Source organism: Xenopus laevis, chromosome 1S (genome assembly GCF_017654675.1).
Source record: "Xenopus laevis strain J_2021 chromosome 1S, Xenopus_laevis_v10.1, whole genome shotgun sequence".
NCBI classification, from domain to species: Eukaryota; Metazoa; Chordata; class Amphibia; order Anura; family Pipidae; genus Xenopus; species Xenopus laevis.
Window position 1 is genome coordinate 60,462,127 of NC_054372.1, and position 144,179 is coordinate 60,606,305.

Consider the following 144,179-nt stretch of genomic DNA (forward strand, 5'->3'; position numbering starts at 1 on the left):
AATTGGTCTATAGCCTCTAACACATCCTGAGTTAAGAAATTACTGTCTGGACCCACAAGTTGTAATTCATTATCCTTACCACGTACATGAAAAAATCTTTTTAACGCTAAACATCTAACTAGCATATTTACATCCATAATGGATTCCGTTAAAGAGAAATGGTTAGAGGGGCAAAAAGTCAAACCCTTATTTAACACAGTCCTTTCATCATTAGAAAGTTCATAGTCAGATAGATTAATTACCAAGTCCTCTTGTTTATCTTGTTTATCCCGATCTCCTTCTATCTGTATTTCTTGTTGGTCTTTGATCTTGTTCCTTTCATGTTCATTGTTGGTTTTCCTTCCTCCTCTCTGTCCTCTCTTTCTTCTCTTGATTTTTTCTTTTTCGAAGTTGTCTGAATTTTCTTCTGTGGTTCCTCTTCTGGGGTGTCTTCTAAATCGCTGCCGGATGTCGCTAAAAAAGAAACGCTGACAGAAGTATTATCTGAATCATCATTTGAATTTGCATAATCTTTCTGATTGCCCCTAAAGGGAGATTTGTAAGGGCCACGGGTTTTAATTGCTGGTTTCAATCTCTCCCAACTGCCCTTTTGCGGATTCAATTTCATTCCCCAAGAGAACACTCTATTTTGTTCATAATCTGCTTTATCTCTGAGAAATTTTTTTTGTTTAATGTCCATAATTTTTTTCTCCAGATTTTCAACATCACTATTAATTCTTGTAATGTATTTTTCATAATCCAATGAATCTTTGTGAGATTCCAAATTTTTCCATAGTTCTGTAATTTCCAGATGTATTCTATCCTGTTCTTTATCATATTTATTGATCAGTATGTCCATCAATTTAAAGGAACAATCCGCCAGAGTGTTATACCAGGTTTCCATTAATATGTTATCTTGTATTTCAAAGGCTGGGAATTTTTTTATGCGTAATCCCCTCGGGATCCGTTTAACATCAATGTAATTCTGCAAAGTAATTTGTTCCCAGCCTAATTTCAGCTCTTTAATTTTTAATTTTTGTAATTTTTTAAAAAGCATATGCATATCCGTGGAAGATTTCCCCTTCTCATGTAATAACCGGGGTTCTCCATTAGGATCTGAAGCACATTGTTCGGCAAAAATGGACCGTGCTTTTTCCCATCTAGCTGTCTTGGCCTGTTGTAAATTTTCCTGCTCAAGTTGTATTGTTGGTACAGCCCCCACCGCTCCACTCCCGTGTGTGTTATTTGCCATAGTGACTAGAGTCTTTCAAATGTTCATTGCCGTATAGCGTTTTCAATTATAAAACATTGGGTCGGCATATGCAGATACTCCAGTATATACAGGGGTCTCCCTCTAAGTGAATCGCACCCTTGAAGTCAATCGATTAAATGATTAAATGATTAAATGATTAAATTAAATGGATACATTAATATAAACGAAAAATGTAACTCTATTCAATATAGTAACAAAATTAGTCCTCATAGGAAACATAATTATCTTTATAGTTATGTGCATATGTTTTTATAGCCATGCCAATGTGCATTTAGTGCTTTTAAATATTTAAATACACAGTTTATTATAATATCATTGATCCGAACAAGGAGATTGAGAAACACAGATATTTTTTAGTTTTAACAATTAATTTATATCACTTGTTTTTGGTCACTACTTATTATTTTTATTTTCATTAAATATTAATATAATATTAATTTAATTGTTTGCCTTGAGATATTATACAAATATACAAAAGTAATATGCACTGTTTATAATAATGAATTTTTATACACCTGAATGTTAATTACATTGATAATTCAAATGCACCTGTACTTCTAACACGGATGTAAATCACTTTAGCTATTTAAGTCTCGAGTCATGTGATCTATACTGACTCTGAGGAAGTGCCGGGGGATCCGGCAAGAAACGCGTAAGTCAGACAGCCTTGTGTATCCACCGCTGTAATCCACAACCGCATGTGTGTGTTCAATTAAAGCCAACCTTTTGCATTGACGCTGTTGTCTGTGTGCCGTGTCCTGGATCAGCGCCGATAGTGACGAGAATACTGTCTAATCTGCTCCTGTTCTATGCCTGCTCCATCCTGTCCTATCCAGTCTGCTCCTGTCCTAACTCATTGTCCTCTTTATCCTGTCCAGTCCAGTTCTGACACTACGCCCTTGACACCCTGTTCCTGCCTTTCCCTTGACATGTCCCTTATTCACATACAGCTCCTACTTCATGGACTCACCCTTCCCTCATCTGCCTCTACATCGCCCCCTACCTCACCTTTGACACAGAGCTAGAAAAGGAGCCCCCTAAAATATAAACTGTATCTGACTGTCAATCAAAATCTGACTCCCAACTCCTGCATGAAGAGATAATGAAAAGAAACAGATACCGGGAGCGGGATAGTGAAGGTAAACATTGTTATTTCTGAAACACTACAGAATTGTTAATTGGGTTTGTTATTTCTTTGCAGCTGCCTGCAAGAGATATAACTTTCATTGGTAACAATTAAAAATGCACACTATCCTCATTGGAGGATTCCCTTTCATTTATTAGGTCACAGACCCCAAAGAGCAGGAGCAAAGGTTTGTTGTGTGGTGTTGCTTTAAACATACAAGATACTGTATATGTTGCTGGACTATAGTAGCTTGCATGTGTTAACCCTTGATAATATGCTGGGCATGCTGGGACTTGCAAAATGTTAATAAAGTATGGTTTAGCAATAGTATTTAGATGCCCTTTAATTTCCACAGATTTACTCTTTATTTTTCCCCTCGAGTTCTTATATTTAATGATTTATATTATTGACATTGAAGCCTTAACCTTTTATTATGACTGAAGTTAATCATTTGGGAAATTCTAAAATCCAACTACCTTGATTTACTATTGGCTATTTCAAGAATAAGCAGCTCCCGAGAGCCATTCTTGTCAGACTTCTCTACAATCACCTACTTTTTATATCTATTTTTGCAGCATTTATTTTGGTCGACGTCTCTCCCCTTATGAAGTGGATTCAGCAGTGTTAGGCATGTATACAAATAAATACTGAGAAAGCCTTCAGTTTCCCCATAATTTCCACAGTAGACTGGCTCCATTAAATTATTTCTGGTATGCAATACATTAAATGACTTGTAATACAAAAATTCAATTAGTCCCTCTCAGAGCTAGAGGAAGCCTGTAACATATCTATACCACCTCCAGTACAGTATTAACCCTAAAACACATGGTTCCTATTTCTGGAATTAGAGACAAGTTTAGAATATAGCAGTTCTCTATTAACAATATAGCACTCACAGTTTAATTGTGCCAATTTTCCAAAGTGTTTCCATGTACAAATAACGTATGTACTCAACAATGATGACTGCGTGCTGAATTCCCCTAGTTGCATGATCAGAGAGAATTAGTTATGTGCTACTTATTTTTATAATACTTTGAATGTTTAATATTTTCCCCTTTTGATCATAAATGGGCAGATATATTTTTATGACTTTCTTGTAGTTTTTCAGATTAAACACTAAAGCCAAAAAGTGGAAAGTATGAATAAGAATTACCAGATTCTACCGATTAACATTACTTATAACAATGCATTATTCAAATATATTTAACATTTACATCATAAATTAACATAGCTTCATATGAAACATTTTTCAAATGTTTAAGGAAATTAGAACTTTGCGTTTTCGAATTGGAGCTCTCCCTGCATAATATTTCAGTTTCCAGGACTAGATTTATTGCACAATCTACACAGTTCTGTAAGTCAAAATTGCACAGCCTTATACTGCACCCATATTATTAGTTTGGTGATTATGTACTTCCCAAATATTCCCACTTTGTCATGGGACTGGCTCTACTAGTGAAAGTGGCCTAGGAAAGAGAAAAGTGTTTACTCAGAGAGGATCTGGAATATTAGCACATAGAAGACATCTGACTTCCCACAGGGCTAACAATATCTTCCAAAATGGTGGAGCAATATTCTCCAAATGGTGGTGTACTCACAGATATGTTCTCAGGGGTTGTTTAACTGGCGTTCAAAGGCAGCTCTGAGCATTTATATTTTCCACAGCTGTATGGTCCCTTCCTCAGTTTTATGCGCCAAGACCAGGCTAATCCTAGGTCATGCCTTCTTCCCAAATGTTCTCTGAGGATCCCAGCATGTTCCACCCCCCCAAGCTAATCGGACTCACTCTGAGGTTGACCAAGCTGGATGACGTCACCAGTGGTTGAAGTCATAGCACAAAAGTCAGATGACCTGCAAAGACATAGGTGTATGGATCATTATGAACCCTACATTATCAAAAATCAAGGACTTAAAAAAACAATAACAAGACTATGTTCTCCATGTTCTTTCAGTGCAGCATAATGTTACCTCTGTAGACACTCGAGAGTCAGACCATAGTTAGAATTGTAACATATCAGCTGTGACTGCTGGAGCTCTCTCTATTTGCATGTGGACTTTATCCTTGGTCAGACAAATGGAGTAGCAGCAGGCAGTTCTGACCATGGAATCTATCCATAACATAATTGAGATGCTCATATTAATGCTACATGAAGGAGTGTTTCTTAAATTCAAGTATCAAAGTTGTGGACTGTGAAAATGTATTAGTCCTTCAAGTTAAGCAAAACACTTTGTACATATCTTCCAATTTGGCACAAGAGAGGTTACATTTTACTCATTTTTTTTTAAGGCTTTCTTTGTACTGCCAACACAATCTCCCTTGGCAGTGGACTTTACTGCTATCACAGAGATTAATTTTTTTGATTGCGTAAGGGTAAAATAAATGTCAAATATCCTTTAGTTGCATCAGATATATGACGGATTGCCAAATATGAGATACCTCCGCCACCCAGTGGCCTGCCAATGCTGTACTGTTGTGGGAAGACCTTTCAGTCTCAGTCAATTAAAGATTCTGATTTGATGCCCATAGAGCATTGGGTTTTTTTTATAAAGATTTAGAGTTTTTATAGTATGATGTAATCTTTTTGTAATAAAAAATAATATAACAATGTTCTTAAAATCCACAAGAAAACATCTTTAATATCCCTAAATGTTGCTCACCTGGCATACGCCTAATATGACCACAAAAAAAGCATAAAACACTTAATAACTTTATTCTCTGCCATTTGGATGAACAAAATGAATGGGAAATATGCCATATAAAATTAAATTGCTATATTGTATGAGCTCCATGAATGGATTACAATAATCTATATTTTACAAAAAAAAAAAAAAGCAAAGCATTGTAATAGTGTTCACCTTTATAATAGAAAATGTTAAAATGTGTTTAACCTTTTTAAGTTTTAAAAAGTTTTATTGGGTTTTACAAAAGCAAGCAAGATATAACATTGGTCCATTGAAGGACTATAACACAATCTTATACAGCTTAGGGAGTTAGGTGTCCTAGAAGAATTTGATGATGGAGAATACACCTAAGCTGATATTAGAGCTAAGTAAAAAAAAAAAAAAAAAAAAAAAAAAAAAACCAACAAAAGTAAAACAAAACATATTAACGTAATAATGCTCAGCTAATTTTGAAAGTAGAATAAGAAAGATATTAAGGAGTGTTTAACCTTTTTAAAAAAAAAAGTTATTTAACCCCGAGTGTACCTAAATCAAAACATTTTCATATCTGTTATTGTGTGTTTTCAGCTAAACTATTTGCCCTATCGTTCTGACTATATCCCTGATCACATTCTACAACTCTGCCCAATGTTGCCTGGGTGGTAAAAAAAAAACAAAAAACATTAGTGGGAATTGACATGTTTGCAAAAAAAGTGGGGACTTCTACAATTCAATGCACTACCATTTTCATTTATTTTACTTATCTCAAAGAGTAGGATTGGGTTTACAGAAAAGGGGATATTTTTGGGATTCTTCAGGTCCCTGACATGGTTTTAGGTAAACATGTCTTCAATTATATTTAACCAGGGGATGCTTGAGTCTAAACAGATAGCAGTTTATCAGTATTTCATGGGAGTGTTTGTCCCCCATCATGCGAACCGTCCCTATCCTGCCAGCAACGTATGGAGGTAATCAAGGATTTGCTTGGTGTGTATGGCTCCCTTTTGGGCACCAGGCCTTCAGAAGGATATTGTAGGGACATGTAACTAAACTGGTAAAATAAAAGGAACAATTAAACCATTAGGAAAGGCTGCGAGGTTTGGGGTTGTTTTCTCTGGAGAAGAAGTGCTTACAAGACTACCCCTTTAGGACTTAAGAACTGCATTTTTATTTGAAGCTGGATGGTGTTGTTATATTCTATTAATGCCATTAAGTGACTTGGATGACATCTTGGACAAGCATTTCAAAGCTATAAGCATCTCAATATCTACAGTTAGTTTAGTATAGGTATGTATGTATGTACATAAGGCCACTTAGTAATAACATAATAATAGTCTATTTTTGTCCAGGAGGCATAAACATGTCCATCTAGAAATATACAGGATAGTTACTTTCTCATTACAGATTTACTTCAAGGTGGTAAGAGTTTTCTTGGATTTCATTTACAAAGTGGATACACAGACCTGAAAGTATTACTAGTTTCTTAATAATGTACATACTCAATACCCCAAGAAACAGAACGAGCTATTGCCTTTAATATTTCTGAAAATGTCAATGCATACAAAATAATTGACTTCCATAACCCTGACCGTCTGAATAGAACGCAAGAAAAATCATGCAAGTGAAAGTAATTAATGATAATACAAACAACCTGATTACTCAGGAAGTTCGTGCACCATCTGCTAATGCACTCAATTGAATGTACAATGAGTAGATAGCACAATCAGCTTGGCATGTATGTTACCAGCTTTAACACATTCTGTTCTAGCATTAATCTCAATATGGATCTTGTGCATTAATGTTCCTACCGCTACCTTATGTATTCTATTAGTTACTCTTATGGTATGAAGACCTGAGTTCCTATGGAAGAATGGTGATAGCACTTGGGCCTTGCATTGTTGGGTTCTCCCATTCAGTTCTATTTGGGCTGTGTCTGCAAGAAGTTTCTCCCCATGTTTGTGTGGGTTTTCTCACATACAGGCTCCTGCTAAAATTGACCCTAGTGTGTCTGAATGTGATAGGGACTGTAGGCTAGAGACTTCACTGATGCAAATGCTATATAATCTAAAGCACTGTGAAAATATCAGCACTATAAACATGCCAGGAAATTGTATATCTATAAATAAGTTGGAAATTAGATTAGACGGCAATTAATTGAAACATGCTTTAAATGCCTCTTTATGATGGGGTTGGGTTGTATGCAGATGCAGTCAACTGTTGGCCTATAATAACAGGTGTACCCCTATTTCTTCTTGGATTCAACACTATACCTCAGGAACAACAAGTAAAAGAACGTGTGCTTCAGCATATATACTTTTGAAAAGTGACATCAACTAGACAGTTCCTAAACTTCCAGAAGTATAAGGATAAGGAAAGCATTCCTAACATGGGGTGCCAAACGTTAGGCACCCCAAGTGATTGTATTTACTTACCTGATACCTCAGGCTGGTGCTCCTATCAGCAGAAAATTGCACTTGCCTGGGGTTCTTCCAGCGTGCACCATGAAGGTAAGGTGAGAACTTCAAAATTTCCTGTGGTAGACGCATGTGCAGTAGTGTGAAATTGCCAGCTTGTTTGTTCAGCAGGAAGAGGATTGCTCTGGTGTTCAGTGGAAGAACCCCTGGCCAGTGCAGTTTTCTGCAGGTAGACACAGCGGTCCTGGCTATCAGGTTAGAAAATACAATTACTTGCCTAATTTTTGGAACTTTGGAACTCCCAAGTAAAATAAAAGACTTTAGCTGCCTGAATAAAGGGTAACTAAACAAGTCTCCTACATATCATTAAATGTTTTATGTTAAATATATGCAAATAATATGCTCATAGTTTATTACTTCTATATCACTTTTTTGGGCATGGATCTCTACTCCAGAAGGGTGGGGCAATGGGGTATTATTAGCCAAGAATGGGTTTGTATGTAGGGCTGCCTCTGAGAGTTGAAATTAAAAAAGGGTACACCTGCCATGTTATTACAGCCAGGCCTCTCCAGTTACACCCTGATCCAAACAAAAACTGCCCCCTTCATAACCAGCTTCCCTAAAATGGACATACATGTGTACTGTATATCATGTAATTTCATTGCAGTATATCTATTGCTAAGGTTCCTATGCATCCATGTTTTCCCAGCATTGTCCATTCTATAAACAGTGTACTGATAGTTTATTCCAAACGTGGGTGTAGAGCACTGTCTCCCCATTTTGAAATAAAAAAATTGAAAATCCCTACCAATACCTAGGGGGTTATTTATCAAGGTGCAGATTTATCTCAATATCGGCTGCTACAAACTCCGATCTAACCCGTTTATTTATTCTTACATTTTCCCGAAAATTACCTTTGTGGGAAAAGCTCTGATTTTCAAGATTTTTTCGTGAGTTTTCCCCGAAATCTCAAAATTTTTCGGATTTTTCACCAGACAGCTCCGAAAACATCGTGAAATTGACCGAAAACCCCGACACAACCAAAAATCAATGGGACTGTTCCCATTGACTTTTATGCAACCTCGACAGGTTTGAGATGCCTTGTTTTTATGTTGGGGCTTTTTAGCCCTCTGGGTTTAAAAAATTCCGAAAAATTCGTGATTTTTTTAAAAGCCTATTATAACACAAAAAATCACGAAATTTTTCAGATTTAGGGGAATTTCATGTATTCGGACCTTAGTAAATAACCCCCTTCCTGTATATGGATACACCAATATGATATAGTAATAAGAAACAGCAACTATTTATTTAAATAGCTTACTATAACTCCCAGATTCAAAAATAATCCAGGTTTATTTAATGATAAAAGAGTAAAACATTTGCTCAAGCATTTTCGAAAATTACCACTAACAACACGTCTCTAAAAATATGAAAGACCTTTAAGACAATATTATGTTTGTTGCTATATTGTAATACAAAACCAACAATGCTACTCTCCCATTGAGGAAGAATGCACACACCGCAAACAAGGAAACATTATCTGATGGAGGGTGCTTTTATGCTGCACGCTGTATCGTTCATTTTCCACTTGTTGAGGCTTTAAAGGGAATTGTGGATAAACAAAAGGACTGTGGGATTTCCACTATTGACATATGCCAGTTCAATTGTTTGGGCTTGTTTCATCTGTATCTGTTAGAGATTCGGTTAGAAGTTATGTATTAAGTAAACTGAGGAAAAATAATGTATTTTTTGTCAAGCATCTGAAACAAATGAAAGACATCATATGTTTGGTTTGGCATGAGTGTTACCGTTGTTGAACTTGTTAACTCAAATGCTGTACAGTTTTCTTGATTGTTAGCTCTGTTACAGGTTTCAATTACTGGTTCTTATTCATTCTCTCTTTTTTAATCACAGTTAGTGATGAGCAAACTTTAGAAGTTTTTGCCTTGCATAACAGTTTGCAAAATTTCATTTAACCATGAGATTTGTGCCAAAATGCTTTGGGGGTCAATGGGAAGGCAACATTAAATTGCTGTAAAGGCGTTTTTAGCTCTGCTATAACATACACGTTGCCCTACCTTATTAGTAAAGCTCCTTTCCACTATCCTACAAAATCATACCGTCTAGATTTTGTTTCTTCCAGTTCAGGCCAGAAGTACTCAAAATCAGGTTGACCAAAACTCAATTTCAAAGTGATAGTTCACCTTTCAGTTTACCTTTTAGAAGGCTATAGAATGGCCTATTCTTAGCAAGTTTTTATTTATTTATTTATATCGTTTTAATTTTGTCTCAATTTTCAAATGGGGGTCACTGACCCCAGCAGCTGAAAAACTATTGCTTTGTTTTTTTTTTATTGTCATTACTTTTTATGACATCTTGCTGTTTAGGCCCTCCTCTATTCATATTCCTGTCTCTCTTTCAAAATGCCTGGTTGCTAGGTTAAATTGGACCCTATCCACTAGATAGCTGCTGAAATTGCAGACTGGAGAGCTGCTGAATAAAAATCGAAATAACTCAAGACCCACAAATAATAAAAAATGAAGACCAATTGCAAATTGTCTCAAAATAACATTCTCTCATAACACTTAAGGTTCATCTAAAGGTAAACAACCCCCTTCACTGAAAAACTGCTAGGTGAAAAAAGTGCTCAGAACTGTTGGTTCTTGAAGTAGCTGAACAAGACTAGCATGTTCACCTGTAAAGTTTTCATCCATCCATATCATGTTATATGGTATCTAGTAATAGTATCAACAACTGAACTTATTGAGCGATTTGAAAAATGTTTCCCCATTCAGCTGAGCAGCTTTGTCATTTCAAGTGAGTGGTAGGAATTCCCCAGCATTTTAAAACTCTAAGGACAATACAATCACCAGCATCCAATCACAATCTCTTCTCTTTTCTCCATCTGAAGATTTAACGAGTAATTCAGAAAAGTTATAGCGCTCATTCGAGCTGCTTATTCAGTTCAACTAAGTGGTATACAATTGGATTATATTAGGAACACTATATACTGTAACTGTTCAGTAAGCAAATGACCCAACATAGGAGGGTTAATTCCTCGTGCAAAGACTACATGTCTGCACCATCGACACCAAAAAGAGAAAAGACACATCCCTGTGAGGACACTAAGGCAGATATTTTAAACTATGAGAGCTGGGTTGAAATAGGTGGAAAAGACAACATTACAGAAAGCTCTAATTCATTGATCCTCCAGGCTCCCCATACCTAAATCAAGTATGAAAACTGTCTATACTCCAACACAAATCCTGCATGTAGAGACTGCTTAGGTGAGAAATGTAAGAGAAAAGTAATTATTTCAAAAACAGTACCAATTTATTCATAGAATATATAGAAAAAAAAGTGTTTTTATTTCCAGAAATAAGATGAGGCTTGTATTAAAGTTTTATTTTCATCAGATTGCAGACCTGCTAGATACCACTTACCCCTGCTGCTGGACTTACCATTACTAGATACTGTATATAATGACCTAAATGAATTAAAACTTTCATAGAAAGACTATTTTATTGTATATAGAAAAGGCCAAAGAGGCTACAGCAGAATCAGTGGCCTGTAGCCAGAGACAAGCCAATTTATGACCATGGTCTTTATCAAAAGTACATTTTGTCATTCTGGGTTATGTAGAAACAATCCAGTAGCCCATACAACCAATCCAGTTTTTTGAGGCTTGGAATAAATGCAAACATTTAATTTGTTTGCTCTGGGTAACTGCCTGTGGAACACTTGGGGCCTGATGTAAGAATGCGTTAGCCTTTTTTCTTCCTAAACTCTTGCCTGGTTTCTTCCTTTGAATAACTATGCTTCCTGTAGAGAGGGGTTTTTTCCCTGACCAAAAACATAAAAAGATTGGCAGGTTTTATGTGCTGAGCTTTTTATTTTTTGGAAAAACCTACTAGTTAAAAAAGACCCCACTCAGCAGGATGCCAAGGTATTATAAGGAAGAAACCACACAAGATTTTTGGACCTAAATGCTTGAGCAAAGGTCTCTTAATATCAAAATATAAATTCCACTGTGTTTTCCTGAATCCTACATATGAGAAATAGTGGCTCAGTTCCATTCCATCCTAGGTACTACTTTCCAAAGGGATATTTTCCCTGTGTCTGTTTAGGTTGACCCGCTACTTTTTAGTCCCTGATGAAACTGCCCATAGTGTGTAAATGTGATAGAGACCTGAGATTATAGGCTCCACTGATGTCTTTATTACTTCTAAAAAGAGCTGCATACATGTGTCAGTACAATTCAAAGATAAAGAGCCACACTCACACCAATCACTGTTTGAAGTCACAGGTGCACGCTGTCTCCTCTCTGCAAAAGGTTCTCACACATGGATTGAAGTAACTGCAGCAGCACTCTGTTCTGTGATAAATGATATTTATTCGTGCATCGGCAACGTTTCGAGCTATACCAGCTCTTTATCAAGCCAGGCTTGATAAAGAGCTGGTATAGCTCGAAACGTTGCCGATGCACGAATAAATAGCATACATGTGTCAGTGCTACATACTGTATATAAGGAATAATAGTAATAAAAAGAATGGTAAGGTAATAATCTGCAATGCTGCCACCATGTGGCATGTTCCAATTCCATCTGTAGTGCATTTTTTTGCATAATATAATGCAGAATGTTATGATTTCGCTACAAGGATTGGCCCTATTATGTGATCATTGCTACTGAAGGATTATGTTTTCTATATGTAGGGACCAATAGGCCTAATAGCCCCTATGGCTTTAAACAGCTTCCTAGTTATTAGGCTAGGGTTGCCACCTGTCCGGTTTTTGAAAAGGGCTGACCAGATAAAAATGAGTGCCAGTTTTCCAGAATAGGAAAACCGGACAAGTCTCTTCTTGATTGACAGACCGTCAAAGTCCAGTTCCTGATGTCACGGTCTGGCCCCCAATGTCACCCATTCCAACCCGTGACATCACCCGTCCACACGATGTCACCTCCCACCCCCTTGCCAGGTGCTCAACAAACAGAAAGATGGCAACTCTATACTAGACAGAAGCCCATATTTCTAGTTTTGCATGTTTACATATTTGTATTATTGGTGCATAGGTTGATGACCACTTATTGCCACAATGTCATACAGATTTTGTAAAGGCCTATTTTTGGCTTTATCTGTTGAACATGGTGGATGTGTTCCTGGAAGCCTGAGAAAAACCTCTAGCGAAAGCTGGGGAACAAGGACCTAGGGAAAAAAGGAAATTTAGTTTAAAAGATAGCTACTGTTATAGCACATTCTAGGAACGTGATATAATAACTAGAAAAAGCAGAAAAAGCAGCCTGTTCTCCAACCAGGAAGAGTAGCTGTAGGTGGCTCTCCCCTAGATTCTGGTAGGGTAAGTAAATAGACCTTCTCCTTCACACTTCCACTTAGTGAAGGCCCATCCTGTGGAAAGAGGCTCCAATGTAACCTGTGTTCTATCTGTTTAGCCAGACAAAGCCTGTTTTAGCCAAAATAGGGTTACATAAAGTGATGGGCGAATTTTCGCGGGAAAATTCGCGAAACGGCGCCGCCGTTTTTTCAGAAAAATATTTTTGACGCAGACGAATTTTTGCCGCAAATTATCGCTGGCGGCGAATCACGCAAATTCGCGCGTGGCGAATAAATTCGCCCATCACTAGTTACATATGCATAAAATATACTTAGCCTTCAATATATACTAGAATACTTGTCCAGTTCTTATATTAGCCAAAAGATTTGGCTTTACAGCACTTAAAGGTAAGGTCCTACCTGATTTCTTACCTTGTAGGATGCTTTGTCATGGTGTGTGTGTAGTTGTACCACATTACAATATACTATGGGGCATATTTATCAAGGGTCGAATTTAAAAAAACTTCAAAATTCCAATTCAAAAAGATCAAACGAAATGAAGTCAAGGTTTTTTGGGTCGATTAGGTCCGTTTTTCGATGTAATAGGTCTGTATTCAGCTGAATTCAAATCGAAGGAATATCACATTCGATCAAAGTTTTTCCCAAAAATAATTTGATTTTTTAAAGTTCACCAATTGACTCCAAATAGGTTCTAGGCGGTCCCCCCCCCCAGGCTAAAACTACAAATTGGCAGGTTTTAGATGGTGAACGGTCGAGGTCGAAATTTTAAAGACAGTACAAGATACATTTCGATAATTGAATTTTTTTCAAATTCGAATCGAATTTGGATTATTCCCTAGTCGAAGTACACAAAAAAATAGCTCGAAATTAGAATCTTTTTCATTCGAAAATTCACCTCAACCTTTAATAAATCTACCCTTACATGTTATATTGTATGTGCATTCGACTATTGAGTTTAGAAACAAAATACTGCATGAGCATTGTTAATGAAGTTTATCTTATGATGATGCAAGAAAAATAGAATTAGGTAGAAATATAAAAACCGTATGTGATATGTATGGCTGTGCTTCATCATTAGTTAGTTCTGTAGGGTTGAATATAATATACATACTTTCATATCTACCATACTATATCAGAAGTAAATAACATACCACTCACCTCGTGGAATCAGTTTTACTTGTGGCATATTTCCAGTTGTGTAGATCCCAAAGAATGTTAGAAAGAAAGTTTTTAGGAATAACAACATATGGGGGGTGGATTACATAAACGTCCCAACAGAATACATAAACTTTACCCAGAATACCAGTATCACGACACACACCTCATATGAGTTACAAACGTAAATTAAATTAGCCTTCAGGTTACACATGTGACTTTCCTAAAACAGCAATATTCTGTTATTGTACTAAAATTCCAAAACAAGAAAGATCACCTGTAAGGTGTCCCAATTATTGCTGGAATAGGTGTGAACTGATAGATTACAACTGTTATATTTCTGTTAGTTATAGGTGGCCTAAGGGCTTGAACTTTGAAGTAACCATTTGAACCTTAGTAAATCTGCCTCTTAGCGTAGATTTAGAAATGAAAATTCGAATTTCAAGTTTAAATTTTTTTTTGTGTAATTCGACTAGGGATTAGTATAAAATTCGATTCAAGTTTTTAAAAAAAAAAAGTACAGACCCTTTAAGAATTTGCATATGACTATTTGCCACCTTAAACCTGCAGAATTGCAGTTTTAGCCTATGGGGGACGTCCTGGAATCAATTGGTAGATGTTTGGATACATCCTGAAAATCGGGGGGGGGGGTTGTGGAAAAACTCAAATCGAATTTAATTGGAATTCGATTTGCGTTTGCGGATCCATCCCATTCACCCAAATTTGAAAAATTAAATTTTTTTAAAAAAAATTTAGATTGGTCGTTTTTTTCTGAATTTCGAGTTCATGGGAGTTTATGGGAGTTTTTACAAACTCCCATGAACTCGAAATTCGACCCTTGATAAATCTGCCCCTTAAAGTTTATATTGATTGTACATATTGAAAGCTACTAGGGTTGGCAGCCAATAGACACTGGCTAAACAGATAGAACACAGCTGTGTTTTTCATTTAATGATTAAGTGCCCCTATTAGACACATACAGGGGAATGCAATAAAAGTCGCAAAGAGCAAAACAATTCGCACCAATAAGACTAAAAATCTACATCTCGCAATGTAATATTGTTCCTTAAACTGTTATTGCATTGCGAATTTTAATTGCGCATTGCGAATTTTGATTGCGCACTCATAAGAAGTGCTTGAAGGTGTCGTAATCTTTTGGAGCAAACATAACGACTTTTTCAGTAAGAAGTGTTATTACATTGACTGTGCATTGGCGCAAACTATAAAATTCGCAAACGGTCTTTCACTGTCGGAAGTGGTCGCTAAACAGTTTCCGGGCTCGCAAAAGCTATATTAAATTCGCACAAAGCTAAATTTGTTCGCGCAAAGGCCTAACTTTTTGCATTGCGAATAGTTTTTCCATTAGCGATTTTTATTACATTCCCCCGATAATTCCCTATTTTGCTAGATTTAGGCTGCTGTTTCTCAAAATATACATTTTTAAGGGTACTTGTTATCTCTAGGGTGACTTCTAATATTTTGACACTGACATTTATAGCGAACTGTCTGAGGTGAACGGCAAGTGGCACACGCGACAAATCTTCTCTTCTTCAAATGACTAATTTCCCGAAATGCCTTCCCGCCGGCAAGAATACGAATCACTGGCAGGATGGCATACTGATCACTTCGGATTTCCGAAGTCGACCCAAAGTTTCCTAGTGTGGCGACTTCAGGTAACTTCGGAAATGTATGCCATCCTGCCGGCAGTTCGTATTCTTGCTGGCAGGAAGGCATTTGGCTGGGCGACTAATCTCTCCCGAATCTTCACGTGTGCCACCACCGTTACTGGTTTAACTTTTTTTTTTTTTTTACTAAATCCCCACCTCTTGTTTAATTATTATACAGTTACAAGAAATCTGCAGTGGGCATGCTCTACTGTTTATGGGGACATGATGTGGGATTCTTGGTATATGACATGACTAATAACTACTGTCCGTACAGAGCTATATCCAGGAAGTATCTCAGTACAGGCATTCCTTTGTAGTAATTCAGCAGGAAAATGTAAGTCTGGAATGGCCTATAATAATAATAATAGAAACAACTAACTGGTGTTAGAGAAAACTGACCTGCCTTACTGTTTAGTGCAGCGAGCAAAGTGCCATTTTGAGTGCAATTGCCATGCTTTTTCCCTTATATATTAGTTGTAGGGACATCACTCTTGCTAATACAAGTGATACTGTAACTGGGAAGGTCTAAGATAGCTGTTTCACCTATTTTCGAACTATGGTTACGTAATTTCACGCATATATTGTAAGGCATAAAATGCCAGCTGACTAAATGACATACTCATGTATGACAGGGTGATTCAACCTGCAGCCCTAAAGTTTTTGCTCAGTTACAGCATGCCTTGTAATATTTCAGTTCCCAAGAATGGGACTATTCAGGTCAACACACCAAGTTATGGCTTGACATGGCCCTAATCCATCCAAAATCCATCTACTGTCTAGCAAACCCACCACTTGTGATGAGCAATTCTGTCCGGTGCCTAAAAATTTGTAAAACTGAGAAAAATTTGTGAAACGCATATAAGTCAATGGGTGTCAAAACTTCTTACACGCGACAAATTTTCAATGGCCATTTTTCTTGTGGAGACTTTTTTGTCTCAGCAACTTTTTTGTCCAACTGCATTAAAGTCAATAGGCCTTTTTTTCTTTTTTGTCCTAAGTGTCAATTTTGTTTTAGCGACTTTTTTGTTGCAGCAACATTTTTTGTGGAGGACTTTTGCTGCAGTTTTGTGAAAAATTCGTAGATGGCAAAATGCTGAATTTGGCCTGAATCCATGCCTGGCGAAAAAAATTCTCTCATCACTACTTGTATTTTCTTATGCAAATAGGAATTCAGAATCCACAGCCTTAACACAAGAATCCCATATTTCAAAACAGACTCCTTGGCATTCCATGATTTGCATAACACACTGCTCCTATGTCCATGTGTTTACAGTTTCTCCTTAGAGATTTTAAAATCAAATATAATTTGCATAATGGGGTAAAGTTTCTCACACAATAGAATCTAGTAGCAGTGTTGTTTTCAGCTTTAGGGGCAGATTTATCAAAGGTCAAGGTGAATTTTCGAATTCAAAAAAATTAAGATTTCAAGCTATTTTTGTGTATTTCGAGTAGGGAATAGTCCAAATTTAATTCGAATTTGAAAAAAATGAAAATTCTAATATCGAAATTTATCATGTACTGTCTCTTTAAAAATTCGACTTCGACCATTCGCCATCTAAAACCTGCTGAATTGCTGTTTTAGCCTATGGGGGACCTCCTAGAACCTATTTGGAGTCAATTGGTGGAAAAATCAAAGTTTTTTGGGGGAAAAACGTCAAATCGTACGATTACTTCAATTTGAACTATTTGAATTTGGTTGAATACGGACCTATTCGAATGAAAACTGACCTGTTCAGCCAAAAAAAAACACTTAATTTCGGTTGGTCTTTCTGAATTCGAATTTCGAAGCTTTTCAAACTCGAAATTCGACCCTTGATAAATATGCCCGAGTGTTTGGACCATCAGAACAAATTTTCACATGTTCATATTTTGTATTTTGTATTTTGTTATTTCTGAGACTATAATGTGCTAATAATGTATATATTATAATTACCCTCTTGAAAACTATATTAATAACTGTTTTACAGTTAGGGGCAGATTTATCAAGGGTCGATTTGAAAAATATAATTTTTAAATTTGAAGTTCGAGCTAATTTTAGTGTACTTCGACTAGGGAATAGTCCCAATTCTATTTGAATTTTAAAAAAATTCAAATATCGAAATTTATCATGAACTGTCTCTTTACAAAATTCAACTTTGATTATTCACCATCTAAAACCTGCCGAATTGCTGTTTTAGCCTATGGGGACCTCCTAGAACCCATTTGGAGTAATTTGGTGGATTTTGAAAAATCAACTTTTTTTTTTTTTTTTTAAATACTTTGAAACGAAATTTGATCTATTACGTTCCGAATTCGACTCAAACGATCGAATACAGCCTATTCACTCGAAGTTAAAATATTCGATTTTTTTAATACATTTCGGTTGGTCTTTTTTTATTCGAATTGATGGGAGTTTAAAAAAATCTCCCCATCACCTCGAAATTCGACCCTTGATAAATCTGTCCCTTAGTGTTTTTTTGCTCTCTTATGCCTCCAGTTTGTACTACTGGACAGAGGGTATTATCAGATACAGCATCAGGTCAGTGAGTATTATCAGTGTGTGTTTGCGCATATGCACAATTTTTGACTTAACAAAAAAACAATTACTGCGCTTGGGTTTCCAGTTTCCTTTCTATTTTACCCTCAGCGTATACCTTTAGGAAAACATAATGTTATATTCAGATTTGACTTTGATCAGCAAAAGTCCTTTATACATTGGCACAGCATAGCTATACCATTTTCTTTTGAGTTACAGATCAGCGATACCTATTGTGCTATAATTCCATTTGGTAATCTGATCCTCTCCTCACACTGTATTTTAGAACAATGAGGGTGTGGCTGAAGAAAGAAACTAAACAGGGCATTTCTGTATGTTATTCATATGAATTGTAAGCAATCCTGTATAAAAATCTTTCTGCTAAATGAAAGTATACACAATTACTAACTTGGAAAATCTTACAGTTATTATATTAGACCATTCAAGGTAAACAAAACCTTATATTTGGCTTAATACAGAAGTAAAGAAGTTAATAGGAAAGAAGAGAAAGGCATTTAAAAACTACAAATCTGTTAGGACAGAAGCTGAATTTAATGAATATACACACTGTAATAAATGTTGTAAATCAGCAATCCGGAAGGCAAAGAAAGGAAATGAAGAGTTAATTGCGATGGAGGTGAAAACTAACCCTAAAACGTTTTTTTAAATATATTAATAGTAAAAATATGAAGGTTGAGAGTGTTGCTCCATTAAATAATGGTGCCAGATAAGGCAAATGTGTTAAATCAGTTATTTTCTTCAGTGTATACAATAGAGGAGTCTGAGTTCCCAGGCTCACTTTATAGCTACACTAATGGCTCAGCTCAATCTAGTCAGTGGCTGACTCCAGATATGATTCATAAAGCTTTAATAAAAATTAATGTAAACAAGACTCCAGGGCCTGATGGCATACATCCCCGGATTCTAAGAGAGCTTAGTTCAGTTTTAGACCAGCCCCTATTTCAGATTTTCTCAGATTCACTTTCATCTGGTATGGTGCCTATGGATTGGAGAAAAGCTTATGTTATTCCAATATTCCAATATTTAATATTTATTTATATTTGAATTAAAACAGACAATGAACTATGACAAGTTACCATGTGATGTACGACGCACCTATAATGTCTTTGTTTACACAAAATTATCAGCTAAGGCCAGTATTAATTATGGTGAGTTGCACATTTGTTTGCCAACTAACGTCACGTTTGGGTATTTCAAAACACAGAACAACGCAAAGGTCCCAGCTCACGCTTCTACCTACAACAGCTGGGAGGAGCCCTTCGCTACTTGGATGCAGCCAGGTCTTACAGTGAGAGAACCAAGCTGAGTGTTCTGGGCAGGCAAGGGGACCGGAACGTGTGACAGTGGGAACGGGGGAGGAGTAAGGGTTCAGCATCGCACTGGGGGCCTGGGGCCCAATAACGCTGCTGCCTCAGGCAGAAATTACACAATCCTAACAAGTTGCACATGTGAAATTGCTTGCATTTTAACACATAAGATGCAGGAAATAATACAGCCCTAGCTCTGAAAATGTTAGCCACAACTTGCATTTGCTCTGCCACCACATGCATGTGCATTCGTACATTAGGGCAAATCCAGCAAATTGTGACAAAAAAACCATTGTGGGTAAATAACATTGCAAAATTCATCCAAAATTGCAGTTTCCACACTGCAGCTGTGTTCGTAAATAAATGCGCCCTCTCCCAATACAATCATGCCAAGGCAAGGCACTTGGGAGGTGTTGAAATTAAGGGGAAACCATAACTTAAGCTTTTTTAAAAGTAAACAATTTCAAGCAACTTCACAATAAAAAAAAAAAAAAAATATATATATATATATATATATATATATATAAATAATTTAAAAATATGCAGACTTTTCATGATTTGTAATGGTTTCTGACAGTTCCCTAAGCCTAGCCCCCTGCTCTGCTGCTGATCTCTCTTGACTACTTTGCTGAGCTGGCTGACTACTGTTACTTTGTATCAGCAGCCATCTGTCCTCAGCCTGCATCCTACAACCCCACAATTCCCTGCATACATGTTTTCAGTAAGGAATGGAACATCCCAGTGCAATGCATTGTGGGTTATGTAGTTCCTGCATGCTGTCTGTAAATTGTGGAGAAGGTGTTACAATTTGTAACATCATTGTTTAGTCCCTCCTTCCCTGCCAGGATTTCAAATGATACAGAAAGGGAATAATTGTTAAACAGCTGGATTTCATTTATTCATAATTTTGAAGAAACAGGTAACTGTGATGGGTATATTAGGGGTTTCTGTGTTTGTGGGTTTCTTTAACAAATTTTGTTGTGGAAACCGGAGTTCCCCTTTAATGTTATACACTGAAACTGAATGAATTTTGATTTAAAAAAAATTTTTTTTAATAATTTGCAGAAGTCTCACCTGGCACAAATTATTTTATACTGTGTGCAATAATTACATAAGAAGGCAAGATCAAAACAAAAGCTTGTACTCAGGGGTGCTTCGCCAATGAGGCGAGTTGAGGCTGTCGCCTCAGGCGGCAGCGCCCCACTAGGTACCAGGGGCAGCAAAAATGCTGCTCCTGGTATTTTAAGAGCGAATTTCCAGGGGAGGGGGGGTAGCAGCAACTGCTGCTGCCTCAGGTGGTGGAGGGGCCAGGATCGCCCCTGGTTGTACTCATTTATGCAAGTTTTTTTTATAATGCACAGAGCCTGTTGGTGCTTTTTTTGTACTGTTCAGTGCAGTTCATTAAATAGACACTACCACCTTGTCTAGTTTAGTTATATTTTCTCTATACAATTTAGTGACTTTTATATAAACATCCATTGTAACCAACCCATTTATACTGTAAATTCTGCATTCTGCCACTAAAAGCAGAGAAAACAAAATCCTTTCAGTATGTCATTATTGCAAATGCTCCGGACACTAGTGGGTTTTCCTGACTCGCACCCAACCCTAATCCGCCCTGCTGCCGTCCGCGCCTCCAGGGTCCTTTTATAGACCCGCGCCGACCTGCCCCGCCAATGACGTCACAAAAGGGGCAGACGAGCAGACGTGAGACTATAAAACCGGAAGCCGGAAGCCAGATGCCGGCATTTGAAGGTGGCGGGGGCGGGGAGAGCAGGAGAAGAGCTCAACCCGCACCCGCCCACGAGGGGCAGTCGCCCACTGCAGTAGTGATGTGCGGGCCGACCCGAGGACATGAAATGCGCGGGTAGTAATGAGCAAAAAAAAAATTCCAGACATGGACACTTGATGAATGTCTGCATTTTGCAATTGATGATTATTATTTTGCAAAACCTTTGCATAATTATGCTAGAATCAACTTGTACTATGATCTTCCATAACCCTGTATTCCCTCACTTGCTCAAAAGCCATCCAACCCCTTCTTAAAGCTATCTAATGTATCAGCCTGTACAACTGATTCATTTGAGTATTCCAGATCTTCCCAGCTCTCACTGTAAAAAAAACCCTTCCGAATATTTAGACGGAACCTCTTTCCTTCTAATCGGAATGGGTGACCTTGGTCAGCTGGAAAATAAAGCATTAGAGAGATTATATGATCCCCTTATATATTTATACTTCGTTATATGTCCCCTTAAGTGCTTCTTCTCCAGTGTGAAATCGCCAATTTCGCCAGTCTTTCCTCATAGTTAGATTTTCCATACCTTTTACCAGCTTAGTTGCCCTTCTCTAATACAATAATGTCCTGTTTCAGTGATGGAGACCAAAACTGTACGACTTATTCTAGATGGGGCCTTACAAGTGCTCTATACAGTGGAAAAATGACCCCCTCCTCAAGTGACTATTACAGCTCAAGACCTTATTTACCCTTGATGCTGCTGACTGGCATTGCTTGCTACAGCCAAGTTTATCATCTACAAGGACTCCAAGGTCCTTTTCCATAATGGATTTGCCTAGTGCAGTCACATTATACAAGGGTATAAGTGGCTTGGATATTTTTACATCCCAGGTGCATGACTTTACATTTATCAACATTGAATCTCTTTAGCCACTTATCTGCCCAGATTACCAGTTTGTCAAGATCGTGTTGCAAAGATGCCATATCCTGGATGGAATTAATTGGGCTGGATAGTTTGTGTCATCTGCAAACAGTGATACATTACTTACAATATCCTCCCCTAAGTCATTAATGAACAAGATAAATAAAAGTGGACCCAATACCGAGCCCTGAGGGACCCCACCAAGAACCTTACTCCAAGTAGAGAAGGTACCATTAACAACCACCCTCTGTACCTGATCCTGTAGCCAGTTTCCTATCCATGTGCAAATGACTTCATTAAGCCCAACAGACCTTAGTTTAGAAAGCATTTGTTTGTGGGGCACGATATCAAACGCTTTGGCAAAATCCAAGTAGATAACATCTATTGCCTCCCCACTGTCCAGCATCTTACTTACCTCTTCATAAAAAGCTAATTTGTCTGACATGACCTATCCTTCATAAAGCCATGCTGATTGCTGCTCATTATGCCATTCACTAGGACAAAATTTTGAATGTGATCCCTTAACAAGCCTTCAAATAATTTACCCACCACAGATGTCAAATTTACTGGCCTATAATTGCCAGAGTGAGATCGTAATCCCTTTTTAAATATTGGAATAACATCAGCTTTTCTCCATTCCATAGGCACCATACCAGATGAAAGCGAATCTGAGAAAATCAAAAATAGGGGCTGGTCTAAAACTGAACTAACATTGAACCCGGGGGTGTATGCCATCAGGCCCTGTTTACATTAATTTTTATTAAAGCTTTATGAATCATATCCTGAGTCAACCACTGACTAGATTGAGCCATTAGTGCAGCTATGAAGTAGGCCTGGGAACTCAGACTGCTTTATTGTATAATGAAGAAAACAACTGATTTAGCACATTTGCCTTTTCTATATCTGTTACAACCATACTGGTACCATGGCATACTGGTACCATGGCAACACTCTCAACCTGCATCTTTTTACTATTAATACATTTAGAAAAAACTTTTTAGGGTTAGTTTTCACCTCCACCGCAATTACCTCTTCATTTCCTTTCTTTGCCTTCCGAATTGCTGATTTACAACATTTATTACAGTGTTTATATTCATTAAAGGAAAACTATACCCCCAAAATGAATACTTAAGCAACAGATAGTTTATATCAAATTGAATGACATATTAAAGAATCTTACCAAACTGGAATATATATTTACATAAATATTGCCCTTTTACATCTCTTGCCTTGAGCCACCATTTCGTGACTCTATCTGTGCTGCCTCAGAGATCACCTGACCAGAAATACTACAACACTAACTGTAACAGGAAGAAGTGAGGAAGCAAAAGGCAGAACTCTGTCTGTTAATTGGCTCATGTGACCTTACATGTGGTTTGTATGTGTGCACAGTGAATCTTACGATCTCAGGGGGCGGCCCTTATTTTTTAAAATGGCCATTTTCTATTTATGATTACCCAATGGCACATACTACTAAAAAAGTATATTATTATGATAATGGTTCATTTACATGAAGCAGGGTTTTACACATGAGCTGTTTAACTCAGTATCTTTTAATAGAGACCTACATTGTTTGGGGGGTATAGTTTTCCTTTAAATGCAGCTTCTGTCCCAACAGATTTCTAGTTTTTAAATGCCTCTCTCTTCTTTCCTATTAACTTTTTTACTTCTGTATTAAGCCATATAGGATGATTCTTAGAGCTTCTACATTTACTCCTTAAAGGAACAGTAACACCAAAAACTTAAAGTGTTTTAAAGTAATGAAAATATCATGTACTGTTGCCCTGCACTGGTAAAACTGATGTGTTTGCTTCAGAAACACTACTATAGTTTATATAAACAAGCTGCTGAGTAGCAATGGTGGAAATTGAAAAACGGCGATATGGCACAGGATATATAATGGATAACAGATAGCATTATGTTCTACAGAGCTTATCTGCTATCTACTGTGTTTTTTTTAGGCTTTTCTCCTTTGAATGGCTGCCCCCATCGCTACACAGCAGCTTGTTTATATAAACAATAGTGTTTCTGAAGCAAACAGCAGTTTTGCTAGAGCAGGGCAACACTGCATTATATTTTAATCTTTAAAACCATTTAATATCATTTTAAATGACAACCATTTCTTTGTTTTTAGCTGAAAACTTAATGCCCCAATCAATACTCTGTAGGGCAGGCCACAAGGCACTAAAACAAAAACCAAGAATCCGTAACATCAACACGGGAGAGAGTCCTGGAACAAGGTCAGACTGGAACATAGAATGGGTGTCCAGCAGGGGGGGGAAGCTTGTTCAAGGTTTAAATAAGGGCCCTCTGCTGGGAGCTAATTAGGCAATAGGCTGCTCCTGACAGTTAAGGGCTAGTCCACACGGGGAGATATCGACGCGTTTGCGGTCGCGGCGACAAAGCGCCGCGACCGGCGCAGGCGACAGTTTTGTATGGGCGCCTATGTAAAAACGCCTGTGCTAACCACACGAGGCGATGCGCTTTTCAACAGTCGCCTGAAAAAGCCTGGCGAGGCATTTTCAGGCGACTGTTGAAAAGCGCATCGCCTCGTGTGGTTAGCACAGGCGTTTTTACATAGGCGCCCATACAAAACTGTCGCCTGCGCCGGTCGCGGCGACTGGCGCGGCGCTTTGTCGCCGCGACCGCAAACGCGTCGCTATCTCCCCGTGTGGACTAGCCCTTATGCAGAGCAGCTAAAATAATAAGCAGCACCAGGGCTAACCATAAGCACCACAATGCAAGGTAAGCCTATACCTTTAATCTGCCAGAGTAGTGAAGAGGCAAGGCAACAATACACAAGGTCCCTGGTTCAAACCCAGCAGAGGCATGATTCCTTACATTACCCCCCTCCTCAAGAGCAGCCTCAGGATGCTCTAAACAATGTTTTCCCAAAAACAGAACAAAGAACAAAAAAAGTATTTTCTTCAAGGCACTGTAGATGCAGAAATAAAAGTTCAGCCAGGACAAAATCTTCAGGGAATAATCTTCAAAAGGTCAGGCAGAAGCCAACTGGGAGGTTGATTCCAACTTCCCCAATAAAGCCAGCATGGAAAGAGTAGCATACTCAGATTTTGACTCCAAATGTGTCATGGCATCCAACATTTTATCCAGTCTCTGGAACACTCCCTCAGAAATGTTCGGCCAGTTCATAATGTCATCAGTGGCCCAAATACAACATAGGAATGACCAGAAGGGCCACTGGATTAATATTTAAGGTAACTAGGAAGGAGTAGACTGGCAAGAATGCTTGCAGACAAAGAGATTATTAGCCAACAAAGTAGAAGAAAAACTTACTGGCACAGGAGTTCAACGTAAAACAAAAACATCAGTAACATCAACATGGGAGAGAGTCCTGGAACAAGGTCAGACTGGAACATAAAACAGGTGTCCAGCAGGTTTGGAGACCTATGAACTGGCAGGGGTAAAGCTCGCTCAAGGTTTAAATAAGGGCCCTCTGCTGGAAGCTAATTAGGAAATAACTGCACCTGCCAGTTAATGCAGAGCAGCTGAAATAATTAGCAGCGCCAGGGCTAACCATAGGAACCTGATAACAGCCCTAGGCAACCTGGCCGGGCACGACGCCGGCTTAGTGTGCGCTGGCGCGCATGCGTGAAAATACGCACCGGCCCGCATGCGCGCGAGCGCATTTAAAACAGAAATTACCGACGCCAGTCAGGGAGACACAGGACCGGACACGGGGTAGGCGACAGAGCAGGTACGTGCCTGACGCCCCCTCAGCTTTGCGCCCTAGGCACGTGCCTACTCTGCCTACCCCTAGTTCCGGCCCTGGATAACAGGGTAAGTCTACACCTTTAATCTGCCTGAATAGTGAAGAGGCAAGGCAACAGGCTGCATTACACAAGGTCCCAGGTTCAAACCCAGCAGCGGTGTAATTCCTTACAGCCCCCGTCTGCTGTCATAGGTAATATTTTAGATACAAAACCTTTCCTGCAGACACTTACAGTTAGGGTTTAGCCGAGAGAAAAGGCTGCAACATGACAATGCTCTACTATTCAGTCCCTGTGGTAAGAAGGGATTACACTTGACCTCTGTTCTACATGTGTTTTAGACTAGAGCTTAACCCTGTAGTGTAGTAGGGTCCATGCGTCACTTCTTCTCATTGCTCAGTAAATCCTGCTTCAACGGAACAGGTTTTTATATCACTGTTTTTATAAAGTCGTTCTCAATCATAGCACAAATGTTGCTTTAATCCATATTTGCCACATATACGAGTAAAAGAAAATCCATGTTTGTAGGGATAGTTGAATCATGTATTTATGGTTCTCGGTACAAAAAGTACAGCATTTTTGTATACAGGACAGACAACTGGCACCTTTTCCAAATTATTTCTTCTCTTTGTTATGGCTCAATTCCGTAGTTATAAAGCAGATTTGTATCACCCTAATCCAGCAACTATCCATTCATTCCCTTGTTGATAGACTCAGCACAGGATTTCAAACATTCTACATACCTGGATCCTGCGGAATAACAGTGGGGGCTGGCAAAATCCATCATTCTGAATGAAAGTTCAGCAGCTTAAACATTTTTGGGAAGAATCCATCTTTGAAGGCAGAAAGAAGATACCAGTGAAGCCTTGCAGGAGTGGGCAGCCAAGACAGTAGCTTTGGGTTGCCCTGAACTAGTAATAATATAAATCAAAAAAGCAGTTTTAGATAAAACAATAAGAAGATGAATTTATTCCTACCACACCCCTGGCTCCATTCCTTTTCCATCACACTGGCCCCCAAGCAACTACTTGTGCTAGACTTACTGTACTATGCATAAATGTAACACTTTATAAACTCATACGAAGCAACAGGACAGCGTACATGTTGTTGCTTTCTTTTTTTACTTGAATTGCAATATATCCTTCAACAAAGACACAAAATCATTACAAGCCTTTCCTTTTCTTTTGAATTGTCAAAGCACACTTGTACAACAAACAACTCAAATGTCCATGAATCAACAAACCTCACTTTTGTGGGGGTGGGTATTTCTACACATAAGTAGTGGATACACTGTAACAGAAGGTGTATGGGCAAAACAACATGCTATGTTGGGTGAAAACTTTTTGAAAAACACTACAGGGGTCTTCTCACCCTGTAGCCATTAGGGATACTTAAAATGCACTATAAACTACTTTTCAAAATACAGGTAAGGGACATGTTAACCAGAATGCTTGGGACCTGGGTTTTCTGGATAACAGATCTTTCTGTAATTCCAGTCTTCATAGCTTAGGTAGAAAATCATGTGAACGTTAAATAAAATCAAAAGGCTGGTTTTGTTTCCAATATAGATTAATATATGTTAGTTTGGATCAAGTACAAGGTACTGTTTTATTATTACAGAGACAATGGAAATCAATTTTAAAAAAAGTGGATTATTTGGATAACATGGGGGAGATGACCTTTCCGTAATTCAGAGCTTTTTGGTTTTCTTGAGCATGGAAAAAAGTTCCACCCAACCTCCCTCTTTTTGCATATTTTGTGAAATGTCAGGAGTTTCTCTTCTTTATGTTCTCATATTATCTATTAATCACTGAATGTGGATGTTTTCCTGCATGCAGTGTTATATTGTGGTTTCAGTACTGTTATACAGTATAAACGTCAGAGTCTGCATGTAGGGTTGCAACCTTTTCTGCTGCCAGAAAAAGGGCAGGGGTGAAGCAGATGACATCGGAGGCAGGGCAGGGAAGGAAGGTTCCATCCAGACAGCCCTTCCAAAATCCAGGGCTCTCCAGGTGAAATCCAGACAGGTGGCAACCCTATCTGCATGTTATTATTCATGTTAAATGAACATTAAATGCTTGATGCAGGGAATGTTTCTGATCTCCTCTGGGGTCAGGCTGGGTTTTTTGCCTTCCTCAGGATCAAAACAGTGGATATATGATAATGTATTTCAAGTTTTATTTGTCATAGTGGTAGAACCTTGCCCGAGTACTGCACAGGTAAATTTAGAAGAGGGAGGTTCTCTCCTGTGACTGCACAGTGGATTGATTGATACCGATGCTACTACTGCTTGTGCTAGGTGACAGCCTGCTTGGATTTCCTATCATCGACACACTGCAGATGATGAGGTGAATCCTTGAACGATCTGACTTCCCCATCTCCTGACCTGCCACTAACCATTCAGATCAAATAAAGTAGTAAAAGAACAGATCAGCCGATGTTCTGCCCCTGACAGCAATTGTACGAAAGTTATGTCCCACAAAGCTGGTGACAGTCTCCCTCTGAAAATCGTATGAATCCTCGATTCATACAATCAAATCTTTTCGTCTATGGCAGCTTAAGAGATCTATTTACATGTTAAACAGAGCTGTTCCCAGCTAATCTTTATTCTAAAATAAAGACTAGCGACAATAATGCCTTTGTTTTGTTTACCTAAATAAGAAAAGTTAGTTTCATGAAGATTTTCAAATGATTTTCCCAATCCTTTAACAGTATTTTTGTCAGAATATGTAATTGGGTGACATAAAGTCAATGCTAAACTACAACTCCCAGAATCATCCGCCAGCTATAATGGTGTGTGTTTCAAATTCTTGGGGCTTTGTGTCAGGCTGCTGAACAGAAAAGAACAAGCAAGAGCTATCACACACAAATAAGAAACTGTGCAAGTTGTTTTTTTTTCAACAAAAAGTGTCAGTACCCAAAGTTGTGGTAGACAGAAATTGTCCAGCAATGAGAGGGTAACTTTGATTAGATACTGTTTCCAGATTTTTATCAGATTGGAGAGGTGGAACGTGTACCATTCCACTGGATGTCAATATTGTGTCAAAGTTAAGCAGCTTTCCAGTTGTGATATTATCCTGAACTACAATGACCCACTTTAATGTTCTATGTAGAATAAATGAATTTAACTTCAGCCTCCAGTCCATCCCGACTCCATTCTGTTACTTCTCCTCCACACATGTTGACCTTTTTTTCAGTGGGGGGTGGAGGCTCATGACATATAATAGTAAATCAACTTTACTCTGCTCTGTCACTCAAAGATTTCTCAGTCACTGAAGCAGACCAGAGAGCCAGGTATTCTGAAGGGTAGGGAGGCTGCTTAAAAAAATCAAGATAAACTTTGTAACCATCCATACATACTTGAAGTTTTAAAATCTTTGTCTAGACTTTTTAGTACAGGTATAGGACCTGTTATCCAGAATACTTTTCATAATTTGGATCTTCATACCTTAAATCTACTAGAAAATCATGTAAACATGAAATGAACCCAATAGTCTGGTTTTGCTTCCAATAAAGATTAATTATATCTTAGTTGGGATCAAGTACAAGCTACTGTTTTATTATTACAGAGAAATCATTTTTAAACATTTGGGGGTTTATTTATCAAGGTCTGAATTTATCTCAATATCAGCTGCTACAAACTCCGATCTAAGCTGCTCGGGTTTTTAACGCTTATTTATTATTACATTTTCCTGAAAATTACCTTTGCAGGAAAAGCTCAGATTTTCACGATTTTTTCGTGAATTTTCTCCGAAAACTCTGAGTTTTTTTACCCGAAAGCTCAGAAAACATAGTGAAATTGCTGGAAACCCCCGACACAACCAAAAATCAATGGGACTGTTCCCATTGACTTTTATGCAACCTCGACAGGTTTGAGATGCCATTTTTTTTATTCTGGCATTTTAGCCCTCGGGGTTTAATAAATTCCGAAAATTTCGTGATTTTTTTTTTTAAAAGCCTATATAACACAAAAAAAACACAAATTTTTCGGATGTTGGGGATTTTCGGATATTCGGAGTTTAGTAAATAACCCTCTTGGCTTATTTGATTATAATGGAGTCTATGGGAGGTGGCCTTTCCATCATTCGGAACTTTCTGGATAATGGGTTTCTGGATAACGGATACCATACCTGTACTAGCACTATGTTGCACATCATGCTGCTGTAATACAGATAGAACGAGTCCTTGTCACCCTGTGGGCATTGTATAACTGAAATATACAGCTGTCTTGAAAAAAAAACTTCTAAAAAAATCAGATTGTTGTTGAGCAGCTGTGCTGAGCTGCCTGAGATTTAGGGATGCTATATTCCTCCTATTCCTGATGTTCCCTGCCTGAACACACACAAACTGCATCAGACAAGGATGGAGAAGGACTGGCAGCACAGGCAGCTACAATAGCAGGCAACAGGTATACAGCCCTAGTAACTGCAGCCTTTTGCCTCAGGGGAATTATTTACCATGCACATTTAACAAGGAATCCTTCACTAGTGTGTGACTGTCTGACAAGACTTTTAGGAGGGTATCTGAACCATCCCTATTGTCAGCAAGTGCTGGGGAGTTTCATGCTTTGTCACTACTGAATGTGGGAGGAGGAAATAACCGATTGTGGAAACCTATAAAAAGAAAGGAGCTGAGATCATAAAAGAGTGAAGAGAAAAGGAGGAAGCCAGGAAGAGGCAGCAGAAACACATGGAGTGTGCAAGCTCTCAGTTGCTTGGAATGCAAAGCAGGGGCATGCTGTGGGCATTTTCCCCACTTTCCAGGGCAGCTCTCCCTCACTGAATGGAAGCACTAAGCTGGCTCCCTCTGCAAAGGCACCTTGGCTGCTGGGCACACCTTGCTTATATTGACTTTTTAGGACAGAGGACTAAACTGCCTGGACTGGTGTTATTTCACTGAGCAATTAGATGTATCACACAAAGTTACATCTGCAACTTGGGATATGTTTAAACTGTACACCTTGAAGGAGTTAAGAAGGTTGATTTTGCTTATGGACTTCTGACCCAGCTTGCTTCATTCATCTCTTCTCTCCTTGGTTATTCATTAAAGGCACAAAGCAATAACTTTAGTGCTGCAGCTTTTAGGCACTGGGGCATCTGTTGACGACTGTGAGAGCTGCCAATTAGATCTGCTATTCGTTTTTCCCGAGTGCTGAGATGAACATGGTTTTGCTGGGAATGAATGGGGAGTGCTGTTGCCTGCTACCTTTACTGGCTGCGGTGCTGATGGTGGAAAGTTCCCAGTTAGATGTAACCAGCTCAAAGATTAATGCCATCAAGTCGGTCCTGCTGGTGCAGACTCCCACAGCAGCCACCAACAAATCTGCAAGTATCCATCACGGAGTCTCACACAAGAAAGGGAAAAACAATGGGCAGGTAAGGAAGCAATTTAGACATATATATCTTTATATGTATGCATATTTTTATAGTGTTACTTGTGCATGCAGCACTCTACAGCAGAACAACACATTAATAGAACAGGCAATAAAATATGAATACATGCAAAATAAAGTTACATTCAAGATTAAGTATTAAGTAAGTAAGTTAAAGAGCCAAGAGGAAGGAGGTCCCTGCCCCATAGAGCTTACAATCAAAGTGGGTGGGTAACTTACAGACACATATAAACATATGGTGGACATGCTCCTGGACATGCATTTACAGTTCTTTAGAATTATTTATGTATATTCTAAGCAACTCCATATGACCCCTCTGACTAGCTCACTAGCAGACCAGTTCTACTGCTTATGTGGGTATCACATTGTTTGTAATGCATTGCTTTACTTAATTATAGTAACAGTTACAGTACAGAAGAAGGAATAAAACAGACGTTTATAAGGGGGGGGTATATTCCCTTGAAAGTGCTAGAAATGCAGAACATGAGAAAGGAGATGTCTTAACTTAGAACTTTTACATTCACTATTTTATTCTGCTTGAATGAATTTAGGTTAAATCTGTCAGTAGCAGATGCTGGTTGCTATATGTACTTTTGCCATAATCATTGTATAGACATAGTGGGTCTGATTTAGTCACACATGTGTTGAACTTTACCAGTGCAGTGACCCATAGAATTCAATCTGGTCTATGCTTATAGTTTCTAACGTCTATTTGACTATTAGCAAAACGAAATCTTTGCTATGGGTAACTGCACTAGGGACTCATCATGTCTGGGAAATCCATATTGCTTCTCACATTTGAACTTCCAGAGAAGAAACATCTAAGATTTGCCGACCCCTCAAACATATCTACAAATGTCAGGGGTTGCAGGGAGTTTTAGTTCATCAGTCAGCAGGGAGAGCTACAGTATATATTGCCCTCTTGAATTTTTACAGCCTATTACTGGAAACTCAGGAGTATGTGTAAAAATGTATATATTCTGAGTTGTTGTAATGACTTTAAGGGCAGAGACACACGCTGCTATTTCAGGAGATTAGTTACCCAGCATTAAATCGATTCTTCTTTGGGCGACTAATCTACCCCAACTGCCATCCTGCCGGCTAGAATGTAAATTGACAGCGGGATGGCACTCGGAACGCTTTGTTTTCTGAAGTCGCCCTCGTGAGACAACTTCGTGCAGGTTCGTAAAATGAATCGCCATCCTGCTACCGATTTACATTCTAGCCAGCGGAAAGGCAGTTTGGGAAGTTTAGTCGCCCAAAGAAGAATCAATTTGTCGATGGGCGACTAATCTCCCGAAATAGCAGCGTGTGTCTCTGCCCTATGAATGAACATTAACAAGCCTCCACTTCATCATGGATTATAATCTACAGCAGAATAGTGATACTAAAGGGTAACACCAAGAACACATGTGCAGTCATTTTACCTAAGAGTGCAGTATTTTGCCTACAGTAGCTCAGTTAGAGAGAAAAAAAAATCCCACGTGTCTAAAGCTGGGGAGCATGTTGAATTTGAGCCTTGTGTTTTAAATTGACTGTGAGAAATATTCATCAACGCCCCTGAATATTGTTACTGTTGGCAGCATGCTGTTCATGCAGGTAAGCTTTTCTTATGATATCAGGTTTAAAGGTCATTGTTTTGGAAGCCTTTACAAAGCTGCTCTTTGTGGGGGAAGAAATATTGCACCAGGCTGGAATGAAGATAATTAATAACTCCCTACATCTGTCTAAGAGAAGTTCATATATACATATTTTTTCTCAAATTCTTTAAGGGTCAATGTCTGTAAAGTGGTAGTATGGGACAGCAATAATGATGTTACCAGCGCACTCTTTCTGTAATTTGCACCTGCAGAACAACATGGGCTGTTTCACAATTTACATTTGTGGTTTCTGAAAGATATTTGAGACACATCTGTGGTCTTTAGAACTTATTTCTTGGGTTACAACTTCTACAGGGTTTTTTTTTAGAAAATGTTGATTAGAATTCTGTTCACTCCACAGAGCGTAGAATACAATGTAAACTGACTGACTAACAAGAGATAGCAAGGAAAGGTACATGTCATTGGAAAGCCCTAGAGCTCCATTCCCAGCTTAATGTACATAACAAGATTGTTCAACCTCATATTTTAGCTTCACTTTATTTTTAGGTTAAACTTTTCAACTATGATACAATAACAAGGCAAACATTATATGCCAAAGTGGACACAACATAAGGTTTAAGCTTACTGTATTCTCTTAAATTTTATTTAAAGTAAATCAGTATGTATATTTATAGATTATTCTACACAGAGAACATTATTTAATTTGTATTAATATGAACAGAAGCTACCATACTGATCCCTCGGATACTATACATTTCCCACTGTTTTACAATGCTGAGTAAAATAGAGCGTATAAGTACTTGTAAGACACATGATTCTTAGAGGCTTATTTATTAAAGGTTGGATATTAGTTGTTTTAGAGTTTTTTGAAACTACAACTAAACTCAGAAACTCTAAAACCCACAATTGTCATTGAATTATTAAGGGACAGATTTATCAAGGGTCGATTTATCGAAGGGTCGAAGTGGAAAATACTTCGAAATTCGTCCATCGAATAGAATCCTCCAACATTCGAAGTCGGATGATTTTATTTATCGTACGATCGTATTCCGATCGTACTCCGATCGTACTGCGAATCATACGTTTCAAACTATTTTATCGTACGGTCATACGATTTTCCTTCGAATATAAAAAACTTAGAAAATCGTGCTGGAAGGTCCCCATAGGCTAACATAGCACTTCGCCAGGTTTAAGTTGGCAAAGTATTGCAGTCAAAGTTTTTTTAAAGAGACAGTACTTCGATTATCGAATGGTCGAATAGTCAAACGATTTTTACTTTGAATCGAAGTCGAAGTAAATTCGAAGTCGTAGTATCCTATCGGATGGTCAAAGTATTCAAAAAATTACTTTGAATTTCGAATTTTTTAACTTCGAAAACTCCCTCAAATTCACTTCGGCCCTTGATATATCTGCCCCTAAAAGTTCAGATTATAAAAAGTACGAACAAAAAAAAACGCTGAACGACAAAAATCTGAAAAAAAAAAATCTGAATTCCGAGAAAACCTCTAAAAGTTTGAGTTTTTTGGACAATTAGTAGCAAAAAAATATAAAAACCTCTAACATTCTGATTTTGTTTACAAATTTCCCAATAGGATCAGGGCTTCTCCCATTAACTTTGACAGCTCCTCGACAACTTTTATTGGGCGAAGTTTGGCATGACTTTTTGGCTTTCATGGTTTTTCCCTTGATAAATCTTGAATTTTGAGAAAACCACAAATTTTTCGTGATTTGTGGAAAATTTTGAAATTTGATTGATAGTGAATTACCCCCTTAAAGTTGTAAGAGAAAACTGTAGATTTTTTCAAAACCTAAATCGGGAATAAAAAGAGAAGCCATTCAGTTACAAACTGAATTTTATATTTTTTTCCATCAACCAGACGGTATTCAATTTAAATTCAATCAATATTCCTGGGGAATATTGATCAGTCCTCTTACTCCAGCATAATTCTAGCTTTACCTTGATATATTTAGCCCATATGCACTAATAATAATGGCATCTCCCGCTTTCATGAATATGTACCTGAGCAGCAGTCATCTATAGGGAAGGCATGAAGCTGACTCAGGATTTATAACATAAAGGCTTCACAAATCATTCAGAATTTAAAGAGCATAAACCAGACACAAGAAAAAAAATGACATTCTCAGGGTGAACTATAAAGTGTACTACACAACCTCTGCATTTAGCTGATTAAGTCGGTACATATTGTATTTATATACCACACATTAAAGCTGGAAGCCTCTTTAAAAGGTCCCATCTGGCAAACAGGTACAGAACAGCCCAGCAGGGCAAGTAACAGATTGTTGGTTAACCCATTCAGCAAAGTAAGACCTGGGTGTTTGTGTGTTATTAAAGCTGTTCTGCACATCAAAGAAGTAATTGAAATTGTTTTTGGTTTCATGCAAATTGTAGGAGAAATTTGTTCTTTAAAAATGCATGCTATGGGCTACATGATTAGTGTTAACTTCCTTATGTGTGTTCATAGACATTTCTGCCAAACATTCAGTATATTGTCCATCAGCAAGACTCGCAGAAAGGGAATTTATATCATCAGCTCTCCCAAATCCTAGACAGAATTTTTCCAGCACCCCATCTTATCACACTGAACATCTGGCTCCTATTAACTGTGTCAAGGAAGTTTTTCAGATCTGAGCTCCTTTTCACCGCTGATGGGAAGATACATTTGTAATATAATTAGGGGGGGGAGCAACATCATTTAAGTTCAAGTTAAAGATTGGCCTTAGTTACCTGATACGGTGATTTTCTTTTCTCTAAATAAATCAACAATAATTGGCTTCTCTTGCCCTATAATGAGAAAATAGAGAAGACATAGATCTCTGGTCAGTGACAGTCCTAATTTGCAAAAACACATTACTTAGACATATGGATACACACTGTATTATTTGCCCTGTTCGTCATTAAATGCTAATTTGTTGCTTTATTGCTCTTGCCACTAGCTTCTGATCAGGAACACCTTTCCCCGTGGCTAGTTACTTCTGTGCAATTATTCTGCTTCTACTTCTGAATTTGGCAAGAAACAACTCCTACTGACATTCAAGAATTTGTATTTTGCTCTAGGGATGCACTGAATGCAGGATTTGGTTCAGAATTAGGATGAATTCCAGCAAACTAAGGTTCAGATATGCTTTGGTATTTGGCCAAATCTTTTGTGGAAGATTTGGTCAAATCCAAAAATGATGGATTCAAATCTAAACAACCACACAATGTCTAGATGTAATCTAAAGGTAATTTGTCTTTTCCTTATGGTTTAGTTACACAGCCCTTATTTATATATGCCTCTAGCTTTTTAAAAAAATAGTAAAATCTTCACAGTATTCACAAAAATGTAATCCCTTTTGGTGTCTTCCAAATAGTTATGCCTTTGTTTATTTGGTAGTTAAAACTGATACTAACAAAGTATCAGTTTAGAGCAATATCATTGTTTTGTGTAGTATTTCTTTCTTTAGCAAATTATCTGTTAGATTATTACTTTTGAGGGTATTGCTTGTAAAACCATGTCCTGGCCTGTTTTTTGTCGCTAATTCAGCAACCACAGAACACTCATTAGTATTTCTAGAGACTTATTTGAGTCTTTAGAAGAGGTCATCTGGAAAAAGGGTCACTTGGAAAAAAACGAATATACAGATATATGGAAGACTTACTACAGAATAACTTTGTACCCTGCTTTGGACGTAGATAAATTGCTACAGGCATTACATTCCAAAACGGATGACAAAAACCTGCATGAATCTAAATATGGAGCCCAAAACCTGCATTCCCCTGATAAATGTGGGAGGGATGGGGCCGCATATAGGCACCCTCACTTCTTACTGTGTGATTCTGACTGCAACCACAAGCACTGCACTTTTACACCTCTTAGTGATTTTGCACATACAACAGGGGTCTGAGTTAATGAACCCTCAGGTCTATTAAGTATTGCATACTTTACTTAAAATATATCCAGAGTATATGAAAACTAATAGTAGCACCCACATCCACCACAGGAATTGCTTTAAACATTTTGTTTTCATTGGCCACTGGGTCAAAGACCGACATGTACTGAAGAATCCCTGTGAAATCCATTAAGGTGTCAATGAAAGAATCTAGTTCCAAAGTAATTTAGTTTATTTGGAAGTAAGTGCTAAGAGAGCTAAGAGGGCTGCTGAAAGAGCTATTACAGCAATTTCATTTTCCAAGGATTTTGGTAGTTTTTCTCTGCATTAGGTTTTCACTGTCAGCTCCACCTTGTGGTAGAAACCAACATGTATTGGTAAATTAGGACGTTGTGACCTTGTTTATAAAATATCTAAAGGGTGTATTTATAAAGTCATTGTAAATAGTAGTGCAGGAAACAGTTTCTGTGTGCTATGTGAGAAGGAAGAAACGGCTACTTCTTTAGAGCACTGTTGTTGCTGAGCGCAGAAAATGTGTAAAAACCAGTGTATTTGGCAAAATTGCATAACCTGTGTATCTTACGTAACTTTGCTAAGATAGTTTCTATGCAAACTTTATTTTTTTTATTGAACTACATGTAGTCCAGTGTATGCAAAATGGTTATTTATATATCATGTATCTTTGGCATACACACCTGAGCTATTACATATACATTTGTTTTGTAAGTATTCAATTCCTTTTATGCAGAAGTATTCCTTGGCATAAAATCAAATGGGACATTAACCCCATAATAACATTTCGTCTAATTAAAGCAATTGTAATTCTAAGCAACTTTGCAGTATACCATCCGCTTATTAAATACTTTTAGTGGCTTTAAAGTTGTTTTTAAGTTTAATTGCAACTGCAAGCAGTATTTTTCTGTCTCTTTCTGCACTGCTGATTCTGTTACATGAAACAATGTAGTGGAAGTCAGACTTCTTTAAAGTTCTAGTAATCAACGGGCTACTGCTAAATTGTTTGAAAAGTCAAAGCCAACAGGGCAGAGAACATAAAGGGACAGAGCAATATTGCTTTAAATAGCAGATATATTTACAAATAACTTTAAAGACATTAAAAGAAAATCTAATTAATGTATATTGGAAAGTTGCCTACAATTAGGATTCTGTATGTTTGGGTTTACATGTCCTTTGCGGTTTGCAAGTTCTTAAATATACCTCCAAACTCGAGAGAGAGAGAGAGAGAGAGAGAGAGAGAGAGAAATAACCAAACAGAATCAAAATTGAGTTGCTTTACCAGGGCACAAAAGAGATAGATGCTCATCTAGCTGATCTCTTTACATTCTTACCCGTGTAACGAATTATGGAAAAACATGAAAGAAGTACTTGTTATTCTTGCTTGTTATTCTAAGAATTGCATAACAGTGAAATAGCTTAATATTTCATGAATGTTAGCAGGCCCCGATTTGTGGAGAGGCCACCAAGGCCCGGGCCTAGGGCGAAAGGATTTGAGGGGACGGCATGCTGCCCAACCACACCCACATTGGTTCAGAAACACTGGGGATGCGCAGGAGATACATCGTTTTTTTTTAATTTCCTGTGCCCCATTCCCAGTTACATTATTGAGTTATTTAGCTTGACTGCCATCACTAATTATAATTAGTGAATTGTTCTGTGAATTAAAGTACTGCACTTTGTCTTTTGACCACCATTAATTATGAGAAAGGTCAAATCTTTTTTTCACTTATCATTGTGGGGCCCATTTACTAAGGGTCGAAGTAAATTTTCGAATGAAAAAACTTCGAATTTCGAAGTAATTTTTGGGTACTTCGACCATCGAATAGGCCAAATTCGACTTCGAATCGAAGTGAAAATACTTCACAAATTCGACCATTCGAAAAATCGAAGTACTGTCTTCACCACTTTAAACCTGACAAATTGCTATGTTAGCCTATGGGGACCTCCTAGAACATATAGCCAACATTTGGCTAAGTTTTTAGAAGTTGAAGTTAAATCTTATGATTGTACGATTAAATCGTTAGAATCGTTCGATTCGAAGTACGATCGTAAGATTTTAAAAATTCTTCGACTTCGAATGTGGGACTGCCCTATTCGATGGTCGAATTTCAACGTTTTTTTCACTTCGAAATTCGACCCTTCATAAATCTGCCCCACTGTATGTTATAGAAGGATTGTTGAGTGCTAGGCAGAGGTCTGCTTTTCTTTATCCCTGGTATATTTTTTGAAGTTTTACGTGACAGGATCCAAGGAGTGTTTTCCTATGAGTTTTCACATTTTTCCACTTATAAAAAAAGAAATAACAAGGTTTTTTTTCTTTTGCTGCAGCTGCCGAAGAAAATTTTGGGAGGGGACCTAAAAATATATTAATTGTTCTCTTTCTTCAAATGTCATTGCAGTTGAAGCAGAGTCCCAGGAGACGCTTGTTTCCGCCAAACATTTTAGACTGTTGTTTTCCTTGATATAAATATAACAGTGAGAACCAAATAGAGCAGTGACATTTAAAACTATGATAATCAGGTATATTTTTCTTCAGGGCTAACAAGAAAAAAGGAACCTTTGGGAAAAAAGGAAATCTCAAAGGTGTTCAGGTGTAAAACGTGATTTTGTCAGTGATGAAAAGGCAAAGGGATAGATTTCTCTGAGGCAGACATTATTCACACCTTGAATGCAGTCTTATCCTGGGGACTTTAGACACTGAAACACATTTACAAATGCTTCAATAGGAGACCTTGACTGGCATCCAGCAGGCAACATGAAGCATACTGACCAAGTGCAGCTCAATGGAATATGATATAATGCATAAAAAAAGGAATGCAGTACTTAAAGAGACACTTCCTCAAGTGCAATAAAAAATGACATCCTAGTGAAAAAAAAAATATGTAACTCATCCACATCAGGAAGCTATCTTTCCACAGCTTCAAACATAAAAACAGTCATTTGACCTTATTTTACTCTGAGGTTTGCTCTGACCTCTCAGTCCCCTAGCTAGACTGCATCGCTGATCATCACAAGCGGCACACAGCAATAAAATACTGTACATTGGAGTATTGCAGAATTTTATTTTGATATGGATTTTTGCTTCTCTTTAACCATTAAACCATTTCCAACTACTGTTCCAAACCAAGGAGAAGACAATGTACTCACCAGCACTATTGATTCTTGCATAGCTCTTTTATCTGTAGGTAGCATCAGTTATTCAGTAAATGGTTTTAGTTTCTTACTCACAATCAGATCTGTGCTCTCATTTTCTAACTTTTAATAGACTAATTGAAAATAATCACCGATTTGTGATTATTAAAAAAGTGCTCCTAATAAGCTGGACCAAGGAAGAGTGGAGGCTGGTTTCTTAACAAGGCCAGGTCACCCTGTGCCAGTTGCTTAACAAGTTTTACTTGCTTCCATATCCATGCACCCACACATACAGTATTGTATCATTGTTAGAAGCATGCCTTCTACTGTGCTCCAATTATCATTGAATAGTCTTGAACGGCAGAGATAACTGCCTTTGAACTCATTAGATGCAGATTTAAGTGCTCTGCTCGGCTCTTTATAGTATTTTTCTAATGCAGATAATGCCGGCCATTAATAAGATGGGGTTTTTACAACTGTGTGAGCCTGCTGTTGTTGACACACAGATTTTAGGGGAAACTGTGAACACCTGTTTGACGTGTGCAGCTGAACTTATCTACGATTTATTATCCCCTCAATTGCTCATAAGATCATAAAAACAAAATTGTGTAACAATCACACATCTGTTAGGAAGCAAAGGAGGGGATATAGCAAGAGAGATTTTAGGCATACACCATTGTCTGAATTGATTCATAGCTGGAAAGAGTGGTTTAGGGAAGTATTTAAGGGATGTAGATAAAGACAATTGGTAATTCCCATTGTGTGTAAGATTAAGTTAGAGACTCCATTGTAAATCAAATGTTACTTTTGCCAACAGACTCAACTAAGCAAAGAAATTCTGATGCAGCCCACATTGTTGGGTCATATTGTAGATAGCGTAATATACTTGCCCCTGTTTCCGTTTGACGTAAGTCGTTTATAGGAATTCTAGGACATATCTGATGTGGTTGTGACGTGAGTTGCAAACCTGTCCAGCCAGCAGTATATCATTTTCATGCAAAAAGTAGAAAATGTGATTTACATTAACCATAAAAATAAGCCACATCACAATGCAATGTGATCATGTTTTTCTGATGGGGGAGTAGCAGTCAGTATTCCAGTGGGCTTTGTAAGTCTGAGTAGGAGAGGTCAGAAGGTATGTGAGTCTATTCAATTGGACAACCTCAGGTTTCTACTTAAAAAGCAAGCTCCGGTCAAGAAAGGATTCTGTAACATGATGAACCTAGCAAGGGAGATATTATGTAGCTAGTGCATACTTAGGATTTACCAACAGGGTTAAATACTGACGCTCAAGGCTCTGTTTTTTACTTTGTTGTTTTTTGTTTTTTTTTAGAAAGGCTAAAGTTTTGGTCCAGAGAAATTGTAATTGAACAGCACCACTCAACCTTTGTAAGATAAAAATGCCTTTATTGCAGACTTCTGGGCATCACAGCAACGTTTCAGGCCTCAAATGGCCTTTTATCAAGACCTGAAACGTTGCTGTGATGCCCAGAAGTCTGCAATAAAGGCATTTTTATCTTACAAAGTTTGAGTGGTGCTGTTCAATTACAATTTCTTCAATATTGACTGGTGATAAGTGGCCACTGGGGAATCTACACCACAACGTAAGGAAAAAAAGTTATAAGAAGTCGTGCTGACTGCTCTATCTACATAAAGTTTTGGTCCAGCCACGGGTTTATCTTTGTCCAAAGTTAAATATCGGAAACCAATGTATATTTTAAATAAAATTAGTGTTAACATAGAAAGAAAAATATAAAAAAAAATGTGTTACTCCTGAAGGAAATTCTGAAGAACAGCAGGTAGATTGGGGCATTCAGAAGAATTCAGAGGGAACAAATAAAATGAAACAGCAACAATAAATATGGAGGAAAAAACATCCCTTGGAAAAACTATAAATATTAAATAACAAAATAGTGCACCAAAACAACAAGCACGTTTCACTTAATTACATATATTTTTGTCACTACCCCTATCCACTCCACATCAGCATTAGAGACAAAAATCTTCTACTTTAAAGGGATACTGTCATGGGAAAAAAAAAAATTTCAAAATGAATCAGTTAATAGTGCTGCTCCAGCAGAATTCTGCACTGAAATCCATTTCTCAAAAGAGCAAACAGATTTTTTTATATTCAATTTTGAAATCTGACATGGGGCTAGACATATTGTCAATTTCCCAGCTGCCCCAAGTCATGTGACTTGTGCTCTGATAAACGTCAATCACTCTTTACTGCTTTACTGCAAGTTGGAGTGATATCACCCCCCCTCCCTTTTCTCCCCCAGCAGCAAAACAAAAGAACAATGGGAAGGTAAACAGATAGCAGCTCCCTGACACAAGATAACAGCTGGCTGGTAGATCTAAGAACAACACTCAATAGTAAAAACCCATGTCTCACTGAGACACCTTCAGTTACATTGAGAAGGAAAAACAGCAGCCTGCCAGAAAGCATTTCTCTCCTAACGTGCAGGCACAAGTCACATGACATGGGGCAGCTGGGAAATTGACAAAATGTCTAGCCCCATGTCAGATTTCAAAATGAATATAAAAAAATCTGTTTGCTCTTTTGAGAAATGGATTTCAGTGCAAAATTATGCTGGAGCAGCACTATTAACTGATTCATTTTGAAAAAATTTTTTTTCCCATGACAGTATCCCTTTAAGGATTGAATAAACTTAGCCCTGAATGGCTGCATCCAGACATTTTCTTTGCAATAAATTAAGCTCCTGGAGTTATATGAATATAATTGTATCCCAATATATACATTTTTCTGCCTCATTATTAGTTCTTTATAACCAAGAAAGGCTACCAAGAAAGGCTACCATTGAATTCTTAAAATGTATTTGTCATATCCGGAATCTGGGATGAAAAAATATGGCTTGTAAATCCTTTCACTGTTAGAGGGTCACAGCAAGCCTTGCACTTGTGCTAGCATAAATGATATAGTACAAGTATGGGACCTATTATGCAGAATGCTCAGGACCTGGGGCTTTCCAGATAATGGTCCTTCCATAATTTGGATCTTCACACCTAAAGACTACTAGAAAAGCATGTAAACATTAAATAAACTCAAAAGGCTGGTTTTGCTTCCAAAAAGGATTAATTATATCTTAGTTTGGATCAAGTACAAGGTACTGTTTTATTATTATAGAGAAAAAGGAAATCATTTTTGAAAAATTGGATTATTTGATTAAAATGGTGTCTATGGGAGACGGCCTTTCCATAATTTGTAACTTTTTGGATAATGGGTTTCTGGATAATGGATCCCATACCTGTATCAGTTGTGGAGCATGCTGAGTATTTTATGTGCTTAAATATTATTTCTTGGGAGCAGATGGGGCTCAGTTGTGTCTTAACTGATTTATATTTATAGTATTGATTTTATCAAATTAGTAATGTTATGGTTAAGGGGTTATACATTTAACTACAGGACCTAGGATTTTATTTTGCACTTTCTATAAGTGTAAATTATTTTTACACAGTATTATTTACATTTTTTGGTTTGATGCCAATCACAACACAGCCTTTCCTTCTCCCTAATGCCTCTCCATGTCTATAAGGCACTTAGCTGTTATCCAGGTCCAGATTACTCAAATGCTTTTCCTTATATGCGTAATAACTTTTCTTTTTGTATGTCAATTCAAGAATAATAGGGTTTTCCTTCACCTTGGGCCAAGCAAGGAACCCTTTTAGTTTTCTCCTGCAGCCTTACTAGAGCCAATCATCTGTCTTACAAAGATTTTCATTTTACTCCCTCTTTTCACTTATTCGACATTTATAAGGTAAGAACTAATATTGGTTAAGTGAAGTTGCAAAAACCATGTGAAAGGCATGCTTGTGTACTATGATGGCAGAGAGCTATGTATTCTTGTCACTGTTGGATGGACAAATACAAGAATAGCTGCCTGGCAGACTCTGAAGCAGGAAAAGTATACATTGTGTTGATTTTTGTCCTTCTGAAAATAACCTATTATAATAATAACACCTTAATATAGTACCTAAGCAAATTTAGCAGTGGAGCATGAGGGTAATTTTTGTAAAGATACTTAAAATAGCATTATGGAACAAATGCAGACAACATTCCTTGACATGATATGCTGTTTTAAATATTGTACACTGTTTGCTAAAATACCAAAAAACATTCTGTAAGCCTCCTTCCATAGTTTATTAAATTATATTTGTAGCAAATCTATACTTTTTCTACACACATATTTTAATAAACATTTATATATATATATATATTGAAATTTATCTTGTAAAACGTAACCATAATACCAGTCATGCTAAACTAACTTCAAGTCTACCATATCTTTGTATGTACTTTTTCCATTCTTTTCACGTTTTCTATTGTATTCCATCATACGAAAACAATAACTCAGAAGATAAACTTCTAAGCCCCTTAAGTTCCATGAACCTTAGAGTCTACAAACCTGACTCTAAATCACAATAGCTAGAACAATAGATTTTTCAGCACTATTCATACCATACCAACCTTATGTTTATGTGACAACACATAGGACAGTAGTTCCAAGGGCAGCTGTATATCAGTATTTAAAAGGGAACTCACCCGTGATGCTCTGTAGCTCAGGAAAATAAGAAAGTAACTTTCTCCAACATGAAGAACGAAAATTACGTTTATATTTATGAAACAGCAACTTGTTGTACTTTTAAAGATTTCTCACTGGAGAAATGGAGAAAGTGTGAAATTTCAAACTTAATAAACTTTCACCAAAAAGTGAAATTTTTCACAACATCAGTTAAGATGACAAATTTTGGGGTATCAACTTCATCATTAACTTGTGATTGGCATTTACATCTTTTAGCAAGGTGTAAACATGCCACTGTGAAATGCAAAAATATACCAAATCATTAAGAAAACCAATATGTTTTTTGCTTCATGGTGTTCATTTTCCAAAATTCTTAACCTGTTACAGTTGAATTGGGAAAATATTCTGATGGAATTACACAAAGTATTTACACCAGAACACTTTCAGCACATTATTATTATAAGTGATAACACAATATAGCTGCAAAAATACACCTGCAATGTACACTTTACACTATTTACACTAGTAAATATGCCCCAATAACTTTTAGAAGGATGGGATATCTGTATGATGGCCATGGTTAAAAAAAATATATATATATATGTATATATATATATATATATAAAAACAGTCCCACCGTTTACGTAGATAAATACCTGGGTGCCTGCCGATGTATAATAGATTCAAGAGTAAAAAGCAGCAGCACTCACAGGGTTTGCAGGAAGTTCAAAAATAGAAAAGCCTTTATTTAAGATAAACGTTTCGATCCCCCACAGGGATCCTCGTCAGGAGTATACAGGAGTTTGTATACTCCTGACGAGGATCCCTGTGGGGGATCGAAACGTTGAGCTAAAGTAAAGACTTTTCTATTTTTGAACTTCCTGCAAACCCTGTGAGTGCTGCTGCTCATCAATATATATATATATATATATATATATATATATATATATATATATATATATATATATAGATGCAATCAGAAGCACTCACGGTTGTAGTGATCAAAGTATCTCTTTTATTGGAGTGTTACAAGCTACCCCACATCAACGCGTTTCGGTTCTCTCAGAACCGTCGTCAGGATGCACCCAGTGGTCATCACATGATGTATAAATACAAACATCCACCAATCAGTATGAAGTATCAATTAAATATTCATGTCAGTGAACACACACATCATTAAAATGTTAATCACAATTCCAGTGCCCATTGAGAACATATAAATAAGTGATAAAATGTTACGGCGTGTTCCTAAAATTGTCATAATAACGTGAAGCCTGGTGTACCCACCAAACATTGTGCATGCAAGTATGTATGCTAAAAACTTTTTATATAACTAAGGAATTTTTTTATTTAAAATAAGCTGGGTTGTCATGGATGCCATGGAGGAATAGCCACTATCCGAGATCAAAATTTATCGAAAGGTGAACACTTGGGAAAACAATAGTGTTGGTAAAAGCTTTGTTACCAACAATGCTGCATACGAAACCCAGCCGACCTACAGATATCAATTCACCTTAAGGTGTAGATCGTCTCAAAAGACAAATTATCAGTCAGGTCATTTTGTATCTATATTTCTGCTGCATGCAAGATGCCAAAAATCAATATACATAACGGACATTTTCTTTAGTCCAAACTTATAATGGTTATTTATAATAATTATTTAGCCTGACATATTGCTTGGATAGGCTCATTCCTAAGGTCATCCCCCCAACCCAGTTTCTAATTCAACATTACAAAAATATCAAAACAGTTATCAAAACAATTTTCAAAGAATTGTGACAAAGTGTCACCATTAGCATTACATCAAACTCTGGTAGAGCCCTCTGCTATCTCTGACCCTTATGCAGTCAGAGGACAAGAAAAAGTGCAAACTAGGATTAAAAAAACTTAACAAAAGTAACAGAAAATGTACTGACAGAATCATATAGAACTAATACGATCTATATAAAGGATGGACAAACATATCATCTAAATAAAGCATATCATCTAAATAAAGCAAGCCAATGAATACATCTCATTGAGGCCCCTCGGGGCTACTGTATCTAGTGTCCGGATCCACTTGGCCTCTTTTTGCAGTAATATTCTCCCCCTGTCACCGCCCCGTTCAAGTGGAGGGATATGGTCTATTAATACACATTTAATGGAGGGGAGTGAGTGTCTAAAACTTGCACAATGTCTGGCAAGTGGAGTGTCCGCTCTCCCTGAGTTCAGAGCAGTACGTATAGTGGATCTGTGATTGTTCATGCGGATCCGAAAGGTTGTGGTACATTTCCCAACATAATATAAACCGCACGGGCAAATGATACAATACACCACAAATTCCGACAAGCAATTAAGCCTGTGCCTGATCTCATACCTCCTACCACTGTGCGGATGGGAGAAATGGGAACCCGTTAGCAAAAACCCGCATGTAATGCACCCACTGCATCTGAAACAACCCAGCTTGTTGAATTTCAGCCAGGACTGTGATGAGCTGGTATCACGATCATTCTGCAAATCTGTAACCATCAATATGTCACGCAAGGCCCGACCCTTGCTATAAGCACATCGCGGTGGTTTCACCTTAGTAAATGGTAAATTATTATCCATTTGTAATATGGGCCAATTTTTTCTAATGGCAGCACCCACATCTTTACTTATGGGCGAGAAATTGGAAACAAAGGTTAGGATCTCATCCTTGTCTAACACTCCTGAAGTCAATTCAGATGTACCTCTATTGTCATTTTGTAGCGCTTTCTCAAGTTCTCTGTCCAGAAACTCTCTTTGGTATCCACGCTGTAGAAACCTGTTGCGCATCTCATACGCCTGTTGCTTTGCCAATGCACTATCCGAGTTGTTTCGAAAGACTCTTAGGAACTGTGTGTATGGTATTGATCTCAAAATAGAGGGTGGATGGAAACTATGCGCATGCAACACGGTGTTCCTATCGGTGTCTTTACGATACAATGTGGTGCCCACCCCGTTAAGTATGCGAAAAATTCGTATGTCCAAAAAATCAACTGTGTCACGGTCAAAAGTTAGTGTAAACTTGACCGGAGTGGGTAAGGCATTCAGTTCGGCAACAAACCTTTGAAGTCCAACATGGCCCCCACGCCAGATCAGAAGTACATCATCGATGTACCTCTTGTATAGAAATAATTGATCGGCATATCTAGATAGAATATGCTCCTTTTCAAAACAATCCATGAATAGATTGGCGTAAGAGGGGGCCACGTTGGATGGGATATCTGTATGATGGCCAGTGGGGTTAAAAATATATATATATATATGTATATATATATATATATATATAAAAACAGTCCCACCGTTTACGTAGATAAATACCTGGGTGCCTGCCGATGTATAATAGATTCAAGAGTAAAAAGCAGCAGCACTCACAGGGTTTGCAGGAAGTTCAAAAATAGAAAAGCCTTTATTTAAGATAAACGTTTCGATCCCCCACAGGGATCCTCGTCAGGAGTATACAGGAGTTTGTATACTCCTGACGAGGATCCCTGTGGGGGATCGAAACGTTGAGCTTAAGTAAAGACTTTTCTATTTTTGAACTTCCTGCAAACCCTGTGAGTGCTGCTGCTCATCAATATATATATATATATATATATTATATATATATATATATATATATATATATATATATATATATATATATATATATATATATACATATATATATATATATATATATATATATATATATATATATTGTATATAGATATAAATATCGCATGCATGGTTGTGGAATGCTGTCACATTTCTGTGATTTTGATGTGTGGGAGGATAGTGCAACCTCTTAGAAAAATGTATGTAATGTCGCCATGGAAATCCAAAAACAAACAACTTAAAGTACAAATATACACACTGTGATCAACATAATTAAACATCCATAACATTCTTTATGCATTTACACATACTGTTTAGGCTAGACATCCAAAATTATTATTAGGTGATGGCTGCAGTGGCTCTGTATTAGGTGTAACTAAATGATTCTAATTTATCTTAAATCTAAAATCTAAACAATTTTTCTTCATCTAATGATGATCTGTTTCCCAGTATGGTTGGTGCTTTGTGTGGGTTATTAAGGGAATAGAATTGCTAGAGAAAGTATACTTTTTTCACCCTTTGATTACTATGCTTCTAAACATCAACTTGGAATGAACAGAAAGTTAGTGAGTTTTTTTGTAGTGAGCTATAATCTCACATTATTTGGGCCCCTGGTTACACTAATCAGTCCCAAATTGCTAATCCAAAAGAAAAAATGAAAGTAAATAAGTCAAACACATCTTAACCTATAACTTATTCCAGAGGATGCAACGAGCTACTAGGGCATATTTGGGAAGCTATTTACTAAAATCCAAATATTTCTCATTATTTTATTAAAACCACTTTGACTAAACTCTTATCCACAATTTTACCTTATTTATCAATAAATGAACTAGAAAAAATCTGGTGTGGGAAAAGACCCTATAAAATCGTGATTAAATCCAAACAATTTTCGGATTTGACGACTTTTTTCCAATTATTTCCTGAAAACCATGAATTATTTGGATCATCACCCAAAACCCAGCACAGATTATGCGGAATGCAGAAATGGTGGGAATAAAACCAGGAAAGACAGCATCACACGACACCAAGCACCAATGGAATATCACAATTATTGCTTTTAATAATATAGTAATCATGATAGGTACAACGTTGACGCTTAACCCTCCCCCTCAACCAACTTTTTACTTTTCATTAACTCTCAACGATACTAGAGTTGGTTATTGTCACATTAATAACTTACCCTTGTAACAAAATAGATTGTCTAGCAAACATTTGAAAGTAGCAATCATTACCAACTCCTCAAGAGGACTGACATTGAGCCAGAACATAATGCCTGGTTCTTATGTCTTTTTTCCCCCAATCCCTATCTGAAGATGACTGCCTACAGGTCCTTGGCCTTCGAAGCTACTCGCTTTCCTTTCCAAATATCCCTTTTGACTTCAAGAGAAATCACCAGAAATAAAACTGGATAAAATCTTTCTTCCCCTCCCTTCATTTGTCAACATTTGTAAGGACAGTAGTGTTTCCAAAATATATTTTTTTCTTCCTTGAGCATTGAGACTGTAAACTGACAGGTTTTAAAGTGATACTGACAATTTGGATATTTTAACAGAAGCCTGTGTGTATGACTTGAAAAGCCTATTAGGCACCATGTTCTAAAATGAGCTTTGCCAGACCCCACAGTGCTTTCCCCATCTCTCTCTTAGGAGTGATATTGGAAACTTGGATAGCAGATTTTTCTATAATTTTTTCAGTGGTTTAATAAAGTAAGAAAATAGTTTACATTCTATTTTTTTCACAAAAGAAAAATTAGAATAATTAGATTTCCTGATTTACTGCACTTTTTGATGTCCTTAAAGTGTACAGCATATTCCTATGACGCTGTGCAGAAACTCTCTGGCATTTAACACACATCATAATAAACCTTATTCTCATTCCACAAATCTCGTTTCAACCTTTTTAACCCAAGCAAACTCTTTACCACAACAAAACTGTCAAGTAAAATAGTAGCTATTCCCATCAAGTTAATATGAATCTATTTTTTGGATATGTTTTCTGTCAAGATTCAGCCAATCTCTCTCACTTTCAGATCCAGTGATGTCATTGGAGTTATACATAATTAATATCCATGACATGGTCCGAAGAGCTAAACAAACAGAAAGGAATGTCTAAAAATAACAGCATGCTTTCTACAAATGCAGAACATGTGTTAATACATATGTGGTGTTTTCATTGGTTAATATTAATTGACCTTTTTGGCACATCTTTTCTGATGCCAACCTGGGTCCTATACAGTACAGGCTAGATTTCAACTACTTCAATAGCCTTTATGAAAGCTTCAAACCAGGTTGCTGAATTTTCTTTTATTATTTTACTTTTCCTGGACATGTCATATGCTTTTGATATCAAATTTTCCATGTAATCAAGCAGCTTCCTGACTTTCTGACTCCTACCTCTCTATTCAGCTGTGTGAAATGGCTCTTCTTCATCAGTTACTCATAGGGAGTTATTTATCAAGGTCCGAATTTATCTCAATATTGGCTGCTACAAACTTCGATCTAACCCGCTCGGGTTTTTAACGCTTATTTATTATTACGTTTTCCCAAAAATTTGCTTTGAGGAAAAGCTCAGATTTTCAAGATTTTTTGCGAATTTTCCCCGAAATCTCCAAATTTTTCGGAGTTTTCACCTGAAAGCTCAGAAAACATTGTGAAATTGCCGGAAACCCCCGACACAACCAAAAATCAATGGGACTGTTCACATTGACTTTAATGCAACCTCGAGAGGTTTGAGATGCCGTGTTTTTATATTTGGGCTTTTTAGCCCTCAAGGTTTAATAAATTCCAAAAGATTCGTGAATTTTTTAAAAGTCCGATTTTATAAAAAGAAATCACAAATTTTTCGGATTTCGGGTATTCGGAGCTTAGTAAATAACCCCCATAGTGTTTGGTGCCTCAAGGCTCTTCTTAGGCGCCTCTGCAATCCTTCTGCAACATTCTCTTCATATGGCTTCGAGTACTCTCTCTACTGTACATATACATGTTACACAAAGGTTTTACTGTGCTGCTTTGATAACAAATGTCTACTCATACCCTCTGCAGAGTTCTTGTTCAGATTTATCTCTTCCCTTTTAAAATAAATCAAAATGAAACTAATCATATTCAGATGAGAACTTGTTTGCAGTCTGCTTCTCATGTGTTATGGTATCTTGTGGCAATAATTTCAAATCTGTCACTTCTTTCTCCATGTATCACCCAAATACATGCTTTTATCTCTAGAGCAATTAATGCAACACATATGCACATCCATTATTTTCATCTGCTAGAAGTACAGGAGTCATCTACTAACATCTACTAGATTTCAAATTCTATATTTTATATTGTTGGACTGCCTAAGAGTCTATTTTAGATTAAAACTGCCTTAAGCAGCATAATGGCTTATTCACTGAGACAGGCACTAGCCAGTGCCATTATCAACCAATAAGAAATACAGCGGTCTACTGCCCATGGGTAACTGCAATGGTTCAATTTAATATTCATGTTGGTAAATCAGCAAAAAGTTGTTTTCTTTGGTAGCTGAAGTCAACATTCAGCTCAGTAAACTGTTACCATTCTCAGCTTTGCTTATAATTTATATATTTGTGTTAGTCCTTGCCTGCCCTACTTATTGCAGATATGTTATGCACTGAACAGAAAGGAAAGGCTGTTTGGTTGGCAAATAGAGAGAGAGAGAGAGAGAGAGAGAGAGAGAGAGAGAGAGAGAGAGAGTGAGAGAGAGAGAGAGAGAGAGAGATGATAGATAGATAGATAGATAGATAGATAGATAGATAGATAGATAGATAGATAGATAGATAGATAGATAAAAATCAGTCAACGCATTACTTTATGAATTTGTGCTAAAAACATTAGTTCTAATCTTCTTCACATATCATTTTCTTTTGTAGTCAAGCATGGAAAAGACCTTTAATTATGGCACACCATGTTTTTTCATAATGAATCTGTGTACGCGATTAAATTATCCCACAATTAAAATTATACAATTCTTAATAGTCTGATGTTTTCTCTGGCAATTTAACTTATATTTTCTACCAAATGAGAAATCCCTATTTGGTATGTTTTATTTATATATATATATATAATAACTAACATTAGTAGTTTATCTTAAAGGGGACCTGTCATCCTAAAAAATAATTCCAAATCCTGTTTTATAATGTTAAGTCTAGCAAAATAAACTTCACTTACGCTAAATAAATTATTTAAATCTTGTTTCTTTTAGTCTTAGAATTCACAATCACTTGAAACAGGCAGCAGCCATTTCGTGACCACAGTTATTAAGACAAACTTTAGATCATGCCAAAATCTTGTTTATGCACCAAAATGGGGCACCTGGTGCCCATGTCCATGTACCGGCTACAAAATTAAATGTTGGAGATGGAGGGGAAATGTAAAGAATGCAGTGACATCTAGAAATTGCAAAATGGAAAGTGAAAGTAATTGCCTGCCCCGCCTCTATGCCTCTAGGCATAGAGGAGGGGCAGGCAATATACGATTGACAGCTGAGAGTTTTAAATAAGTTTATAACCAGTATGGTTGTTTTAATAAAAAAAATAATTTGGATTTCATGATTCATTTTAAAAGGACTTTTGTTATACAGATTTTCAGGTGTGGGTGATGGTCCATTTTAAGTATATTGCTAGCTTGAACAAACTGTTTTCAATTGAAGATAAATTGCATTTTTAATTGTTCATAATGAAATAATCGAGGGGGGGGAGCTGTAAAAGGAGTAAAACCTTAGCTACTGGCCTATTGCTTAAAAGTAAAAAATATTTGAAGTACTTACTCCATTAAAACTGGTTTCATTTCATTGCATAGTTCATTGCATGCTGGTGCCAGTGTGCATTCACACGCACAGGTGTATAATAATGCACTATTTATGGTTTAATTACTGTTTTACTTTAGGTGAAGTGGGACTTGTTGCATGTCTAAATTTTGCTTCATTTTATGGAGTTATACCAATACTAAACTAAGGCATTGATTGAGACAATTATCAATGCTATCCATTAATCAATAGTTTAGCACACAGGAAGGTAAAATACTACATGGCAAAACTGAAACTAAATGTTTTGTTGCATAAACAACATATTCTTGCAAAAAAAGAAATACTACTATGTGAGAGGATATGTTGTAAGCACCTGGAACCAGAATTGTTTATATTTGGCTGAATATGAATATGGAATTTTACAGAAGATATTTGGGTGAGAAAAGTACTGAACCAAACAAACTATTATGCTTATTGAAATCAGAGGAAACTCCAATTAAAAAAATGCATAAATCTGTTGTCATTGGTGCAGATTTTGATTCAGTGCATTCCTATTTTAATTTGCTTTACACAAGACTCAAATAATTCCCTCCACATTTGTAGCCCTCAATACCTACTGTATACCCCAAACATGGTCGGACTGGCCCAGCAAGACACCGGGAAAAACCCCCGCTAGGCCAGACCCCCTCTCCCGATGTTGGGATTGTAGAAATTTGGGGGTTTTTCGGCACTAAACAGGGCCGTCTGTGCGCCGTGCAACACTGTTTGCGCATGTGCGCCTAGCACAGTAGGGGGGGCAGCCCTGGACAGCAGTCCCAGTGGGCCCTGAACCCCCCAGTCCAACCCTGACCCTACATCACCACCAGATTCTTAATCTTCCACCTTCTTTTCACCCAATACCTCACACAATTTTTGTGTGAGTGCACTGTTCCTTTGCCCCCTTTATAATATGTTCTGTGATGTAATTATTTGCAACTAACGCCCCCAGCCCACTTGTAGTTGCAGCCTCTTCATCTCAACATCTTAACTCCTGTATAGTAAGAACAGTGCTCTGCCCAGACAGAAAATCTAATAGTTGGCTGATAAAAATCTTGCATGAAATAAAATTAAGCGAATTCCTGGAAAGGAAATGGCAGCTCTTATGTTTTCTGTAAAGTGATAAATGGCCAGTGCTAAAGATGAATATTAGTAACCTCTGCAAATGAAAGCTGCAAAACATAACTGGTGAAATGTTATCCCTAGTAATAAGACCTCTTTGTGATCACTGGATCTAGAACAGGAAAAAGCAATATCAAAAACCATTTGTAAAAACTCTCTTTGACTAATTTTAAATGGAACTGGGTAGAAATGTTAATTAATTGTGTGGAACTCAGTTGCATTGCTTCTAACATTAGTGTAATAAATAAATTGTGTAATTTATTTAGTGGGGGCACTGTAAGACCTGCCACATCGTTGTGCCTCGATTGTTCCATAGGGGTCGGTTGCTGCCAATTTACAGATTCCACCCCAATATAATCTCTTTTTTAATCACTGGAAACTAACCAAAAGCAACTGAAGTGTTGTTGTTATGATACCTTCCTTTGCTACACACCCTTCTGGCTCCAAGCTGTGACAATATGCACAGTTAGATTGTGGTGAAAAAAAAGGAGTTTTGTTATGAGAGAAACGGTAGAGTTACATCAGTAGTGTTGGAAACACAGCGTGAGATGGAACATTCTACCTTGTATAACAATCTTTTGTAAGCTTGTCATATACTGGCACTTTGCTGTAGTTTATGTAATCCTAATTACAAATAATTACAACTTACATTATACCTTTTCTATTTTAACTGACAGGAGGAAAAATGCCGTTAGTTGCTGAGCATGCAAACACTTAAAGTTTCTTACCCTTGCTGTAAATACTGACATCTTCTACTGTGCCTCTGTTATTATAACACTGTTTAAAAGTACCAAGTATGTTGTTGTTGAAGTATAAAGATATAGATACATCTGTATACATAAAAAAGTAAACCATATGTAGGATATTTAGTATGTTTATACAATACCAGGAAAGCACTTTGCTAATAGAGAACTGAGCTACAACATATACTTATGTATATACTGTATATATAGTTGATTTTATACTGATATTTTACTGTAGTTGTATAGTCAGATTAACTTTATGGAGTGTGGCAAACTAATGCCAATGCATACATTGTTTAAAAAAACAGCACATTAAACAAAATATGATAGGCGATATATTGCACTGTAAAAAGGTTATCTTTTTTGGATAATGGAATTCTGCACATTAGAACACATACCTGTATGAGGTTATTAATTAAAGAGGCATTGTTAGAGGAAAACAATTGCATTTATTTTGAGGAAATATATAGTTTATTACCTTTAATATGACACGGGAGACATTGGCAGTACAATACAGTATATGATGTATGGGACACTTTTTCTACTTGATTGAAAATGTTGTGGAATTCATATGAAATCAAAGAGAAAAGGTTTTATAATGGCAAATGGTTTTAGTGTTGTGACGGTTCTGGATTTGAATGTTGTGTGTTTCAATAGTGTTGTTAAGATCTCCTATGTACGCTGATCATGTTATACAGTATGTTTGTGTCTGAGCAGTTCTATCCACTAAATAGTTTCAGATAAGCACAGCTTTAATATGCCTGTGGGGAGCAGTTTGGTTGTGTTCAATTGTTGTTTTATTTGTCTCATCATCTGTCTTTCTGCAGAGAGGTATGTTTATTGTGTATTATTACTGCAAGCTCAAGCTGATTTGTAGTGATGGGCGAATTTGGGGCATTTCGATTCGCTGAAAAATTTGTGAATTTCCCGTGAAATTCATGAAACGGCAATAAATTCACCAAACGGCGCTGCGTCTCATTTTTGACACCGGCATCCGTTTTTGACGCCGGCGTCTGTTTTTTTTACGCCGGCTCAAATTAGCTTTTTTTTTTTACGCTGGTGAATTTTCGCTGCGGTTTTGGGAATTTATTTATTAGGAAGTTGAAAAGCGCAAATAGTGTAAAAACTTCTTTATTTATTTATTTTTTATTTTTGGCTGACATCATACCCGAGCGCCCAGGCAGTAACGAGTGAATCGGCGTGTAAAGGCAACGCTGGTCGGAACCTGAACCGCAAACTACTAAAGACACTTATAACAACTGGGACGAAAAGGAGATAGATGTTGTGCCTGTTTTAACCACTTAAATGTGAGTGTAACCAATTGGTTTTTATTACTATAAAATAAAGACGTTTTTACAGTATTTGTGCTTTTCAACTTCCTCTAGCAAGAGATACCAACCTTAAGCTTTATACTCTACAAATTCTGATATGCACAAATTAATCTGAACGTCTGTAAGTACCTACCTTAATCAAACACACATGGTTAAGTATAAAAGGTTAGCTGCACTAAAGGTCAATTGAGACCATATGAGGTTGTGGAACTACAACTCTTTGCGTAAATACTACATTATATTATCTATTTTCCCTTTTTCATTCTATTTTTTCCCCTGAGCTTTTATTAGCCCTGACCTATTTGAACTTTGGATTCCTTGTGTTGAATTAATGTGCATTCATATCCATTCATCATTTGCTTTCAGATCAGAATCAATACAGGTACAAGACCTGTTATCCAGAATACTCTGGACCTGTTGTTTTCCAGATAAAGGGGCTTTCTGTAATTTGTCTCTCCATATTTAAATTCTACAAAAAAATCAAACCCGACAGAATTGTTTTGCCCCCAATAAGGATTAATTGTTTCTTAATTTGGATCAAGTACAAGGTACTTTCCTCTTATTACAGGGAAAATAATACTGGTGTAATCTATTCCAGAACATCAGGCTGTCCACACCCAAGTGACTAAACTAATCAACCATGATAGGCAACCTATAAATTTAGAGGATATCAGACAAAAAATACAAATGTATTGAGCTCCCAAACACTTTGCTAAATATAATATAAAAAGAGAGCATCTTGTAAGCTTTCTTTAGAAAAATATTTTTCTGGTGGACGATGCCCCTTACGATTGGACAAAGCCAAAAACAATTACTACAGCAGGCATAGTGAAATAAAATAAAAAAAAATCACTATCACTTACTATGAATGACATGCTAAGGAATCACATTTGTTTGCAAGGATTCACCATTGTACAGTGGGAATGAAATTCTGCTTCACATCCATTGTGACATTGCACAGCACATATCAGATATCAGTGTGCAGGAAATACCATGTTGAAATAATCATATGTATCTGTGTTAGTGAACAAAGCACTCCATTTCTTAACATAGGTTCTAGGAATATGTGAAAGGTATCACAAGTGTATAAGTGAGCTGAATAGCAGCCTCTCAGAGCATGAACTTGTTTTTATTGGTGTTTGTGTCCTAACATTAAAGAGGTTGTTTACTTTTTTCACTTTAGTTGTCAGATTGTTCACCATACTGTTTTCCCAAAATGTAAGTTTAAAGTTTAATGTCTTCTAGTGTTTTAGCCTGGCAGCTCAGTGATCCAGGAGCCTCTGGACTAATACAACATGGATGACTTGGATGGCTTTTTAGCAAGTGAGGGAATAAAGGGTTACGGAAGATAGCTCATAGTTAGTGATGAGCAAATTTAGCCATGAATTACGCAAAACTGTGTGCGAAAATTTGCCGTGGAAAATTTGCAGAGAAAAAACGTGATTTTATTACATTTGGCCAGAAAAGTCACCATAAGAAAAAACGCTCATTGACTTTAATGCATTTGGAGCAAGTAAAATTTATGGAGCATAAAAACACCCGTTGACGTCAATGCGTTTCGCAAATTTTTTCGCAGTTTTCAGTGATTCGAAACAGGACAAATTCACTCATCACTACTCATAGTACAGGTTGATCCAGTGACTAGTTTGATTTTGGAGCCAGAAAGGAATTTCTTTCCCCTCTGAGGCAAATTGGAGAGGCTTCAAATGGGTTTTTTTCCTCCTCTGGTTAGATAAACTAGCAGTTATGCAGGTTCAAAGGTTGAACTTGATGGGCATATGTCTTTTTTTGAACCTGACTCACTATGTTAATTTGCTACATTTAGTTGGTTAATACATTTCTCAGCAGTATCTGAGGAATATTAGCAACTATTGTATCCATTCTACCAGCTGCCTGCTCAGGGATTCTGCTCAGCAGGGACAAAGATAAAAAGTATGTATCAACTAAATGTATCAATTTAAAACAATTAAAGAGTCGGCGACCCCCCCCCCCACACACACAAACACCCAGAGCTGCTTTAGAAAGTGAAAAATATAACTTTACACTTAAATTTTAGAAAAATGGTTACAAATAGAAAATAGAAAGTGAAAAAGTCTTTATTCTGGTGAAACCAACTAAACTAAAAAAGGTGTTTGAAGGTGAACAAACCCTAAGGCAACCATTATTTTCATAGACATTACAAAGCATCTGGGGAATGGGAGGAAACTATTGCTTCCTCAGTTTCTCAGATTTGTCAGTGCAGGGTGTCTCCACAGGAATATCAGTAAAGGTGGCAGCTGCTCTTTCCAAAAACGCATTTGGATGGGAACATTTTCAAAGCCAGATGTCAAATAAAAAATAATAATAAAAAAATGAAAATATTCATGGGAAATCGCTCTGTAGCATTCATCACAGTATTGCTCCACAATGAGTTGCCAAAGATCTATCCTCGTCTTATTCTGTTATAGCTTCATCCATACACTGTCAAAGGCATGCAAACGAAGGCAAATTATGAGGCAAAGCATTTCAACTATTTGCTTTTATTTGTTGTCACCCATGCACAGTTTTATTCTTCTACAACTTGGAATTTAAATATGTTTATGTGTTTTTGAGGTATGCATACAGTATAAACACCTTTATAGGGAATGTTTCTAGGAGATGAAGTTAAAGGAACACATTTCAAAAACATCTTCATCAGAATTAAATTCGTTAAAAAAGAATCTTCTGGTTATATGTCAGTTTTATGTCTCACTGCATGAAACATGTATAATAAACATATAGAGGTGTAGCGTATCCTAATGGACATTGTCAACATCAAACACAAGCAGCACTGTATATAGGGGAGAAGAGCTGGTCTTCTGGAGATCTGCAATGTGACCTGTGCTCTTAAAGGAGAACTAAACCCTAAAGATTAATAGGGCTAGAAATGTCATATTTTATATATTGATCTTATTGATGCAGCGTAAAGGTTCAGCATGTTTATAGTATTAATGATTCAAGCCTTCAAAGTTGTCACAGAAGTTCCCCTTCTTCCCCTTGCTTTGAGCAGCTATTGAAAAGCTAAGCTATGGGGTCGTTGCAAATTATCAGGCAAAAGAGGTTTGCCTGTAGTATAAGCTGATACTACATATCAAATTATAAAGCTGCTAAGTGTGCTGTTTTCTGAGCTGCCACCTACCAATTATGTGAATTATGTATTAATCAACCTTGTGTTGTGAGTTTTATATTCTATTTTTGCATATTATGTGTGTCAGACCCCAAGATCAGTAAGTGACAGCAGCACAGAGCATGTGCAGTGAATCAGCAGAAAAGAAGATGTCAAGCTACTGGGGCATCTTTGGAGACACAGATCTTTACTGCTAAACGGCTGTGGTTACCTTGGGTTGGTACCGAATCCTAAACATAATGTACAACATTACTGCCATCCTGTACTTCTTTATTTAGGCTTTAGTTTTATATAAATGCAAATTATAAGGCTGGGTGCAAAAGATATGAAGGCTTGCACCCTTTTCTTGCACTTTGAACCATACATGAATGACGCATGTGATCTTTATAGCAATTAGAGTGAGAATAGCAGTGAAGAAGAACTTACTATAAATAAGAGGATTCAGCAATTATTTATCATAAATAAAACCCGTTTTAAGTATTCTCTTTTGTGCTGAGTTTTGTATTCCATCACCTTCCCTTTCTGCCATTATATCGAAGTCTGGAAATATAAATATACAGGAAGGATAATGTGCACCACTTGTTCGCGTATGAATCCTCTGGGCTTTTCCACCAGGTGAGAATTTAACAATGATGTCTGTTTGAAGATAGGTGAGCTAAGCAAAATAACTGGTCCTGTGACTCTTCTAAAACATTCATTGGTGTGTTGAAGGAAGATGCTTTATCCCGTCTGTTAGAGTCTCCCTGCAGGCTATTTCCAGAACTGCTGCACTAAGCTGTGAACAAACACCTGTGTTATTCCATGGGGCCATGTATTTTAAAACCAAAAAGGCTGTTAACATCTTCACTGCATGGACAGCAAACCTGTGAATCTTCTGCTGTAGCAGAACTAAGAATCAGGCCCTGTGTTTTGAAACAGTTGGAGAGGCGCTGGAATGCTGAATGTCATCAAAAAAATGTTTTTGTATAGTACAATCCAAAAGTTTTCTTTTCCATTTACTGTAGGTATTTTTGTGGTGTATCTGACCTACCTTTCAAACATGCTTTTGAGTGCTCAATACAGCAGTAACGGGTTGTGAGGAATTCCCTGGTTTTGAAACATGGACCTGTTATGTTCTAGACACTGCTCCTCCTGCTTGAGCTACAGGAGGCAGTGCGGAAAATGAGGTTGGCCTGTAATATAAGCTGATGCTACAAGGCTGATTATTAAATTTTGATGTTAATTACACTGGTTTCTGTGTTGCCATGTAGTAATTTTCTCTGATTACTATTCTGTCTTATATTGTGACATTTATAGTCTATGTGTACTGTATATTTTGAGGCAGTCCCTAAGCTCAGTAAATGACAGCAGCACAGAGCATGTGCAGTGAATCAGCAGAAAAGAAGATGGAGAGCTACTGGGGCATCTTTGGAGACACAGATCTTTACTGCTAAAGGGATGTGGTTGCCTTGGGCTGGTACAGAAGCCCAGAACATCATGTACAACATTTCTAGCTACTTCTTTAGTTAAGCTTTAGTTCTTTTTTTATTTTAATTGACCAACTTATAGTGTGTGATCAAAGGATAACTTTTGTTTCTGTTTGTTGTTAGTTATCAGTACGTATCAGTGTTCTGCCTTTTAATCTCCAAGCTCAATACACATCCCATGTTGCACTAATCATAATCCAGCCAATACCTTAACTTTTCCCTATACTTCGCTTCCGATAAGTAAAGACTTTTCTCTCAACTTTTAAATAAGTAATCGGTAAATCTGTGCATCAGCCAGTATATCCACTCATTTGGAATAGCTGACAAGCTGGTATAAGTTAAAACATGAAACTACTGTATTTTGAATATTAGTGCGCAATAGTGATGGGGGCATAAATTCGCCAGACGCAAATTCGCGGCAAATTTCTGCGTTCCAGCACCGGTGAAAACATTTGCAAAGCTGGAGCAAAAATTCGCCGTCGTCAGAAAATTGTGGACGTGTGTCGAAAAGTCGCTTGCGTCAAAACCGTCACACATCAGCATCATTGAATGCCCATTGACTTTAACGCCAGCGTCAAAATTGACGAGAGCATTAGAATTGATGCTCCAACAAATATAACTGCACAAGGCAGCAGTCCAGGCCAGTGAAATAAAAAGGGCTAAAAATATTCTGATATCTTACATTTGTTCTCTTCTTTCAACATTTGTTCCTACTAATTGATGTGATTTCCATACAGAGTCTACAACCATTATTTCTTTCTGCTCTGTTATGTAAAAGAATCCTGCGCAAAACATGAAACATAAGAACAAATTAAGTCATTTAAATTGAAACATCTGTTTGCAGTATTTTGTTTCTGTTTGTAGATGAATCTAATTGCAGCTGACAAAAATTGCACATAATTCATAATTTCGATCCTAAAAGGAAAGTTTATTGGCATTGCTATCAATGGTTTACGAATAGGAAAGAGCCCAAGGAATGTTTCCCTTTGATAAATGCTGTGTGTCTCCTTCTGTTGTTTTCATAGTGCGGGACTTGTATATAGTGTAATATACACACGTTCACCAACTTTTGGGAACATGGTTGGTAGACTGAGGTTAAAGAATTGAACTTCAGTGTAATTCCTAATTTTAAAGATTTGTTCTTGTTTCACTTAAGGATCTATAGGTCATCTATGTGCCTGTGAAATATAAATGCAAAAGCAGGTGTTTCATGGAGAAACATGATAAACCTGGGAATCTTTAGAGGAACCAAAATGGCATGACTAAAGCTGTCCGATTTGGCCTTAACAAGAAACTAACCAGCACCATAGGACTTGACGCAAGCAGGGATTAATCCTGCCTCACATGTGACATATTAGGGGCATGCCCCCAGTGTCGGACTGGGATACCATGGGCCCACCTGAAGACCTTGGACCAGGGGCCCACCCTAAGACCTTAGACCAGTGGCCCACCTGAAAATCTTAGACCAGGGGCCCATCCACTCTCAGTACTATTAATATTCTTCTCCTCGCTCAACCTCTATTCTCCTAGTCTCTATTCTTTACATACTATAATCTATTATTTTATCTATTTAGCCTCTCAAAGAAATAGGGAATGGCAATGAAATAGGCCAAATAAGGGCCCACTGACACATGGGCCCACCGGGAGTTTCTCTGGTATCCCGATGGTCCAGTCCGACACTGCATGCCCCTTCATAAGACATACAGACCATTGAGCTAAGGAAGTGTTTAAAGGTCCCATTAATGATGTGATTCAATACTTTTTTGACTATATAACAAAGTATACAGTTTAGGGTTAACGCAAGAGTTACATTTAGGACAGGTGGATATAATATTCTCTGATTAAAGACAAATTTATTTTTTTTCCAACTTGTAAATATAATATCTGACATGTTTAGCTATTCTGAGAAATTAATTATGAGCAGAGTTTAATTCTTAATTCATTTATCCTCATTTTAAATGGGTCACAATTAATTTTGGTTAATTAATTTAAAAACAAGTGTGAACTTATTAATTAATTAGTAACTAATTTGATTTACTATTTCTTGCACTGCACTTTAGTTTAATTGAATTAGTTTAACAATTGATTTAGTGATAATAACAGGTTGCACTTTATGTAAATTGAACTATTTCGGTGGAATGTAATAAAAATCGCTAACGGAAAAACTATTCGCAATGCGAAAAGTTATGCCTTTGCGCGAACAAATTTTGCTTTGTGCGAATTTAATAGAGCTTTTGCGAGCCCGGAAACTGTTTAGCGACCACTTCCGACAGTGAAAGACCGTTTTCATTGGCGCAGTCAATGTAATAAAACTTCTTACTGAAAAAGTCGTTATGTTTGCTCCAAAAGATTACGACACCTTCAAGCACTTCTTATGAGTGTGCAATTAAAATTCGCAATGCGCATTTAAAATTCGCAATGCAATAACAGTTTAAGGAACAATATTACATTGCGAGATGTGGATTTTTAGTCTTATTGGTGCGAATTGTTTTGCTCTTTGTGACTTTTATTACATTCCCCTGTTTGTTTTTTAATGATCATTTAAGAAAATAGATTTGGATTGTAATTGAAAAAAATGTCTATATTTATTGCACTGCACTTTAGTAATAGCTTAAAATATCAAATCCAATAGACTATTAACCAATTAAGGTGTGGTCATTGGTGGTATACTACACAGATACTAATTTATTAGGGAATTGCAAACTTATTGGTTTCATAGAAGCCCTTATAAGTGACCAGTTAGAAACCAAGACTTGGTACTGTACTGTATATGCGGAGTACTTTTTTCTGTTTCTTTTATTATCACTATTCTGTAAAAGGAAACGAATACAGATGGAATGTTTTGTCGTTTTTCAAAGATAATTGTAATGTAGGAGGAAAGAGTAATTTCCTCCGATTCTCATACTGACCTTTGAGTATGGTTTGGAGAAAGAATTATTAAGTGGTAATGAAACAATTTGTATTTGCTTTATTCAGGAATGCGCCTCACTGAGCAGTGTGAGATAATGTATAATTTGTGAAAATAAGAAACAAGCCAGCATACAGCTGAAACAAATTTTACTGGATTTGCAGCATTGTTAATGGAATGTTCTAATGATACCTCACAATGATTAATATAAGGAATTGTACAGTAGATGTTACTCATCAATAGGAAAACCACTGGAAGATGGGCAGAGTAGATGTTGGTGGTTGACCTGGCATATATATTTAAGGCAAGTTACTAAGTGAAAAATTATTGTATGGATATTTATGTACATATCATCTTTAATTTTCTTAAATTTTGGGAATTGACCCATGCTTACTGTGTATCCCATTGTATACAGGAGTTTTGTGCCACTATGATCCTCTCATGGAGAACCGTAGCAATCACACCAGCTTTGTATTCTGCTTTTGACAGACTCTAGCATTGCCAGGTTGGTGTTAAAGGAGAACCAAACCCTTCTTATTAAAATCCCCTAACCCCCTCCCCTACATAGACCCCCCTCCCCCCAGCCTAGATGTTACCCTGGGTAAATGCCCCTAACGTTTTACTTACCCCTCGTTGCAAATTCAGGGCATTAAAATTCACGGGCAACATCTTCCTCTCTTCAGTAATTTTCAGGAAGAGAGCGGCGTATCGGTGCGTCCACAGTTGGCACAATCGTCCGGTCCCGAACAACTGCGCATGTGCCGAAAGCCATGGAAATTGTCAAACAGCTGGAAGAAGACCCGAAGATCAGTCAAACGAAGAAGATGGCGCCTGTGAAGTAAATAGTTAGGGGCATTTATCCAGGGTAAAACCTAGGGGGGAGCTGGGTCTATGTAGGGTAGGGGGGTAAGGGATTTTAATAAAAAGGCCTTGGTTTTTCTTTAACATCCACATTCCTGGATATGGGCAGCAGCTAGCAGCAAAGACTGTAAATCTAACCAAATATTGTATATAATTAACACATAATAAAATAATGAATATTTCAAGGCCATACGTATATGCATGCATGTTTATGCTAATCTACCACAAAGCTGTGGCATTTAGAAAAAGAAGTTTCCCAAAACCAACCTAAAATATAAAAGTTGTACTATGTTACAATCTTTTCAAAGGGCAATTAAGGCCCTGACATAATATACAACCATCTAACATCAACTGTTTGCCATCTAGATTCTTACACAAAATTACAATCACCAAAGAAATCTCACTGTGAAACTCAGCCTCCATTGCCTCTATCCAGGCCAAATTAGTTGGCATCAGGCTTTCCCTTGGTATCTGCTTCTCATGGCTTTCAACCCAGGCACAATAATTTACCCAGCCTTCTGCTCCATGATATCGCTATATGCTCAGGGAACTTTTATCTGACCATGAGTTGCTTGAATATTACATTATACAGAAAGAGATTGAGAAGAGATATCATCCAATGGTGCGGAAGCAGCAAGTATTACATGACAAATTGCAGTTTGGCAAAGCAACAACTGTTGTATGTATAGTAGGCAGAAGTAGCATATTATATACATGAGGATCTGGTAGAGACTTACTACAACTCTGTAATAGTCATTCTTGAATACTGTATATTTTCCCCTTTCTCTATGATTTCACAAAACCAACAGAAAAAAATATGACTAACATCACTCCAGATTTTATATTCTAAAATATGGCTTTGAAGCCAAAAAGAATTCTCTTTGAAAGGAAATGGAGATGTAATTGCACATTAAGGGAAAAACTACATCTATAAAGCGTTCAAGATTACAACTTCCAAATTACATAAAGCTTGTTTGAGCGTTACAGAATCTGCATGGGTGAGCATGACCGTGTATAAATAGTGCTCTGTTTATGTCAGTGTTTCCACAATGAATTGTTCTCTAGAAATAAATGTAGTAATCCCCTCTTTGTTAGCTGTTATTCTAATAAATCGCTTCCTTTCTCACACAAATGTCTCCCATGGAAATACACTTTTCTTTAAACTTACCACAATAACTTGTTTTGATATTTGGAGACAGCGCTCATATTCAAGTTGCAGCACTGCTGAAAAAAGATGCTATGGTAAAGAGTTTTATAGTTAACAACAGACACACTCAGATTATGACAGGTGTTTTTACTGGTATACAGATAATTCAAGAGTTTTAAAGCAAAACTTGAATTACAGTCCTAGGGGAAGATTTCAAGAAAAGTACTAAACTTGTAATCGTTTAAATGTTTTCATGGTATAAAAATGAAGACCCTTTTATCAGTAAAAGCATTAATGGATTTAGTGTGGTACATATGATGAATTGAACATATTTAACTTAACTTATATTTGACTCTGACACTTAATCTGATCTGTACGGAACAGGATAGTTACATGATATTTAAAGTGTCCACACAATAATAATACAGTAGGCTGTAGAAAGCACATTCCACATAATAACATGAAACTACCTATGATTAGCATTGGAGTCAATGGTAAGGCAGCATTATTGCAGCTCTGCAATAGCATATATCCTACCTTGATAGAGAAACTCCTTTCCACTATGCACAATTGTTATATATAGTAATAAAAAGAAAAAAATGTTCCCCAAGAACTGCTTAGATAGACCTGGGGAGGGCTTCGATCCTGTTGGTTCACATGGAAGGCTAGGGACCGATACTAATAACAACTGGGGTTTTTTGTTTTTTTTCTCAAATAAAACAGATTAAGTATAATTTTTATAGCCAAACAGACTACATGGTGAAATTCTAGCTTCATTGCCCAATTTGCAAATATCACTGCAAGACTGTTCCATGCCTAAGACATGCTGCAACAAGGAGGCTATTACCCCCTGCACCCTACCAGTTCTGTATGTATTACAGTAGCGGCATACTGTATATAGTATATACAGTAACATCGTTTATAGCATTATAGTATATAACATTGAGGTCCACAGTGATCCAATCTGTCTTCCTGGCCTAGAATCGCTTGCGGTCCACAATGATCTAATCTGTCCTACAAATTTATGGTCACTTGTGGTCCAAATCGAGTTGATATGTTCACTAAAAACATTTTCATTCTGCACCGTAAAATACATGTGCAGCAGGATGATAATCTATTTATTTTTGCTTACACTGATTTTTTTATGTCGTAAAAAACATTTTCATAAATATTGAGCTGTGTCCTAACAACCTATTTCTGCAAAACTGACAAATGTACTCTTCTGTACAGTTTATTTTGTCTGCTTCAGATTCTCTCAGGCTCATCTTTTAGATTAGACTGGTTGCCAATAACTCTTGGAATCAAACTGAACTTTTTCAGAATCAAAGGTGGCTGTTTCTTTCTCAGGCAGCCTGCATTTGTTCATTTTCATCCTACTCTCTGATATTTTTTTTGTGAATAAACCTTATCAGCCCCACAGGAAATCTTGAGCTACACCAAACCTGAGCCATTGTCTTTTTTCTTTTTGCAATGTTATATTCTGTCAAAATATGGGTGTTGTTGCTCCAAAACGCTTTTTTTTCTTTGCAAACTTTCCCAGGTCAAATTAATTATTTAAGGCAACGAAGCTAAACATAGGAAAAAAAAAAAACAAGTGCTTTATTGTTTTTAAGTTGCCTGCTTACCAAAACAAAGTCTATGTGAGATAGATCATCTATTCTTTAAGCTATGTGCCTTTCAAACATTTGTTTTATTTTTAAAATTGTTCTATTGTATCCTAGCCTAAAATGTATACATACTGTAAAATTATTTGAATAATCCAAACAAAATATGAAATCTAATTAGACTTCACGTCTGCCCAGGGTCAGACTGGGATGGCTCTCATGGGCCTCGCCGGCCCAGACCCTCTCCCTTATGGAAAGCATTTTAGGACATCATCAGGAGAACACCTGCATGCACTCTCCTAACGAAGAAGTATGCAGACTCGCCTCTTATTATATTCACTTATCTGAAGAGACTGCAGTCACACCTCCGTGCTGCCCACATTTGCTGTTGCAATCTCCCCCCTCGTGGCTTATTCCTCAGCCCTCCCTCCTCAGCGCTCATTACTAAAGCTCTCCGTCCTCAGCCCTCCTTCCTCTGCTCTTAGCCCTCCCTCCTCAGTCCTCAGCTAGCATCCTGGCTTACGACATGAGGTCTGAGAGCTAAGGAGGGAGGGCTGAGAGCTGAGGAGGGAGAGAATAGAGAGCTTTTGCAATGAGGACTGAGGACCTAGGAGTGAGGGGGAAAATAAGTTGTGTGCATGGGAGTTGTGGCTGCAGCAGAGGTCCGGAGGGAGCTTTGCGGCAGAGGTGGGGGTCCTTAAGACAGCAGCCCCGGGGGACCTTGGGCCCCTCGGTCCCAGCCTGCATCTGCCTCTAAGATAAATTGGAGTTCCTTTAAGGCAAATTGGAGCACTTACTCTGGAGCAGCTAGCAGTTAAGCACAAAAAGGTAGAACTTGGACATGTGTTTTTAACCTCACCAATTATTTTACTATGTTTCTGCTGTAAAATGAATACGTAGAATCATTAGGTTAATATGGCATTTAGGTTGTTCTGCCCTGCCCTATTACAAATTCATTACTAGTTCAATAAATGCATTAGTAAAGCCCAACACATGTGAAATTTTAAGTTACAGAACAGGATGGACTGTTAATATAATTTATCAGCTTATAAAATGAATGTTTAAATGATATTGAGATAAGCCAAACAGTGGCATAACTATAGAGACAGCAGGAGGTATAGGGCCCCCATGAAGTCTTAAATCATATACTGTAAAGTTTCAATTAATATTGGTAAAACAGATCAACCTCTAAACATTTTGGAGACCTGAAAAATAATTTGCTGTGGGGCCCATATATGTAGTTACGCCAGTTAATATAAATATGTAGTTACGCCACTGACCAAACATATATTAATGCACATGAAACACATAGGCTAATTAGAATTACTAGAAATTTTTTTTATTATTATTATTATAATTATTATAGGTTGATAGTTTGGAAACTGCACCGTAATATGATTTGTAGTCAGCAGTGGTGCATTCACATTATGAAAAAATCTTTTAGCAAAACTCGTGGCTGCTTAGTTAGTTTGACAATTACATTGAACAGTATGTAATTGAGTGAGCTACTCTGTGTTCTTAGTTGCTATTCCATAAAATAACTACTGGTATGGGGATGGTTATCTGGAAAACCCATTATACAGAAAGCTCTGAATCACAGAACGGCCATCTCCCATAGACTCCATTATAATCAAATAATCCAGAGGTTTAAAATGATTTCTCTGTAATAATAAAACAGTACGGTAGCTTGTACTTGATCCCAACTAAGATATTATTAATCCTTATTGGAAGCAAACCCAGCCCATTGGGTTTATTTAATGTTTACATGATTTTCTAGTAGACTTACGGTATCAAGATCTAAATTACGGATCTCTTTCCGGAAAACCCCAGGTCCTGAGCCTTCTGCACTTATAAGACATAAGCTAATGGGAGTTCTTTCAGAGAATGATACCTTTCTAATAAGAATTTTATAATGGTGGCAATTAACCTGGAAGTACTTGGGGAATAACAATTAACTTACAATTTACTTTTAGTTCAAATGGATTCCAAGATTTGCAATACTCCATAAAACTGCAAGTGCCATAGAGCAGAAAATAACAAGGTGTGTAAAGCAAAACGTGATACTGTTCATGTGTTCTGTTATTTTAATTTTTAACTTTGAGAAACAAAATATAAAAAACAGAAGCTTGCAGTCGCAGTGATAAGGAGCAATAATTTAATAGAGGCACATTGTTTGCGTTGGAAGAACAAGAGAGTATTAGCTTTCTGAGACAGATCCAAGAATAGTTCTTTGAAGTGGTTTGATAACTGCAGTCTTTTGTACTGGTGGGTTAAAGTGCTTGCACATCTGAAGTATAAGACCATTTCCTCTCTGAGCACATTGCAGCTTAAGGTCTGCTTCAGCAGAAAAGCATTACTTTGAATTTACGTTTATTGGAGAAATATCGGCCCCATTTGGTCACAGCCAATTATTCTCACCTTCTCCTGTGTTGAAAAAAATATTTTATGAGGTTCTACTCTGAATAGTTTTGAATGTTATGAATCACACCTACTCTTTCACACTTTCTCATAAAAAGCCTTAGCTCTTATCATGTGTTTATAGCAACAAAGGATTTAAGCCTTGCCACGCCTGGTCTCCATTATTTTAAGTAATCAATCACAAAGGTAAACCCAGAATAAACCACTTTTAATCCTTAAAATCTTAAGCCTTTAATTGCGTTAAAGTGTTTTCATGTGCTTTTATAAATTTTAAAGTTCCCCTTATTCATAGTCAAACGGTTAATGGATTTGTTGGGGGACATAAACACTTGCGGGAGGTATTTACTAAAACTCTACTTTTTCTCACTATAATTAATAAAAAATTGACCATAGTTGAACATGAATCCCCTTAATTTACCAATAATGAGGGGCCCATTTACTTAGCTCGAGTAAAGGAATAGAAGAAAAAAAACTTCGAATTTCGAATATTATTTTTTTGGCTACTTCGACCATCGAACGGGCTAATTCGACCTTCGACTACGCCTTCGAATTGAACGTTTCGAACTATAAATCATTCGACTATTCGACCATTCGATAGTGGAAGTACTGTCTCTTTAAGAAAAAAATTCAACCCCCTAGTTCGCCACCTAAAAGCTACCTAAATGTTAGCCTATGGGGAAGGTCCCCATAGGCTTAGCAATCTTTTTTTGGTCGAACAAAAATTGTTCGATCGATGGATTAAAGTCGAACGATCGATCGAACGAATAGCGCTAAATCTTTTTTTGATATTCGAAGTCGAAGGATTTAACTTCGACAGTCGAATATCGAGGGTTAATTAACCCTCGATATTCAACCATAAGTAAATTTGCCCCTGAGTCTAAAAAATAATCTGTGCAAAAAAATGTTGCAACAAAATTGTGTAAATTTGAATCATGCAACTTTTTAGATTTGACGCTCAAATCGTATGACTTTTCTGAGCTGACACCTGAAATACTCGAATTCTGCAGATGATCAAACCAATATCAGATTTAAAAGCCCAGAACTTTAGACAACCATGTTAAAAGGGACCATCTGCCATTGACTTTTACATGACTTCAATTAGCTGGAGTATTTTCAGATGAAAAATTTTAGCAGCTTTGGAGCATAATAAATCTTGAAAAATTCAAAGGTTTTTTTTTCTTCTAAAAATTGATTGGTTGCTATGGGCAACACTGGTGCTGTTGGTCTCCAATTTTAATAAACACTCTCCTAAATGTACTGTACCAGTCTCTCAATTTCCATTTTTACTAGCTGAGACCAGTGCTCCTGCAGATATTTGCCTACAGTGGTTTCTCTAAAACAGGGATGCCCAAGACATCAGTTGTGGTCTACCAGTCAATCACTTTAAAGTTCCTGGTAGATTTCTGAAAAAATTGCCACACGTGAAAAAATTATCACACGAAAAAGATGCCCATAGACATCAATGTATTTCATCAAATTGGGGTTTTGAGAGTATTTATACATGGAAATGCCTCTGTGCCCTCCTGCTATGAGTTCTTAAGGAAGATCTCATAATGGCATCAGATGGCAAGAGTAGATCTCAGGGTGACAAAGTCTGGGCACCCCTGCTCTAGAAAATCTTTTTCACATGATTGCTCTAGAACCCAACTCTATCAATAACCAGCAAACATCAACTTATGCACCATAGATGAAATCCTTTATTGTACCACAACTTGTCTCTGTATTTAGCAACCTATGATCTGTAAGTGGAAACATGGATGCATAGCTGTCCAAGCACATTGTATAAAGAATTTTGAACATTAGGGCTATTGCTATGATAAGATGCATTGTTTGCTTTCCTTCAATCCCATATTATTTTGTTTCCGTAGATATGTGTCTGCTCTGTATATAGCATTTCTTTATCAAGTGGCAGTTGTACATTGCAACTGTCACGACCGGCACCCAATACCAGAACAGATGCCAAGTACCCTGGTCTCGGCTCGGCTTCACCAGTAGTGTGACCACCGTTGGCCTTCGGGTGGAGCCCTCAGCTTACTTGGGTGCCACCTCGACTTTACGAGGGGAACAAGGCGAGATGTTCTGGCTGGCAAAGGGACACGGCTGTTAGCAGAGTCTTTTGGGCCGAAGGTCACAGTACCAATGGAGCAGGCAAAGGAATCGTCAAAACAGGCTTGGTCGAGGCAGGCAGATATCAAGAATTGTCAGGCAGGCAAGGGTCAAAACCGGGTAATCAAACAGATGGGGTCAGGCAGAAAGAGTAGTCGAGATGCAGGCAAAAGTCAGGATTCGGATATCAGAATTGTCAGGAACAGGCAGGGATCAAAACCAGAATAATAGACACAAGTTTCACAGGAACAGACAGCACAAGGCTTCATGAACCACAGAATCAAGATTCTATCATGGGCAAGGGGCTGTACACAGAATGGCCCTTAAATAGTTTCAAATTTCGCGCCAAACGTGCGCCAAAAACGTGCTGGCACAAACACACCAGCGTGCCTGCGCCTTTAAGAGGCATGCAGGCGGGCCACGTGCACCCTAGAAACCAGGATGGCGCCGGCTCAAGGACCATGTGGCGGGCGTCCCCGCCGCACAGGTATCCCCATATCCATCACAGCTGCATTTCAACCAGTTGTTTCATGGTCCTCAGGCTGCTGAGTGCTGCATACTATAGCTTCTCCATGGACTGCTCTTATGATCCAACAGCTTTTTGTCATGCGCATAGGCTGTTTTGTTTCCTAGAGAACCCCTGGGGATTTCTGATAATTTAATAATAAATGCTTCAGATCCCAAGAGTTCTGTTGTGTACACTTAACCAGATAATGGTAGTTTAGGCAGTTAATGTCAACCCCTGTGTATTAGTTCTAACAATATATTTTTTGATTAGACTCTGCTCAGAGTTTTGGTATATGCAATTACATGCTTAACATTTTAGAATGTAAATACAGTTACCAGGACAATGGATCAATACAACGCCACCTGATCAAATCATTTGGGAGGCTACATCAAATCAATTAGAATCTGTAAAACCTGTTTTTTGCACTCATCATGCACTTTTGCCCTGTCATCAGTAAATGAGCCCTTTTGTAGTCTGTAGTTTCATGAATCCATATTGAAGGCGAAAAAATACTATTGGGTTTATTTAATGTTTAAATGTTATTTAGTAGACTTGACGTATGGTGATCCAAATTATGCAAAACCACTTATCTGGACAAACCAAGTTCCCAAGCATTCAGGATCCCTATATATAAATGAATAAACGTAATTCTAAATACTTTATAGAAAAATAATCTTTGCCCTTGGCTTCAAGTCACTGCTTGAAACCATTGAGAAAATGCCAGCTGGGCCACCCACTTATCGCGTGTGGTGACCATTACGAAGGAAGTGAAGCTTTCATGTGTATTAAATATTTACTCCAATGGCTAAAGCAAAGTGTACCCAGTCTGATGTGGTGCCAAGCATACAGGATTAAGCTTTTAGAGGAGGTTGCTAAACATATCAAGAATATTGCTTTCAGCTGAGGAGGATAGAGGACTTGATCAAAAGAATGCTTAATAAGTGGGGGAAACAGTGGTTTATAAGATACATGACTGAGGCATAAAGTGTATTTAACCTTTAGGAAGATATTTTATTTACATAATTTCTGAAATATCAAAGGCTTGGCAAAAGAGCAATGAAGTGGTGTTGGTCTCATCCAAAGACAAGGTACAGTGCACTGAAGCATTTAAATATTCAGCCTAGGGGGAAATCTAATTATCTGTTTGCACATTTAAATATAATTAAACACTAAAATGTTTAAGCAATCGAGAACTAATCATATTATTTCCCGTACTATGTTTTTCATATTAGTCCTTGCATAATTCATTATAAGGTTTGCATGAGAAAAATATTGGTTGTTTTTATACTTTGTTGAATATAGCCAGACGCTATTTCTTTTGGCAAAATGTTGTCATGGAATAGGATGCATATGATATGTTCCAAGTTAAGGATGGCTATTAAAAAACATGTTACAAAGCAGGCATATTTCTTTAGGGATTCATTTTAGAATTTGTTGGACATTGGAAAAGTATGGGCGAAGTACCTATCTAAACATTGTTTTGAAGGGTCTCCACCTTCTAAACAGTATTTTAACAACTAATCAGTTTACTGAAACAGCTGCAGTCCAGGTCTCATGTGTCTGTGAACAGATGCTAACACTCTATTAGGAGGAGCACATCTACAAGTACGTCTTTTGAAACTCTTCCTGTTAAAATTAAGTCTTGATTGGCACCTTAAAGTGGATTTTAAAAGAGATACTGACACCAGAAAATAAGCTCTTTGTTATATCTAATAAAATATTATGTTTGAATGCTATTTATCATTTTGCCATAAAAGTATTTGCTTGATGCTTTTACATTACCTTTCCTACCCCCGTGTTCCTCTATGAGGGGGCTGCCATATTTGTGCAGCAGTAGTCAGTTATCACTAGAACTCTGACAGGTTAAGAAGGGACAGTCGGTTGGCAAAACAGTCAGGTTTAGGAACTTCAAGTGACAATTATGTACAAAAGCAGAACTATCAGCAAAAAACTCAACAAAAACCAACATGACTTATAGGTAATTTATATAGGTAACTTTAAGGGCAGAGACACACGCTCAGATTCGGGAAGATTTAGTCGCCCAACGATAAATCGCCTCTTCTTCAGGGCAACTAATATGCCCGCCAGCTACAATCTAAATCGCCGGCAGGATCGCTTCATTTTCCAAAGTTGCTCAAAGTTTCCTAGTGAGTCAACTTCGATTATGTGGTTAGATTAAAAACCTACAGCCACTTCTTCAAGAACAGGGCACCTATTATAGAAATAATTTTATTTCTTTATTTTCACAATTATTTGGCCCCTATTTTCTTATTATACAATAAATATACAATATTTGGTTTACAGTTGCCTTATGTGCTTTTGCAGTGTTGCATCTGTTATCATAGTATAGAAAGCCATTATAAGAACACAACTTTTTTTTTATTTTTGCAACGTGGTCTTTTAATCAATGTATTTACAGGGGTATCTTTCCATACCTACTTAAGGCACATAATTCAGTGTGTTGAATGTACAACAGTTAACCAAATGGTAAATTCCTGTACATGAAGAACAACACCAGTTCCTTTGTCAGAGAGAGGAAAATAGAACATGCTACATCTATGCACATGTGGGGTACACACTAGCATCGGGGCAAGTCTACTTATGACAACTTTTTGGCTGCAAACCATCTCAGTTTAATAGTCTGTACAAAAATGTATCTGTCTGAACCCTTAAAAAGGATTTATTGGTTCTGAGAGAATAAAATTATATGTATGCAAGCCCCTTGACTTGGACGGATTCTGTTCTCAAGCTAGCTTGGTCATGTCACCTTGACCTTGAGGAAGAACCATCTGATTGGTTATTTGACTAGTTCTTTGTTTTTCTGTGCTGTAAAGAGATATTTCTATGCTCTCGCAATGGTAACTCCCTTTTACACCCATACATTTTATGTTCAGGGTTCTGACTGTTTGTGATTTCAGAATCCATGGAGCTCGTGCCAAATAAATGTTACATTTTTTTATCTCAAGTTTCCAGTATGTGAACATCCATGTCAGTTACAAGCATAACATGGACGGCATATAGTTGATATTTTTGACAACTATTTTTATATTTAAAGTGGATTATCAATGTCACAAGGAGGTAACCCGGGAACTGAATCCTGGTTGCCGTGAGAAAAATTAATTCATTCAACATTACGTCACTACACTCCTGGTAACAGTAAAGGCACTGCTGTATATATTTATTTCAGGTATATGGATCATTTTATATTCTATTTGTACTTGTAATAAGTATGCAAGCATAATTATTTAACCTGAAGGGGAGCTATTTCTGAGACATTCAAGTCACTCTTCACTATCCACTTCTGAGCAATGTACCTCTCTACATCCAGCCTTATGTCAGTCAGTCATTTAGAAAGCTCTAATATATATTATCTAGGCAGAGAGAGAGATTGCTGAGAGGTGGATAGTGAAGAGTAACTTGTTTATTCCCGAAACAGTACTGAATATATCGTTTTCATCTTTGCAATAAATATATTTAATGACAGGTATATGATCCATTATCCGAAAACCCGTTATCCAGAAAGCGCCAAATTACAGAAAGGCCATCTCCCAGAGACTCCATTTTATCCAAATAATCCACATTTTAAAAAATGATTTCCTTTTTCTCCGTAATATTAAAACAGTACCTTGTACTTTATTCCAAATAAGGTATAATTAATTGGACGTAAAACCAGCCTGTTGGGTTTATTAAATGTTAACATGATTTTCTATTAGACTTAAGGTGTGCAGGTCCTAATTACAGAAAGATACTTTATCCAGAAAACCCCTGGTCCTGAGCATTCTGGATAACAAGTCACATACCTGTACTGATACATGCAGTCTATTTAAAACAATGCTCGATCATATTTCTAAGTTGCAGGACAAGATTAGGTACTTTTGAACTCAGTGAACTAACAAAGGATGGGACCTATTTATTATGCTGTGTAAAACAAAATTCACTGAATAAACATAAAAAGATGGAAATGTTATCAAGGTGTTTTTTTAATTTATGCCACACAAACATTGACATTATTTTACACTGCTTCAGACCTTTGTATGTAAGTTCCGGTGCAAATTGCTCAAAGAAAAAGCGTGTAAAACAATATGCCGTTTTTTACACAGTGATGTCTGACGATGTGTAGCAAATTATTCCACCGTTTTTTATAATGCATAATAAATCTGCCCCTAAATGTTTGCCCTTGTCCTGTCCTTGTCCCAAAACAATGAATGAGATTTTAGTGGCAGATCAGTAAGAACAACCTTCTTATCTGTTTGTTAATGGCCTCATGGCAAGAGCAAGCCACTATATGAAACAGTAAAATATGTTCACAGAAGATATGAAGAAATAGAGCAATTATTATAATTATTATTATTATTATTATTATTATTAATGTGCATTTAGCTTTAAAAAAAACTCTATAAAGCATATCTATGGGAAAATGAAAAAATATAACCCTATAAGATAAAATGCAAACTGTATTGTCATTTTCCTTTTTTTATAGTCAAATGTTTTATCCAAAACCCATAAGAGGAAAACAACTTGGGAAACCACAACTGTGGTCAGGGTTTTTCTAGTAGGTTGGTATTGTGGTATACACTGTAGGGGAAACTCACCACAAACACACCAACCCATGCAGAGAAAATGATAATATTCGATTTCGTTTAAGGATTGTTTTACTTTGACTCTTTTAAATTGCAGAAAGTCGTGCATATTGATTTAGACTTATTCAATGCCTAAATAAGACAGCACTCCTTTTCAGCTAAGGTGCTCATTCATGCTCTCATCCTATTCTAATTAGACTACAGGCTGCTCCCCTGCCAAAGGTCTTATCATGGCTTCACCTAAAGTAAAGCGTAACATATAAACTCCTTCTCATGACCTTCAAAGCCTTTTATTCCTACTGCTGTTTCTTGCCTTTAATCTTTTTGCCTTGCTGTTCCTTACATTTAGAATGCTATCCCTAAATTCCTCCAGAGATGATTATCCCTCATTCTCTTTAGGAATAAACTAAAAGACAACCTATTTTACACCAGGGAACAGAGCTGGAACTAGGGGTAGGCAGAAGAGGCATCTGCCTAGGGCACAAACATAAGGGGGCGCTTGGCAGGTACCTATTAAGCATCTTCTGCCCACCACTAGTCCATGTTGCTGCCTGCTCTACCTCCCCCCTTTCCATAACTCCCCTCCTTTCCTCCCTCCTCCCACCTCCTTGCCCTCCCTCCCCGCTGAATCTGTACATGGCAACATTTTTCACTCATCACTACTTAGACCCAACCCTCTACAATTTCGAAAATTAGAAGAAAAGTAGGTAGTAAATAACGGCACCACCAGAGATATGTTCAGTAGTTCAGTCCCCATTAAAATGGTGAAATCTCACTGTTCATCCCAGTGTGCGTGTCCATAACTGAAAAGGAAAATTGTAGTAAGGTTTCCCCATAAAATCCAAACAAAAATTAATAAACATCTAAATATTAGGACATGAAAAGAGAGGCTGTGAGTAAGTGCCCCACAAAATGCATTAGGACATGAAAAGAGAGGCCTAACAGGTTTTGTGCCTTGGTGCACTTACTCTTAGGCTTTGAGCCCCACAGGCACAACATTTCCTAATGTCCTAATAAATGATTTTTGATGTTTATTAATTTTTGTTTGGAAACCTTACTACAATTTTCCTTTTCAGTTACTTGTAATGCATTGTCAACCACTGTAACCTACAACACTTTAGATCTCTTTATTTATGTCTGTAGTTTACCCTCCCACTTTGTAGCTCCAGGGCAGGAACCTCCTTCTTCTTGTCTCTTTGATACTTGGCTCTTAATCTTTACTACAACTGTACTTTGTATGTATTTGTAGTTATTATTATAGTTATTATTATAACAACCCTGTGTTCGTTCTAGTAATTACTTTTTCTGTTGTACAGCGCTACATAAGTAGGGCTATATAAATAAAAATATACTCATTTTTGTATTCAGAATTTTTGTATTCAGAATCAGCTGAAAAGTCTGAGCCACCAGGGCAGAGGATTGAAAGGGACAATCACAGTTTTTAATAGCAATACATACACAAATAACTTGTAAGTTGTAATGAATGTTTATTGCAAAGTTGCTTAGAATTATATATTCTTTTATTAGGCAAAATTTTTGGGGTTGACATTTCACTTAAAATGTTATTGTTGTAATTTTATTTCCTTTATGGAGTTACATGGAACAACTGTTAATGCTATTAATAGAGTCTTAAATATGTATTATACAAACATAACATAGGATAAAACAACCCATGGATCCATGGCTGGTCAGTTTATTGTGTTGTCTGTGCTTTAGTGTATCTCTGTACACCAGAATTTACTTTAACAATTAAATGAGCCTCAGAAATGTCAATCACTTCAGGATACTGGCTGCCAGATGCGCTTGTGACCTACTGCAGTGCAATAGGGGGTAAAACGCAGTAATTAAATGTAATTGTACAATGAAAGCTGATTAGTTAAGATTCTCTACAAATCTGTCCCATTTTTGCCACAAAGGCAAAGACAAAATCATTAGCTGCGTTAAGCACAGTGAGTTTTTGACCATGTCCATTTTATACAAAAATTAGAGCGCTCACCTGTTACTCCATCAACCTTTTCAGGTATCTGGTGCTAAACAGCATACAAGGCCCCCTGCGAAGAGCCACAAAGTCCAAAGTAGCTGTAGCACACAATTCAGTTTTGATAATGCAAAAAGTGCCTTTTATTGGCTCATTGCAGACTTCAAAAACATGGCAACGTTTCGGGCCGCACAGGGCCCTTTCTCAAGCCATGTCCATTTTATGGCCACACCCCCTAATTATGATGTCCATTTTATAGAATTTGGCAGGTTATGAAAGTTTGAACACATTTCTGAGAGTTTAAGGGCCATGTTTTATGCGTTATAACAGTTTTGCTAATGAAGCTAAAATTGCCCTTTATGCTGTGAGTCACAGTTTCTCCAAGGTACTTGCTTATCTTAAATTGTTCAAATTGCTTCTTTGCTTATCTTAAATTGTTACAGCTGTATCGAAGTGCACCTGCACAGTGTTCTGGGCTTGCTGTCAACAAGCCTCTTATTTTAATTAATTTTCAGAAACTTTGTATCTTTTTCTGGAGTCAGTGCAGGACATGCAGGAGAGAAACTCAGGACATTTCAGTAAGAAAGCCAGGACAGTGGGACAAAATCGGAGCTGTACTGCAGAAAATGGGACTGTTGTTGTAACAGTACCTGTTGTGCGACGGGGTCATCCACCGCGTCATCGGCGGGGAAGCCCGCCGCATGGTCCACGAGTCGGCGCTGCCGCCGGCACCATCTTGGATTCTAGGGCGCGCCTCTTAAAGGCAGCACGTTTTTGACGCCCATTTGGCGCAAAATTTGAACCTATATAAGGCCCATTCTGTCTCCCAGCCAGTGCCCGTGATAGAACTTTGTTTCTAAGTGGTTTCTGAGCCTAGTGCATCTGTTCCTGTTATTCTGTATTCTGATTATCCGTGTTTGACCCTGCCTGTATCCTGACTATTCTGAACTCTGTATCCTGACCCCTGCCTGCCTACCACAACTCTTCCTGCTTAACCCCTTGATTGACAACCCGGTTTGACCCTTGCCTGCCTGACGATTCTGATATCCGCCTGCCTCGACCCTGCCTGTTTGACCATCCTTCTGCCTAATCCTTTGTACCGTGACCTTCGGCCCAAAAAGACTTTGCTAACAGCCGTGCCCCTTTGCCAGCCAGAACATCTCGCCTTGCACCCCTCGTTAAGTCCAGGTGGCACCCAAGTAAGCTGAGGGCTCCTTCCGGAGCCCAACGGTAGTCACACTACTGGTGAAGCCGAGCCAAGACCAGGGTGCTTGGCATTTGTTCTGGTATCGGGTGCCGGCCGTGACAGTTGTGAGCTATGACAAAGTGTTCGGGAGCCTGTACTGGATATATCAATAATAATGAGAGTGCAACATGATTTTGCCTTGCTTTGGTAAATGTCTCACTAATTGCTTATATCAGACCATTCATTTATATTGAGTTATCAGACCAATGCATTTTATGTGTAGGTGGGGATTGGAAAAAAGTTCATTATCAGCTAGAGGAACCACAATAAATCCTACTTCTTTCTACTATCATCTGTTTCTAAAAATAGTTTTTCTGCTACAGAACTCCGACTTTTCAGAACTCCGACTGGTCTTGTGGAAAACATATAATAACTTTTGTCCATTGCTTCTCTAAACAAACCTTAGCAGTGATGCCTCAGAACAAAATCCTTTTCAGATCTTCCATAAGCATAAAAAACAGGAAAAAGCAGAACTCCAGTATCTAGCATCCAGCCGATGAAGCCATAGGTAGACAGACGCATTTTTTTGTGCAATTTCATAAATTTACCTTAATCTTTGCAAATGTGCACCATGATTACATTATATCGGAATCCATATGAAAACTTACACAATCTACAGTTTTTTGTATCATTGATTAAAGGAAAATTCTTTTCTTTTCCTCCACCTAAAATAAAAATTATGTTAAACCAACATAATATGTATTATGTAATGTTGCAGTAATCAGATGTAATATTTTATATTTATATACCAGTAACTCTACCCAGGCTCTAGCAATCTGTTACCTAGATTCAAAGAAATTCTTTTAGGCAATTTTTTCTCTGATTATATCCATCCAAGTCTGAGAGAATTTAGTAACAGAAAAACAAGAAAAAACAGAAAAATATGGGGTCCTCACTTGGACCATTTAACAATGTCCCTTATGCTCACAGTGTAATGTAACCCCTCCCTCAGTTATTATGAAGTGATGGATGCTGGCACTTGTGGTGCACAGATTCTCTGGAAAGCATAGGGACTTCAATTCTCAAAATCACAGAACTGGTCCCAACGAACACACAGACAGATTATCATGGTTTCCATACTATAATACTTCTTTTCCTGTAAGCTTAAATATTATAATTATTTAACATTTTAATTGCTTATCTATATTTTCAGTTCATTTCCTGAGCTAATTTGATCAAACTGCAAATAGTCTTAGAATGCAGACATCTGCATTATACTGGTGGTTATTTATCAAAGTCCAGTTTTTTCTGGTTGGACTTTCAAAGGGGAAAACCACCATTTTTTCATAGAAAAAAACCCCCACATTTTTGTGATTTATTAAACCCCGATGGTGTTAAAAATCCAAATAAAAAAGTACTCCAACTCAGACCTGCCGAGTTCATGTAAAAGTCAAAGGCAGATGTCCCAAAGATCTCTTGATTTGAGCTGGGTTCCCGAAAAAGTTGCTGTATTCGGGTGTCAAATCCGAAAAAGTTGCGGATTCAGATTTTTTTAAAGGTCTCATAGAGACTTTGGTTGCACAATAATTTTTCGGAAAAACGTATTGATAAATAAGGGCAAAATGTTGGAGTGGCTTTCCAAAAATAGTGAGATAAATTTGGATTTTTATAAATAACCCCTAAGTTGAACTACTCATGAGAGTAGTGAGTGAGAGAGATAAATTTGGATTTTGATAAACAACCCCTAAGTTTAACTACTGAATGAGACTTAAGCAGAGAGACCTTAAGACCTTAAGAGACCTAAGCATTTTTTCTTATGAACTGTGCAGTTTTTATGCCATTTTCCAGTTTGGGTGTTAAGCTGTGCAGTTAAGATTGATGGTGAAGCTGCCTACCAAAATATTTCTCAATGCTAATAATACATGACCTGTTAAGGTGCCACATAGCAACAGTAAGCTTTTATGATTTTGAATGTGAAATTCTGAGACAGTTTTAATCAGACATGTTTTCAATTTTGTCTGGCTTTTTAACTATTTGCCTTTTGATTATCTCCATTAGGTATTCCTTTAAATTTCTATGATAAATGTTTTTGTACATTACTAAAACCTAAAGGTGTGTTCAATTCTTTTTTACAGCACTAAGAGAGCAAAAAGGTGCTATATTTTTATGTACAGTGTGTGGGGTTCAGCAGTATCTTACCTCCCGAGAAATATATAATTTAGTCATAGCAGAGCACTTTATGCAAGAGCTGGCACTTCTTTCAGAAGCTTTGTATTAATCTAAATCCAGACCTCACACACAGAAGTCTGGGGCATACAGAATGCTTTGTCTGATATTCTCCCTCTCCCAAGTTGAAAAATTACTAGCAGGCTTGTTGTAAGATATACAACTAAATGCCAAAATAACGAAAACACATAAAATAGGGGTGCAGAGTATTTTGAGCAAATGCTCTTCAACACAATGCGTTTCCTAAGTATGCATATAACACACCATCAATAAAAAAATAATAATAAGATGAACAAAGAAATTATAGCATTCAATTTGAGGAGATATTCTAAAACAGCAGCACAGACAGTCCATATTTTAACTGAAAGAATTCACTGCTAAGGTTTGCTAAATGTAGTGAAAATTCGTTCTGTAATATTCTGTACTTCTGAGTGCAGTCGTACATCTGATCCTAGGTCCTTAACCCAAAACACAAATTATAATTGTACTACCTCACCCCCTCCCGAGTGATAGGTACAAATGCAATGATAAGATACATATACAGTTTTCTGCAACATTTGAAGAAATAACTATTGCTTTTTAATAAAAATATTAGCTCTTCTATACTATATACAGAGAAAGTTATAGCTTAAACCAGCAGAGAGATCTTCATTCATTCCCAAATTTTTGTTTTGGATTACAATGAAATGAAAATGTACATAAGATTGAGAAGCAGGGTTTGCTATTAGGGTAGAATGCTTCCAGAGGAAAGAACAGTTTTCAATTTTCAATTATTTCTCATCATGATGGCAAAAAATATGAGATTTACAAAGCATTCTAGTAAGTGGCACATATATCATTCCCCCATCTTATTCTTTACAGGAAGGAAATGAGGAGACAGTTAAGGGTAAACAGTGCCAAACGTGGGCTAGTGTTAAAATGTAATTATTGGTTAAGGGTAGGACTACACGGTCGACTTGGATGCGTTTTTGTCGGATCGGACGCTAGGCGACAAAAGGCCTGCATCAAGTCGGATGCAACAGGAAACAAGCTTAGTAATACAAAAGTCGGATGGTGTTGCAGCGTTCGACCGACGCGTCATGACTGTCAGATGCATACGCAGCGACATCCAACAGTCGTGTCACAATGTTAAACAGCAGTTTGAACTATAGAAGTGTTTTTGAAGCAAACAGATCAGTTTTACCAGCGTAGAGCAACAGTATGATATATTTTCATTACTTTAAAACACTTTCTTTTTTGGTGTTACTGTTCCTTTAAGTTGTCTAATTTGCTGGTGACATTATATATTATGTTTTGCAGAGGGGGTGACATACCACATGATCTAGTAACTTGCCATTGGCATTAGAAAGGCAGGTATACATTTTGTGCATGGTTTGACTTCATTAGGGAGTCTGGTGCTTAAGGTTATGCTGGAAACTCTCTATACATTTCGTACAGATTGAAAGCAGTAAGAAATTAAAGGGGTGGCTCAGCTTCAAGCAATATTTTTCTAATATTGAAGTGTAAGATGGCGTTTTTCACCTTTTGAAGCAGCCCAGGGAAGGGGGGTCGCCGACCCTGTAAACTGTTCTAAATTGATACATTTAGTTGATACATTTGTTATGTTTGTCACTGCTGAGTAGAATCTCCGGGTTTCATTACAGGCAGATGTTAGAATTGATACAGTAGTTGGTAAAAAAAATTTTGGCTACTTCGACCATCGAATTGGCTACTTCGACCTTCGGCTACGACTTTGAATCGAACGATTCGAACTAAAAATCGTTCGACTATTCGACCATTCGAAGTACTGTCTCTTTAAAAAAAGCTTTGACTACCTACTTCGCCGCCTAAAACCTACCGAGCACCAACGTTAGTCTATGGGGACCTTCCCCAAGTAATTTCTGATCGAAGGAAAATCGTTCGATCGATGGATTAAAATCCTTCGAATTGTTCGATTCAAAGGATTTAATCGGACGATTTTTCCTTTGATCGTTCGATCAAATGAAATGCGGTAAATCCTTCGACTTCGAGGGTTAATTAACCCTCGATATGCGACACATAGTAAATGTACCCCCAAAAGTCTTTTTTAAAAGGAAATGTACAGTACTTTGCTAATAATGGATGTTCTGCAAAAGGGAATTTCACTTTAAAATCCTACTGGGTACAGGACAGTTGTCAGGATTGTGTTGCAAAGGACTACATGCATTTCCCATTTATACATAAATAACTATATAACACAAGAGGTATGTTTGTTCCATCACATTTACACATGCAAAATCCAGTTCGTGCCAGAAAAGCTTTAACAGAACTATAAATACATCGAGCAACAAAACAGGTAGAAACTTTTAATGATAACAAAAAAAAATCAAGATTTTTAGGTTTTAATTGCAATGACTTGTTCAGCTGTGTTAGTCCAGCTGCTATATTACAAGAGATGAGTTTTTATATCCCCTGTGAAATCCTTTTAATGTAGACTAACAAATCATATATTAAAATACAGGTGCACAGCTACGGTCCAGCAGGAATGTTAACAGACCAGGTGCATTTCCCTTTGTAACTACACAACAATAATTTCTGTTCTCTAGCTCTCCACAGGGCCACACTAGAACTATTTTCTTACTGGCTCTTTCAAGTAAATCTTGTGTGATCTCCTAAACGTTATACAATAGATTGCAGATTAACAATACTAATTAAGATTATCAAAACAACAATCCTAGATCTTTAGTATTCATATCGATTATGCCTCTGAATCAGTTAACTTGCGTGTAGACAAAGGCTGGAGGTGTATTGTGTATATTTTTAAATCCCTGGAAAACAAATCCTAACATAAACTCAGGAAACCCATGTTTTCTTCTGTCCTTTGCCATATACATATTATTCTTGCACACCAAAAGCCAAAAGACACTCATTTGGCAACTATAGTTAGCTTTACATTAATGTACTTTATTGCCAGTTTAAATGATGTGACTGCCAAACTGGCTTTCAGATACGGAGTGAGATGTTAGATTCAGTTATTAATGTGGCTTTACAACATTTACAAGCCAATAAAAGCTCTGAGAAATAAACTTAAATGTATTAAAACTCACAAAATGGATATAAATCATTACTTTTTATCACAAAACTTGCTTGCTGCTTACTAGAAGTTTAAGTAATGTGCACTCTTTCCTTGTGTACCATGCTTATAAAGTCATGCTCATGTTCATTTATAGAAGTGTACTCTAATTCCTTAGCATGCCCTGTTTTATCCAAAACTGGAACCATTTTAGCATGCTAACATCATAGAACATCAAGTGAAATTAAGATAAGCTCTACTCGGCGAACAGCAGCAAATAAAATTTATTTTATATGTATAATAACATTACATCCAATGCAGGTAGGAAATATGGCAACTACAAAGTCTAAGGGGCATATTTATCAAGGGGCAAAAGTTTATAAAAACTCCCATAAACTCAAAAAAAAATGACCAATCGAAATTTATTTAAAAATTCAGATTTTGTATATCCGGGTAAATCACATCAACCTGCAAACTCAAATCAAATTAATCGAATTTTTAAAAAAAATTTTGGTTTTTCAAAAGTCCACCAAATGACTCCAAATTTATTGTAGGAGGTCCCCCATAGGCTTAAACACCAATTCTGCAGGTTTTATATGGCAAATAGTCAAATTTGAGTTCTTAAAGAGACAGTACATGATACATTTCAAATTTCTATTTTTTTTTTTAAACTCAAATCGAATTTGGACTATTCCCTAGACGAATTACACTAAAATAATATAATTTTCAATTCGACCCTTGATAAATTTGCCCCTAAATATAATACTTAATGCTTTGTCCATGCAGCGATTTGAATAGTATACATTCTCATTAACAAAATCATCACCAGTCATATAATAACAATACAGGAAAACAAACATCTCTAGGACCCCAAGATGTAATAATTTACAGACTGACTGTGAATAAAAGGGACAACGATTTTCCATCTGGGACATCCAAGTAATTAATTCAACTGAATAGTCCTGAATGGCCTATAATTATCTGCATCCCTATCACGCAAACACCTGTTGGACTAGCATTATTGCTGTTACTCTAAACGCAGTCACTGAAATGTGATCATGTTTTATGAGGTTTCCTATACAGTATATTTTATATATATATATATATATATATATATATATATATATATATATATATATATATATATATATATATATATATATTTGTTTTAATTTTTGCTGTTTGCTATGCATGTTAAGGGAGCCAGATGCAGACTCTACTCCAGTTGTGGAGTAGTCACAGATGTGGTGCAGAAAGTAGAGAAAAGCGAGGATTATCTACAATGCGTGGAGACTGAAGTTTTAGAAAGCAATGATAAAAATGCAATAGATACAGTGCAGATATAGCTAAAAAAAAGATTCGTGTATGTGGACACTTTAGAAATAAGATCACATATGGATATCTGAGATGGGGCTGCTGTGATAGATAAATGACATTCCTTAATTAAATGTGCTTTAGGTTTTTTCTGAATATGCTAAAAATGAGTTTTATTTATTTATATTTAGAATTCAGTACTACTAATTTTATTTAGCACACCAACCTCCCTTATTACAACTTGCGTTTTATTGTATGTGGCATCTCCTGAGTCAGTCAAATGACTTACCAAAGTCTAGGCATTCTAGTGTGGACAAGAAAAGGTGAAATTAACAGCTAATCTGTACGAATACATCTCTGTAAATCAGTCATTAAAGGGCATATATCTTAGGCAAATTATTTCCTGGTGGGGGCTAAACTCATCTCCTAAAAGGGGTAATGAAAACTATTTTGAGTGTTTTAAAAAAACAAAAATCCAGTTAAACACAGTGTTTGAAAAGTGGAAAATTAGCATTTATTATTACCTGGGCATGAAGTCTTGAATTGAAAAATGATCCAGATAGACATGAAATAGGCTTTTGTTTGATCAACGGCCAGTAAACAAATGTTTAACTTTTCAATATTTGTGTGCTACTGAGTTTTCTTGTTCTAGACAGGGTAAGAGAGTAATAAAGTTTCCACTGGATCTAGGTACTATAAGAATATTTACTGGGAATGTACTTTAAAAGCGGTGTTTCTTTAGAAAGGTGCCTTGTTTTTTTTAAATAAAGAAATTTTCAAAAAAGCGCTAAAAATAATTTGTATGAATAATAGGGATGCACCGAATCCACTATTTTCCCGAATCCTTTGTGAAAGATTCAGCCGAATACCGAACTGAATCCAAACTCTAATTTGCATATGCAAATTAGGGGTGGGAAGGGGAAAAACATTTAACTTCCTTGTTTTGTGTCCAAAAGTCACGCAATTTCCCTCCACAACCCTAATTTGCATATGCAAATTAGGATTTGGATTTGGTTCGGCCAGGCAGAAGGATTCGGCCGAAACCGAATCCTGCTGAAAAAGGCCGAATCTTGGCCGAATCCCGAACCGAATCCTGGATTCGGTGCATCCCTAATGAATAAATGTGAAAGCGTTGTCCGAGGCATGTAGAGAGGTAGAACACAAGCAGGTGTGGTTAGATGAATGCAGAGTCTAATACATTTTTGTAAAGGAACTGGAAGAGCAGAGACATCATTTTAAAAAAAAATTTGAGTACAGAGGATCGCAGTGGTTGATTTTCACTCTATTAATCTATTACTCACTCTATTACTAACTTCACTCTATTAATCATGTAGCAATTTTGTCAGCTCCCCTATTCATTAAACACTGCCTCTTATTGTGTATAATGTGTCTGGAGTGTCAGTACCCACAGAAATTCACTGTTTATGATGTGTTTGGGGTGTCAGTTCCCACCTTGTGCTTGGAGTGCCTATATGCAGCCCTTTTTGTTGAACAGTGTGCTACAGAAGCATTCACTCACATTATTCAGTAGTGAGGATGATGTGCCTTTACTCCTATTGCAGGGAAGATCTGTGCCCCCAAAGATGCCCCAATAGCTCCCCGTCTTCTTTTCTGCTGATTCAGATGCTCTGCTACTGTCACTTACTGAGCTTATGGACTGACTCACTGACAGTACAGGTATGGGATCCATTATCTAGAAACCCATTATACAGAAAGCTCCGAATTATGAAAAGGCCATCTCCCATAGACTCCATTCTAATCAAATAATCCAAATTTTTTAAAATGATTTCCTTTTTCTCTCTTATAATAAAACATATAGCTTGTACTTGATCCAAACTAAGATATAATTAATGCTTATTTAGAGCAAAACCTGCCTGTTGAGTTTATTTAATTGTTTACATGATTTCCTAGTAGACTTAGGGCTCTTACAGACGAGGGTTTGAAGCTGCGCTCCCCTGCGTTCCGTTTTTATGCGCTCAGCCGCAGGGGAGCGCAGGAGTAGACGCATTCAGTTTTTTCAATGGGGCTGTACTCACACAGGCGCATGTAGGCACCGAACGCAGGTTGAGATGCAACATGCTGCATTTTTCCTGCTTTCGGTGCCTACATGCGCCTTTGTGAGTACAGCCCCATTGAAAAAAACTGAATGCGTCTACTCCTGCGCTCCCCTGCGGCTGAACGCATAAAAACGGAACGCAGGGGAGCGCAGCTTCAAACGCTCGTCTGTAAGAGCCCTTAAGGTATAAAGATCCAAATTACAGAAAGATCAATTATTCAGAAAAACCCCAGGTCCCGAGCATTCTGGATAACAGGTCCCATACCTGTACTGACTGACAGTATACATTGAATATAAATGGCACAATATGTTGCTGATTAGTAATTAATACAGATAATTACTACATGGAAGCTCAGAAACCAGTGCAACTAGCATCAGAATTTAATAACCAGCCCTGTAGCATCATCTTATATTAAAGGCCAACCTCATTTTCTGTTTGATAATTTGCGACCCCTAAGCTTAGCTTCTCAACAGCTGCTCAGAGCCCACTGAGCATGTGAGTGTTACAGATACTTTCCAAGATGGTGACCCCCTGTGTCAAGTTTATAGTCCTGGATCATTGCTGCTATTGACAAGCTGAAACTTTAGGCTGGTGCAATAAGTTCACTATTTAAAATATGCCATTTTTAGTCATATTCATTTTTAGGGTTTAATTCTCCTTTGAGTAGCCTCCCCAAGCACAAAAATCACCCTCCGCCTATGCATGAAAGTTTTTGCTTCTCAGTTATGAGAGGGTGAGCCTTGTTTATATTAAAATGTTAAGAATTGAGCCTTTTCTGTTCTATTGCTTTTTGTTTAAAATGTGTTGCTGGCCAGATTACCCTTTAATGGGCCACATACAAATCTTATTGTGCAGCTCTGATTACACCAAGACACGCTTTTTATAAACACTTCCAGTTAAGCAGATAATTGTTTAGATATCTTATACAGGATGTAATGGTCTCGACCTGTTACTTTCCAACAGCAATGAAGCAGTAAAACTTGGTGCTATGCTGAACAAATTGTTTAGGATGCAGTTGTATTTTAAGTTAAATACAATTTAATGGTGATCGCTAATGTTTTTAAGAAGGGGGTTGTTTTTAAAGAAACAAAAGTACAAGGCAGACTTTCCTATAAAAATAGAAAATTGTCAATATCACCGCACAAAGAGGGTGAATTTAATGTGTAATTTGCCATGCTTTGCCCCCACAGCGAAACATTGTCCCTCAAATTTCCATTAAAGAGATACTGATGCCAGAAATTATGCCTTTTTTACATCTATCATAAAATTTACTATGCTACTTATAATTTTGCCATAAAGTATTTGCCTGATGCCTTTAAATTACCTGTCTGATCCCCCATGTTCCTGTATGAGGGAGCTGTCATATTTGTGCAGCAGGAGTCCCTTAGTATTAGAAACTTTAACTGACAGGTTGAGATGGGACAGTCAGGTTGGCAAAACAGTCAGGTTTAGGAACTTCAACTAACGGTTACTTCCAAAAACAGCCAAAAAAACAATCACCATGACCTATAAGTAGGGTTGCCACCCGAGGCCGGTATTACAAATTTACCGGCAATGTAGCTGCCGGTTAAATTTGTAATACCCTTAAAAAGACCCCTCGGCCCGCCCCCCATCCCCTGTAAACTTAGCTTGTCCTTCGGTTTTTGTCCTGGCTGCGACGTGGCCCCGTCCCTTTGCATCACAACCCCGCCCCCTTTGACATCATACCACTCCCCTTTTTGTACCCGCCCCCCACCAGCCGGAAAAAAAATTTGCAAAAGGTGGCAACCCTACCTATAGGTAACTTTTAATGTACATTTATATTTTAAAAAGTAGTTTATAGTGTCATTATCACTTTAAATGGATGTGGAGTTTGAATAAAAGGACCAGTAACATAAAAAATATTTTTTTTAAATTTGTTTCTTTTTAATGAAAAAAAAACACCAAGACAGTTTTAACTTTTAACTCGCAAAGCTTTTATTAAGAAATTAAGATCCATTGTGCGGCGCTCGATTTCTCCTCCCTGCCTTGTATAGGAGATAGCCAGGGAGGAGAAATCGAGCGCCGCACGATGGATAGTCGCCCTGTCACTGTTTCTGAAGAGGAGCACATGCAGAGAATCAGTAAGTAATTTCTTAATAAAAGCTTTGCGAATTAAAAGTTAAAACTGTCTTGGTGGGTTTTTTGTTTGTTAAAAAGAAACAATTTTTTTTTTTTTTTTAAAAAATAAACATTTTTATGTTACTGATCCTTTAAGGTCATCAGGTTGTGTTATTTATAAAAGTACATGACATTTTACAACATGACAATTTACAAACTATAAATATGAACGGCACTGGCCACTGAAGTGTATACGAAAAAGTCATGCATCTCTAGTAAGCTTGCATAAGAATGTAATGTATATTTAACATCAGCTTTTTCTACAGGTTTTATACATATATATATATATATATATATATATATATATATATATATCCATTCTTGCGGCTGGAACACTCTTAATCCATTAGGCAATTGCCCGGGTGCAGGTTATAATCAATCATGCATAGAGAAAACAAAAAACCGCACACACAGGACTTATGAAGTGCAAAAAGATAAAGAAATTTATTGCAACGTTTTGGCTCCTGTACTCGAGCCTTCTTCATATATATATATATATATATATATATATATATATATATATATATATATATATATATATATATATACTTATTAACCACCCTAATATGTGTATGGATTGATTTTATTTCTATTTTCTTCCAGACATACCCTTGCATAAGTGATAAGGAATGTGAAGTTGGAAGGTACTGCTACAGTCCTCACCAGGCACCATCTTCCTGTATGTTATGCAGGCGAAAGAAGAAACGATGCCATAGAGATGGCATGTGTTGTCCTGGCAATCGCTGCAACAATGGTAAGAAACATACATTGTAAGTTATTTTTTTGAATTTGAAGACAGATTGTTACATCTATTAAAGGCTTAAAATACATTTATTATTATTATTATTATTATTATTAACATTTATTAATATAGCGCCAGCATATTTCGCAGCACTGTAAAGTAAATGTGTTTATACAACTAAATCACATTAATTACATACCTAGAACATGGAGTTACATACATCACAACCAATGCCGGTGCAAGAGGTGAGAAAGGCCCTTTAAAGTCTATTTCACTCGGAGGGGGGGCAAAATATTACAAAACTTCCCATGAAAAAACGACCTAAGCTTGCAATAGAAGCAGTCAGTTTCAGTGCCGGCATATTCACATGGTTCAGTGTTTTCATAATGTAGTAGGAAACCCATGAGCACGAAGGGTAAATATTCTAAATCCTTGCAGAAACCCAGATGAAGGCTGAACTCAGGACCCTAGGCTGCAGAGCTTATAGTCTGAATCTCCTTGCCACTTAATAAAACATATTTACAAATGACATGAATGGAAGTTGGAAAATATCTTTGGATTTTAAAAATGCTTACAACAATATAATTTATAGCAAAACTGTTTTTCTTATTTTTCTAGTTCCTTTTTTGGGTGGTTGGGGCAAAATGAGAATCAAAGCATCAGCCAACTACATAATAGTTTAGTGCGTGTGATTGCCACTGGTATGGAAATGATTGGTATTCATGAACCAAATTCCCTTAAATACCTTACAGGAGAAGGAAAGCCAAAACATAAATAAAGCTGAATGAGAAGTCTGTTAGACTAATAACTTACAGAGTGTAGTAAATTTTGTGTCCCGGGTGTCTAGCAGTAGGAGCCGCACTCGTCTGAGAATGCAGCGTAGGACTCCTCTGACGTCATTGATTTTTCAGGCAGCTTCCTCCCTGCTGCCCGAGACAGCCTTGAGTCGCGTTGAGCCATGCTTGAGAGATGCTTCATGCTTCAGAGGATAAGGGGAATTTTTTGCGCATGCGAAACATGGAGGAAAAGGAAGCGGGTAAATCCTTTACCAAGATTTACCGAAGGAGAGCTAAACTCAATGCATGATTTTCTGGTTTTCTATACACATAGGTGAGCCAAAAATACAGCGATTAAGTGTATATGTATGAGAACTTTAGGGGGAGGTAGTGCATAAATTTTGCCTTTCCTTCTCCTTTAAAGGGATTCTGTCATGATTTTTATGGTGTCGTTTTTATTTCTAAATTACACTGTTTACACTGCAAATAATTATATCTACCATATAAAACTTCATTCCTGAACCAAGTGTATTTTTTTAGTTGTAATATTGGTGTGTAGGCAGCCATCTCAGGTCATTTTGCCTGGTCATGTGCTTTCAGAAAGAGCCAGCACTTTAGGATGGAACTGCTTTCTAGCAGGCTACTACTCAATGTAACTGAATGTGTTGCAGTGGGACCTGGATTTTACTATTGAGTGCTGTTCTTAGATCTACCAGGGAGCTGTTATCATCTTTTAGAGAGTTGCTACTGGTTACCTTCCCATTGTTCTGTTGTTAGACTGCTGGGGGGGGGGGTGTTGATATCACTCCAACTTGCAGTATAGCAGTAAATAGTGACTGAAGTTTATCAGAGCACAAGTCACATGACTGGGGGCAGTTGGGAAACTGAGAATATGTCTAGTCCCATGTCAGATTTCAAAATTAAAAAAAATCTGTTGCTCTTTTGAGAAATGTATTTCAGTGCAGAATTCTGCTGGAGCAGCACTATTAACTGATGTGTTTTGAAAAAGACATGTTTTCCCATGACAGTATCGCTTTAAAAAGTGGTCATCCATATGAGAACTGCATCTATATGTTGAGAATAGGGGACATAATTATAGGAAAAACCAGGTTTCAGTGCTCAACTAATTCAGTAGTTGCTTATTACAGTATGTGGAAAATAGACTACATCCAGTTGTATTTGCTCTGTTCCAGTAATAACCCATTTTCCAGAAAGCTCCAAATTACGAGAAGGTGGTCTCCCATAGACTCCATTTTATCTTTTTACTTGTAACAATAAAACAGTAGCTTTTACTTGATCCAAACTAAGATATTATTAATCCTTATTGGAAGCAGAACCAGCCTATTGGGGTTATTGAATGTTTAAATGATTAAGTCTAGTAGACTTAAGGTATAAAGATTCAAATTACAGAAAGATCCTTTATCCTGAAAACACCAGGTCCAGAGCATTTTGATTAACAGGTCCCATACCTGAGCCACAAAAAGTTGATTCCCCTTCATACAAGTTAGGTTTTAGGTAAGCAGTGTGCCAAACCACAAGGTTGCAGGTGCAGCTGTTTTTATTACACTTATTTAATCACTCGTGTAAATACCCCTGCTGCCTTAATTACCTGAGATGGCTTATGGTTCTTTAACAAATTCTGGCTGCTTTCCTTAAAACATTGTGGCTGGAAAGGTTGGTAGGGGGCAACAAATAATCCATTAAGTGCTATTAAGTATTTCTAAACTTTGTTCTCTATTAAGCAGCATTGCCTGTTGATATTGATACTGGAAAACAGCTGATGGTACTGTATATTCGCTATATGTTCCTTATTTTAAAACATTTACATTTGTAATTCCTATGGATTATTTTTGAATACAAAACAAATATTTATTTGTAATTCCTATGGATTATTTTTGAATGCCAGACAAATATTTTAGGAAACTAGAGGCAGTATTGTTTGGAGTTTATTGCCGGTTTTGAGCTTTGGGGCACTTTATGACAGATATGCACCTGTACAGCAGCATGTAGCATAGCACACTGGCCAATAAAGGAAGAATAAAACAGAAACAGTTCATTTCACTGGAATGTTTTAGTCACAGCAGGAAAAATACTTTTAGCAGGGAAGAGTAGTTATTTGAGGCCTGTGGCGACTGGCAAGAAGTAGAGTGATGTTTTTCAAACATATACATTACAAATGTACTGTAACTATGTCTGCAAGCACATACCTTCTCAGCCTCATTAACGTTTGGCCAAACAGGGAAAGCAATTAATGCAACTTTCAGTGAAGGGTGATATCACATTTGGAGAATTCTCTTTGTGTTTTCAATAGAAGAGGCAAAATGCCTGCCAATTTTAACAAGCCATATACAAATGAGTACTTTCCATTATTATATAAAAATATATATTATTAGATTATATTGACATGATTGGTTTATTGGTATGATTTTATCCATAATTACACAATTTCTTTGCAATAATAACATATTTTTTTTTCCTTAATTGCAAAAATATAAATTTGCTGACAACTTTTCTTTCGTCTTGCCAGTTTCAACCATACCAATGTTTATAAGCAATTGAATGTATTTCAATTAAAATACGTTCTCAATTTTAGTATTGTGTGCATTTCATATACAGGTATGGGGCCAGTTATTCAGAATGCTCCTAGGGTTTTCCGGATAATTGATCATTCCACAATTTGGATCTTTATATCTACTAAAAATAATTTAAACATTAAATAAATCTAGTTTTGCCTTTAATAAGGATTAATTATATCTTAGTTTGGATCAAGTACAATGCACTGTTCTATTATTTAAAAAGGAAATCATTTTTGAAAATCTGAATTATTTCTAGCATTTTGGATAATGGTTTTCCAAATAACGAATACTATACCTCTGCCTGTGTTTTTCATATGTATGCCTCAATGACAAGTGTTGTACAATATGGGTGTGGATCCTATACAGGAGCCATGTTATTATGTAAGTTCCAGGGTGCACCTTTTCAAATCCAATCAGTCATCTCTGACTTGCCTTTCCTACAGTAAAACTATTGATTTATTTCAGTACAACTCATACAAGTGTACTTCTGCTGCATGCTGGCATTATGCAAGACTTATCTGCAACCTCCAGGAACAATTCAGTGTTTCCCCATACTTCATATATTTGAATGTTACTCCCTTATATAGTTTGGGGACTTGTACTCTAGACCAGAATCAAGCATTGCTGACCATTTCCACCAAATATGCTGGACAATAATGATGTCTCCCTCCACCCGTGCCCATCTGCCGCCCCGCCCATGACATCAGAAAAGGGGCAGGGCAAGCAGGCGCGCGTCTATAAAAGTGAAAGTTGGAAGAGAGTAGCGTAGGGTGGCCACCCACAAATGGAGGTGCGAGGTCGGCCCAAACCTGCCTGACCCGCGGGTCCCGCATGTATCAGGCCGGCCCGCACATCTCTACTGCCATCATTCCACATCACCATTTTTTTACTCTCACAAATTTGAATGTACTCACAACTCGAATGGGAGGTAATTTTTACAAAAAACTTGAACGTCTAATATTCGATCAAATAGTCCCGACCCGAAAATTTTAATCTAATTCGAATCAAGTTTTCCTCCAAAAAAAATGAATGTCAGGAAGGCAATTAACGCATTCAAATGGTTCAACGGACCTCTGCCATTGACTTGTAAATGAACTCGTCAGGTTTTAGGTGGCGAATATTAAAATTATAACTGTTCCACGGTCGAGGTGTGATAAATCTCACATTAAAATTTACATTCGAGTTGGTGCTTTTAAATTTGTGAGTTTTGACACCAAAAAAATTTGAAAATTCAAATTTACCATTCGAACCGTAATAAATTTGCCCCTAGTCATATAAGAAAAGTATCTTCTTAGGGTCCAACTGGTCAACAATATAGAATTGAAATCATTTCACAAGAAATAATAAATATTTAAAATTATTTAAAATGCTTCTGCAACACTTCTTTTAAATATTTGTAATAAATCTTTAACATTTTTGTACTTTTACGCATATTACATGCATGGTTCTTCAACACCATTTCTTATATCCTCATTATCCTCATGCATGCCAGAGGAGAACATTGTAATTTGAGAGTGAAATTAGGTACTCGTCTGTACAATATGAGGAGACCCAGACCCAATAATTTTTCTAAAGATAATAAACTACCCCTAATAATCTCCTCCTTAATTAAATCACGTATTTTTTCATGTTTCCCATTGAATCACTTTTTATAAATTTCCTTTTCAAACATACAATAAAAAGTTTTTTTTCTAAAGATAATAATCTACTCTTAATTAAATCAGACCAACTAACGTATTGTTTCATGTTTCCCATTGAATCACTTTTTATAAATTTCCTTTTCAAACATACAATAAAAAGGTTTTTTTCTAAAGATAATAATCTACTCTTAATTAAATCAGACCAAGTAACGTATTGTTTCATGTTTCCCATTGAATCACTTTTTATAAATTTCCTTTTTAAACATACAATAAAAAGATTAACCTTTTCTATATTTCTTAGGCATTTGCATTCCTGTTGCAGAAACCATCCTGAGTCCTCATATCCCGGCACTTGAGACCAGCCCAAAAAAAAATGGACACATCTCTAACAAGGATCTTGGATGGCAAAATCTTGGGAAACATCACTCAAAGATTCCCCACATAAAAGGTAGTTCTTATTTTTTTTTTTACCGAAAGACATTGTGAATTAAATATTGCTTAATGGTGGGTAATATGTTCAGGGTTCCCTTACACATTGGAGTGCTGCTCATTGCACCTTGAACTTAAGCCATTACTAATAGATGTAACAGAATTAATAAAAGTAGGCCCAAGGCATTTTAAATAAATTCATCATTCTCAATAGCTTTGTATCATAAATTGACCCGTCCTATTGACCTTGAAGATACAAGTAAGGGACATATTCGAGACATGTTGAGTCCCCAATTAGGAGTATTTGTTAATTCCCCTCTTTTGCCTCCCTATGTGAACTTAACCAAACTCAAAGGTGTTTTAAGGGCTCCCGCGACTAGAGAGGTGGTGTCACACAGAGCCGCCATCAAGTGGGAGTGGTTCTTCCAGGCCCAGTGAAATCTTTATCCAAAGGGGGCCGTACACAATAATGTTATATTTAACTTACTCCATTTATATAACTTCCTCAAAAACGACTGTGACCTGCCTAGAAACTAACGGGGCAGACTCCACAGATCCCTAATAAATTATAAAAAGGTACATTTCACTGACCCCAATGAACTGACTGACTTATTAGCACATGAATAATGTAATTATTTATTTGAAGTACTCATGAAAAAGTAACATTAGCTGTTTATACTGGGAATTATTTACTGACTGATAAGAATGTTTCTTACTTGACCTTTTCATCAGTGGAATTAAAGGGTCAAGTAAGAATGAATGAATGAGCCCCACAGCAAGATCATTGGGCCCCTAAACAATACATTTTCCTTGAACATATATTGCAGTATTGCAACTGCTCATCAGCTCCTATAGTTCCTGGACCCCCAAATGCTGTGTAAGGTCACACATGGGGAGGCACATTTATAAAAAAATTGAATTTCGAATTCATGTGAGTTTTTTTAAACTCCCATAAACTCAAAAAAATTTAATTTGACTAGTTGAAATGTATTAATTCTATGAAAAAAAACTCAAATGTCAGGAAGGCTACAAACATCACCAAATTGATCCCTGGACCTCTCCCATTGATTTATACAGTAATCCGGCAGGTTTTAGGTAGCGAATAGTGGAATTTGAGTTCTTAAAGAGCCAGATTATGATAAATGTCAAATTTGAATTGAAACTCAAATCGAGTTTGGATAATTCACTATTCGAAAAATTAAAAAACAAGAATTTGAATTTTCTGCCCCTTATTGTTATTGCTACTTTTTATTATTTATCTTTCTATTCTATATTATACTATTCATATGCCAATCTCTCATTCAAATCAATGCATGGTTGCTAGAGTAATTTGGACCCTAGCAACCCGATTGTTGAAATCACAAACTGGAGAGCTACTGAATAAGAAGCTAAATACAGTAACTCAAAAACAACAAATAGATAGTGAACACCAGTTGCAAATTGTCTAAGAATATCACTCTCTACATCATACTAAAAGCTAACTCAAAGGTGAATAGGACTTTAGCTGCTTTAAAAAGTAGTAGCTTCAAAAGTATTTTGAGGGCTTTAGGTTTGCAAGATAAAAACTGAATAGTTTACACTCACCATGCAATTAAAGCTAGAGTAAATTAAACAGAATTACATTTCAAACTTTAAGCATTTAAATCTGAATTCATGGGAAGGTAGGGGAATTAAATGTACTTATAGCATGCCCATAGATCTTGGACATAATGTAGAGCAAGGCTCTAGAAAAAGACTGGTGTAGAGTATGTGTGTGTAATACATAAAGACTTTAGGACAGCACCCTGGACAGCAGTCTTTCAGTGACAGCTCAGTAAACGTTTTCTGAAACAGCTTTGGTTTACAATTTAACTCCTCTACTGTAAATGATGCACTTGTCATGTGGCTTGGTGTATCTGAATAATTATGTGCCAGTTTTCATTCAGGTGAAAATGTGAAGTTAAGAAAAGGAAAAGGATAGATATATGAATGCTACCATTGCACCTCTTTATTAGTAATGTAGAGGTATTCAATCTATAATTTTTAATGCTTGGGACCTGGCATTTTCCATAGAAGGGCTCTTTCCATAGTTTGGATCTCTACACTTTAAGGTGCATATTTATCAAAGGTCAAGTGATAGAGCTTTTTTTTTTTTTACCTCAAATGAACTCGAAACTCGGATACTATCTTGTTTAAGAAAAAATTCAAAACTAAAACTCAAACAAATATTACTGACTTAAACAAATTCAAATGAACTCAAAAAAATTTGAATGTCAGGAAGGACCTCTGCCATTGACATCTACAAGAGCTCAGCAGGTTTAAGGTTATGATAAATCTTGAATTCGAATTTGAGTTTGGATTATTCCCAAGTCAAATTTGTGAGTTTTTGACCCCTAATACTACTAAAAACTCATTTAAACCTTCAATGAACTCATTACTATTGTTTTACATCTAATAAGATTAATTCTATTACAGTTAGGATCAAGAAAGGTGTTGTTTTAATATTTTAGAGAAAAGAGAAATACATTTGGAGTTTTTGATTAAAATTCAGTCTATTGTAGATGGCCTTCTAGTAATTTGGAGCATTCTTGATAATGGGTTTCTGGATTAAGAAGTCTACTTACAGTGTAGAGTGACATTTGTAAATCATAGTTTAACCACTTTAAGCCACTCAGAGCATTATATTGTTAACCAAATTTTAATATACTTTCCAAACTTTTTCCTAGGACACGAAGGAGACCCTTGTCTTCGATCAACTGACTGCATTGAAGGTCACTGCTGTGCTCGACACTTCTGGACAAAAATCTGTAAACCAGTTTTGCACCAAGGGGAAGTATGCACCAAGCTGAAAAAGAAAGGATCTCATGGCCTGGAGATTTTTCAAAGATGCGACTGTGCAAAAGGGCTATCTTGCAAAGTATGGAAAGATGCCACCTACACTTCAAAGTCAAGACTTCACATTTGTCAGAAAATATGACAGCTTGTTTAGTTGATACGACAAGACTAGAAGATTGCAGAATTGGTACATATAAGGCTGGGCCAAAAGGACATTGGTACTAAAGATAAACACTGAACTGAAAGTCAATACATTTGGACTGGAGTATTTAGGGCTTGTATGTGTAAATAAAACTGTTTGAGAGAAAGGATATTCATAAAAGACTTACATTTAATATTTTAACAGTGCATGCCCACTGATTTTACAAAAATGTATGAGCTTTAATAATGTAGACATAATCTATGTTTGAGCATTTTTCTAAATGCTTGAAAAGCACACACAATGTCATACTTATTCATTTACTAGCTAACACAAGTACACCATTCATGGGGTGAGGAAACAAGTGTTCTTTTTCTTAAATGCTTTGATGCATGTGAATATGTGATACTACGTTCAAAGGCAATAATATCATGTAAATGGATGGAGTGCATTGAACAAGGCACAATAAATTGCTAGATGGCAACACACCAAATACAACCCTTAAAAACAGAATGCAATTTCCACTGTACCTTGATTTTACATTGCCGGATAAAAAAAACTTCCTGCACTATACACTTTATTTATACGCAACAAATAACACAAACTCCATTTATTTTTCCTTTAGGTTTGTATTTCCCCTTAATTTACTATGTATTTACCTTTGTAAAATCAAGGTTTTAATGTGCAGAATAAAATACCATCGTTACAACATTTTAATATATCAGTTGGATATTTTCATCAATAAAATCTTGTTATTCAGCGTTATGGAGAGGAGCACAACTCTGATGTCTTTTCCTGCTTTCCCTATACTGTAAACAATACTTCATACAGTTAAACAAAAAAAAGGAGCAAAGCTACCATGTTTAACATTTCATGTTTGTTATTTGTTTTTGTCCTAGCCTTACAATAAATCTATTTCATATTTGTAAAATAAAATGCATTTTCTCTCTGAATTGAAATTATTTTGATGAATGATTATAGAAAAGAGAGCAATGTATTTCATACCCTCTACCCTCCTGAAACAATATGGGATCTACAGACTAGATTCAAAGAACAGAGCACCGAGGAGGCAAGTTGTTAGAAATCTTTAAACCGTCAAGATTTATTCAAAAATTCATTTAAAATCTCCATAATTACAGCAGCAAAACACACACTTAGGCTGCCCGCTTGACGCGTTTCGTGGCTCCTGGCTACGATTTGAATAAATCTTAACTTTTTAAAGATTTTTAACAACTGGCCTCCTCGGTGCTCCTTTCTTTGAATCTATTATGGACAAGACATCACTGCAGGGGATGGCAGTGCAAGTGCAGCACGCTGAAGTCAGTTAAAGTCTGGTAAGTGCTCCCACTTAAGCTATTTGTTCTGGATTTACAGACTGAAATAACTCATGTGTGAGTGTCTACAGTTTGATACAATAATTTTTTTTCTCTCTTCCATCAATAAACCAAGGTATTATGATACTATTTGTGAGATATGAGCACTGATATAGTCGAATAGATGTGGTATGTGTGTCCTTAGGTGATACAGCTTTGGCAGAGTTTTTTTCATATGTAGCATTTTTGGAAAATTTGTTTTATTTGTGCAAATTAGTTAAATTATAAACTGGTTAGAATCAATTGGGCATGTGTAACTAAGATAGTAAACTGGATCACATTACATTGAAAAAAATAACAACATACATACCCCCCCCATACATGTATGTAATAAAAGGCACAAAGTTTGCCCAGGAGCAGTAACCAATAGCAACCAATAATATGCTTGCTTTTAAACTAGTGACCAGGAACTGCTCCTGGGCAAACTTTGTGTCTTTAATTACATACAGCCAATAAAGAGCAATGAGATGACCGGGTCCACACAGTTCTCTTCCTACGCATGTTAAATAGACAGAAGACTTTTGTGCAGACATGTTACCATTCCTGTTGCATGGGGATTTAGGAATTTATGTAGATCCCTTTATACAGGGAAAGAGGACAAAAATATATAAAAAAAATATAAGCAAAACACCATCATGGACAGGGAAAACTTTACAATTAAAGTGAATAATTTTTGCTCTTCATGTAATAAACTGAACATGCATAAATCTCTACCCAGTTTGCCCAGCAAATTATAATCTGAAGAAATTGCATTTAATGTGTGATGTATATGTATATTTTATACATATACATCACATCACTCGGGTCTGAGATGTGTGGAAATAGTGTATAATAGTGTTTGCCCTTCACCCTGAGGCTATGGGCAACTCCCTGCAATTCCCAGCAGTGAGTGTGTCACTTTAAACACCTTACCCTCAGGTGGATCCAAGGTGTCTCCTGTTGCACAGATCACAGATCAGGATGAGAGTAACAGCAGTCCAGTTGTTGTTTCAAACAAAGAACTTCTTTATTAGACAGTGGCAGGTATCTGAGCTTTCAAGCAATAGTATCTTCTAGTACTTTCAAAGCAATCAGTGGAAAACCTATTGCAAGTAGATCCCTCTTAAGGGTGGTACAACCTGTCTTGGTGATTTTACACTAGAGATCTCAGGAGGTATTTTGCTTCTTGGCACTTTCCCTGCTCCTGAGCTCACCCACTCGTGTCCCTGTCTGGCTGACTGATCACCGCAAAGGCTACTCTCCTTGTTGGAGCCAGAAAGCTGCTCTCTAAATACACTACCTATAACTTTTGCTCCTTGAGCAACTATAACATAAATTTCTGACACTAAATAAACTGTCCCTACCTTAGGGCCTCTCACCTATGCAAACCCACTCCTTTACCCACCTCCCCGCAGGGTGGGATCCAGGGATAGAGCCCTAAACACGTGTGCTTTCCATTTTAAACATTCTAATGCTGCCACCTACTGGGCAAACCTTGAACTACAATGACTGAGGAAGAGGGACATAGCTGCCTGGGTGAATCAAAGGACCAAATACAGTCCTCAAAGGACAAAAACTGCCTGAGTAAAACATACCTGAACTTTAGGGTCTCTACACATATAAGTAAGGAATGATGCCTATATAAACTATAGTGTTGTGAAACTTAAATTTAGGTGCCTCTTGAAAAGTCAAAGATTTACATTACATTAACATGTTTATTAGCACAATTTTTTTTGGTTTTAACGCTGACTTTGGGGTTTGGTAGCAAAATGGTAAAATAAATATTGATCTTAATAGTAAACTGACATACTAGTTGATGTTTCATTGCTATATTTCTGCTCTCTACCTTTCCTGTCCCCGGATGTGAGTATTCTGTATATCTATCAAGATATCACTTGATAACTCGATAAAACTGAAATGCTACTCTGCAAAGCCATAGTGAATGATTCCTGGATTCATGAAAACATGGGGAGAGGGGGAATAAAGACAGTTTGGCACTAATTATAAGGTGGAGAAGAAAGTTACCTTGTGTGCTTGTAGATTCCATGCAAAAAATAACAGCAATGAGTTATGAGCAAGGAACTCATTTAATAGCATTTAATTATAGGATTAAACAAATTGGCCAGAATGAATGCATGTTTATTAGTGAATAGATAGTGCTTAGAGCACGAAGGCAGCTGAAAATGCAAAATAAAAAATGGTAAACATATTGACAAAGGTCAAAAAAGGTCCCTTAGGGTTCCTTTATTTCTAGTTCAAGACGCTGGGGCTCATTATAAAAAGTGGCATAAATTTCCGACATTTACCAGTCTTATGTTTGGTATCCTTATTGTACCAGAAAAAAAATATCAAAAGTAAAGACTGATTGGCTGCTGTTTGATACTGTGAATAAGTCACAGAGATAAAACAAGAGTCCTCTGCACTCAACCCATTATCAAAACTACGTAGTTGACCAGCTTAAAAATATTGCAATATATGGACAAACAATCCCTGTTTTGTCTAAAGGACAAAGCATTTTTAGTAGCAGTATGCACAAAATGTCTCAATGTCTTAAATATATTGATAATGGGTTGAGTGCAGAGGACTCTTGTATTTGTCTATTGTATTTTGTGGTCACAGCCTCATTGCACCCCCGCCTAATGGTTTTTAAAATTAGTGGTGAGCACAACTATCCCTTGTTTGTGTAATTATAGATGTAGGGACCCTGAGATTTGGGTTAAATTACTCAGGCAATTCCCCTTTAGTATTTGGACACCTAAGGGTCCTTTAGTTAACTCAGGCAGCTATGTCCCTGGTTGGGTCCACATTAGTACATGGAGTTTGTCCACTAGGTGGCACTATGTCATAATATAAAGGGGTTTAGCACCATGTGGTCGGGTCTGTCCTGGGACTTTGCCTCACTGAGATTTAGTGATAGTGAATATGTTATTAGTCACTCTAGGAGTAAGAGTCAGCACAGGGTAGCTAGTGAGCAGATGTGGCTCCAACGAGGAGAAGTAGTGGGGTTAAGACCCTGTGGTATTTGAACCACTAGAGCAGGGACTACAGTGGGTGAGTTGAGGACCAGATAGGGTACAAAGACCCCAGGCTGAATACAGTGGGTGAGGTGAGGACCAAGTCCGAGCCCAAGAAACAAGACCCCAGGCTGAGAAACCCATGCTTTAGTGTTCCACCCAAGGGATAGTGCCCAGTGAGAGTGGTAACTGTTCCTCAAGTCTATTGTTGCTGTAACTTTGATATACATTGAATATTAGCCCGTCTGCTGTACCTTGTACCCCCTGGAGGGAATATTGCTGTTTGAAGCTATCCTATTATGTCTATGATCATCTAAGTACCTGTGAACTACTCCATTGCAACAGTTCACAAGTTTATGTTACTGCAAAGAAACTTGTCTGGCTGATTATCCTGCTGCATTGATCTACACCAGGTACAGGGAGTTGCATGGAGTTGCACGGGTACACTGGGGGTCCGGGGCACACTACAGCAGTTTTAGCCTGGTCACACACAGCCTTAATACACAGCAAAAGTACACTCAAGGGGTGTGCTACATTGAGGACATGTGAATTAGCAGTTAAAATAATTATTGCAACAATACAGTATGTGAAATTAAAATTGGACAGCAAAGTGTATCCTAGTAACTCAATATAACGTCATACAAACATACTGTACATACCATATACTGCTGGATCCCATTTTTAATAATTTCCTAATAATTTGCAAATTACAGAACACCTGTCATCTTTATCATCATTATTTCTGTCTTGTCTGTTAGTTACCCATACATTTACTGTATAATTTTTGTGCAACTGATATTTGGGCCCTTTTGGACTGGGGACTGTATTCCAGAATTTTTTTTGGCCCTTGGGACTGGCCTTGTACATGCAGCAATTGGGCGTTATTAGCATTGTATTTACTACACAGTACCTTAAAACATGTAATATAGCATGCTGCATGCAAATTTTGCACCTTGCTTCACAAATGTCGGTGTGCACACATTTCTGATAAGGGAGACTACATATTGTTTAAGTTTAACATTGTATTATTAACCTATGAGTTTTAACTGACATAGAGTAGTTCCCCAGTCTAACTTTGGTCTTTCTTTTATGCCGCAAATTTCTTCCGATAGTAAGCAGAATGATTATTATAGGGTCGGGAAAGTAAACAGACTTGCAATTTATTCATCCAACCTACTTTGTCCTTTCATTTCTGTCCCCAGTAATCGTGATAGATGCCTTAGTGCTGTCTGAGACTGGGTGATTCCACTCCATTTCTGTTCTAGCTTTCCACGACAGGCATGCAGCATTTACACTGGTCTAAACCATTTCTTTTCCATCTCTCTGTGCATTACATTTCTTGTACATCAGTGATTATGGGAGTAGTAAGAAGTATATGCCCTAAAGCATGATTGAGACAGAGAAAGTCCTTCACTAAGATGCCAGCTGCAGGTGGTGAATTTAAAACAAACAGCAAATCACTGATAATTTATTCTGGTAGTGTTTTTTGGGGTCTGTGGAAAGAGAAGTACATTTTCTGGACACAGATCATGAATGTATAGGAAAAAAGATTACTTTTAAGGGTTGCCTTTCGCTCTAATCATTAACCAAATTCTGGGCTGCAATGTAAGATTACTAGACAAAACCTGGACCCCTTGTTAAAGGAACAGTAAATTCAAAAGAAAAAGTGTATTAAAGTAATGATAATTTACTATTGCCCTGCACTATCTGCTGAGTAACCTGAGCCTTTTCTCCTTTGAATGGCTGCCCCCATTGTATCATTTTAGTACTTAAAAACACTTTAATTTTTTGATGTTACTGTTCTTTCCTTTAAGAAAGCACGCTATATAAATATTTGTTTTAGTGTATGAATCCTGCCTTATAAAGCTATTAGTCTACATCTTAAAGTGATACTGACACTAAAAACCTACTTTTTAAAATATGAATGTACAGACATTAAAAGTTACCTATAGGTCATGTTGATCTTTTTTGCTGGTAATTGTTAGTTGAAGTTTCTAAACCTGACTGTTTTGCCAACCTGACTGTCCCATCTCAGCCTGTCAGTTAAAGGAAAACTATACCCCCAAAATGAACACTTAAGCAACAGATAGTTCATATCATATTAAGTGGCATATTAAAGAATCTTACCAAACTGGAATATATATTTAAGTAAATATTTCCCTTTTACATCTCTTGCCTTGAGCCACCATTTCGTGATGGTGTCTGTGCTGTCTCAGAGATCACCTGACCAGAAATACTTCAACTCTAACTGTAACAGGAAGAAGTGTGGAAGCAAAAGACCCAACTCTGTCTGTTAATTGGCTCATGTGACCTAACATGTATGGTTTGTTTGGTATGTTTGTGAGTACAGTGAATCCTACGATCCCAGGGGGCGGCCCTTATTTTTTAAAATGGCAATTTTCTATTTATGATTACCCAATGGCACATGCTACTAGAAAAGTATATTATTATGAAAATGGTTTATTTACATGAAGCAGGGTTTTACATATGAGCTGTTTTATGCAATATCTTTTTATAGAGAGCTACATTGTTTGGGGGGTATAGTTTTCCTTTAAAGTTTCTAATGCTAATGGTCTCCTGTTGCACAAATATGGCAGTCCCCTCCTACAGGAATATGGGGCATCAGACAGGTAATGTAAAAGCTTTGTGCAAATACTTTCTGGCAACATTAGACTTAGCTTTCAAAGGCATTATTATCACAGATGTAAAAAGGAGTTTAATTTCTGGTGTCAGTATCTCTTTAAGTATCATAAAATTGAAAACACATATATTAAATCGAAAGTAGGTGGCAGTGAGAATCTCCACACACACACAACCACACACATTTTAGTATTTGTAGTCAATCACCCAACATGTAGTAGACACTTGGAAAAAGAGTTACACAAAGGAACATTTTTACACACACAGCCTAGAGAAAACCGAATGAAACTTTAATTCTCTGTATGTTCTCCAATCTAGATCATTAGATCTAGACAATCTAGTCATCAGTTAGACTACAAACTGTGAGCAAGGTACTTTTTAATGCACTTTTTATATCCACGCAATGCAGATAGTATGACTAAAACATTGACTGATCTATTGTGGTTAGAGAGACTACCACCTACTGGGGGCATACTTTTTATGGCCCTATGTTTTATTTTCTTTATTTTAGCCCCCTTTGACAGCACAAATACTACCCAAGATGAGGGAGTGTTGTGCTTTACACTTTAAGGCTCTGGGAATCTGTCCAAGACCACCATATTCCCTTTGCTTCAATTTTTTACATCACCTCATCAGAATGATTTCCAATCCCACAGTTATGACTGGCTTTGAACCATTGTTTTACAGGTCAACGTTTATGATAAATATAATAGAGCTGACATCACTGAATGTTTTTCCATTTTCTAATGATAACATATTTTAACTGGTCTACCAAAAAACTGTGCTAATCAGGGACAGGTTAACAGTGGGGCAGATGGAACTACAGGCCATTTGTAATATACGTCATAATTAAGACCTATAAGACAGAGGGTGCTCATTTTGGGTCATCCTCTGTCACTCCTTCCTTGTGTATCTTTCTGAGTCATGCCAAAGGATGCCAACTCACCTCCTGCACAAATATATATATAGCAGCAGTGCTACATACAGATACGTGCACCTCTTTTGTGAATGCAAAGAGCTGCACAAGGATTATTATAGGGAAAAAAGTGCAAACTACAAAAAAATTTATGTGTGCTTGTTTTTTGGAATTTGGACTTTGTCTGCCAACATACATGAGCCCCGTTGTATTTTACCCTCTCTGAAAATGCTTATTACAATAATTATTTGCCACTGATAAACACAATCTGCATCTTAAAAATTATACTAACACTTACATGCGGTGCTTCAACTGCTGTTCTAACTCTTGATTTTGCTGCAGCTAAACTTCCTATAGTTTTGAAGGCTGTATATTCCTCTAATAATCAGTACCTTTGATTCACTGCTATACCTCCAATGCATTCATGTATGTAAGACATGCACTGGCCCAGATCATGAGGTAAGAGGTTTGCCTCAAGTGGCAGGGACAATTGGCCAACATATAGGTACCTACAGTGTTTCAACATTTAGTTCTCCTTTAATCAGTTTATAGAATATTCATTAATTTAAAACAAACAATTACAGTACTATGAAACCACAGTATGAAGCAATCTCACATTACAAAAATGTCTACTGAGGAAATCCATTTCTGTGTGCGGTCTCGCAACCCAATCATCAGTGACTGCAACTGACAACGAATCAAAAACTTCTTTATAACAGCTAGCCTACAGGCAATAATTAAGAAAGCAGTTGAATTTTTAAACAAATACTTTCAATATTTTTTATATAAAACAGAGTTGTATGTGTAAAAATAGGAAAATTCCGGGAACATTAAAAGTATAAGTTATGTAAAATATAAAAATCAAGGTTTGGCTGTATACATCTGCAGATATTTACTCTCGTCTTTAAAGAACCAGACATATTTTAATGGGCAAAGAATATCAGTAAATGCTCAGCAGTGCATACTGTTTTTCATATTGACATAGCAATATTAATTTAAACTACAGGAGGCACTTTCAAGGATATTACCCTTTCTACTTTGCATAAAATTTTATAACTTAACTAAATATCCCTGCCAAGAATGCACTCAGTTGGGATGAAAACACCAAGGATCCAGCAGAATGTTTTATTCCAAATCATTTTTACTATGCTTTCAAGAGCTATTTTTATGTATAAAATGGTATAAATTAAAAAATAACATATTTATGTGTGTATGTGTGAGTGTGTGTATGTATTCCAGCATGTGCTTTTTATATTTTCCAACAACCCCATGAATGAAAAACATTCTACAGGTAACATTTAAAACATTTAAAACATATAATGCAAAGTTTAACATACAGGGTGACTGAAAATTTTCAATCATCCAGGTCATGGTATATCTAGTATAGGTAAATGTAAAAACAACTGGACTTGCTGAGTAATCATTGAAGACGTTTCACTACTCATCCGAGCAGCTTCTTCAGTTCAACTGACTGGTGTGGGAAGTTCTTGGCATATAAACTCTTCCACTAATCCAATCACAATGGCACATTGTAACTCTTCAAAGAGGTGACATCTGAAGAAATTCACAGAGTTGTTGATTCTGTGTAGTTACTGTGATAGGATTATCCAATGTGTCATGCAACTCCTAGATACAGGTGTTACTTGTGAGAGTTGCATGAATGGACGTGTGAAGTGTTCTGAAACCGTTGTGCTACAGATGTTAGAACAGTATTGTATGTAGCAGACAGGTGGTGTCCAAGGCCCCCGCCTCTGTTCAGGGATGGTTTCTCCACCTTGACATGAATCACCTCTTTCACGCCTCTTTCAAACCAGCAATCTTCTTTTCCAAGATTTGGACATTGTTATCTTCAAAGGAGTGTCCCTTGTCTTTTAGGTGTAGAAAGACAGCCAGTTATGCGGGATCTTTTAGTGCTAAAGAAGTATACCGGCTTGGAGTAGCCGACATCTCGCGAGGGCAGCGTCTGGAGAAGAGGACACAAAAGCTGGATGAGCTCCGATCGGACCGCATTACATTTGTCTGTTTATAGAGTTCATGTTTACCAACATTATCAAGCAAGTACTCTTGGGAAATCATAACTTGATAGATGCAACATTCTGTCTGTATTGTTACAGGTATGGGATCCGTTATCTGGAAACCTGTTATCTAGAAAGCTCCAAATTACCGAAAGGTTATGTAACTCCATTATAATCAAATAATCCAAATTTTTTCAAAATAGTTCCTCTTATTTTCTCTGTAATAATAAAGCAGGACCTTGTACTTTATCCAAACTAAGATAGCATTAATCCTTATTAGAAGCAAAACCAGCCTATTGGGTTTATTTAATGTTTACATTATTTTCTAGTAGACTTAAGATATGAAGATCCAAATTACAGAAATATTCGCTATCCAGAAAACCCCAGGTCGCGAGCATTCTGGATAACAGGTCCCATAATTATACTTTGTATGTAATGTCTTGGAGGACTTATTACCCTGGTTATTAAACAGCACATAAGACATAAGACGGGTCAGTATTTCAAACAAACACAACATTCCAGTAAGCAAACTTCACACCCAGACAAACCAACCATGCAAATCTGCCTTTGGAACTGATGACAACTTTGACAACTGTTTTGCAGCCGTATGTAAATAACTCACCAGTGACCATATCTTGAGAAAAGTGGTACAGAAGTGGTACAAATTACAAAATTAATATTAATTGGCAAGAGGTTATACTACAGGTATGGGATCATTTATCTGGAAACCCGTTATCAAGAAAGCTCCAAATTACAGAAAGAATCTTTTATAATCAAATAACCAAATTTGTAAAATGTATTTCCTTTTTCTCTGTAACAATAAAACGGTACCTTGTACTTGATCCAACCGTGATATACAGTAATTGATCCTTATTGGAAACAAAACCAGCTTATTAGGTTTATTTAATGTTTACATAATTTTCTAGTAGACCTAAGGTATGAAGGTTCAAATAAGGATTCATTATCCCAGCATTACCTTTTAATCCTTATACAGTATCTATTTCTATCTAGAGCAAGATAAACAGAAAAATAGGATCAGATAGAGCTACTTCTCTTTGTGCATTTTATTGTACAAATTGAACTATGCAAGCCAATCACTCTGTTGTGACACTTTTCTGTAACCAATTTTTATGTACCCTTTATATTGTCTACAATATGAAGGAAAACATACAGAGTGTTAATCCTATAGAGTTTCAAGAATCATAAATCAAAAATGTCTGTACAATCTAGTAATAAAAATTGTATATATACTGTATATATATATATATATATATATATATATATAAAAATAAATATATATCCACATAATAGCACTAAAATGAATGGTAACAAGCAGGGCCCACATGATTTTCACATTCAGAACAGGTGAAAGTGTGACATTCAGTTCAGCCAACAGACTATCTGCAAAAAAGTGGTGACACTGCTACATACCAAGGGAATGCAAGAGATTTACCAGATTACATTACCTTCTGCTATGAGTTATTGAATTCATTGGAAATAACCTTACAACTAAAACACTTGGGTGTCTCAGTCAGAAACACCTGGCTGATTTGGAAACCATTGTATAAATCACACGTTTCAAAATAAAGAGTAGTTTGGTTATAACGTACACATTTTGTCATTTATTATTTTGTAAACCTTGGTATGTCTGCTTTCACATAAGTTTTGTATGACAGTAAACTTAATATAAGCTTGTGAATGCGGGGATTAACTTTTAAAGTGCAGGCATACACGGTGTGTTTGGCTCTGAAAATCCTACAGGATAAGGTTGAATAGAGCCGGATCCTTGAGACTTGGAGTCACGTGTTGTGTTTCCTATTTTGCTAACCAAGGCATGTTTCTGATTTATAAAAGCAACAATACATTTCTTTTGAGGCTGATTACAGTGAATCTGATGCTATAGTTATTTCAGTTCCACAAAGTATTCAATAGCCATAAACGAGGTAGTTATAGCTGAGCAAAAATATATTATCCTCCAAGTGACCTCTACCCAGGATCCGATCTATTTAAAGGGTCCTGAGATCTTTTGGACATATACGTAGCATTCTTTTTTTAACAGTGTTTATTTTTAAATTTTCAAAAAAAAAAAGGGGGGGAGGGTACAGAAGGAAAGAAGGGGGGGTTCCAGGTACAATCTAATCACATTTTATGTCACAGCATGCAACAGTACTTACAGTCAAATCGCAGTTCACATCAGTAAATTAGAGACAGGGTTGGATATAATCAGTGATTCCCTAGCAAACCTTGGTATTCGCTAAGAGTTGGCCGCAGTCCATTCATCCCAGATCTTCCCATATTTGTTCGGGCACCCTCTAGCTAGATACGTCAGTTGTATGAGTGGGAGATTTTTATTTATAAGGTCCAGCCAAAACTGAAGGGAAGGCGGCTTAGGGTCCAACCATTTCATAAATAAAGCTTTTCTCGCATAGAACAATAGTGAACACCATAGATCTCTTTTGGCATTTAGGGGGACAATCTCATCTATCACCCCCAGTATACAGACTTGTGGAGACAATATTTTGGGGATGGTAGTTTTGTCTTGTATATGGGACATAACCCCATCCCAATATTTATTGATTTGAGGACAGCTCCACACCATATGAATATAGTCAGATTCATGCTGGCGACACTTCGGGCAATATGACTTAGCCACCTCTCCCATGCGGCTCAGGCTTAATGGTGTGATATGTATTCTATGTAATGTTTTGAATTGGATAAGTCTGTCTCTAGTGGCAATAAGATACTGATACGCCTTATCTTTGCCCTCCTCCCACTCTTCCTCTGTCAAAGTGGGGATATCCACATGCCAAGCCACATACGCCTTGGAGAATGGTGAGGGAATTGTAGATAGCAATTTCCCATATAGATTAGCAACCATTTTCTTTTGGGTTGGCGATCTAAGGGCCTCTAAGAAGGGTGATGTGATCAGGGTCACTCTGGATGACGCAAATTGCGTTACAAAGGCATGCCTAAATTGTTGGTACACTAGGGGGTGAATTTGGACTCCAGGATGAGCCAGTAGCAATTGTTCCCTAGTGAGCAATTGTCCTTCTGGTGCTGCATCGCCCAGAGTTTTGATCCCGGCTTTTGGCCAACACATATAGGTCAATAGTTGTTGGAAGTGGGGGAGGTGTGAGTTTCCCCAAAGGGGCAGATCAAGTGTGAGTAGTGGGTTCCCTAGGCGAGCAAGCCGTAGAGTCACAGTCCAAACCTTGTGGGGAGTGGTGAGAATCGGGTGTCGCACCCTCAGGTCTGCTGTTTTCCTATAAAGTATATACTTTAAGGATTCAATCGAGCCTGCCAAAGTAGCTTGTAATTGAAAGTTAGGATTATTGGGGTCTGGCATGAGCCACCATCCTACATAGTATAATTGAGAGGCCAAAAATTAAAATTGTAGGTCTGGGAAGCCCAGCCCCCCTTCATTAATTGGGGCCTTTAGCTTGGATTTAGCAAATCTCGGAGATTTGTTTCCCCAAATGAACGAGGACTGCAGTTGCTCAATCTGTTGGAATACAGTTTTAGGGATGTACATAGGAGAATTGTGAAGGATGTACAAAAATTTTGGCAGATATATCAATTTTATCAAGTTGATCCTCCCCCATGTAGTCAGAGGAAGGTTCCCCCATTGCTTAAGTTTGATCGCCATACTGTCTGTAACCGGGGTAAGGTTGAGTTCTGTATATTTAGCGCTATCCCTCGCCACCACTACGCCCAAGTACCTGAAGGAGCTTACCCATCTCAGGGGGGATGGGGGGTAGCCAGAGGGGTCGATGCCTTCATCTATCGGGAAGATGCTAGATTTCTCCCAGTTCATGCGCAGACCTGAGAATCCTCCAAATTCATCTATAATTGCTAACGTTTATACGTAGCATTCTTACTGGGGAAAAGAATGTTTTATAAAATATATGGCATAACAATGTTGTAGATTTGGGCATGTTCAAAGCCACATTCATACTTTAAGGGTCTGAAACTGCTGTATCTGTGACTGCAAAAGTGTCAAACTCCAACAGAACTCTTGCTCCTTTTGTTATAAATTAGTGAGGATACAGCTCAGCTAAGTATGTGGAAACAAAGCTCCAATAAAGAAATTAGTAGTTGAAACTGAGATTCGTAATAACTATGGATGTTCCAAAAGGAATTGGCCCAAATGAATGTGTTATTTCATGATGTCAACTCACAAGTTCTGAGTAAAGGTCCTTTGTGTAAAAATTTAAGCAAAACTTGTGGATACAATGGGAGTAAGCATATATTATACGACTTTTCTAAAAAAAAAAAGCTGGGACTATAAAATGTAAATAAAAAAGATGGGATGATCTGTAAATTGTTTAAATCCACTATTTAAATGCCAATAGTGAAAATGCATGTTATATGCTGAAACTGAGAAACACTTGTTTTTCTGAAAAATATATGCTTGTTGTGAATTTGATGTCATCAACACATTTCAAAAAATTGGGACAGGAGAATGTTTCACTCTGTGTTGCATCACCTTTTCTTTGAACTGAGGAGTCTCAACTTTCTTGAAATGTGTGAAGGGCCTCAAATTAATATTTAAATGGTTTGCAATAAAACAAATGATTTGCAAATCATTGCATTCTTTTTTATTCATATTTTATACAGCATCTCAACTTATTTGGAAACAGGGTTGTATAACTGAATTCAAGATGCTAGTCACTATATTTCACAGTGATATCTTATAATTTATAGAGAGTCATAATTACCTTTGAGAAGGGTTGCCATCTGTTTTCAGAATGGGCTGTCTGGTAGAAACTCATCCAGCATAAAGAGGGTAATGAAAAAAGCAGAGCTCACCCTGTAGCAGCTTAGCGAAGTCCTGTATGGCCGCAGCTCCCACAGAAACCCGGCAACTCCAAAGCCGGGACTTGTATCAACCCTCATGATCCGTAGTTTAGCGTTGGTCAAATTATCCAACAGAATCGCTGATTATAGCTTTTGAAAAATGGCTTTATTTAAACACACAATATATGATAGTATTGGCAGTGGGTAGGTGGCCAAACTACTTGGCCAGCGCTAAACTACGGATCACGACGGTTGTCTGGTAGAAACTGCCTGTTTGGATCTCAAAATTAGGAAATTTGAACATGATTTTGAAGGGAATGAATCCAGAGACAGATTACTGAATCACAGTTCCGCCCTCTGACATCACAGTTTTGCCCACTAAACCTCACTTGCCCCCCTCGCTATCATTAGCTCTGCTGTACACATAAAAAGTGGCTACCCTACCCTTGAGTTATTTTCCAAGGGGCCCAGTAGTCTGATCTACATATGCTCATTGAGAGAGCTATCCAAATGTAACATAAAATCGCCTTTTATGGCTTTTTTTTAGAAAAGCTGCAGAGAAAGCAACTAAAACAAAATGGTTGCTCACCAACACATTGGCTGTTGCTTCCAGTGGCCTCAAAGCAGGTGCTTATTTTTGAATTCTTGGCTTAGAGGCAGGTTTTGGTTGCCACACATAGACTCCTTTAGACTGCCAGTCCACATATAACCAATCACAGTCCTCATTTGGCATCTTCATAGACTTTTTACATGGTTGTTTTGGTCCACAACTTTTTTTACTATTAAATGTGGCTCACATGTGAAAAAGGTTGGGGACATGTGGGTTACTTGTTTGCTGTTGTATATACAGAACCAATCAGGCACATGGCTTTGACATGCTACACAAATATCACTGTATCAACTAACTGATGTGATCCTGCTGTTCACCTCATAAGGGGTAGAATACCCCCTTGCAGTGCATTATACAGTGCATAAAGTGGTGGCCAAAGCCTCCAATTTCAGAAGCTTGTCTTAGGGTTTTATCATGACAAATGCTTGTAAAGAATATAATCATCAATTGTTAGAACAAATATACAGTGCAACTGACAAAAACACTGGCACTGTAGCAGAACACGGAGCATAATAGGGTCCTCTAGCCTTTTGTTTCCTTGACACTGAGCACTTAATCTGCATTGTAATTATATTTTATATTTTTGTGAATTGTATTCTAATAATGCACTTATTGTTACTTTTTATTCCAATGACCCTTGTTTGTTACTACTAATTTATTGTTTTGTTGTACAGTGCTTTGCCCTCAAGGAGCGCTTTACAAATAAAAATAAACATACCTGTACATACATACATAATAACAGCTTCTGGGCAATTAAAGAAGTGGAGCACAGAACGTTTTCCCTTAAACTGTATGTAGAATATTAGAATGCTCTGAGGTGTATGTGGAATATTTTGAAACAATAGAAAACTGCCATTATACATTTACCATGTTAACTGTACTAATACTACCACTAATGGTAATGACTTCATTGCCTGCTATTTCCCTTGTCCCCAAAGCACCTGCAAATTTGTATGTATTTGCTGCAATTAGATCATGCACCAGTGCAGGTGTGAGAACTAAGAGCAGGCAACATCGCTAAGGATCAGTGCATTATGGGTTGTCTCCAACAGGCTACTGTCCCACTTTATTTCTTAATATCCTTTAACAGTTACATCAGCATTTTGTTTAATATCACGATAACCTAAAATTGATGAATGTGACAACAAGTACAGAACAAAAAGGAACATGATGTTTAAAAGATGTATTGAATTGGTGTTTGGCAGAAAAGAGTATTATTAAATTATAAACTTTAATTGTTGTACAATTGCACTGTACAGTTTACCCACAATGTAATTTTTTATAAACATTCTAGATCAGGCATGTCCAAAGTGAGACCCGAGGGCCAATTGCGGCCCTTTATCAAATTTACACTGGCCCTCAGCCTCCATCATGAAATTAATAATAATGTGGCCCCCCAGCATAGTGCAATCAGGAACCGTCTAGCCGTAGCAGTAATATTTGGGCACATTAGTGAAATGATCTGCCCCTTGGTCTATACTGCTGCCTGTGTGCTGAAGGTGTTAGTAATAGACACGTACTGGCACGCAGTGACGCGACGCTCTCGCATACATCTTTAGTTTACTGTACTGGCACATCACTACTTCGATTGCACCTTCAGCCCTAAAGACGTATGCGAGAGCGGCCCGCCACTCCGTGCCAGTATGTGTCTATTGCTAACACCTTCAGCACACAGGCAGCAGTATAGACCAAGTGGCAGATCATTTCACTAATGTGCCCAAATATTACTGCTACGGCTACGTGATTCCTTGTTTAAATTAGTTAAACGGTGTTAATGGATCAAAGAATGTCAGGCTAAATGTTCGGCCCCCACACATTTTCACCTCACCAGAATACAGAGGGATTAAGGCATTTTAGGCATACTCCATCAATTGAATCTCAGAGCAAGGTTGTTTAAATCTGTAGGGACATATAGGGTTTACACTCCTCTATGGCTTTAAATGCCTACACTTCCTTGTTCTCTGGTTGCTGGGCAAAAGCCTATGTATCTACTTTAGTAATGTGTACAGTGTGTGATTGCCCCAGAGACTGATGACAAGTTTCTGCCACATTTCAGTATAGTGCTGGGCAGAGAGTGGGGCTTCCTCTTTTCCCTGCCACTCCAGGAGGGAGAGGATGGAAATGGGAATGGGGACCTGGAGCTTAGGCCCCAGTAAAGGGAATGCTTTGGTGAAGGGATACAGGGACTCCATAAATGAGTTGTAGTCAGGACAGGGTAGATCTCTAGGAAAGTGAAGCAGATAGAAGAGAGCAAGAGCAGCCTGGCTCCAACTAGGAGGGATAGCAAGGGATATCAGCTGACAATTGTTTTTTAGATGGAAGAGATGGAACAATTTTATCAGCAAAATACATCATGCTTAATATAGTTTAAGTTTACAAGATGATTTTTCTAAAACTAGCCATTGATAAAACACAATAGCATGCTTGTGCCTTTAATAGGGGATACATGAAAAATGGATGCTGCCGGAATCCGTAAATTCATCGCTGGACTGAGAGATGCATTTTTATTTGCAATGACTTACAATGTCATTTAAGAGGGCCTAAAGTAGATGACCAGAGTTGAGAGTTGACTCAGTTTCTTCTAAAATATGATAATACCTTCAACCTTTTTACTTACAGAAGGACACAAGACGTGGCTATGTCCACTCTGTTTTTTTTGTTTTTTAACAGATGTAGACCCACATTCCACTACAGTAGCCCAAAGCATGCTGATCCTATGGCATTTGGTGGCCACTAGGGCAATGGTCTTACTGTATATGATCAGACACTTGAGGATTGGATGGGGGCAAATTTGAAGGCATGCTGTTCAAAGGCAGAGTACAGTGGTACAGTGAGTCTAGTCAAATAGTTAAAATATTTTCTGCTAAAATTACCAGGTCATATAAAGTCTATAAAGTAATGATTCTAATACATTTTGTTGCAAGTTTTATATGTTTTCCAAACCTTAATATAAGCTCAAACCTTTACTTACAAAGCATACACAACAGCCTTTTCCAAATAGTTTACCTTATACAAAAGTTTGTCCTTAGGAAAACGATTAATTCTAGAATTGGACGCGATGAAGACATGCTGGATCTCACTCTGCCTTTGTGTAACAAGGAATCAACAGGCTATAATTTTCTGCATCAGTTCAAAAGTGAAAATGAATAGATGCATAGATCCTTTTTGAGCTCTGTTATTCTCCTCTGAGTGATGACATATTTTTAACTTTCTTTCCAATTTGACAGATGTATCAGCATTTTGGTTATAAATGGGATATTTACAGATGAAATATCTTTCAGTACAATGAATGTCACCATATCCAATTTCACTGGAAAAGGATGTTGTTACATTAAATATGATTTGTGTACTCGGCTTCAGAAAGTATTTTGAGTAACTATTTTGCACATAATTTAAAGATGTAGTTAACATTTCTGCATCAGGGCGATGTTTACATAGAATGCAACCAAGCTAGCATGAGTGACAGTGAAATAAATAAAATAAATAAAGTTAGTGGACTGCAGAACTATGTTATTTTGAAAAGTTCAAAAAAATGCAGCAAATTAATCCTTAATCCAGTGGCATAACTATAGAGGAAGCAGACCCCGCAGTTGCAGGGGGCCCAGACTGTGGGGTCTGCTTCCTCTATAGCTTAACCCCCCATTCCCCTGCCGACCTCTTACCTGAGGCAGTGAAGCAGAGCGTTTTTGCACAGGACACATAATGGGCAGAGTCTGGGTGGGGAGTGGGGGGAATCTGGGTGGGTATTGGGTGGAGGTGGAAAGTTAATGGGAGGATGGGGATCCAAATGCACTGGGCCCCTCTGAAGATTTTTTTGCTGGGGGGGGTCTGGCGTACTCTAGTTGCTTTAATCCTTGACTATTCTATTTATGTTGCTAACATTTCTGTTAAATACATATCGGTGCGATTTGTACACCCACCATGTAAGGGGCAAAACCACCTCAGCAATATTTATTAGGTTCACTAGTGAGCAAGTATAGGTGCAACTTTATTTAGAGGGTTGGTTCACCTTTAACTTAACTTTTTTTTTGGTCTTCCTTATTTTTTTTTTATATTTTTATATTTTCTAATTATTTGCCTTCTTTATGGCTCTTTCCAGCTGTTAAATGTAGGTCACTCATCCCATTTAAAATACAAATGCTCTGTAAGCCTACCAAATTATTGTTAGTGTTACTTTTTATTACTCATCTTTCTATTCAGGTTCTCTCCTATTCATATTCCAGTCTCATTCAAATGAGTGCATGGTTGCTAGGGTAATTTAGAAGTTAGTTTAAAGGTGAGCAACCCCTTTAACCTATGCTCAAGGTTAACATGCATGTATCATGACATGGGTTACATGTAGGGCTCTCTTGAGCTCAAGCTTGTTGCACCTTGAGCATGAGGTTGGCACAACCAGCTTAGCAGGGCAGATTGCTTCCATAGGGGAACAAAGGTAGTCATATACACAGTGTATATTGTTTGAATGGGTACAATTTGTAATTATTATTACAGGTAGCACCAAGCTTACCATTGATAAAACAGCTCTAATATATGAATGGCATAGGATTTACATTTCTTGCTACAAGATTTAGATTTTCAGGGCCACTGCATTTGGAAGTGTCTACATGAATGTGTTGAGACTCGGCATAAGCAAAGGTCAAACTGTTCCACTGATTTGGATGTTTTTATCTCTGGTGCTGCACATCTTTTTTAAAAGAAGGCCTCTAAATATAATTCGATAGATTTCTTTCCATAAACCAGAAAGCCTAAAGACGATAAGCACCACCTAAAAGTGCTGCACTGTTTGCATGTATTCTTAATGCAATTAGCACAGGCCAGAAACTGGAAATTATTAGAAGCATTCCTGATATTTCATATGATCTGCTAATCTTAAACAGGATCTAGATGGTTGCTCTTAAATGAGTTGTAGCAGGAACAGATTAGCAGGAGTAGGCAAAGTTATTTATTCAAAGATGTAATAGGTTCACATTTTTTTGAGTCCTGAATCCATAGAGGACCTTGCTTGGCTGTATTTTTGTAGTAATGCATTACTGTTCATTGCGATTCCCACCCACACAAGCTGTTACTCACAGGACAATATTTGGGTATTTATTGTACATAGACAAAGCTGCAAATAATGATTCTAAATTAGGAACAACCACATGCAAATAAATGCTGTCTAAGGTTCTGAACAGTGGGCACCACTGAACTACATTATGCTTTGTCCCAAATAAAAGCCTCCAACTTCCACCAGTTTTTATAGTAGAAAGAATTAATGTGCATCACAACGGTAGAGAGACATGTTCTACACAAGCTTCTTTTATTTATTTATTTTTACCAGATTTTAAACTAAGCTCTCATCTGGGCTAAAAATGCAGCATGTTGCCTATTTCAAGCTGCTTGACGGAGTGCACAGATAATAAGTATCTTGGCCCATCTAACGCAAAAAAAACATAGATTCATGTTCCCACATGACCTGTCTGTTATGATGCAGCATTCTTTGAAAACCCACACCTTCATCTTGATTTGATCTTTATTGCTTCTCTAGTGACTTATCCTGCCTCAGACTACTCTGCATCTTTATGATGTGGCTCTACTGCTTCACTTAGTTCTGTTTAGCTCTGTTCATCTTAAATCTTTGGGTTTTCCTTAAATTCATCTATGCTCATGGGTGGATTCTCAATAAGGCTTGGGGAACCTGCCTGACAAAAAAGTAAGAAGGATAATTGTTGCACTGATATAAAGTTGATGGTTAAAAGCCTCCAGCTGTCCCATGTGTAACAGTTCCTGTGTAGTGGGACTGTTACTGCGGTGCCTGGCTACTTTAAGCTTCCGTGACTGCAGTTCAAGTATTTTCTAATGCCTGCTGCAGTTTTGTTTTTATGTAAGTCCCGGTACAGCTCCAGGGAATCTGATTGGCTGAAGGGTGAACACTGATCCTTCCTCTAGCAAATCCAATTCCTGCTTCCTTGATCAAGACTTTTGAGGCAAAAAGGATCAGCACTGAAATGACCCAGTAATTCACCCTGCCCCCCAATGGGTCTGACACCTATGACTGCAGCAGCAGGTCAGTAAGGGTTTTTTTTGTGGAAAGAAAGCATAAGGGTAACAGTAACATTATGGGACAGAGCAGAAATGAACAATCAAAGAAGGCAGAAACCAGAAAAATGGAAATGGAAGAATATGGGATCAAAGAAAGTTATGGAGTGTGGGAATATAAATGGGAATATACAGAAATAGGTATATGTTGAAAAGCTGGAATTGAGGGAAGTTGAATGACGAAAGGTGGCTCGATAGACAAGCAGGTGTGAGTTCCATGGATGTGAAAAAGTAAGAGAAGATCAGAAGAAGGGAAACTGGAGGAAAGCAGTGAAGAGTGAAGACATGGAAATAAGAGTAAAATAGCAGAAAAGCAGAGAGCACTGAGAAATTGAAGGTGAGGAGGGTGTTCCATATTCTTTTGTACATCTAAAAATTACATTGTTGTGGACCTGTAATTTATTTGGATTCATGCCTTGCAGTGCCCATGTTGGTAACCTGTAGCTTAATTTTATTCTAACAGCACTGCACTGTGATTGTGTGCTTGGGTTACAGTGGAGTGCTGTTAATCACTGAATGTGCTTGTGTTGCCAGTATTTACTGCTTCTATGCATACAATCTGCTTAGGGTGTCGTTATCAACTGCTTCCATAATTAACATTGCCAAGGCTGAAGTAACAATCTGGATATTCTAGGTCTAGGAAATGCCAAAGGGACTGTTGTAAACACTGTGCTTTATCTTGGGCTTTTAGCTTGCTGCTTAGGACTCAGAGAACATTGGTCTATTTTAAATCTTGACCACACATGGGCAGTACCCACTGATTTTCTCATTTTATAATATAAAGTACGTAAAATTCAAGTGCCGCTAAAGTGGAGCGATCTGTAACTGATCGCTCCTGACAGCCAGATGATGTTGTAATGGCTGATTCTGTTAATGCCTTTAAAGGAGAATTCAACCCGTAATAAAAAAAAAACCCTCCCCCTAACCTGGGTAGACCCCCCCCTCTCTCCTCCCCCAGCATACCTGTCCCCACTGGCCAAATGCCCCTAATTTTTTACTCACCCCTCTGTGTAGATTTTGGCCTCAGAATTCACGGCAGCCACCTTCTTTCTTCGATCTTTTGCGGAAGTTTTGTCGTATGCGCAGTTGGAGTAAATTATGTTTTTTTATTACGGCTTGAATTCTCCTTTAAGAGTGGCTCGGGTGATTTCTTGGACAAGCATAATATCCAAGGCTATTGTGATACTAAACTCTATAGTTAGTATATATAAATATATATGGGTATATATAGTTTATGTGTGTGTGTATGAATGGATGCTGGGTTTCATTTGGAGGGGTTGTACCTGATGGACTGAGCTCATTTATTCTTTTTGAGCTCTGAGGATATAGCAAGCGATCCATCTGCTTTATACTCATTTCTTCATACATCTGTTTGTGGTTCACATTTTACTGTATGCAAGCAGTACACTTTATACAATAATGCTGACCACATTGGATCCTGTTGCCAGTATTGACAAATAGGGATGTAGCGAACGGCGGAAAAAATGTTCGCGAACATATTCGCGAACATGCGTCCAAAAATGCGAACGGTTCGCGAACGTCGCGAACCCCATAGACTTCAATGGGAAGGCGAATTTTAAAAGCTAGAAAAGACATTTCTGGCCAGAAAAATAATTTTAAAGTTGTTTAAAGGGTGCAACGACCTGGACAGTGGCATGCCAGAGGGGGATCAAGGGCAAAAATGTATCTGAAAAATACATTGTTGACACAGCGCTGCGTTTTGTGCTGTAAAGGGCAGAAATCACACTACGTCACTCAGGTGATGTTTCTGGACACGGAATGTGAAAAAGCTCACACAGCTAGGTGGCACTTGGTTAAAGACTGGGCAAACAATGCCTGCAAGGGCAACGTATACAGTAGTGGATACGGAATATATTATTGCTGCTGTAAAAACATCACTCAGGTGATGTTTATGGACACGGAATTATTATTGTTATTTAGACAGAATGTGAAAAAGCTCACACAGCTAGGTGGCACTTGCATACCTCCCAACTGTCCCTCTTTTGACCACTCAACCCCCTGTCCCTCTTTTGTACTGGAAAGTCCCTCTTTTCTCTGCACTGAACAGCCAGAAAAAAAACAGTTTCTAACTTAATTGGCTTTTGGCAGAGAGCTCAGAACAGCTAACAGGTGCAAATAAGATACTTTGTAACAATTTTGACTCTGGTTGGTGCTGGTAGTGGTGAACTACTAGGAGGAGCAGCACACCAGTCCCACTCCCCAACACAGCTAGACTAATAGCACTGGGCTCTTATAGTAGCAAAGTAAAAAAACAAAAAAGAAAATAAAAGCAGTCCTTACAAGGACTATTGGGTTACAGGCAGCAGTCAGCAGATGAGAGATCAGAAGCAGTGCCCACAGCAGCTACATACAGAGCACTGCAGTAGAAGGTAGATTACTAGCCAGCAAAGCTACCTAACCTAAAATGTCCCTCAAATCCCTGCAGAGTTCTGTCCCTACAATACAGAGCAGTATCAAGTAGATTACTAGCCAGCAAAGTTACTATCAACTGTCCCTCAAATCACTAACAGCTCTCGCCCTACACTAGCTCTTGCAAGCACACACAGGCAGAATGAAAAAACGCTGCAGGGCTTCAGTTTATATATGGAAGGGGAGTGGTCCAGGAGGGAGAGCTTCCTGATTGGCTGCCATGTATCTGCTGCTCTGGGGTGAGAGGGCAAAAATAAGCGCCAGCTAAGGCGAACCCAAATTGGCGAACGTCGCGCGACGTTCGCGAACATTCGGCGGACGCGAACGGTCGATGTTCGCGCGAATTAGTTCGCGGGCGAACAGTCCGCGACATCCCTATTGACAAAGATATTTCTCTACACTGAGATACAGGTATTTCATGATAATAACATAAAGATATCTCTTGGGGATATGATGTAATTCAATGTGCAGCTTGTTTATATGTATGAACGTCTAGCTGTACTAGTTCTGTAGAAGAAGAATTCTGATTTAATTGGTTATGATGTGAAATCCCTACCTGTGGGGGAAGGTTACATATGGAGTGATGGATGTTTAGGGCAGAGAAAAATAGGTGTCAGCTTTAATGAGTCAGATTGCAGATTTTTTATATAGAGCCAGAGAACAAATGTATACTTCCTGCAAATATGTAGTGTTGAGCAAAGCAATGCAAACAGCATGCAACACTGCACAGTACTAAAAATCAATAAGCAGCATACTGTATATGCACATAGTATATGCAACAGCATGTTTACTAGTTCACTTGTTCCCTTAATGATTTGCATGCTTCTTGTTTTCCTAGTCAGGGAAGGTGTTAAAGCAGCAGACCTGTTTATTCGTGTATGGATAGCAAAGGATTTTCTAGGTAGATGTTTTCTATGGTTGTGTGGGCTTTATAATATAGTGCAGAATGTTGCAAAAGGAGGAGATGCCTATTGCAGTGTACCCTGATTAGGTGGTCACCTCCATTGGAACTAGTTGGAAGTACCCACACTGCTGCTACTTTTACTACTATTTAGCTAGCCCCTATTTTACCATGCCAGTCCATGCTCCTAGGCATACAGCACTCAAATGTATTAAAACTGGGCCCTCTGCTGTGTTACAACCTCAACATTTCTTTGCAGCCATAACTGTCAGGTAAAATCCTCTAATAACAAACTAGTAATGTGATGTCCCACAAGACAGGTGTATGGCACATAAGCACACAGGCAGGTAAAAGTACAACCCGGATTTATTAGCACAAAATCCCTTTAGGCAAATAGTAAAGTACTGTATATGCTCAACTGCTAAACTTAGTGAATTTGGGGGGCAGGTATTGGATATCCAAAAAACACTTAGCTGCTGCAGTCTACACAGGCCTGTCAAATAAGGGCCAAAAATGCTGGAATATAGCCCCCAACTCCAAAGGGCACCCAAATCAAGAATGAAGAATGCCTATGAATAAGTGCCTGTGGGTGCGAAACGCGTAAGGCGGAGCATCAATTGGTCTGTATGCCTACTTTTTAATATTTATGCTAAATAAAGAGTGATTTTTTAACTTTGAGAGAATTGACTTGGAATATATCTTTGGACTTTTGACAGGTATTGGATATGTAGAGGAAGTTTTTGGAGAGGGGATACAAGGAAAGAACTATACATAAAGTGTTTCAGAGAGCAGAAAGAAGTGATAGACGGGACCTATTCAATAGTGTAAGGAATAAGGAGAAAAGTCAAGACTGGTGAGAAAGGGTGGCCTTTAACAGATATAGAAAACAATTCTTTGAGGTTACCACAATTATAAAGAAGTTTTTACCCATTCTTTATGGTGATGAACACTTTTTTAAGGTATTGAGCTAAGGAATCAATGCTATTCCCAAACAAGCCCATACCTTGAAAGATATGTTATCACCTAGCCTGTTTAAGAGGGAGTGTTCTAAATGAGAATTGGGGCCACTGATGTCAGGCAACTAGAAATGCGGTAGATGTATTACTTGTAAACCCATGAAAGTGTCTAAGAACTTTAAATCAACAGTCACGGGTAAAGAATTTGATATCAAAGGATACATTAATTGCAACACCCCATTTGTGATCTATTTGATCACATTTTTGAAGTGCTACAAGCAGTATGTGGGGTGTACAAGTAGAAGGTTAAAGGAAAGGGCGAGAGAACATATGAGTCAGATTAGAAACCCCCACCAGCAGAGAAGAGTAATATCACTAGACACTTCACACAATGCAATGGGGGTGACATAACCTTTTCCTCAATCCAAGGGATAGAAAGGGTAAGATTAGAAGTGAGAGGAGGGGACCATATAAGCCTTTTAGGGAAGAGAGAGGTATTTTGGATTTTCCAAAACTTTAAATTTTTAACTTTAATGGAGCCTTGGGACAAATATCTTGGACATATATATTTATAGAAAGTAAAGGCACACTGCTGCTTTTGTGCTGGAAATATACCCTTTGTTTATATTTTATTATATTCATTATATATTCTTCATTCATTTAAACAGTGTATGACATAAGCTCTCTTCGACCAGTGATATAAATTCATATTTGACACATTTGATTAACCCTGAATGACCATTTAAATGAAGTAAAATGTGAAAAAGCAAGGGCAGAAAGATGTTTACAAAGCTTTGCATACGACCAGTTGTCAGATACCCTTCAGGAAAATTCTAGAACCATATTAAACTAATTTATTTTTTATTTATTAATTTATCTACTATATCTGCCTTTATTTTGCATATTTTCCAACATTTCCCATCTGAACATGAGAAAAGAATTAAAAGACTGCAATAGAAAAAAAACCAAATTGATAAAGCCTGATTTGGGCCTCTGTACCCCCCACAGCATGTAAAACAGATGTGAGGAATTCCTATGGATTCTCTGGGGGATCACTATACATTTATTTAATGGTAGAATGTGTATATCCTTTACACCTGTTATTTAACAGGGTTTCCTTCTCCTTTAACTCATTCCTTCTCACCCAATCACAGCTACATCTGGTTCTGCCAGTCTTTAAACAGTGTAATCTGGCTGCTGGTCATTTGGATCTCTTGTCATGCAGCCTCTGCATTTATAGCTCCAAGGCTTTCCTATCAACCCCACCCTACAACCAGAAATATAAAAACATACTTGGGGATATATTTATCAAAGGCTGAAGTCAGAGATTTACGTTTAAAAAGGCAAATGTTAGCCAATCGAGTTTCCCCTCAATTTTTAAATAACTTGCTGATCACAATTTTAGTACCCACAATCCCAGTTTAGAGATTTATGATGAAGAGCTACAGGAAAAACACTTGTTTGATGTCATTGGGCTCCTCAAATGGCAGGATTCTACATAGAATGCTGGTATGCAAAAAAATCACAAATATTTGAGTATAATGTGTTTGATTGATCTCAAATAAAATGAACCTATTTAAGATCTTTATAAATACAGTCAGATCTGAGGAAGTTTAGTTGTTTGTCAATCGGCAAAACAGAGATTATTTGTGATTATGCAAGATAAATAAACACAACCACAAGAATTTTAGTAATGATGCCCCTTTTAGATAGTGTTGGCTAACTAACAAAAATATTATGGGCAGACATAAATATTATAAACATGTATAAAACAATTTTAATATTTATGTTCACCTTCCGTTGAACCCTTATAAATGTCTTCATCTGCAGTGCTTTTCTAACAGTGCTGTGCCTTTCCAAAAATGAATGGTTCAATACAAAAAAAACAGAAACCGCAGAATTAGAATGGATATAAAGGGGAAAAAATCATCATAAAATCCTCAGCTGAGACAAGTTTTTACTGTGCTAGTTTAAATGACTGGCAGTCATATATTATTTATCATTTATTGTGCAATATGTTTCACTGTGTTTTTACACAGGGTAGGCTTGAAGGGCAGTACCTGAGTTCAAGTTTGACTTTTAGTATCTATTATATTATCTATTTATTATCTGGATATAATGGAAATGACTTTGTTACACATGGTGGACACTTTGTTGCAGAACTTCACCTCCCCTCCCTTTTGGATGGACTATTCACTTTGTATCTGTTGGGGATTCGTTTAACAATGACTTTTACCCACTCAGCAGCATTTGGAGACACAGCTGCAAATAATTGAAGGGGAGGAGTTGGAGGTGGTTACATTTTTGGTGTTTTGTTATTTAGGGTAGAACGCCACGGCGATTTTGGCGCGATCTGACACACTGCACATAAACGCAGGCGTCAAGTCGGATGCAACGGAAATAAGGTAAGAGACGGAAATGTCAGATGAAGTTGCAGCGTTCACTTGACGCAACACGACTGTCGTGTTGCGTTGGACGAACTATGCAACACCATCCTGTTTCTTACCTTATTAACGTTGCATCCAACGTTTTTGCACAGCGCATCGGATTGTGCTGAAATCGCACGTGGAATTCTACCCTTATGCTCACTTTTAATTGTACCACTCACACTTGAAAAAGGGTTCTACACCCAAAACATATCATGTGAATAAAAGCACTTTGCAGTAAATTGCTTCTTGGCTTGGTCCTTCCTTAAGAATGTTGTATTTGCACTATTAACATCTGGACAGGAAGTGGAAGGAAAAGCCAAATGTAAAGATATAGTTGCATATGGGCAAAGTTTTGCCCTTTTAGATAGTGTTGGCTAACTAACAAAAATATTATGGGCAGACATAAATATTATAAATATGTATAAAACAATTTTCATATTTATGTTCAACTTCCGTTGAGTATCCTTATGAATGTCTTCTTCTGCAGTGTTTTTCTAACAGTGCTGTGCCCAAAAATAAATGGTTCCTCTGCCTTCACACAGAGATCAGTAGGGGTTTAATAGAAATAAGTCTGAAGCAACTAGACTTTCTGAATATTCATGAAGATGTTTCACCACTCACCCAAGTGACTTCTTTAGTTTAAAGATGAGCGGTGAAACATTTTCAAGAAAATTCTGAAAGTCCAGTTGCTTCAGACTTATTTCTACTTTCATACTGTATATTATGACCTGGATGAATGAAAAATCGTTATAGACAGTAGTGTTTTAATCAGCAAAATGACTTTAATAAGCACTCTGCCTGCTTGCTCAATCTGCATAAACCCTGCTACATGTCCCCTGCCTTTTGGTCGTTTCTTCCCCTGATGAGCACTCCCTCCCTAATTGTACCCAAGGCACGTGCCTATTCTGCCTACCACTAGTTTTGCACACTCTGGATCAAAATAAAAAATATTTATTAGATCAAAACAATGTACAAAAATCATACCAAAAAAATGACATTAGCCCAAATTATTTTGATCAAAGTGGTCTTCCTCAGGGGCAAAAAATAAAAAAAAAGGCATCCTCTAAGATGTTGCTCCCAGTTGCCTCAAAGCAGGTGCTTGTTTTTCAATTCCTGGCTTGGATGCAAGTTTTGGTTGCATTAAACCAAGTGTTCTGCTAAAGAGAGTCTTCTGCAGGCTCCCAGTCCACATAGAGGCTACCAAATAGCCAATCATAGCTCTTATTTGGCACCCCATGCTTGTGTTGCTCCTCAACACATTTTCCATTTGAATGTGGCTCACATGTATAAAATATTGGGGATCCCTGCCCTATAGTAAGTCCCCAAAATAATGTTTTTAGCAATAGAAGCAGCATGGGGGATGTTACTAAAAGGTCTACATGCCCTTTAATTGTATTTTATTAAAATGGGTTTTTAGCTAAACTTAAATTTGAGCGACAGATTAAAAACATTTTACTATAGTAAATCTCCCCCAAGTTTTCAGGTTTCATGGCCACAGTTTACATGTAAGATGGCAGAACATACATGTATAATCTTAGATAAAAAATTGTAATCCTGAAAGATTTTTGGTGTAATTATTGGTGGGATAACTGTAAAACACTCAAGCTCAGCACCTTCCCTGTTCCAAGACAATCACATACTCCAAGATGTTCAGATTTATGAACTGATGCGTCAGATATTGTATAAAATCATACTCTTTCCATAGCATTTAATAAGAGTACATAAAAGTATTAGCATCTTGGACAACAATCTAAAATTTGAAATTGAAAACAAAGCTTCTACAATACATATTTATTACACAGATTTGAGAAGGGCATGTTATAATTTTCACATGTTTATTGAAATAATATATTCTTCATGAGAAATTAAATTTTGGGATATTATCAGTGTAGGTTAAATGAAGTTTAAAAAATGTATGGTCTTGAACTTAATCTCAGTCCAAGCGCATATGTTTCTCTGTTTGAGCTTGTCTAAAATCATATGGTCTTTGGCTTACACCATAATATTAAAGCCCAGGCGTATTAAAGCCGGATTAAATGACACGTGAAGAATTTGATACAAAATGGTGTATCCGGATGATGGTGTGGTAAAAACATTGCCTCTTATGATTACTCTCTAATCTTCAGCAAAATCTAGAAACACTTTCTGGATCATTTCCTAATAAATAGCTGCAATATTTGTATTATCATGGGACCAATACCCCAGCATCTGTGAGTCTCCCAATGGCTTTCACTTTTTTAAAAAGTTCTTTTATTGAGCAACATGATGAGGAAGTATACATTTCAATCTAACAAGACTGAAACCATTTAATGAACAACATAAGCATGATAACAAAAATAACAGGTTCTATATAGACTTTTTTTTAGCTTAGCTGTTGCTGATTTGCCATATTCTGCCAATCAGTTGTAGAAAGTAAAAGGCAAATGCCTGATTGGTTGCTACTGCCTGGCAACTGCACTTGTGCATTTTTGCACCTATTGGGGAATGTAATATCATTCTATAACAGGAAAAAAATAAATAAACTTAAAATGTGAAAAATTATTCCTTTGTGTGAACAACATTTCCTTTGCATGAACCAAAAAATCTAAAACCTTTTAAGCAAGTCGTTCAAATATGCACTATGCTTAATTAAATTAAATCAGTCCTTTATTCCATTGATACTGCACTTGAATGCCTGAGAAAATGTAACATGAATGCATAGTCCAGATATTGTTTCAGAGCTGTTTTGTGCCTGAAGCAAAATGCTGATGTCATTGTAGAAATATATTAGCAGGAAGCCTTATAAATGCACAATTATATATATACATGATTATTTTCACTAATGTGGTCATGAGGTTTCTGCTTGCTTGATCCTGCAATCCACCCTTCAGTTGGGTTCAAGTAATAATTTCTGCAATGTATATAGTTACATAGTTACATAGTTACATAGTTAAATTGGGTTGAAAAAAGACAAAGTCCATCAAGTTCAACCCCTCCAAATGAAAACCCAGCATCCATACACACACCCCTCCCTACTTTTAATTAAAATTCTATATACCCATACCTATATTAACTATAGAGTTTAGTATCACAATAGCCTTTAATATTATGTCTGTCCAAAAAATCATCCAAGCCATTCTTAAAGGCATTAACTGAATCAGCCATCACAACATCACCCGGCAGTGCATTCCACAACCTCACTGTCCTGACTGTGAAGAACCCTCTACGTTGCTTCAAATGAAAGTTCTTTTCTTCTAGTCTAAAGGGGTGGCCTCTGGTACGGTGATCCACTTTATGGGTAAAAAGGTCCCCTGCCATTTGTCTATAATGTCCTCTAATGTACTTGTAAAGTGTAATCATGTCCCCTCGCAAGCGCCTTTTTTCCAGAGAAAACAACCCCAACCTTGACAGTCTACCCTCATAATTTAAGTCTTCCGTCCCTCTAACCAATTTAGTTGCACGTCTCTGCACTCTCTCCAGCTCATTTATATCCCTCTTAAGGACTGGAGTCCAAAACTGAACTGCATACTCCAGATGAGGCCTTACCAGGGACCTATAAAGAGGCATAATTATGTTTTCATCCCTTGAGTTAATGCCCTTTTTTATGCAAGACAGAACTTTATTTGCTTTAGTAGCCACAGAATGACACTGCCCAGAATTAGACAACGTGTTATCTACAAAGACCCCTAGATCCTTTTCATTTAAGGAAACTCCCAACACATTGCCATTTAGTGTATAACTTGCATTTATATTATTTTTGCCAAAGTGCATAACCTTGCATTTATCAACATTGAACCTCATTTTCCAGTTTGCTGCCCAGTTTTCCAGTTTAGACAGATCACTTTGCAAAGTGGCAGCATCCTGCATGGAACCTATAGTTCTGCACAATTTAGTATCATCTGCAAAAATAGAAACAGTACTTTCAATGCCCACCTCCAGGTCATTAATAAACAAGTTGAAAAGCAAGGGACCTAGTACAGAGCCCTGCGGTACTCCACTAACAACACTGGTCCAATTAGAAAATGTTCCATTTACCACCACTCTTTGTAGTCTATCTTTTAGCCAGTTCGCTATCCAGGTACAAATACTATGTTCCAGGCCAACATTCCTTAATTTAACCAGTAACCTTTTGTGTGGCACTGTATCAAATGCTTTAGCAAAGTCTAAGTAAATCACATCCACTGCCATCCCAGAATCGAGGTCTCTACTTACATTCTCGTAAAAAGAAATTAAGTTAGTCTGGCAAGATCTATTACGCATAAAACCATGCTGGCACAAACTCATAGTATTATGATTTGCTATGAAGTCCAGTATCTTATCCTTTATTAACCCTTCGAAAAGCTTTCCTAATACTGACGTCAGACTAACTGGCCTATAGTTTTGAGGCTGAGAACGGGATCCTTTTTTGAATAGAGGCACCACATTAGCAATTCGCCAGTCTCTTGGCACAATACCAGATCTCAATGAATCCTGAAAAATTAAGTAAAGAGGTTTGGCAATCACAGAGCTAAGCTCGCTATATTTGACAAAATTTTATTACTCATATGGCATTCAATGGAATACATACATGTACAGTATTTAGGGCAGTTTTATTATGTGCTTTATCTGGCACTTTAAATAAAAATAATTGCTTGTCATTATTACTATATCAAATGCACTAATGCATTCTACCAGTAGGACTGTATGAACCTCTATTTCATGGTTGGCACCCTAAATTCAGAACCGATGCCAAGCACCCTGGTCTTGGCTCTTGCTTCTGCCTGTAGCAGCCGCCTTTGGCCTCAGGAGGAGCCCTCAGCTACTCAGATGCCGCCAGGTCTTATTAAGAGAGGTGCAAGGCGAGGGGTTCTGAACAAGCAAAGGGGCACAACGGTAAAGCAAAGTCTTTGGGCAGAAGGTCACGGTACAAGGCGTAGACAGAATCGTAGTCAGATCAGGCCGGGTCGGGGCAGGCAGAGTACAAATGAAGTCAGGCAGGCAAGGTTCAAAACCAGGAGATCAATCAGAAGGGATTCAGAATAAGCGAAGTCAGATATCAGGCAAGGGTCAGGATACAGAGGTCAGAATCGTCAATAAGCCAGGCAAGGGGCACAACAGGAATCAGATCAGATACACATATTGGCACAATGCTCAGAAGCTCCAGGAACAAATCCTATAACGGGCAATGATCACCAGCCCAATTGCGCCTTATATAGCGTTTGAATTTCACGCCAATACGCGCTGGCATCATCACGACAGCGCGACTGCGTCTAGAAATTACACAGAGGCGCGTGCGCCTTAAGGAACTGGCGCCTGCGCCCTAACAACCGAGCAACGCGGTGGGTGTACCTGCCGTCCCCCCACCAGACCACCAGGTAAAGTTGTTACACTCTAGTAATGGTGCATTGTACATTGCAAGGTGCATTCATCAAACCATAAATGTGCTGTGAGTTTAGGGTATTGTATATATACAGTATGCGTGTATAGTGCATAATTTGGAACTCACAAGGTCAAGGGTTAAAACAATTTTTTCACCTGCATTATACCAGATGAACTCAGTAGCGTAACTAGAGGGGGCGGGCCCTGGTACGTGATGCGCAGCTGGGCCCCGCCCTCCTCCGTACGGCCCGCATTTTGAGTGGCGCACGGGCTGCCGGGGGGCCCCTGCTCCCCCGGTAGTTCCGCCACTGGATGAACTTGGTCATGGTTAGCACTGATCGTTTTTGTTTTGTTGAGTTTTATGGCTTTTCTGAGTATTTTAAGTGCAGTGTTCTCTGTATAACTATTAACTTGTATCCTCAAGACTTACATAAGTGTGCTCCTCTAGTCAAGAATAATCAGATTTTGTCATAATTGTAATATACTGACTGGCATTTATGTTTTTACATGATGCCTAATATGAGGCTAGATATGGTAGACATTTTGCATCAAAATTGTGTTTGTCAAGGGGATAGAAGGTTAAAGGGACAGTTTATCTTGAAAATACATTAGGGGTCATTTATCATGCATGGAGCAAAATGCAGAAAACAAACATAGGACCTGTATTTTCACTATGCTGAAAAGGAGACAAGTAATTAATATCTGCCGTATGGTAAGAACAGGTCAGCCTTGCGCCTGCTGTCACTGCACTTTTTGCAGAGCATACATATGCCCAGGGTGCAATTGCTTCTTGAACGAGCACTATGGAGTGTGGTTTTGCATTTGCACCCCAGGTAGTAATTCATGACCCCTTTTGTTATATAATAAAACGCAAACTTCTTAATTTGTGTGGCTTGATAACCCCATTATACCTATATATTTTTTTTAAATCTATTTTCTTAAAGTATAGCTTTATTGCAAAAAAAAGTTTTGATCACTAAAGTTTTTATAATTTCTTTCTTCAGTGATTTTGTTCACTTTGATTAAAAGCTTAATTTTGTAGAAAAGCATGTTAAACTCACTCGCAATACCTTCGGTACATATCTTAGTTCTCTCTTGGGTCAAATAAACTTTGATATTACTGGAATAATTTTGGACTGTAGGAAAATACCAGAACCTCGTTGGGAAACAAAAAGTCATGAATTCCTTATTTCCATAACATACAGATTTATAAACATTATACATCAAGCGAGTTTGCCTGTTAGGTCTAAATATGATGGTTGAATGCATGATGGATGCACTGGTTCATTTCAATTTATATACAGTGTATAATTCCTACCTTCAGTATTTGTTTTCTGTACAGCATGTTATACTATGAAGAGTATGCACTTCTTAATAACTGTATTTGTTTATAGATACTGTGTGGAAGAGTATGAATAAACTGATTTGCTGGAATCTGGAATACATTTAATTTATGCTTTTTATATGATGTGTGTGTCTCACGTGCAACCTTTAACCTGGACATGACCAATGACCTATCGTTAATATAACTATGTGACAGAATGAATCAGTTGGACGACAATCGCATGATTACAAAGATCTGTGGATATTTCTTGCTGTGATAACAAGCAGGAAAGGATCATTTCTCAATTTATTTTAATGAAAATCATTCTTCTTATCTTATTTATCTTGTGGTCCTTATAAAGCCCACATCATAAGGAGCACCATTAGAGCCATTATCATAAATCTCCTCAACCCATATGTGTATGCTGTTCTCTCATCCCTCTTCCACTTCCTGCATCTATTAAGCTTGCTATTATAAATATATATATATATTTTCTTGCAACACCAACGAAAGATAAAAGAGATTGAGGGTTTGGTAATTTGGTGTTTCTGACAAGAAGATAAAGTCTGTCTATTATTATCCATTAAGGGTCCATGAAGCACAAGATAAAGTATATTAAATGGAGATGCAGATGGCTCCATATTTACTTTTCCTTCTAACAGGTTCTGGTGGGGCATTCTTTGTAACAATATAGCATGTCTCCAAAATGTCTGATCTCGTGTGCTGAAAGTAAATCCATATGCATTTTTCCTAATGCTACAATAGACATATTTTCTGAACTATAGATGCAACATGGGCATAAATATGGAAAAATTGTTATGCGCTATTAAAACCTTGCATTTTCTTTAGCAGGGATTCTGACCACTGCATTGAGGACAAATTTCTATTTATTATGTATTAGCACATAGGCATCCGTTTACTACAGTGTGATATACTGTGCTAATACTGTAGCTTGTTGCAAAAAAAAAAAAAGAAAAACAACTGAGCCAGCTTACTAAACTACTATAACTTCTGTCATTAAGGATTTTTGGTGCGCATATATGTTATAACATATTATCACATCGTCACAGCTGTTTCACAAGGTTTACTAAGAGTAACACCAGAATTATTACTAAATAATACCAATATCTTTGCCAAGCTGACTGAGAACCCTAGCCAACCCAGCCAACCACCATGCCCCTCCCCCATGCACAAACACGTCTCCATTATTACTTCGCTACCAATTACCATTATTTAATAAACTATTCATTACTGGGGTCTCTGGTAGTTGCTAAAAAAAAAAATCTGCATGATGTAGACATAATGTTACATTAATAAATAGCAAATAATAAAAGCTAAGAGATGCTAAAAATAATGCTCATAGTTTTGATTTTAATATCAAAACCCTCAGACCCTCACTATATACCAAATACAGATGAAGTAAACATTTTTTTCAAAACTGAAGTGCACATCATGGCACAACTCTATTAATGGAAAAAGGTGTGATAGTGAAATGTTTAAATGGGTGTCATGGTCAGGAATGCTGAGCCTTGGAATTCAAATGTCAATAATACATTTGATGCCACTGAACCACTGTTTAGCTCAAGGATAGGTAGCCTTCTGTAAGCACTTGTCAATAGATGGTTCCTCTGCTGATATGTACATAAAGCTCCCACAACTAAAATTACCAGAAAAGCCCCACACTTCAATGTATTCAATGCCAAAACCTGGGTTTTAGAGTATAATTTCATGGTAATACAGTAGGTTTCAATTGGAAAGTGTTTATTGGCACTTGAAATGAATGATTAGAATTGCAAAAGTAAATTACGACTAATTAGATCCAGTTAATTGGTGCTTTAAATCTTGTAACAAATAGGATTTCACTTTATTTAAAGACAAATCCAAAAGTTGGTGGAAATGCATTATTAGTGCCTTGCAGTTAAATTCATTTCCTCATTAATACAGGTCCAGATCTACAAAATCATTACATGTATGGGATCCGTTATCCAGAAAGCTCCTAATTACAGCAAGGCCATCTCCCATAGATTCCATTTTAATCAGTTTAAAAAATGATTTCCTTTTTTTATTATATAATAATAATTGTACTTGATCCCAACCACTGGAGTAACTAGATGTTACTGGGCTCCACAGAAAATAAATTTTAGGGCCTCCAACATATCAAGAGATTGTCCTGTTTTACCGATATATGTTGAAATCGCTCATTATTTGGGCCTCATGGGGCCTCCTACACCTCGTTGGCCCCCTGCATCCGCAGGGTCTGCTTACTATGTAGTTACACCCTGATCCTAACTAAGATATAATAAGTGATGGGCGAATCTGTCCCATTTCGGTTCACCGAAATTCACGAAACTCAAAAAAAATTCACGAAAAAATTTGCGAAGCTCATTGAAGTCAATGGGCGTCAGAATTATTTTGACACTATGAGCTACAATTTTTACATGCGCGACTCTTTTGTCCAAATGCATCAAAGTCCATCACTAGATATAATTAATCCTTAATGGAGGCAAAACAATCCCATTTGGTTTATTTATGTTTAAATGATGTTTAATAAAAGGCACTACGTTTGCCCAGGAGCAGTAACCCATAGCAACCAAACAGCAAGTAGGATTTACTAGTTATCGTTTAAAAGCAAACTTCTTATTGGTTGCTATAGGTTACTGCTCCTGGGCAAATTTAGTGCCTTTTATGACATATGGTGGTTAAAGTATTGCAAAACACTTTAAAGTGAATGGCCATTTTTTCAGAGACTTTTTCAAGCTGCACTTCTGTTTTTTTTTTACAAAATGTTAGAATCTATGCCAATTTCTTTAACAGCATAACCTGGTGGAAAACGTCTGATCACTAATGGTAATTTTACTAAAAGCTAGTAAATGAGCCCAAATGTATCTAACAATTCTCCTTGTATAAAGCTACATATGTTTCTTCATATCTTGTGCAGAATCAGGTCATATTAGCTAGTTCTTGTTTTCATTAAAGCCTCTTTGACTATAGCTTCCATCTGCCAATCCAATAATCCAAAAGTATTCGCTTAAAAATGTTAACATCTGCAAAGTAAAAAGAACAATTGCTTTTAAAATTAGTAAATGGTACAAATGTATGCTATAATGTTAAGAATATTGGAATGGAAGTCACAACCCTGCTGTTTTGTAAAGTGAAATGGAAACAATGACTGCACACAGTATAAACGACACTGCAGCAACCATGCAGTTTGACCTTTTAAAGTTATTTCTGAAATTGCAATTCCAATGCTTTATTATGTGTTTGTGATCTGCGTAAGATTAAAGGATTGGCAAATTTGTGTGTTGCAAAGCATTCATTTAATAACACTAAAGCCCTGGTTGGTTTGCCAAAGATTCCACCTTTGGTTTAAGCTCTTCATCCAAGGTCGGTCAGTCAATGCCTTATTGAAGTCCAGCACAGTGATGCAAATTGAAAAGTACGAAAATAAGCCCAATTTTACTTTTTTCCTAAAAGCCATCTAAAGTGTGTTTCCATCCTTGAACCCAGGGGGTGAAATGCAGCTGCACAGACCATTTTAAAGTCTGATTTAGAATTCATTAAGTTCAGATATATCCATTTCATAGAAGCAAGCCAAATATGGTTGGCTTTCTCTTATAAAAAAAATGACACATATAACATTTTTCCATTTTGTTAATGGTTTCATTTTTAAATTTTTCATCTTAACTTGATTTTATTCCATTGGCTTAGTAATGATTTGAATGTGCCATATTTGCCTGATATGTGAACGCCATCAAAGGACTTGCTGCAATTCAGACTAATGAATGCCTATTTAAGATAATTCCTTGCTAAAGGCACAAAATGTACCCACAAACAAATGTTAGTAACATCAGTGAGGTTGTGGAATGCCCTGCTGGGGGCAGTTTATATTAATGCCCTTTAAAGTCATACTTCCAACATTTTGGAAGAGGGGCGAATTTTTTGACCATGCCCATTTTTGTGGCCACACCCCATAATTACCATGTTCATTTTACAAAATTAGGCAGGTTATGAAAGTTTGAACATATTTCTGTGCTTTTTTTTAGTTGTTACAGTTTTGCTAATGAAGGTGAATTGCCCTTTAAGCTGTGAGTCTATCTTCTCCCAAGAGACCTGTTATCTTATATTGCTACAATTACTTATTTGCTTATCTCAAAATTGTTACAAAAATATATTATCTACAGCTGTCCCTGTTCTGGGCTCTCTGCCAAAAGCCAAATAAGCTAGAATCTGTTTATTTTTCTGGCTGTTCAGTGCAGAGAAAATCTTTCCAGTACAAACAAAGGACTTCAGGTTGAGCTGTCAAAAGAGGGACTGTCCCTCTGAAAATGGGACAGTTGGGAGCTATGTAAAGTGGCTTGGATTTGGATTATTTCTTGAACAAGCATAAAATCCAAGGCTATTGTGATCTACAGTTATTTGAGTATAGGTTTTGATGTATATAGTTTATATGTGAGTGTTAGATACTGTAGGTCTGTTTAGGTATATATTAATGTGCACTGGGAATCATTTGAAGGGGTTAAAGATGATGGACTTTTGTCTTTTTTAACTATGTAACTATTAAACTACTACCGAACATGAAAAACATTCTAAATAGGGACACATATTGTATTAACAAAGATGTGAAATGCAGAACAATTGCCCCTTAAATTAAATTCCACAACCTACAATTTAAATTATTAGCTGATCTACACAGGACCCCCCCTAGCAGTGGCAGGTATTTTTGTTATTTTGTGAAAATACCCTATATTGACACATATATAATAGTCCACATTGTTTAATTTCTGCACCACACAAGTCAGGAATAGTACTGTATAAACATTACTTAAATGGTAACTAAAGTCTAGAATAAAGTTAGTTGCAATACATTTAACTGCTGTGACTAGGGTTGCTACCTTATCCTGTTAATACTGCGCACATATTGAATCCACATCCTGCATGACTAATTAATGAATTAATGAATTGATTAATTAATTCATTTAGATGCTTGCAGACTAAACTGTTTTTATGTGCAGCCATGCAGCATACATCTGAATTCATTGTTATTTGGCCATGCTGGATGTGGAGTGATTCTGCATGCACAGAGCAACTCAAATACCCACACAGAGACACACTCTTGGATGACAAAGAAAAGACAGAAAACAACAGGGTACCTATTGTAGTTACCTACAACCCACAACTGTACATTATTAGAAAAATAGCCAGAGACCTGCAACCCATGCTCCATACAGATACCCGACTAAAACAAATATTCCCGGAACTACCTCTCTTGTTTTATAGACAACCACCTAATCTGAGGGAACACCTAATCTGTCAGAAGTGCTCTTCCTAAAACAACTAAAGCAGGTACATTTCCCTGCAACAGCAAAAGATGTGAAACCTGCAAAGTTGCTATTCCGAATACGCAAAAAGTCTACACCATTCTGGACCACTATTCGTGTGCTTCATCCAACGTGATTTACATGATTACATGTACTAGGTGCTCTACAGGAGGCATATGCATTGGTGAAACAGCACAACAATTCCGCACAAGGATGAACCATCACAGACATAAAATAAACACCAAATCATGTGATACACCAGTCAGGCAACACTTCTGCACTCAAAATCACAGTCTTCATGACATGCAGGTCTTAATTCTAAAAGGGAACTTTGAAGCTGAACGGGAAAGGAAGATTTATGGATTCAAATGTATGGAGTTATTTAACAAATTAAGACAGGGCCTTAATTTAGGGTCAGGTTTCATGTCACACTATGTGACCTGACTGAATCCAGACTCCTGGATTATTTACAACCCACCCAAATTCATTGTTTTATCTCTACAATTGATCTCTATCTGTAACTTCCTAATTTATTGCCCATGAATACCTTTCACTGTGCTGTGCCTTTCTAGCTTTCATTTGTATTATCCCTACGAAGGGGCCTTGGTGCTCCGAAAGCTTGCAATGTATTTTTATTGTTAGCCAATGTAGGTATCACTTCTACAATACTTTTTGTTTGTTTTTTTTTATTTGTTATTTTTGCTACTGGCTAACACGGTACCACAGTTTTTTGTTTTGTGCGTAGTACCATACTGAGCAAACGCAGTCATCAATGAAACAAAAAGAGAGTCCATATCAGAAGTGGAAATAAGAAAAAAATTATTAAGAGCTTTTAGCACGTATAATAAAAATGTCCTAGCTTATGGGGAAATATTGGCACAGTGCTATTGGAAAAATAAGACATGCACAGAGATTTCCTAAACCACAAATGTTAAAACCACAAAATGTCTCATCTCACTGTTAATGCCCAAAGACAGGATGCACACAATTTTGCTTTGTCTCTTTGGGTGGTAAACTTGCTTGTCAATTACATTTTTTTGAAAAAGTCACAACTGCTGTTCATAGTTTATAAAACAAATATATGTGTTAGTTAAAGGAGATCTAACAATTCTAAAATAAAAAATAACAGCATTGTAAAAATGTATTTTCATTTTCTCTTATAGGACTGAGATTTGCATGGTATGGGTGTTCTTTTCAGGCTTAATCATTTTTATCCTACTCCAAACAACTCAACCATGCTGTTTGTAGTGCATTGCAAATTGTAGAACATAGTGAAATCTGTCAATAACTCACAGCATGCATGTCTTTGTTGTAGCATCAAAAAATAAAACAAAAAATAATTAAGACTCCACTCCTACACATGGGCACTTACAATGGCTAACTCTTAGCAACTTTTCAACTGGACTTTGAAATCTTTACCTTTTTTTTCTGACTCTTTTCAGCTAGGGTCACTGACCACATCTAAAATCAAGCGCTCTGGAAGACTAAAAATGTATTGTTATTGCTACAATTTATTACTCATCTTTCTACAGGCCCTCTGCTGTTCATATGCTAATCTCTTCTTCAAATCAGTGCTTAGTGGCTAGTAAAGTAAAGCCCTACCTACTACCCTAAGTAGTCCCCCTCCCTTCTTCCCCCCCCCACATAGTTCATTATCCCCTGAAAGTGCCCCTAAGAGTTTGCTTATGTATTAGTACAGAGTAAGACCAGTGGAGCTCATGGGCATCATATTCTGTTTCTTCAGTCTTCTTCGAGTCAATTTACGGCACTTTTGGGGCATGAGCAGGTGCTACGAACCGGAAGACTGCTCCAACTGCGCATGTGCCTAAACTTACAGAAGAAGACCAGAGATCCGAAAGGTGGCGTCCCATGAGCTCTACTGCATTTTCTCTGCACAGATACGTGAGCAAACTCTTAAGAGCAATTTCAGGGGTAACAAAATATGCGGGTGGGGGAAGCAGGAGGGGGACTACTTAGGGTAATTGGTAGGGGCTTTTCTTATTGGGAGGTTTAGTCCTTTAAAGGAGAACTAAACTCCCAAACTAATGAAAATCCCTACCCTCCATAGTCTCCCCTCCTCGTGCACAGGTGTTAATACCTGTAAATGCCCCTAAGTTTTTAAATACCCCTCGATGCAGAGTCAGCACAGCGGAGCTCACGGGTGTCATCAGCCACGGAAATTGCTGAAGGGACCCAAAGATTCCCGAAGTGGTGAAGATGGCGGCCGTGAGCTCCGCTGCGCTGACTCTGTATTTAGGGGTAATTATAGACTTAGGGGCATTTACAGGTATTAACACCTATGCGGGGGGGACATGGAGGGGGGACTATGGAGAGTAGGGGTTTTCATTAGCTTGGGGGGTTAGTTTTCCTTTAAGGAAATATATAATAATGTTGTCCACAAAGGTATTGATCGACTACAGCTGCAAGTATGGTATTCAATCAATGGACATGCTTCCACCCTCTGACTTTTTTGTTACAGTATAATATCCTCCAGCATAAAATGCACTGTAATCTGTTAATAAAAAGAGCAAGATAACACATAGCATTGCTAGTGGTGATTCTCACTGTAGAATGCTTTTGCATCTGTAATAAAGTGTGGGATTATTTTGATGTACTATAGGAAAGACTTAGGTCCCCTTATAATAGCACCTGTTTATCGTAAAGAAGTAATTAATGCATAAAGCTCTGAGATATTTTAGCAAGCTGTCCGGATGAAAATATTGTAATTGTTGGCAAAACTCGAGAATTACAATCATTTGACAGAGCCTCACCCATCACTAAAATAATTTACATGTTATAGCAGAGAGTTTTCAGAGGGAATTTTGACCATATTTAAGAAAATAAAGATGAATGAGCGTAAGATAACTAATAGATTGATACCATTATCCTAATACTGTACTGTAATGTTTTAGAAGAGATTTGATTCACTTTTGTTTCAGAACAAAAATATTAAATAATTTTACAATAATTCAGATTAAAAGCAGAAATGAGCCAACGTTTATAAAGAGGGAAGCTTGTTGTGTATACAGTCCTTTATAACACAGGTATGGGGACTGTTGCTTTCCGGATTATGGATCTTTCTGTAATTTGGATCTTCATACCCTAAGTCTCCTAGAAAATCCTGTAAACATTAAATAACCCCAATAGACTGGTTCTGCTTCAAATATGGTTAAATTATATCTTATTTTGGCTCTTGTACAAGGTACTGACACCACTACTGACAAAGAGTGGGCAAGGGTTCAAAGGCTGAAGGGATATTAATTCACTTAAATCAGAGGAGTATGTATAGTGGAGAAACACATTTTTAAAATAAGGACCCTACCTTTTTGAATATAATATGGAGGGGGCATAGGTTGGTGTTTACATTTAGTTGCCTATAGCAGTTCCTAACTCAGGGGAATGAGTTAATGATTCTGCCAATTACTCTCTTGCCCATTCAAACGAAGTTGTAGGGGTCAGCATTTACTCTCCTACCATTGTTTATACAGGTATAGAATCCATTATCTCTAAACCCGTTATCAAGTTCTGATTTCTATTTTTTCATGAATCGTATTTTTTTTCTCTAAAAATTCAAATTTTTTGTATTTCTCTATAACTCTAATCATTGAGCCGATGAGAAAATTTGCCCAGTGTTGATAAATGAGCCCCATTGGGAGCTGTGTTGATCCTATTGGACCACTTTTAATCAATTCAAACTTTTAGAGACTGTTGGAATTTTGTTTTACTAGTAATTATCCGAAAAACTTCCCATTTGTACTTTTTATAATTGGAACTTTTGATTTATTCTATGGTATTTGTAGTTTTAGAAGAACAGAGTTTAACAGTAGTTTCCAGGGGCAATAACTCACCTTTACATAGCCAGAGGGGGTCTAGGGGTTAGCACAGAAAGCTTAATTTTCAGTTTAATAATTGGAAAGTTGGCTCTTAAACACCCCTGATAGTTTTAAAAACCACTAAACCTATTAAATAAATACACAATATAATTAATCCTTATTGGAACCAAGGCCAGCCTATTGGGTTTATTTAATTTTTAAATGATTTTCTAGTAGACTTAAGTTATGAAGATTCAAATTACAGAAAGATCATTATCTATAAAACCTCAGACCCTATGGCTTCTGGACATTGAAAAAGTTAAAAGAAGTCACTAAGATGGGTTACTATAAATATCCTTTACTTCCTCTTGCCCATCAATTCCCACTTATGACCAATGTTCTGTTTTGATTTGCATAGGAAAAACCTCATATAA

The 144,179-nt window shown here is 37.3% G+C and overlaps 1 protein-coding gene across 1 annotated transcript; it reads left to right on the forward strand.

Moving 5' to 3' along the window:
- The first annotated feature begins 30,356 nt into the window (after nucleotides 1–30,356).
- dkk2.S (dickkopf WNT signaling pathway inhibitor 2 S homeolog) lies at nucleotides 30,357–100,769 on the forward strand. The gene is made up of 4 exons (XM_018243377.2): nucleotides 30,357–31,233; nucleotides 91,304–91,454; nucleotides 96,736–96,882; nucleotides 99,569–100,769. The coding sequence occupies exons 1-4, from the start codon at nucleotides 31,015–31,017 to the stop codon at nucleotides 99,817–99,819; spliced, it is 768 nt and encodes a 255-aa protein (XP_018098866.1). The 5' UTR covers nucleotides 30,357–31,014; the 3' UTR covers nucleotides 99,820–100,769.
- The last annotated feature ends 43,410 nt before the right edge of the window (nucleotides 100,770–144,179 follow it).

Excerpts from the sequence above, each read along its gene's own strand:
- dkk2.S (XM_018243377.2), top strand. The coding sequence starts at position 31,015 with ATGAACATGGTTTTGCTGGGAATGAATGGGGAGTGCTGTTGCCTGCTA. Across the intron at positions 31,234-91,303 it reads AAGGGAAAAACAATGGGCAG|ACATACCCTTGCATAAGTGA; the intron begins GTAAGGAAGCAA and ends ATTTTCTTCCAG. Across the intron at positions 96,883-99,568 it reads AAAGATTCCCCACATAAAAG|GACACGAAGGAGACCCTTGT; the intron begins GTAGTTCTTATT and ends ACTTTTTCCTAG.